General features: G+C 44.6%; 9 protein-coding genes across 11 annotated transcripts in view; 5 read left to right on the top strand and 4 right to left on the bottom strand.

Annotated features, from left to right (window-relative positions):
• The window catches only part of LOC117657073 (C-type lectin lectoxin-Phi1-like), an 8,223-nt gene extending 7,197 nt beyond the window's left edge, over positions 1–1,026 (top strand). The window contains exon 5 of the mRNA XM_060688709.2: positions 739–1,026. Coding sequence (XP_060544692.1) covers positions 739–809 — 71 coding nt within the window. The 3' untranslated portion in view covers positions 810–1,026. The remainder of the gene's footprint in view (positions 1–738) is intronic.
• Positions 1,027–4,645: 3,619 nt separating this feature from the next.
• LOC132711113 (C-type lectin mannose-binding isoform-like) lies at positions 4,646–10,870 on the bottom strand. The gene is made up of 6 exons (XM_087873548.1): positions 10,829–10,870; positions 10,293–10,366; positions 9,513–9,607; positions 8,822–8,962; positions 5,439–5,553; positions 4,646–4,864 (listed from the first exon to the last, which is right to left on the bottom strand). Exons 2-6 carry the CDS (start codon positions 10,348–10,350, stop codon positions 4,797–4,799), a joined length of 477 nt encoding a protein of 158 aa, XP_087729674.1. The 5' UTR covers positions 10,351–10,366; positions 10,829–10,870; the 3' UTR covers positions 4,646–4,796.
• A 5,186-nt stretch (positions 10,871–16,056) lies between these two features.
• On the bottom strand, positions 16,057–33,900 carry LOC132711110 (C-type lectin galactose-binding isoform-like). Its single transcript, XM_087873547.1, has 5 exons — positions 33,830–33,900; positions 33,050–33,144; positions 20,402–20,542; positions 17,930–18,044; positions 16,057–16,315 (listed from the first exon to the last, which is right to left on the bottom strand). Exons 1-5 carry the CDS (start codon positions 33,885–33,887, stop codon positions 16,248–16,250), a joined length of 477 nt encoding a protein of 158 aa, XP_087729673.1. The 5' UTR covers positions 33,888–33,900; the 3' UTR covers positions 16,057–16,247.
• Positions 33,901–37,021: 3,121 nt separating this feature from the next.
• LOC117672941 (C-type lectin mannose-binding isoform-like) lies at positions 37,022–41,884 on the bottom strand. The gene is made up of 6 exons (XM_034430031.3): positions 41,803–41,884; positions 41,071–41,144; positions 40,135–40,229; positions 39,066–39,206; positions 38,703–38,817; positions 37,022–37,253 (listed from the first exon to the last, which is right to left on the bottom strand). The coding sequence occupies exons 2-6, from the start codon at positions 41,126–41,128 to the stop codon at positions 37,186–37,188; spliced, it is 477 nt and encodes a 158-aa protein (XP_034285922.2). The 5' UTR covers positions 41,129–41,144; positions 41,803–41,884; the 3' UTR covers positions 37,022–37,185.
• On the top strand, positions 40,666–59,583 carry LOC117659113 (C-type lectin mannose-binding isoform-like). Of its 2 annotated transcripts, none has more exons than XM_087873544.1 (6): positions 40,666–40,679; positions 53,478–53,546; positions 53,662–53,753; positions 55,195–55,335; positions 56,215–56,329; positions 59,340–59,583. In XM_087873544.1, the coding sequence occupies exons 2-6, from the start codon at positions 53,489–53,491 to the stop codon at positions 59,399–59,401; spliced, it is 468 nt and encodes a 155-aa protein (XP_087729670.1). In that variant the 5' UTR covers positions 40,666–40,679; positions 53,478–53,488; the 3' UTR covers positions 59,402–59,583. The 2 variants fall into 2 exon arrangements, with proteins under 2 accessions (XP_087729670.1, XP_087729669.1); XM_087873543.1 differs by lacking the exon at positions 40,666–40,679 and adding an exon at positions 43,735–43,790.
• On the bottom strand, positions 46,226–47,161 carry LOC132711443 (olfactory receptor 5V1-like). The gene has a single exon (XM_060690352.2). It carries the CDS (start codon positions 47,159–47,161, stop codon positions 46,226–46,228), a length of 936 nt encoding a protein of 311 aa, XP_060546335.2.
• A 9,863-nt stretch (positions 59,584–69,446) lies between the features above and the next one.
• Positions 69,447–83,349, top strand: LOC117659015 (C-type lectin mannose-binding isoform-like). Its single transcript, XM_060690360.2, has 8 exons — positions 69,447–69,529; positions 70,042–70,182; positions 71,630–71,741; positions 77,851–77,932; positions 78,396–78,469; positions 79,155–79,249; positions 79,800–79,940; positions 83,221–83,349. The coding sequence occupies exons 2-8, from the start codon at positions 70,042–70,044 to the stop codon at positions 83,347–83,349; spliced, it is 774 nt and encodes a 257-aa protein (XP_060546343.2). The 5' UTR covers positions 69,447–69,529.
• A 6,202-nt stretch (positions 83,350–89,551) lies between these two features.
• Positions 89,552–94,521, top strand: LOC117672942 (C-type lectin lectoxin-Thr1-like). Of its 2 annotated transcripts, XM_087873545.1 has the most exons (6): positions 89,552–89,779; positions 90,212–90,285; positions 91,300–91,394; positions 92,258–92,398; positions 93,513–93,627; positions 94,263–94,521. In XM_087873545.1, exons 2-6 carry the CDS (start codon positions 90,228–90,230, stop codon positions 94,328–94,330), a joined length of 477 nt encoding a protein of 158 aa, XP_087729671.1. In that variant the 5' UTR covers positions 89,552–89,779; positions 90,212–90,227; the 3' UTR covers positions 94,331–94,521. The 2 variants fall into 2 exon arrangements, with proteins under 2 accessions (XP_087729671.1, XP_087729672.1); XM_087873546.1 differs by lacking the exon at positions 89,552–89,779 and having other exon boundaries at positions 90,168–90,285.
• A 5,966-nt stretch (positions 94,522–100,487) lies between these two features.
• Positions 100,488–104,049, top strand: LOC132711442 (C-type lectin lectoxin-Thr1-like). Its single transcript, XM_087873490.1, has 4 exons — positions 100,488–100,545; positions 101,739–101,830; positions 102,860–102,994; positions 103,966–104,049. Exons 1-4 carry the CDS (start codon positions 100,488–100,490, stop codon positions 104,047–104,049), a joined length of 369 nt encoding a protein of 122 aa, XP_087729616.1.
• The last annotated feature ends 6,201 nt before the right edge of the window (positions 104,050–110,250 follow it).

Here is a 110,250-nt window from a genome sequence, read left to right as displayed (position 1 = left end):
GTCCATCCCCCCTTGAATTCTGTTGAGTCTTATCTATGCCAATTTAGCTTTGACTATTGGTTAGAACATAGAACGATAGTGTTGGAAGGGACCAATTTCTAATCCAACCCCCTGTTTGAACAGGAGACTCTATAGCATTGGAGACAAATGGTTGTCCAATCTCTTTTTGAAAGCCTCCAGTGATGGAGCACCCACGACTCCTGAAGGCAAACTATTCCATTGGTTGATTGCTTTCGCCATTAGGATATTTCTCCTTAGTTCTAGGCTGCTTCTCTCTTTGGTTCGTTTCCATCCATTGTTTCTTGTTTGCCTTTAGGTGCTTTTGAGAATAGGTTGACCCCCCTCGTCTTGATAGGAGCCCCTCAAATATTGGAAGACTGCTATCACGTCACCCCTGGTCCTTCTTTTCATTGAAGTAGACCTACCCAATTCCTGCAACTGTTCTTCATATGATCTTCGGCCCCTTAATCCTCTTTGTTGCTCTGCTCTGCATTCTTTCCAGAGTCTCAACATCTTTTTATATTGGGGTGACCAGAACTGGATGCAAGACTCATGACTAGATTTTTGTATATAGGTGGTGATAATAAACTCTTCTGTGCTTCAAACCCAATGAATCTTCCTGAATATTTGCACCTGACACTCCCCTTGGGAGAGCACATGGGCTAGGCAGTTGTTCTTGGAAAGTGATGCAAGTAGCCCAGTCTAACGGTGATAACCTCCCATGTTCCTTTCTTTCAGAGCACTTGAAATGGGTTGATATAGACTGTAATAAGAAACTTCCTTTTCTCTGCAAATGGAGACCCGCTTAAGCCAAGTCTGCAGATGGAGTTAGAGGGGCTCCCCACTGATTGGAAAGCTGAGCTGAGATCTTGCAGTTCCATCTTCTTCATGTGCAAAACCTCTTTTCCACAAAGACCATCTGAACATCAAGCAGTTGGTTCCTCTCTGTCCTCTAGACTTGCTTCTCTTCCCCTCTTTCTGAAGAACTTGCCCCCCCCACCTTGATAATAAAGTCTATTGCTCTGCCCTTGTCTTGAGTTTGGCTTTTCTCTCCCAGGGGGTCCAGGGCCCCTCCCTGAATGAGTCTCAGAGGGAAGAGGGTGTTGTCTCTGCAGATGAGTTTCTGGTCACAAAACACACAATGCAACCTTATCAGCTCCTTTCTCTCCCACCTTTTCTCTCAGAGGGAAATGTGAGATTAATGAGAGGAGAAATAGGGATTTGTGGAAATAATGTCCCCCTGGAGAGAAAAGGATCCACGCAGGGTGGGTAGCTGGAGAATCCCTGAACCAAACCAGACCAAAAACATGAACCAGCAAAAACTGAAGGAAAGAAAGAATGCATTCAGGATGCCCGTATTCTGGTTCATTGGCGCCTCCTGTAGGGTCTGGGGAGCCAGAAGTCATGTCTCTCCCAGGGTGTTTCAGCTGCAGAGCAAGGACGCTACTTTCCTGAAAAGGTTCCCTCTTCCCATTGGGGACAGGTCAGCTCCAAGGGCTCTTAGATCAGAGGTCAAACTCCAAAGGAAATCCACAACTGGCTCCCTCTGACTGATGAAGCTGCTTGGATGAACAGCAAAATGTCTCAAACTAGCAACCAAAAATTAGTCCAGTTGCAATGACTCAACTTTCAAGCAAGGAAGCCTCTCATTTTTTGTGGAAATCTGAAGCTGGGCTCTGGGAAGAACCTCAGCCATTGTCTGCATTCCCACTTCTTGTTCATTTTGCTTTTGAGTGAAGCTTCTTCTTCTTTTTTTTTAATGTGGTGGAAACACTGTCAGTTTCCTTATTTTATTGCTCAGGTTTATTTCTGATTTTGAGACTCAGAAGCCTGCAGGCAACCTATTTGCTGTGCAAATAAAGATAAAGATCAAGGACAAATACAGGTGCAGTTTATATACACAAAACTCAGCATCTCCAGTCAGGTGAAAGTAAACAGATCCACTCCATAAATAGACTTAAGCAGATATTTTATTGCTGGGCACCTGTATTACAAGAATTTCACCAGACTGTTTGCATTCCCTCGGGAAAAGGTAAATATAGAGCTTAGGGTTTGCCCTGAAATGTTATCTCCCCTGAATTGAATGGTTTCCCTTCCCTTCAGCCGGTGGTCCCATCACCTCTGCCTGGGCTTCGATCTAGGATCAAGATGAAAAGCCACCAGGATTTCCCCACAAGGAGCAACATTATGACCTAGCAGAAATTAATATGCAAAGAAGGAAAAGTCTTATCACACCCCTCCATTGTGGTGCAGTCCACTCACGTAAAAATCCATTCAAGAAATCTGCTTGGTCAGAAAGCCAAACAGCCATTACCAATAAAGGAGGATATTTGTAGCTCAGGGTTGAAATGTGGGCTCCTCGGTGCTCTGTGCATTTGCTGGTTTTCTTGTGGATGCTTTCTTTGCTTTTTCTTCCAGTCATCCACCTAGGTAATTTACATTTGGTGCAGGTGTAATTTGGTTCCTCTGTGGGCACGAATGCTTGCATGGCCCATTGTTTGCAAATCACTGTGGTGCTCGTGTGTTTTTCCACAACTATGTCATCCCTCATGCAATTGGAAGCAGGATGCTCCGTCCCATATTTGGGTAGACCAGGTTGCCCTGATAGACCGGGCTCACCGGAAAAGACACGTAATCTCCCCCCTGGTGTAGCTGACAAAGCGAGGAGAGCTCGTGGCTTAGAGGTTAATACATCTACCTAATACATAAGTAGCCCAGGTTCGAATCCCAGAAGGGCACGGCTAGCTGACGAGAGCTAAATAGCTTGAAATAGATCTATACTAGTCTCCCTTTCTTTCTTTGTTGGTAAATATAAATTCTTCATGCAATCGCTCCCAGGAGTTCCAAGGCTCCCCCCATCCCGCTTTTCCTGTTTCCCTTTTTAAAAACAATCCTTCCAAGGCGGTAATCTTTGGCTCCCTTCATTCTTTTAAAAATTAAAAAAATATTTTAAAAAAACTCAATCTGCAAAAAAGAGGATTTGCAGTCCTATGTTTGGAGTTAATGTAGAAAGGACTGAGAAAAAAAGGAAGTCCGGGCTTCCCTCTTTTTTCTTTGCTAGAATTCGAGAAATGATTTGAGATACCAAAAGGGGAAAAGTAGCCACCAAGCCCCCTCTCTCCACAAAGTCTTTTTTGCCTGCCATTTGGGCTGATGACCACTGAGTATCCCAAGCAGAGATCAGAAAAAAGAGCACAGAATGGAGCAGAAAAATATATATATATATATTTTCCTTTCTTCTGTTTCACCTTTTTTGGTGAGGGTGAGGAGGGGAAGTAGAGCCTCCTCCTCCTCCTCCTCCTCCTCCTCCTCCTCCTCCTCCTCCTCCTCCTCCCCTCTCCAAATCCCACTCCCTTCTAACCCTGATGGTGTTACCTAATTGAGTCATGATTTGGTTTTGTCTCTTAATCGGGGCAACTGAATGGAGCTCAGTGTTTACTGTCCAAATGCCCTTCCTGTCACCAATTCAGAATTCACAGCTGATATTTACTCATTGTGCCCAGAGAGAGAAATATCTGTCGCTACCTAGGATTGAACTCACAGCCTCCTGATTGTGAGGTGAGAGCTCCACCTCTAGGTCACTGCACCATTCTAGTTGGGTCATGAAATGTCTGCAAGAAAAGAACAAAGCTCAGAGAGCACCAAGGGCCCTGCAGTCCTCCTCCTCCCCTCTGCAAACTCCCCCCTGCAAACTCCCCTTCCTTCTAGCACCGATGATGTTTCCTAGTTGGGTCATATCTACAAGAAAACAACCTAGCTGAGAGAGCGAAGGCCCCCAATGCCTTCAAAGGCCAGGTGAAAAGAATCCCTCAGAAGTGGGGCTCTTCTCCCCAGATATGGAAGCAACACAGGCTGCCGGCAGAGGGAGAGCTGGGGGGGTTCCCACTAAGACCTTGGACTGCCAGAGAGGGCGCTGTGGGCTAGAGGCATCACAGGCTCTTTGACGCCATCCAGAGGGGGTTCAGATCTTTGCAACCCTGACAGAGTAGTCCAGCACAGCCCAGGCCTTCAGGGACCCACTCCACCATCCCACCCCTATGCCTTTCCCAGAAGAGTGGGGGTCACGTGCCAGTCACCTTTGGGGGCAGTAAAATGGTGCTGAAGCCCAACAGATTCTCAACCCTCCAATGAAAATGAGGTGGACGTGCAAGAAAGCATCAAAGCATCAATGGATGGTCCTTCTTAAGAGATATTGAGAATCTCTACGGACTTTTAGCCATACAATTTGGGATAAACGCCCTTTGAATGGGGTGGGAGTAGGAATGGATTTCCAGAGGAAAAATTGCAGACCACAAGAACCACTCAGGTGACCCTGAGGACACAGAGAAACCTCCAAGGACCCTCTAAACGGATGCAAATGACCAGCTGTCTGCAAAGACGAGAAATCCTTTCCTTCCCCACCATCCAGTCAGAGCTGAAGAAGCTTCTTGGATGAGAAGTGAAACCTCTTCAAAAGAAAAAACCAGAAAGCCCAGCTGCCTCCTGAAAAAGCACCTTTGGGACAATCCTGACCTGGAAGACGGAGAATCTCTACGGACTTTTAAAAGATAAAGCCGAGCCTCGCCCTGAAGGAGATTCAGAGGTCTTAAAGCTTTGGACCTCAATCGTCTCCAAAATAAACAAGGCCAGTCATGCTAAAGCAGAGTTTATTTGACTTTCTGCCCCATCAAGAGGAGCAAAGCCAGATCAAAGCTACAGAAAGCATCCACGAAGTGAAGGGGTGCGGAGCTTCGTTGCTTCTCCAGACTTCACCAGGGGCTTCGCTCACTCGGGAGCAAGAAAAGGAGAGATTTGCACTACAATCTGCACTGGCAGAGGAAAGGATGAACGGACTCACAAGGTACATCATTCCATTTGAGAAATCCTGGACGGCAAAACAGAAAGTTTCATTTTCAGTTTGGACCAGCCTTCCAATTGGTTTGCCCTGCACACCCAACTGATCCTCACAACGGCAAGTGAGTTGGGAGTGAACTCTTACGCTTTGTTTCCCAGTTTTTAAGGCAAAGAGGATTGGCCCCTGGGCTATCCAGGGGTTTCTTTTAGCAAGGGTCTTTTGGAGAGTCTTCTTCAAAAGGAAGAAGAAAGTTCTTCGTTGAGAAGACGACTTCCTGCCCAGGAGAAGAGGAAGGCAAGATGGAGTGAAGGTTCCTGTCTGTTACAATAATGACCTTCAAGAAGTAGGTTAAGGTGGAGATGCTTGGTTTAACTATGGCGCTGTAATAATTAAGTTTGGGTTTTTGAAGAAGTGGTGAATTCCATGTTTGTTTATTGCATGGCCGTTTTGTTTGGCTTTAGAGAGGGTCAGGCTGTGAGAGCTTAGAATCTAAGAGGTCAACAAAGGTCATCACTGGCCAGCTGGTGGGTGTCCCAAGATGGATGAAATAAGTCCTGATTGTTGAAAGTGCCTCTTCACTACCCTCCCCTTCACCTTGGCTTACCTGTCTTGGCCAAGAGCTCAACACAGTACTCTTTGTTATGTTCGTTGTTGGGCTCTCCTGAATTCCAGGAGAAGTAGTTAGTGCTGGATCTGTCTGACCACTCCCAGACGCGTTTCTGGAATGACAGGGAAACCATGTTAGCCAAGGGAGAAGGGGGATCTCTCTCTACATGGCCCAGGAGATGACAAATTGGAAAGGGGCAAATCTCTCTCTCTGTGTGTCTCTCTCTCTCTGTGTCTCTCTCTTTCTCTCTGCATGTGTCTCTCTCTCCTCAGTTGATCTGGAACAGCTAACCAGGGTTAAAATTGGTGAATGTTTTTTTTTAAAATATTTTTTACTGGTTTTTCTCTTTACATTCCATATGTGCTTAATGTTTTATAGGTATGTTCTGAAACATGTCCGCTAAATGTTGGAAATGCAATCAGATACTGGGCTCTTATTGTCATATGTGGTGGACATGTCCCATGGGAAAAAAATCTGGATGAAAATACATACATGGTTAGAAAAAAGGATAAAGCAACAAATAGCCTTGGTAGTACAGGGGTTTAAGGCACCCTGTTATTAAGCTGGTTATTAAGACCAGCTGCCTGCAATTTCTGCTGGTTCGAATCTCTCCAAGGCTCAAGGTTGACTCAGCCTTCCATCCTTTCTAAGGTAGGTGAAATGAGGACCCAGATTGTGGGGGCAATAAGGTGACTTTGTATAAATATACAAAAAGGATGACGGCTATTGCTGAGCACATTGTAAGCCGCCCTGAGTCTTCGGAGAAGGGCGGCATATAAATCAAATTAAAAAAAATAAATAGATCCGTGACAGTGAACCTATGGCACGCGTGAGCCCTCTTTGTGGGCAGGCAAGCCATCACCAGGGGCTCTTCTGGTTTCCAGCACACGCATGGACACCGACCAGCCGGTCTTCATGAATGCTGGAGTGCCGGAAACCTAAAGACCAGGTGGCCAGCACATGCATGCACACCGTCTACCTGGTCTTTGGGTTTCCGGCACATTCCATGTTTTGCACTTGGTCCTGAAAAGGTACCCTCACTGATAGAGACTTAAAGCCAGAAATATTTCTGTTAGGTATAATACTTGAAACTTATAATAAAGGGAATACATATCTAATACTACATGTGCTGAGAGCATTGAGAATTGTAATTGCACGATTGTAATTGTGATGAAAATATAATCCGAAAAATATTAGATTGTGCAGAGATGGATAGATTGACATTAAAAATAAAAGACAAGGAAGAAACAGAATATTTTACAACTTGGGACTCATCGTATCAGTGGTTAGATAAAAGAGGTAGAAATTAGAAGATAAAAGATAATTGTTATGTTAAAAAATGATGAAAGACTATTATTATATAAAAGCAAGCATTATTATTATTTCTATTATTATGATTATTATTACTATTATTACTAGCACAATTATTATTTTGTAAAAGTAAATGGACTGAGACAATACACTGTTGACTAAGCACTTGTGTATATTAGAGGAAAAAATGTATTTAAAAAATGTTTTATAGGTGGCACTTACCACCAGCAAGACCAGCAAAAATATTTAAAAATATGTCCACCAAATATTGGAAATGTAATAAGAAACCAGGCACATACTATTACCTGTGGTGGACATGTCCAAAAGCAAAAAGGTTTTGGCCAAAAATGCATATGTGGTTAGAAAAAATGTTAAGACGGCATATAGATTTTAAGCTAGAAGTATGTTTGTTAGGCATAATATCGGAAAAATAGGATAAAGGGAATGTATATTTCATATTACATGTTTTTTTTATAAACACTTTATTAAACTTTTATTACATTAAAACCATAAGAAATTATTTCACTCAACAACAGCTAATTGTGGTGTTTTTCTTTTGACAATAATTCGTGCATTATTTACAAAAATTAAATTGTGCGTATTTACATTCTTATTTTATCTATTACTTGTACTTAATAACTATCTATCTTCAATCTATCTCCCTTCTATCCAGTTATACCACTGTTCCCACACATTATAAAATATTGATGTCTCTTTATCTTTTAAACTCAGCATTAATTTGTCCATTTCTGCACAGTTCATGACCTTTTGTATGACCAGTTTCTCTGCGGGCGTCCATGGCTGTTTCCAACATTGAGCCTAGGCAATCCTGGCAGCCGTTAATATGTCTAGTACTCGATATTTTGTGCCCTTCACACACATATATATATATTTTGAAGATCCCCAATAGGAAGAGTTCCAGTTCTAAGCCTAATTGTTCATTAGTAATTTCCTGTAGCCAATCTTAAATAAAATGTAAATTTTAGTAATATTTTTTTTTTGTCTGGTCCTAATAAAATTTTATCTAGTTGTTGTGGTTTAAGATATATTCCATAATCTTTTATATCTTGTTTATATCGGTTTTGTAACTGGAGATAAGCCCACCAGTCAACTCGTAGCCCTTGTTCTTGGAGGTCCTGTAATGTTTTAAACTTTCCATGGTTATCTAATAGGTCTTTATATTTTTAACAGCATGTTTTAACAGCAGCAAGAATTGTATTTGCCCAACATTGGAAAGGCGAGGAAACACCTACGGAAGAAGGTAGAATTTAAAAAATATTGGACTGTGCAGAAATGGACAGATGAACACTGAAGTGTTACCCAGAACATATGTGAGTGTCTGGATAGGTGGCAATCAGGAGATCCAGAGAAAAGATACCCCAGAAGAAAACTACCTGGAGGTGTCCAGACAGTCGACACTGATTGATCTCAGGAAGATCAAGAGGGTCAAAGTCAATGAGTCCTTGGGTGGGAGACCGAAGGGGAGACTGAAAAGCACCCTGGGAATTTGTGGGGGGGGAGCCTACTTCTGTGTTATTGCCATAAATTGACATTTCTATTCTTAAAGTCACCAGGAACTGATCTCGGTTCCAGGAAAACTTCCAGCATTTTTCCGGAATTGACAATGCAACAGAGCCCAAGACGGAAGCCTGCCGGTAACAGACACGAGCCATTTCTGCATAAAATAAAAAAGGGGGTAAAGAAAGAACAGCCCTCCCAGGCCCAGGCCCTGCAGTCCCCAAGTCCCTGGCCCATCAGAGTTTCAACAAGGATCAGAGGCTCTAATCAGGTTCAATGCTCTAAAGAGAAGAAGGCAGACTGAAGGAGGCTCTGAGTGCATGAGAACATCCTAATCCCGAGGTGAATTTGGGATAAAATCCCTCCCTTTGGGACTTTAAAGGCAGCAGTCAGTTCTTCAACTGGGCAGGAAGGGTTGGTGAGGGGGCGGGAGAAACAAGCAAGAGTTTTTACTAGACAGATCCTTACCTCCCATTGGAGATCCTTCAAAAAGCCCCTTAGGAACAATAACAAATGAATTGAAACAACATTCCCAATGGAAAGGGACCTACTTTCTGTGGGTCATTCAGTCCAATCCAGACATTTCCATCACTTTTCATATAGTCAGAGATGTACTCGGCCAAGTCAGCTGCCTCTTCCTTGCTATGGATGGAGGCGAGGTGGCAACCTGGCTTGAATTTCCTGCACAACATCTGGGAGAGAGCGACAACAGGAGAAGTCATTTGTTCAGCAGAGAAGAACCATTTGTGTATATGTGTGTGTGTCCATTTGAGAAAAGAGCATTGCCACCAGATGGTTCTAGCCACCCTCTTCACTCTGTTGAGCACCATGGATGTCTTTGCTAGTGTGTGCAGCTCTTGAATAGTTCCTTGCTTAAATTCATGATTCATTTCTTTATAATCTGTGATCGCCATCACTTAAGAGGCAAGGAGATCTGAAGATGCCATCCATGTTGCCAATGAAACATCAGGAGATCTGTTGTCTACAAGGTGGTCACGCAACCTTGAAGCTCAACACTGCTCAACAGGTATGAGTCACGAAAGCCTAAACCAGTGTACAGTCCATAGAATATCTGCATCCCAGACAATCCTAAAATCATGACCTTTGCTATCTGTTCATGCACCCAGCTTCATGGCCCTCCACTTCACCCCAGCCAGAGTGGACTTGGGGACGATGCAAGGCTCCCCCTAGGCCTCTCCTCTTCCTGGGCTAAGGGATTCACAGACACACAACACTTCTAACCTCTGCGTCATTCCAGGTCTTGAGCTGATCATTGACCTTGTAGCAAAACCCATTCACGGGCAGCCAATCATTGGGACAACAACAGCCTTTCACTCCTATGTGGGAAGAAAGAAAGCCCAATGAGAAGATGGCCAGGAGAAAAGGAGGAGGAGACAGCTGGGTCTGCAGAACATTCTTGACCTGTTGGGTTGCAAACATCTTTGATGGCAATAAATTGAAACTGAAAACTTCAAATAGAACAGCTGTATTTGCAGAATGTTCAACAACTGGGTAGGCTTAGCCTTGGTTTAGTTCCTTGAAGCTTCATGTCTTGTGTGAATCTGTCCCCTTTCATTGATTTATCATTCAGTGAACTCTGCTAAGTCAGAGAATGGATTCTTTCAAGAACCAGGTTGTTGAGTGGGACAAAGTATAGGGATTCCGTGGGTCAGTTCTGGAGGATCTGCGGTTGCCTCTTGGATGACCCATAACTACTCAGGGGGATTCAGGGGTGATTATTTGTAGGCTGCCCCCTGCAAGGAGTGGGAGGACTCAATGTTTCATGATAAAAGCATGGATCTTTTGCTAAGCTTTCAACTATGGTATTAATTTTGCTTTGTATCCTTGCAACCAGCCCTGAATCTTGGAGCAGAGAGATAGGGTGAGATCTAAATTGCCCAAAAAGCCAAACAGAAATAAAAGCAATTTTGGGGCGCAGATTCTAGGGGGTCAAATCAGGAGGAGGTTGAGAGGCAAGAGCTTTGGTCTCTCTGGACACCAGAGACCCCACCAGAGACTCACCACTTAGGGAAAGGGCCACGACCAGCAAGCTGAGGCTCACAAAGATGAATTGCCCCATGGTCCTCCTTCCTTCGCTGCAGAGAAGAACAAAGAGGGAAGAAGTGAGGGGGGGGAGGACTAAGGCACATGGTAAGACCCCATCAGGAAGGGGGACCCAACATCCAACCCAGGATGAAGCTGGGAGTCCCATAGTTTGTCTCAGAATTTTGCTCTAGCTCAACTGGGACCCATTTCCCCTTCCTTGGTCATGCAACAGCCTTGACAGTGGATCACAGTGGATTCTGCAATGGCATACAATGGTCAGGGGCCTCTCTTAGAAAGGGTCTCCTATAAGTCTGTCTTTCTCTCCCACAGAGATCCCCAATAGATCTGTTCCTCCCTGCCTGAGGGACCCTCCAGCAGATCCCTTCCTGGAACCTGGGCATTGCCTGCAGCAACTTTAAAGAGGTCCCTTCAGATGGAGAGAGACTCCCAGGAGTGATCTGATGCAAGGACCTCACCTGCCATGTTCCCCCAGGTGGGAAAGCAGCACTCACCTGTCAACTCTGGGTCTTTGTCTGGGGTGTTGAAGCCCAACTAAACACCCCGAGGTGGAGATTGAAGCAGGATGATGTGGCTCTGCGCAGAAGGAGGACATGGGGAGGTTCCCTTCAGCCAGGTCTTTTATATCCCCAAACCGCAAAACTCACCAACCTGAACATCAGGGTGTCATGTGTGGCCCCCTTTCCCCATTACCGGCTTAAACCCCCCAGCAGTTAGAAACACAGACAGAGACACGTGTACATAGGTTGCTCCGAAGCTTTCATAACGTAGCTGTCATTTCAGCCGGTTGGCATGTCCTACATGCTTTGTTTAGTAATATTTGAGCAATATTTGTGAGCCTGTGGTTTTGCTCCCACCCGCGTTCATTGTGCCTAGAGCACAGTGGGAGTTACACAAAGCAAGCCATGCCTCTGGCCTCGTGTTTTCATGAGGCTACTCCTCTGCTTAGCCCAACTATCTCACCCAGGCATTCCCATGCAAAGCTATTTAATTCATGTGTTTAGCAAAGCTGATTAATGCTTTTGGTTGCAGGCTTAGTTTTCCCTGATCACATTTGGCTCCTTGGATAGCAAGTCTCCTGCCGAAGCGAGTGGAGGAATTTATAGGCAAAGGCAACACAAGGCAAGGGGGTAAATTTCTTTTTTTGGGGGGGGGGTTGGTGAAGGGAGAGAGAAAGTCTTGTGTTTCAGAAGGGAGTTTTGGTCTAAAAACCAGGAAGTAGCTTATTTGCAGAAAATATCTATCAACAGGCCAAAGACACAAAACGTGACTCCCTGGAGTTGAATTAGATTCTATTTATTTAAAACATTTATGTAGCTGCCCATCTTATATTGAACTCCAGGCAGGGCCGTCTTAACACCATTATGGGCCCCAGGCAAAGCAGTGTACGACAACTACTCACAGGAATAAAAATGTAAATGGTCGATAAAATTAAACATATATTTTATTGGCACTTCCAACAAAATCGGCATTGAAACACTAAAAACATGCTGTGCAGCAACAACTGATCAACATGATCAACATCTGAACAATGCACGAGGCTTGAAAAACACAATAGTACTCAGTAAGCCACGCAGTTGCTGCATTTATATGATACAAGGTGCACTGAAGGGTTAACCTACGCAGATGAGCTTGTGGGGCCCATCAGGCGTTAAGGCAGCCCTGACTCCAGGTGGCTCCCAATCAACAATTAAACAACACCAATAACAAAGAACAGGGGCTCCGTGTCCAAGCAGGTGAAATCCAGGTGAAGCCCCATCCCTGCTCCTTCCAACCGTTATACAGATCAATACTTACAAACAAACAAATGAACAGAACAAAAACTCATTCATGGCTTCATATTGTCAGGATAACAAAAACACCTCTTGTGTTTGCATGGAGTCTATCACAGCCTTGGAAGGACAGAGGAATTCATCCCCTTTACTTTTCAGCTAAGAGAAAGAAATGGCTCATGTGGAATGCAGGAGAAAACGGGATATTCTATTACTTATAAGGGCTGAACATTTTATACAGGTTTTCTTTATAAGAAGCCACCAGTGTAATTTTGATATTCCCCCCCCACAGATTTTGCCAATTGTCCAAATTGATACTGTACCCAAAACATCTACTCCAAGTTATCATCATCTCCTTAACTTGTTCTTCGAGCATATCTTGTTCTAATAAATAGTGATTTTTTTAATGGCCTTTCCCTCTGTGCTTAGTAAAATTTTATCCAGTTCTGATGGTTGTAATTTAATATCCCGCTCTTTTTTATCCTTCATGAATTTGGATTGTATTTGTAGGTATATCCACCATTCTCATTCAATTCCTTCTTCCTTTAATTTATTCCTTGATTTTAATCCCCCTTTCACATTTAGTAATTCTTTATATGTAATAGCCCCTCCCGTTTTGAGAAGATTAGGATGTGTGAGCATTTCTACTGTCAATATCCAGTTGGGGATGTCTATATAATTACTTCTTTTGGTCTTGATCCAAATATTTAAAAGTGCCCTCCTAATATAATGCCTTTGGAAGTACTGGTGGACCTTATACTTCCCTTCCCAGATGATAGCGTGGCACCCAGGGATGGGTTCTAAAATTTTTTACTACCAGTTCTGTGGGCTTGGCTTATTTTGTGGGCGTGGCTGGGGGGGGGTAATGTGACTGGGTGGGCGTGGCCAACTCTTTTTTTTTTTTTTACTTTTACTTTTAAAAGCATTTTTTCTACAACCTTAAGAGGTTGCAGAAAACAATGCTTTTAGAAGCTTCTGACAATCAGGCAAATCTGTTGGGATCACCAGAAGCTTTTAAAGGGATTTTTTTCCTACAACCCATCCTTTTTGGGGGGGGGGATTTTTGCAAAGAAAAGGAACGCAGATAAGGCAGGTTTAAAGACCCCTCCGCTGCAAAGCCAGGGGCATCCCCTGGAAGTCCCAGTCATCGGAGATCCTGGGGCCCCCACCCCAAACAAGCCAATCCACAGGCTCGGATTCCCACCTACCCCCCTCTCCCCGTGAGCCACACAAAACACGCGTGGAGCATCGGAATCCCCAACTCGCGCCTGGTTTTGCAAAAGCCTAGTTGGATGCTTATCCTACGGTTGGGTAGATAATATATAGAAAACTATGTTCTGTAACTTTAACTGCTACAAAGATGACTAATTGGCTGGGCTAAGCAGACATAAAAGAAGGCAGGAAGTCCATTCACTTCTGCTCCTGCTATTAGAAGGCTGAACTGCTGAAAGGAACTGTGTCTGTGTTACTGAAGAGAACTGGTTGCGTTAAAGTTGTTACTTTAACCCAACCATTACAGTCGGTTGCAGGCTTAATGGATATAATTAATCAATATGGACAAGTATCTGGATTCAAAATAAATGCAGGGAAAACGAAGATAATAACTAAAAATATGACTATGAATCAAAAAGAAGAATTAGAAAAATTAACAGGATTTGAAATTGTAAAAAAAGTTAAGTATTTAGGGGTCTATATTATGACATCAAATGCGAAATTATTTAAGCATAATTATGATCCGTTGTGGCAAAAAATACAGAGAGAGATGGAAAACTGGAAAAAATTACAATTATCCTTGTTAGGAAGGATAGCAGCAGTAAAAATGAATGTTTTGCCTAAGTTTTTATTTCTTTTTCAAATGATACCTATACTAAAAAAAGATGAGAATTTGAAGATATGGCAGAAGGGTATTAATAATTTTGTCTGGGCAGAGAAGAGACTGAGAATAAAACAAAAAATAATGCAGGATATACGTGAAAGAGGAGGTCTCAAAATGCCTAATTTAAGATTATATTATGAGGCAGCTGTTCTATCAGCAATGAGTGATTGGATGAATTTAACAGAAGAAAGAATATTGAATATTGAGGGATATGATTTGGTTTACGGGTGGCATGCTTACTTATTATATGATAAGAAAGTGGACAAGACTTTTAAAAGCCATATATTAAGGAATGCTCTATTGTGTGTCTGGGAAAAGTATAAATATAAACTAAATGAGAAGTTACCATTGTGGGCAATACTCAGACACGCGATAGAGAATATAAGTGTAGAGCAAAGGCAGGATGTGATTACATATAAAGAGCTTCTTAACAAGGAAAGAAGTATACTACAATTAAAATCTTTGAATCAACTAAGAGAAGAAAGGACAATTCGAACATGGTTTCAATATGTACAGTTGCAAGCTAGATGAGAAGATCAGAAAATTGGTTTTTTGCAAAATGAGGAGAATTTGGTAAAACAGATTAGAAATCAAAGTCAAATGCATATAAAAAGGTTGTATAATGCATTGGTAGAAATAGATTCAGAAACGGAATTAGTTAAGGACTGTATGATAAAGTGGGCACAAAATATTGAAGAACCAATAATGATGGAAACGTGGGAAAAAATATGGGTTAGAAATGTGAAGTTTACGCAAGCCCAAAACTTAAGAGAGAATTTTTATAAAATGTTTTATAGATGGCATCTAGATCCTAAAAAGCTAGCTTGTATGTATCCAAATGTGCAACCTAAGTGTTGGGGATGTGAATGTGATGACGCCACGTATTATCATATATGGTGGACATGTAAAAAAATTAAGGCATTTTGGATAAAAATATGGTGGATTATTCAAAATATTTTCAAAAAGAAGATAAAATTTACTCACAGTTCTTTTTGTTAGGTATAATTACAGATTGTACTGTTATAGAGACTAAATTGATTTTAAATTTAATAACTGCAGCTAGACTTTTGGTGGTGCAATATTAGAAGAAGGAAGATTTGCCTACTATTGAAGAATGGACATTAAAAGTAGCGAATCTGGCAGAAATGGTGAAGATTTCAGCATATTTGAAAGATTACTCATATATCGGAATGGAGAAGATGGATTGATTATATTCAAAACAAATATCGGACTAAAAAGTATCAAATAGCTTATGAATGAATAGAAAAATTAAAAGTATTTATATTTAGTTAAGTAAAAGGGGAGTTAAAGTGTGAAGGGGGGGATAGGAATCCTTAGTTTATTAGTTTAGTTTAGCATATGATTGTTAATTGTTATACTCTGTATTTTGTTCTGGGAACAAAATGTTCGGGGGGGGAGGTAAGGAAGGGAGGGATGGGGAAATACTTGTAAAAAAAAATTCTTTTTTTTTCTTTTTGTAAAACTCTTTAATAAAAAAAAAATCCCCATTCCCTCCCCACTCCTGGGGGAAGGATATTGCAAAATCTCCATCCCCACCCCATTCTGGGGCCAGCCAGAGGTGGTATTTGCCAGTTCTCTGAACTATTCAATATTTCCGCTACCGGTTCTCCAGAACCTGTCAGAACCTGCTGGATCTCACCCCTGGTTTGCCCTCTTTTCACCTGAGAAGTGGCCTCCCACACAGAGATTCTTTGGTGTCATCCAGAACAAGTTCAGATCTTGCCAGTCTTGAACAACTAGCCTAGCATCAACCTAGACCCCTAGAAACCCCACCCCACCCCAGCCTTTCTAGCAGGCAGCTGCATTTGTGCCCAGCGTAGGGCCTGCAATCAGCTTTGGAAAATCACAGGAAAGTGGGGCTGAAGCCCAGCAGATTCTCAACCCTCTAACTCAAACGAAGTGGATGTGCAAGGGAGCACTGTAGAATCAATGGATGGTCCTTCTGATGAGACACCCCACCCAACCACCCCTTGAGGCCCAGCCCTTCCATGCAGAAGAGTCTGCAGCTTTAACCCCCAACAGTCTCCTGGCTCTGCAGAATAAAGGAGGCCAGTCATGCTAGAGAGAATTTATTTGACCTTCTGGCCTATGAGAACAAGCGAAGTCAGATCCAAGCTACAGAAAGCATCCATGAAGCGAAGGGGTGCAGAGCGGAGATTTCAGTGGGCAGGGGGGGCTTCCTTGCTTCTCCAGACTTCACCAGGTGCTTCACTCCCTCTGGAGCAACCGAAGGAACCATTTCCGCTAGTATTTGCATTGGCAGAGAAAAGGACGCAGAACTGTGCAGCCCTGGTCGTTCCACTGGAGATACCCTAGGTAACAAATGAGAAAGTTTCCCTGTGAGCTTATCAAGGGGATTGTCCTTCATTGGCAGGATGATGTGAGGCTGCCACAGGTGGAGACCCTCACCTGCTAAAGCAGACCTGGAATTCAGTGTGTTGTGGTAACCCAGATAACTTACTTAGACTTCAAGTTTCGTTTGTTCATTTAGTCAGAGATTTTTAGGCTGTTCTTTTGATTGGTTTTTAATTGGACGGGCCATGTCCCAATATTTCTCTTCTATATACTCTATGAGTGGCTAAGAGTCCTCTGACCGTGGTGAGGCAGACTTTTTATATATAGTGATATATATATATCAACCAGTGGTGTTGTAAGGCCTACCAGAATTCTTCCCTCTTTGCAGTTGACAGTTAGTAATAGAGAGAGCTGGGCCTTTAACACGCAATCAGGCTGCAACTGGGATAATGCAGCAGGAGAAAAACCGGCTGCCCTCCAATCAGGACACAGAGTTGCAGGCTAACCAGCATACGTCAACAGCAGCGAACAGAGAAAAGCGACAACTCCGACCTCGCAGCATACTCACAGCTTCTAAACTGAAAGTAGGGGCCTGATGATGACAAGTTAGAGAGCTTGTCGTAACGTTGCCAAAAAAAAAAAAAAAAACTTTTAAAGTGTTGGTTAGGATTTTGGCCAAGGTTTTAAAAGACCTTACAAAGTGTTTTGTTAGGATTTTAGAGGATTTTGAGCTGGGATTTTAGCCAGGATTTTAAGATTTTAAGCATTTTAACTAACAGACTTTTAATGACGCGGGAAAACACCTGAGATTTTAACTATTTATATCTATCTATCTATCTATCTATCTATATCTATCTATCTATCTATCTATCTATCTATCTATCTATCTATCTATCTATCTATCATCTATCTATCTATAAATACTGGTGGGGAGGTGGGGAGTGCTGGCTTTGTTGTTGTAAGCGGGTTGTAAGCCAGCAGTCCACACCTCCCCACCAGTATTTATAGAGAGACGGCATCTCCGATCACACTTTGCTCGCACAGACACAAAGCCGAAGACACCAGCCTGAAGATGACGAGTGGGACCTCATCGAAACGTCGCCAAGATACTCTCAATCTTACATGGGAAAAAACCCGAATATGCCAAAACTCTAATTATTTATCCACCCTTCTGCATCTTCGGATAGCAAACCAGCCTCCCTCTGCCAGGTAACCAGGCGCCTCCTAAGTAAGCAAGAACTGGGGGAGCCCTTGCCAAGTCACTATGAGGAATGTTCTTGGCATCTTTGATAAAGTCACTTGACCTCCCTTGTTGTTGGACTGGCTGGGTAGAATCTTGAAAGGCCTGGTGTTCCCCCAAGATTGGGTGATTCCAAATCAGAAATCTGACTCTGCTGCTAGGTTTTGGTTGATTTTAATGTTCATCCTGCTAGTATAATTTTAATGTGACTGTTATGCTGCTTGACATTTGTTAGGGTGTTGGTTATAAGGTGGGTGGCTACAGAACTGTTTTAGACAAACAAACAAACAATGGCCATCAGTTGCCAAGGAGTAAAGTGTTCCAAGATGGACCCCGTGGGTCCTCATTGTTGGAATTGCATCTCAACCATCTCACCACCATCTTGGCTTACCTGTAAAGTCCACAATCTCAACGCAAAACTCTTTGTTCTGGAAGTGATCGGGCTGATTTGTCTTCCATGGTAGGTAGTCGGTTCTAGATCTGTCTGTCCACTCCCAGACGTAGTTCTAAGTTGAGAAAGAAGCCATGTTGGACAATTGAGGAAGGGGCTCTTCAGGGCCCAGGTCAGAGAGGAAAGTTTTCAGGTTTTAAGGATCAGACCAAACAGAACATCTGTCTCTCTCCATCTCTCCCTCCATCTCAGTTGATCTGGAACAGCTAAACTGAGTTAAACCTGGTGAATGTTTGGACGGGGCGATCAGGAGATGCAGGGGGAAAAACTCCCCAGAAGAAAACTATCTGGAGGTGTCCAGGAAGTCACCAGCTCAGCTTGAGAGCCATCGTACCTCATGCTCAACATGATGGCAACCCTGCAAGATATTGATTGATCTCAGAACAATAAACAGGGTCAAGATCAATGAGTCCCTGGGTGGGAGACCGTCAGCAAAACCCCAGGACTATCCGAGACACTAAGAAACTGAAAGGGAAGGGAAGGGAAGGGAGGTGACAGCCTGGCTTGAATTTCCTGCAGTACTTCTGAGAGAGAGCAACCACAAGGAAAGGCATTGTTTCAGCAGGGCAGAAACACGTGTGTTTGTGTGTTTGTGCTGTACGAGTGAAAAAAGAGCAGGGACTAGATTGCATGGTCCTGCCCACGATCTGCTGGGGTCTGCAGCTCTTGATCAGTTCTTGACTTAAATTCACATTTCAGCAGCTACAACCTGACATCCCCATCGCTTCAGAGTCTGAATGGTCTGGAGATGCGACCACAGCTGAATGGACCTCACCCTTCAATCAATCAGAATAGAGATGGAAGGGACCTTTGAGGGCTTCTAGGCCAACCCACTGCTCAGGCAGAAGGTTCTAGATCACCCCGGACAAATGGCTGTCCGGTCTCTTCTTAAAAATCTCCAGGGTTGGAGCATCCTTCTTCTCCTTCCTTCTTCTCCTGCCTTCAGGTGCTTTGGAGAATAGGTTGATCCCCTTGTCTCTGTGGCAGTCCCTCAAATACCGGAATACTGCTATCATGTTCCTCTTAGTCCTTTTTTTCTCTAGACTAGCCATACTCTCCCTCCCTCCTTCCCTCTCTCTCTCTCTCTCTCTCTCTCTCTCTCTCACACACACACACACAGACACCTTGGCTAAGAAGAGCTTAGCTTAGAACAGCTGGTGAAACTGAACATTTGGATAGGTGACAATCATGAGATCCAGGAAAAGAAGACCCCAGAAGAAAACCACCTTTAGATGTCCATGGAGTCACCAACTCAGCTTCAGAGCCACTGTGCCTGATGCCCAGCCTGGTGGCAGCCCTGGACAATACTGATCAGAGAGATAAATGGGATCAGAACCCATGAATTCTGGGGTGGGAGAGCATCAGCAGAATCCCAGGACTATCGGATATGCTTGGAAGCTGAAAAACATCCTGGGAATTTGGGCGGAGAGGAGGACCTACTTCCGTGTGATTGCCAGTAAATAGTCCTTGTATTAGAGAAAGTCACTGGGAAATGAGATGACTTCCAAGGAAGTTTTCCTTTCTTTAACACGGTCAGTATAAGAGCCATGGTGGCGCAGAGGTTAGAATACAGAATTTGCAGGCTAATTCTGCTCCCTGCCAGCAGTTCAATCCTGTCCGGCTCAAGGTTGACTCAGCTTTCCGTCCTCCTGAGATTGGTAAAAGGAGGACTCAGTTGGTTGGGGGCAATGTGTTGACTCCATAAACCCCTTAGAGAGGGCTGCAAAATCTCTATGGGGCAATATAGAAATCTAAATGCTCATGTTAGGATCAAGCATTTTTCAGGCATTGAAAACACAATATATCTCCCTCTCTCCCTCCCTCCCTCCCCCCTCCTACTTCTGTATTGTTGCCAGAAAATGACATTTCTACTCAGGAACTTACCAGGAACTAATTTCAGGGAAAGTTCTCTACTTGTATGTGATTATGCATTTTTCAGGAATTGAAAATGCAACAGAGCACACGATGAAAGACTGTCAGTAACAGAAACGAGCAAAACCTACATCAAATCAAAAGGGGGGAGGGAAGAACAGCCCCCCCAGGCCAGACCCTGCAGTCCCTGAGTTAATGGCTCACCAGAGTTTCAGGAAGGTTTCGAAGCCACCCAATGGGCCGAAAAGAAGAAGTCGGACTGAAGGAGGAGCTGAGTGTGGGAAGGCCGTGATCCTGGGATGGGGGTCAGAGCAGGATCGGCCCTTTGGGGCTTTAGAGACAGCGGCCAGTTCTTTAAGTGGGCAGGAAAGGTTGGTGAGAGGAAGGAGAGACAGCATTGGGCTAAATAACATTTTTCACAGGTTTTGTCCAAGGCAAGAGTTTTTATCAGAGAGATCCCTACCCCCCATTGGATGATCCTTCCAAAAGCCCCTTGGAAATGGTAAATATGGATCTTATTATCAGCAGAAAGGGACCTACTTTCCATGGATCATACAATCCAATCCAGACACGGTCTTTCTTTGTGAGATAGTCAGTGATGTAATCGCCCAAGTCAGCTCCTTGATCCATGCTGTGGATGGAGGCGAGGTGGCAGCCTGGCTTCTGTTTCCTGCAGAACGTCTGGGAGAAGAACAGAAAGAGAAAGCCCATATTTTGCACAGATACTTGCATTTCAGGCTATCCTAAAATCATGATATTTACTGATTTTTCATACACCCATCCAGATCTCCCTTGGCTTTGCCTGAACTAGGAAATTCACAAGTACACAAACACTTCTAACCTCTGCATCCTTCCAATTCTTTCGTTCCTCGAAGACCTTGTAGCAAAACCCATTCATGGGGAGCCAATCACGAGGACAACAACAGTCTTCGGCTCCTGTGTGGGAAGAGAGGAAGCCAAATGAGAAGATGGCCAAGAGAAAAGGAAGAGGAGGAGGAGGAGGAGGAGGAGACAGCTGGATCTGCAGAGGAAGACAAATGAGAAGATGGCCAAGAGAAAAGGAGGAGGAGGAGGAGGAGGAGGAGGAGGAGGAGGAGGAGGAGGAGGAGGAGGAGGAGGAGGAGGTGGAGACAGCTGGGTCTGCAATGGAAGCCAAATGAGAAGATGGTCAGGAGAAAAGGAGGAGGAGGAGGAGGAGAGGAGGAGGAGGAGGAGACAGCTGGGTCTGCAGAAGAGGCTTTGTCTGCTGAAGTAACAAACATCTTTGATGACAATAAATTGAAAATGATTTGGATTACAGACACAGCAGCTGCATTTGCAGAATGTCCAAACCTTGATTACAATTAGCCGTGATTAATTTCTTTGAAGCTTCAGGTCTTGTGTGAACGTCTCCACTTCTATTGGCCTATCATCCACTGAACTGTGCTACGAAGCCAGTAAATGGACTCCTTCAAGAACCAGGCTGTTGACTGAGGCAAAGTATAGGGCCCGCGTGGGTCAGTCCTGGAGGCTCCGCAGTGGCCTCTTGGATGACCCATAACTGCTCGTGGGGCTTATGATTATTTGTGGGGCAGCCCCCTGCGGGGAATGGGAGGCACTCAACGTTGAATGATAAATGCATGAATGTTTTGCCAAGTTTTCAACCAGTGGAACCGCTTGTCACCAGAGGCTGTGACTGCTTCAACGCTGGAGGTTTTAAGAAGGGATTGGACAGTCATTATCTGAAATGATAGAAGTTCTCCTGCTTGAGAAGGGGGCTGGACTGAAAGGCCTCCAACCCACCCCACCCCCACCCTGCCCTATCTCACCTTGTGAACCTCCCTGAGCCGGTCGGACTTAGCAACAATTATCCTTAATTTGGTTGTAATCCATCCAGACCGCTGCAATGTGCTTTCTGTGGGGCTGCCCTTGAAAGCCTCCTGAGATGGGAATTCCTGCAGAAGGCAGCAGCCAGGCGGGTCCAAAGCAGGGGGATCAGGTGGTTCTGTCCTAAAGGGTCTCCACTGGACCCCTGGATGCCCCAAAAGTGCTGAACTATAACAGGATGACAGCTGAGTGTATTGGGGTCTGTCCCCCTGCCGCCCCCTGCCCAGGAGAGGCCCTTCTGAAGATGCCCTTGCTAGAGGCTCAGCTCTTAGCTCCCTGGGAATGGCTCCAAGGCCTTCCGTGCGTCCCTCGGAGAGCAATGGTGGGGTAGAGAGCGGCACTCTACTGTTAATTTTTTTAAACATTTTACTGATTTATGTAATAAATTTATACTATTGAACTGACTTCTTCATGAGAAAAGGACACGTCTTTCATTAAACCTTTAACTATTCATTAGGTTCCCAAGTCTGAATTTCGATTGTGTTCGTTTCCCTCATTTTCTATTAGTCTGTCGAGATTCTCAGCCATGGTTGTCCCAAAGGGGCTTTTTCAGGAGGCAACTGGACTTTCTTGGTTTTTTCTTCTGGGGAAAAAAAGCACCTTTGGGACCACCATGACTGGGATGACTGAGAATCTCTGCAGAATTTTGGCTGTATAATTTGGGACGGAGAACCTTTGAATGGTGTGGGAGTAGGAACGGATTTCCAGAGGAAAAATGGAAGGCTACAGGAACCATTAGCACTACTCAGCTGAGGACACAGAGAAACCTCCAAGTGCTTCAAGGACCCTCTAAAAGGATGCAAATGACCAGCTGTCTGCAAGGAATATCAATTCATTTTCTAGGATGGCAAAAGTCCCGAGTCTTGGAGCAGAGAGAGAAGGTGGGGTCTAAATTGCACAGAAAGCCAAAGAGGGATAAAAGCAACTTCAGGGAGAGGAAGGATGCTGGGAGGCTCGAATCAGGAAGGGGTTCAGAGGCAAGAGAATTGGCCTCTCCGGACACGAGAGACCCTGTTCAAACTCACCATGTATGGAGAAGGCCACGACCAGCAAGCCGAGGGTCACAAAGATGAATCGCCCCATGGTCTCCCTTCCTTCCCTGCAGAGAGGATCGGGGAGGAAAGGAGAGTGAGATGGGTGGGAAGTCCAGCCTGTGACCAAGCTGGGGGGTCCCACACTTTGTACTCTTTCACTGGACCCCGTTTCTCCCTCCTTGGTCATCCAGCAGCCGTGGTGGGTCACAGTGGATCCTGCATTGCCTGGAAAGGATCTCCCTTGCATCTCTTTCTCTTCCCCAGGGGCCCCTTGCTCCCTGCCTCCTGCAGACCCCCTGCTGCAACCTGGACGTTGCCAGTAGCCCCCTTCAAGAGGTCCCTTCAGATGGAGAGAGAGATCTGCTGCAGGGGCCTCACCTGTCAGGTCTCCACAGGTGGGAGAGCCACAACTCACCTGTCCCTTTGCTTCCTTGGGTAGCAAGTCTGCTCAGTGGCAACTCCAGGCTTCCTTCCAGCAACAGGAATCGAGGCATTTATATACAAGATAAGACATGGGGTTGGTCTTTTTAGGGGGGGGGGGTCAAAGGGGAAGGGAAATGTCTTTGCTTCAGAAGGGACTTTTTTCCCCAGGATGTAGCTTGTTTGCACTAAAGATTTAGCAAAGATAAAAAGACAAAAATTGACTTCCTGGCAATGAATTGGACTTAGAGATTTATTTATTTTATGTAAAACTTTTATATAGCTGCCCACATCACGTTGAATTCTCAGTCAAAAGTTAAGCAACACCAAACATACATCCTTTAACACCACAAACCTTAACAACCGGGCACTAAAGTGAAATTCCTCATGCAGCCCCTTCTTCAATCTGCTCGCCCGCCCTATCCTAGCCCATCACTTGGGGAAGAAGACAGGTTTAAGAGCTTCTCTTATGGTTAGGAGGGCAGAGGCCTGCAGGACCCCAAGGGGAAGGTTCTTCCAAAAAAAATAAGGATGGCGCTCGCTGATCTTTGGCCCAAGGCAGCCACATATCTGCCATGTGCTTTTCTTGAACCCGTGGCCTGAATGACCAACCCCAGGTACTTGAAGGGGGTTACCTCTATTTTGCAGCCATTTAGATACCATGAATAAAGTTTTGGCCTTTGTTTTCTCGTAATTTATGCCCAGTTTTTTGTAATTACAGGACCATCTGCATAGAGCAGGAGGGAGATGCTTCGGTCACCTATTTTGGGTGGGTGTGATGTGGTTTCTTTAGCCATTTTACCATCTTGTTTATAGAGAAGTTGAAAAGCAAGGGGGCCAAATGCACCCCTGTTTAAACCCCTTTTGAGTTTTGACTGACTTCGAGAGGGACCCTTGCATATCACACCTCACCTTGAGGGATGTTTTAGTATGTAGGGCACGTAATAGATGAAGAAGCCTGTGGTCGATTGAGGCAGCTTCCAGCTTCTCCCATAGCTTAGTCCAGTGGTGGGATTCAAAACTTTTTACTACCGGTTCTGTGGGCATGTCTTGGTGGGCGTGTCTTGGTGGGCGTGACAGGGGAAGGTTACTGCAAAATCCCCATTTCCTCCCGATCAGCTGGGACTCGGGAGGCACAGAATAGATGGGGGCGGAGCCAGTCAGAGGTGGCATTTATCTGTTCTCCGAACTACTCAAATTTTCTGCTACCAGTTCTCCAGAACTGGTCAGAACCTGCTGAAACCCACCTCTGGCTTAGTCCTGGTAACCCTATCAAAGGCTGCCTTGAGATCTATAAAACCGGCGTATAATGATACAGGTCTATTTGATACGTATTTTTCAACCAGACGATGAAGAACTAAGCACTGATCTGTGGTGCCTCTCCTCTCCCCTCCCTGAACTCAGCTTGCTCTTCAGCGATCAAGTTCTCCAGATCCAGCCAGTCCTTTAATTTATCTTGGAGGTGTTTGGTGTAGAGTTTGCTGATTATATTTAGCTATTTACAGCTATTTATTTAGCTATTTACAGACCTATTGGTCTGTAATTGGCAGAATCATCTCTCTTTCCCTTTTTAAAAATTGGGACAACAATTGCCAAGACCCAACCTTTTGGGACATAGCTGGTGGAGTCGATATAAGTGAATAGCCCCGCCAAAGCTGGTATCCACCACTCCAAATTGTTCTTCAATAATTCAGCAGAAATGAAGTCAGCTCCTGGGTCCTTCCAGTCCTGAGTTGGCCAATGAGGGATTTGATTTCGGACTCTGAAACTGGGGGCCATTCAGGTAAATCCTGCATTGTATACCTTACTAGCAGTTGCTAGGTCCTTCAGCCTAACTGTCACAACGTTACTAGTTTTATAGATGTGGCCACCATAAGTTCCTCTTTTCCCACGGTCTTAGCCCACCACATGCATTCCAGTGAAGTAGCTGGCCGGCTTGCAAAGACACAATTTCCACATACTCAGGGGCACAAGCTCATCACTGGTTTTCTTGTACAGTTTAATCCATGCTGATCTGTGTGCTGGGTCTGCGACCTCCCCAGATCCTCACAAATGTTTACCTCTAGATTATAATACATGATGCAATACGAAGTGTAAAGAATGCATCCTTTATTATTCTTTTAAGCGCCATATGCAGGTGTATTCATATGACAGCTCAGGTTCCCTGAGTATCCATATCTGAAGGAACTGGGTAGGAGGAGCATCCATAGCAAAGCGGAAAGGTACAGACCCCATTTTATAAGCTTCCCACAATGATCATGATCTGATCCATCCATTTGGGTTTTACCCCTGGTGATTCTGTGGCCCAGAGCATCTTCTGCTCTTGCACTGCTTCTTCTCCTTCTTCCTTCACAGAGCTCTGTGCTCTGGCCCTCCAGAGCTCCGTGGCAGAGGGTTGCAGGAAGTCCTGCAACCAAAAATTGAGCTTGGGAGCCCGTTTTCGCTGGCAGAGCGCTCAGCCCCCTACAGGTGCCCCCAACATGATTGACATTGAGCTGGCCATGCCTACCCTGGCCACGCCCCTCCAGTTCCCGTATAGTATCCCCCTTGTTAACTCTCAAGACTTTCTTCCACTATGTATTCAAAATGGACTCCGATTAATATACATATGTGTGTGTGTGTGTGTGTGTGTACATAAATATGTTTGTGCATGTATGTGTAGGGTTATATCCCATCCCATCCCATCCCATTTCATCTCATCTTTGCTTTCTCCAGTAAATTCTACCACATGACATGACCAAAATAAGTGAGTTGCAGCTGCACTACCTCAAACGTCGGTTCCAGAGAAGGCGGACTGAAGTCCACCAGTCCCATCAGTCTGGTGAGCTGCACTGCCAGTCCAGAGACAGGGCCAGGATGGGGTCCTCCACCATTGTTCTGTAGGGGCAGGAGAGTTGTCTCCATTTTGTCTCTAAAGCACTCAGATGTCAGCCCCATCAGCCATAGGGAGAGCTGCTCCAGGGGCACTCAAAGGACATCTATTCAGCCCCATGGTTTAGAGCCTGGGGGCTGGCGAGCCCACTGTTTTAGGACCAATGTACTAGCAATTTTTTTGTGAAACAGGGCAATGGGTGCATTCACTCCCTGTGTTCATTTTGCATACATTAACTTTGCTTTTATGTCTTTATCGCTTAGATTGTGGTGCAAACTGTGTGAGTTTCCTTCCGTTGTTCAATTTATTGCTAATTCTGAGAATCAGAAGTTTACTGATACAAATTTGTTTGCAAATAAAGATGAAATAAAGATAAATGGCCAGCAATGGCAGTATAAATTCAGAACATTCCCTTGGATAAAGAAGTGAAATAAGGAAGGAGGAAGGAGCAGAAGGCCACAAGGGCTTCCCCACAAGGAGCAAAGTTTGCCCCGATGGACTTTTTTCCAAGCCATGGTGACCTTCAGTCCTGAAAGAGATTGATATGCAAACTGAAAAAAAAAAATTATTACAGACTTCCAGTAAGCTTAAAACACAATTAATAAGTAAACTATCTACAATAGTTAACACTGTATGAAAGGAATACAATACAACCATTAATACTACAGTGTTAATGCCATAGAGTGTTAATACCACTTTATAATATCTTGGAAAGGCCATACTTAGAATCTTGTATCCAGTTTTGGTCACCACAGTGTAAAAAAGATGCTGAGACTCTAGAAAGAGTGCAGAGAAGAGCAACAAAGAGGATTAGGGGACTGGAGGCTAAAACATATGAAGAACGGTTGCAGAAACTGGGTAGGTCTAGTTGAATGAAAAGAAGGACTAGGGGAGACATGATAGCAGCCTTCCAATATCTCAGGGGCTGCCACAAAGAAGAGGGAGGTTAACTTATTTTCCAAAGCACCAGAAGGCAAGACAAGAAACAATGGGTGGAAACTGATCAAGGTGAGAAGCAACCTGGAATTGAGGAGAAACGTCCTAGGGCTGCTTGCCTACAGAGGTTGTGGGTGCTCATCACTGGAGGTTTTTAAACAGAGACTGGATGATCATTTGACTAAAATGGTGTAGGGACTACTGCTTGAGCAGGGGGTTGAACTAGAAGATCTCTGAGATCCCTTCCTGCTCTATTCTGGTTGATTAATTGACATATCAGTTAAACATCATAAACGTCAAAGAGTTTCAGTCTTTACTTATTGATTAGGGCAAAGGATTTCAAACATTTTCAAATAGTTTAATTTTTATAGCTTAACAAACTCCCACTCTTGTGTTTTGCTTGCAGCAGCTTAGCTGGGTTCCTCCAATATGCTACCCCAGCTTAAGGAATACAGCTGGAAGGGACCTTGGAGGTCTTTAGACCAACCCCCTCCTCAAGCAGGAGACCCTATAAAATTTGAGACCAGTGGCTTTCCAGTCTCTTCTTAAAGACCTCCAGTGAGGAAGCACCCACAACCTCTGAGGGCGAGCTGTTCCAGGGGCTAGTTGTTCTCACTGTTAAGAAGTTTCTCCTGAATTCCAGGTTGCTTTTGAAAAGAGATTGATGCTCTTAGCTAAAGGGTGGGAGGGCTCCCCCCGCCACCATCTGCTAAATTAATGACTGAGTTTTGTAGAAATCTTGAACCACAAACCAGCCAACTGTGTTTTTAAGCAGAAGTTGCTTTGGCTGAGCATGTCCTATTTCTCAGCTTGGGTATGCTACAGCCCTTTGGTCCAGTGGGATCTCTCAGGCAGATCTCGAGAGTCTTTGCCTTCATTCATGAGATCCTGATCAGTCACATGTATGGATAGGTCCATTGGGATCAACTTGGATGTGATGTGTTGATGAGATGAAAGGAGAATAGCATTTGTAAGACAGCCTGTTTCACCACTGCCATTCAGGGGGACATTGGACTGGATCCCCTGATCCCTCACTCTGGATCACGGGCTCATAGCATTATGGTGGGGCTTAGATGGTCCACCCCCTATAGGGTGTAGGAAAATCAGTTCCACCACCTCTGAAGCCTCATCTGGGAAACCTCCAAGATGGAGAACCCACCATCTTCTACTGTTAGACAGATCTTACCCCCAGGGAGAGTTTTCTTCTATTTCAATTAAATTTAAGTAGCTGAATTCCTGATTTCTGGATTTAGTTGCCAGAAGACAATGTTTGCTAGGACAACCTCCCTCAACTGGCCATCTTGGGGTGAATAGAGACAACCGAGATGCCATTTCTTCAGGATTCTGAGGCTTCTAACAAGGACCCCCAAAATTCCCAGAGCAGCAACTTAGTTGGTGGTTGGCAAGCTCAGCATTAACAATTGATCAAGAGAGCCCCACAAAGGATTGATACTCTGTGCCACAAGCCAAAAATTCCCTTCTTCCCCTTGGAAGGAAAACAAGGAGGAAGAAGAGGAGAAGGAACAAGGAAGTGAGTCCTTCTGTCAATAGGCCATGATGGCTCCCTCTTTCACTATGATATATCATGGAGGGGGGGAATTTATGACAGACTCATCTGACACTAAGCAGCAACCAAGTGAAATCTGGGGCCTCAAAGCACTGATGGCCAATCTATGGAGATTCTCAGTCATCCAGGTCATGGTTGTCCCAAAGGTGCTTTTTTCAAGAGCTGAAGAAGCTTCTTGGATGAGAAGAGAAACGTCTTCAAAGAAAAACCAGAAAGTCCAGTTGCCTCTTGAAAAAGACACCTTTGGGACACTGGTGCCCAGGCAGTCGGAGTGAGTGCAGGGATTGGAAGGTGGTACCAGAACTTAACGCTGGAGCCCCACTATTTCAGATTTGGCCTTCACCCCATGTCTCCCATCTCACCTCCCCCTAGACCAGTCACCCCCATGATGTTTCTGCCTGCCCTTTCTCTCCCCACAACACCCAACGGAGTCATTGCGACAGCTTCTGGCCAGATCACTCCCTGCTGTGTCGGTATTACTCTGGTATTGTCTCCCGTATCACAATAAGTCTTCAGGGATATTTCCCTCCAAGTCTGCAGTGCAATGAAATGCCTTGCTAAATTTCCCAAAATATGACATGTGTTTTCTCGATTTCTCTTCTCACAGGTGAACTTTGAGTTTACAAGGAAACTCCATAATCAAACATTTCTTTGACCTCTGTTTCAATTCCTTTGCTTGCCTAATTTTGCTTTATTGCCAATTTGGAATAATTACTTTCTCTTTGGGTCTCCAAATTTCATCATTTGCAACTTGTGTTTTTTTTCACTTTTCTTGCTGCGTCTTCCTGCACCCATGTTGCAGCTACAAATATCATGCAAAACATTATAGGAAATGTAATCATTTCTTTTCTGTCTGGGTTGACGTGCAGCCCCCTAAGCCACTCCAATGCTAATCCATTTCCTGAACATGCATGAACAATGATAATTGTCAATTTTTTTGGTGGTTTGGAATGAGATCCCAAGTAACATGAAATAATGGCCTTGCTCAATCTCGATGCAATCATCATCTATGTGATCATCAGAAAGCAAGTGATCAAAGAATAAAAGACATTGATGACACGTGAGACTTGAAAAATAGAAAACATGGATTCTAAATAACATTCCACAAATAACAAATTTATGGGTTTGTATCTAGCTATAGCTACTGGAAACAAAATCATAATTTAGCAGAAATAATTTTTAATCCCAACAATGCAAGGATAAGGCACTCTCTCTGTGGTGTCATCTACATTGCAATTCTGTACTTTAGGATTTGTTGGGTGTGTGGCATAAACAATTTGATAGATTATATTGGTGAAGATCTCAGTTGTTGATAGACCTAAGTTTGATTTAAAAAAAAAAAAAGAACAGTTACAAGAGTTCCCTGCTGAGAGTCAGGACAGTCCCAGCTCTGGCACATTTCTGCCAAGGTACCACAATTGCAACCACAGCATGCTCACACCTTTCTTGCAAGGTGATCTAACTGAGGGGCCTCTTTGCAAGCCAATACACTGGTTCCCACACCCATCATCCAGGGATGTCCTTAGTACATGGTACAAAAAAAAAGAAAAAAGAAAAAAAAAAGATAGCAGCCACGATGCCCCAATCAAAGCTCCATTCAATGTTTGCATGCAAAAAAAGATGGACCAAAAGCTCAGGTTCTCTGCTTGCCCTCCTGTGGCCAAGCCGAATTTGACAAGCAATCAGAATCTTGTTGCCGGGCAAAAAATAAATAAAAAATAAATTGAAAGATAAACGGCAAGCATCGAGGCCGTTTAATTGCACAAAAAACCCAGCTGCTTCTCTTGTCTTCCATCTTGGATTAAAAATTAAATAAGAAGAATTAATTAAGAAGGTTGTCAGGGAATTACGCAGCAACTGTGCAAATGAAATCAGAAACATTGACATGAACTTGTGGTTTTATACAAATAAATATATTTTACATCTCTGTTTACAGCACTGCTACATCATGAGGTAAATCCTCAGGTAAATCAGAGAACAGCATTCGGAGCAAACATACAAGAAAAAAGGCGGGAAAACAAGGAAACTCCCCCTTTACACCCATCAGCCAATCACAATACAGATTGCTTCACGCGGGAGCCCACTCTCTCCAGTCAATCAACTTCAACTGTGTGTTCTGGCCCATCGTTCAATTTATTCTTCCCACTATTAAATTAAATATCTTAACAAATGTGCAGAAAGCCACAAGGGCTTCCCCCAGAGTTTACCCAGGGATGATGGCAGGTGGGCTTTCTTCTGCACAATTTCCAGACAGAAATTGATAGGCAAACAAAGAAAAACTTTCATTGCACATCTCCACTAAGGTGCAGCTCAAACACAACAGAAAAACCAACAGTAATTGAAACCACCTGAAAGCAATGCAACCATTGCAGGCCATGAGATATTTACTGTGCCTGTATAGGCATGTAATGTAGACATGATCAACACCAAATAGTTTCGGTTTTTACATGTTGATTAGGGCAATGAAAACTTTGGAGTAGATTAATTGAAGGGTTTAATAAACCCCCATTCTCGTGTTTTGGTTAAAAGGGTTTTGCTGGGTTTCCACAATATGCTAGGACCACAAACCAGGTTAAGAAAAAGGAATTGCTGCTCTTAAGAAAAGGGTGGAGGGTTTGTTCACACAATCTGCTAAATTGACAGCTGGGTTTTGAAGAAATGCTGAACCACAAATAGACCAACTCTGTTTTTATGTAGTCTTGTCTGCAATTTCCCCTGCTTATTCCAAAGGCTTTTTTTTCATAATTCCCCTTTCTTTTGGAATGGAGTAAACCCCCTTTCTGAATTTGTTCAGCTGCAGCAATCTGAAATCCCACCCCCCATCCTGGCTAGTTTTGGGTGACACACTAAGCCACAGAATAACTAACCAAGCAGTGTGAGTTATGTTAAAAATAAATATTCCTTAGAGCTGATCAAGAATCTATTTTGAATAGAATAGCATAGAATAGCATGGCATGGCATGGCATGGCATGGCATGGCATGGCAGAGAAGAGAAGAGAAGAGAAGAGAAGAGAAGAGAAGAGAAGGGAAGGGAAGGGAAGGGAAGGGAAGGGAAGGGAAGGGAAAGGAAGGGAAGGGAAGGGAAGGGAAGGGAAGGGAAGAATAACTTTATTGTCACTTTGAATGTATACTAATCGGCATACATTAAAATGAAATTTCATTATATAGGGCTCTCAAAGGATCACCACCTCCAATATACACTACATGAACATAACAAAATAAATAAATAAATAAATACAAAATTATTTATATACCCACATATATTATATAACACAGAGAAACAACACAGTCCAGTTCAGATGTATAAATGCACATGGCGAGAGAAACAAATCTTGCAAGTTTACCAGATGGATGGCCGAGGGAACAAAGCTGTTGCAGAATCTGATAGTCCTGCTAGAAATACTTGGAAACTTCCTCCCAGAGGGGAGCAACAGAATTTTGCTTATTTGAGGTTTTGGTGTTGTGAAAGGCTTGGTATTTCTCAAGGTACTTCTCAAAATCTTCATGGAAACAATTTGTTTGTCAGGTTTCTGATTGATGCCCTAATTAAATCACGAGCCTCAAGCTTCAAAAGAAATCCAAGTTCAAGTGAAGCCAACTCTGACCCCATGTAATTTACGTTCTGGCTTGGAACCTCCCCCCAAAGCGTGTCATCAATCACATTCTCCAAAGAAGCAAATTTGTGGGTTGTAGAGATCACTCCCCTCTGGCCTCTGTGGGTAACTGCGGAGATGGCCATGACAGAGATATGGCTGGAATGTGCTTTTGTTTTGACTGACGTACTGCCTCGCTGCAGCTGAAGTTCACTTTCCCATCCCCACTGCCTATGGCAACTCGAGAGCAGACCCTGGATGCTTTGTGAGTTGACACTGAATCTGCCATGCTATGGATGGAGATGAGGTGGCAGCTTGGCTTGAATTTCCTGCAGAACATCTGGGAGAGAGCGACAACAGGAAAAAAATCATTTGTTCAGCAGAGAAGAAACATTTGTGTGTATGTGTGTGTGACCATTTGAGAAAACAGCAAGGATCTGATGCCACCAGATGGTTCTAGCCGCCCTCTTCACCCTGTTGAACAACACGGATGTCTTTACTAGTGTGTGCAGCTCTTGAATAGTTCCCTGCTTAAATTCATGATTCATTTCTTTATAATCTGTGATCGCCATCACTTAAGAGGCAAGGAGATCTGAAGATGCCATCCATGTTGCCAATGAAACATCAGGAGATCTGTTGTCTACAAGGTGGTCACGCAACCTTGAAGCTCAACACTGCTCAACAGGTATGGGTCACGAAAGCCTAAACCAGTGTACAGTCCATAGAATATCTGCATCCCAGACAATCCTAAAATCATGACCTTTGCTATCTGTTCATGCACCCAGCTTCATGGCCCTCCACTTCACCCCAGCCAGAGTGGATTTGGGGACGATGCAAGGCTCCCCCTAGGCCTCTCCTCTTCCTGGGCTAAGGGATTCACAGACACACAACACTTCTAACCTCTGCGTCATTCCAGGTCTTGAGCTGATCATTGACCTTGTAGCAAAACCCATTCACGGGCAGCCAATCATTGGGACAACAACAGCCTTTCACTCCTATGTGGGAAGAAAGAAAGCCCAATGAGAAGATGGCCAGGAGAAAAGGAGGAGGAGACAGCTGGGTCTGCAGAACATTCTTGACCTGTTGGGTTGCAAACATCTTTGATGGCAATAAATTGAAACTGAAAACTTCAAATAGAACAGCTGTATTTGCAGAATGTTCAACAACTGGGTAGGCTTAGCCTTGGATTAGTTCCTTGAAGCTTCATGTCTTGTGTGAATCTGTCCCCTTTCATTGATTTTTCATTCAGTGAACTCTGCTAAGTCAGAGAATGGATTCTTTCAAGAACCAGGTTGTTGAGTGGGACAAAGTATAGGGATTCCGTGGGTCAGTTCTGGAGGATCTGCGGTTGCCTCTTGGATGACCCATAACTACTCAGGGGGATTCAGGGGTGATTATTTGTGGGCTTCCCCCTACAAGGAGTGGGAGGACTCAATGTTTCATGATAAAAGCATGGATCTTTTGCTAAGCTTTCAACTATGGTATTAATTTTGCTTTGTATCCTTGCAATCAGCCCTGAATCTTGGAGCAGAGAGATAGGGTGAGATCTAAATTGTACAATAAGCCAAACAGAAATAAAAGCAATTTTGGGGCGCAGATTCTAGGGGGTCAAATCAGGAGGAGGTTGAGAGGCAAGCAGTTTGATCTCTCTGGACACCAGAGACCCCACCAGAGACTCACCACTTAGGGAAAGGGCCACGACCAGCAAGCTGAGGCTCACAAAGATGAATTGCCCCATGGTCTTCCTTCCTTCGCTGCAGAGAAGAACAAAGAGGGAAGAAGTGAGGGGGGGACTCCCCCAGGTGGGAGAACAGCACTCACCTGTCCCTAGGATGTCTCAGTCAACTCTGGGTCCTCATAAAACAACCCAAGACGTACATCTATTAAAACAGTAAACAGTAAACTCCTGGCATGGAAGTGAAGCTTCTGCATGCAGTCCCCTCCTGAACAGATTTAGAATAGAATTCTCTGAAGGAATTCCACAAATCCTAGAGGAGTTACCGTATTGCAACTTTGCGTGCTCATAGATGCCCAGTTGGGAGATTTGCAGCAAGAACAGGATCAGTTGTGCAAGCCCAGTCCTGGATCGCAAGGCTTGCTCTCTTCACACCTACTACAACTGATCTGGGGACGGAGAGCTGATGCAACTGGAGCAGCTGCTGAGGAAAGGCAAAGAGGAAGGGATTTAGTGCTTGCTTTATCTGTGGCAAGACGGGGCATATCATTCGAGTTTGCTCAGCTAGGTGCCCAGGGAAGGAGAGCGGGATGACCAGCAGGGCATAAAAGGAGCATCAGCCCACTTACTATTCACAGGTTCAGGGAAACGACAGTGGGGCCTTTCTCAAGTGCTCAAATGGGGAGGGGAGTATTCAGCTTATAAAGAGCTTATGAAGTTCATATGGGTCAGGGTACGCTCTTAATGGCTTCTGACCGGTTGGGACAGAAGGGACAGGTTCTGATCTGCACAGACCACAATTACGAGGACCTCAAAACAAGGTCACAATAAGGGATCATTACCCACCATCTCTAAGATCAGATTTGATGGACCGATTACAGATGGCTCACATATTGACCAAGCTGGATCTCAGGAATGCTTATGACCTCATTAGAGTGAAAGAAAGACATGAGTAATTTGACAGCTTTTGATATCAGGAATGGTGAGTTTGAAGATGCAATTATTCTTTTTGGATTGGCTAGTTGTAAATGTACAGCACTATTTTTCAGATTTATGAATTAATTTTTTCAGATACAATTGCCAAATTTCTGGTGATTTATCTAGATGACATCTTGATTTACTCTGAGGATGCAGAGGCTCAGGTCCAGCAGGAGGTGTTGCAAAGACTATGGAAGAAAAAAATGTTTGCCAAGCTGGAGAAGTTTGACTTCGACACCTTTGACAATTGGACCACTTGGGCTGCAGGATTTCAACTGATAGTCTCCAGATGGATTCTACCAAGGTATGACCCACACCCCTTGTTATAATACAAGAGATTTTCAGAGTTTCCCGGGCTTTGCTAATTTTTACAGGAAGTTCACTCCTAACTTTTCACTCAAGGTTAAGCCTCTCACTCAATTGTTGAAAAAGAAAACAAAGTTTGACTGGATGAAGAAGGAGCAATCTGCATTTGAAAAGGTACAACAGGTCTTTGCCACTCAGCCATTTCTCTGCCACCCAGATTCATCAAAGCGATTTATCATCCAGACTAGCAAGTCAGACATTGTATTAGGAGTGGTTTTAAAATGGGGCAGCATAGAAAAGTTCAGGACCCCCTGCCTTAAGGGATGGGGTGCAGAGCAGAGAGTTTTGGCAGAGCTTCATTGCTTCTCCAGACTCACCAGGCGCTTTGCTCACCGCAGAGCAGGGAAAGGAGCCATTTGCACTAGAATTTGCACTGGCAGAGGAAAGGATGCAAGGACTCGCAGGGCATATCGTTCCAGTTCTTGTAACCTGGATAGCAAAAGAAAAAGGTTTGCAGTGACTCCCTCAGAGTCCCAGAAGAATATTTCAGTGGCTCCTCCCTCATCTGCAGGGGGACAGGAAGATACCACAGGTGGAGAACTTCATGTGCGAACGTGGGCTTTGGATTTGGCAGGTTGCTGTAACCAAGATAACTTACCTAGCCAACAAACCAGGATACGGCAACCAGGCTTTGGCTGTCAAGTTCTGCTCAGCCACAAGAGGGCAGCAAAGAGCTTGAGTTTTTGGTCCATCTCTTTGGCAGGTGAAAAGCGGGTGGAGCTTTCCCTGACATGACTGTTACATTGCCCCTCCCCCCTTTTTGTACCCTGTGCTGAGGGCTTCCCTGGATAACGGGTGTGGGAACTGGCTTTCAAAGAGGCCCCTCAAGTAGACATCGTGCTCATCGTAGAAGAGCACGGGCATGCTGTGGTTGCAGCTGTGATACCCTGGGCAATTTGTATCATTGTTGGCTGGGACTGTCCTGACTCTCAGCAGGGAACTCTGCTTGTAGCATGGATGCAAGTGAGGCTGGTAGCCTCACCTGCACCGTCTCTCCTTGGCCAAAAGCTTTCATAATATAACTGTCATTTCAGCCAGTTGATACGTTCTACATGCTTAATTTAGTAATATTTTAGCAATATTTGCAAGGCTGTGGTTTGACTTTTTCCTGCCCACCTTTTCTCAATTCAACTGGTGACCTTCATTGTGTCATTTAGGATTGTTCAATGTTGGGTTGAGGTTCATCTGGAATCAACGGAAATCCCATCACTGGGATGGGGAAATGGCTGCTGAATTAGGAATGGACACTTCGATGACCATCTCAGAATTTACCCATGTAATAAGATCATGATCTTTTGGGATCAGGGACAATTAGAGAGAAGCCAAGTGTTGAGTCATGTGATCCTCACATGTTGAACCTCTCAAATCTGACTCCAGTGGGTGGGCATAGAGGGTCATCTTTGGCTCCAGAGTGGACAGTGCTACCAGGAAGCCCCCTTGGCCAGAAGAAAAAAGTGAGAGTTTCATGTGGAAAAAAAAACTTTCTTTGACTTCTTAGAGAGGCCAAAATATTTCCATTTTTCATATGGAGTCAGAAGGCTCAGAAACTACATGCTATCAATCAATCAATCAATCTGATTAATTTCCAGGGAAATTAATTTTGAATTAATAAATTAATTCAATGGAGAACGTCAACCCACCTTCCCATCTAAATCAGCTTTAGGGGGATAGATAATGGTGCTGAGGCTCGTCAGATTCTCAACCTTCCAATTAAAATGAGGCAGACATGCAAGAAAGCATCAAAGCCTCGATGGATGGTCTTTCTGAAAAAAATACCCTCTGCCCCACTTTAATGCCAAGCCTTGCCATGAAAAAGTCTTGAGTTGTCAGGAATGCAAAATAATTGAGGTCAGTCACATAAAGACAGAATTTATTTGACCAGAAAGAGCAAAATCAGATCCGAGCTACAGAAATCAAGCAAAGGGGTGGAGAAGAGAGATTTTGGCAGGGCTTCGTTGCTTTTCCAGGCTTCACCGGGTGTTTCCCTCACCCTGGAGCAGGGAAAGGGCAACTGGCACTAGTATTTGCACTCGCAGATGAAAGCACGCAAGACATCACAAGGATGATCGTTCCAATACTTGAAACCTGGGCAGAAAAAGAGAAAGTAGTGAGTAGTGACTCCCTCAGAGTCCCTGAAGAGTATTTCAGTGGCTCCTCCCTCATTTGCCCGGGGGGGGGGGGCATGAAGATAGCAGAGGTGGAGAACTTCATGTGCTGAGATGGACTTACCTAGCCATCAAGTCAGGCCAAGTCAACCAGAATTTTCTGACAAGCTCTGCTCCACTACAAGAGGGCATCAAAGAGCTTTTCTGACCCATCTCTTTGGCATGTAAAAACTAGGTGGAGTATTGATTTCACAGTTAAGGCTGCTACTTTGCCTTTTTCTTTTCTTTTCTTTTTTTGCAAAATCCAAAGGGCACCCCTGGATGATGGATATGGACAGCAGTATATTGGTTTGCAAAGATGTCCCTCAATTAGACATCATAGCTTGCCCAGAAGAGCAATAGCACTTAAGACTTAAATACTGCTTCATAATGCTTCGCAGCCCCCTCTAAGTGGTTTACAGAGTCAGCATGTTGCCCCCAACATGTTGTTGGGCCCTCATTTTATCGACCTCAGAAGGATGGAAGGCTGGGTCAGTCTTGAACTGGTCAGAATTGAATTGCTGGCAGTGAGTAGTGAGTTAGCCTGCAATACTGCACTCTAACCACTGTGCCATCGTGACTCCTGAGCATGAGCGTGCTGTGGTTGCACTTCTAGCATGCTGGCTGAAATGTGCCAAAGCTGGCTGGGACTGTCCTGACCCTTCAGGATAGGAGTCTTCTTGTAGCATGGATGCAACAGAGGCTGGTAGCCTCACCTGCACCTTCTCTACTTCACTGGAAAGCACAGGAGGAAAGAGTTATTCAAATGTTTCTGTGGAATGTAAGACCAATAGAGATTTAGCTAGCTGAACAACCACAGGACTTGCTCAAAAAATGTCCCGATATATGGAGGGTGATGTTCCCTTGAATGAAATGGATCTAGCCTTGTTGGGCCTCCTGTTCTCCACCCCTAACCTGGACTTCACTCTTCAACTATTCAACTGAGCACATTTAGATGGATAACCACTGTGATTGGTCTACTCATCTGTCAAACCACTCCTCCTCCTCCTCCCCAACCTGGTCCCCCCCCCTTCAGGAGAGCAGCTGATGGTGATGTTTGGGGGAGAGCAAAGAAAACCAGTGCATTAATTGTTCTCTTCTCTAAACGCTCTAAGTGAGTAGGTTAAGATGAAGATGGCTGGTTTAATGATGGTGCTGTAATAATTAAGTTTGGGTTTTTGAAGAAATGGTGAGTTCCATTTTTGTTTATCCCATGGGCGTTTTGTATTCCCTTGGCTGTATGGAGGGTCAGGCTGTGAGAGTTTAGAATCTAAGGAGATCAACCAAGGTCATCCATTGGCCACTGGTGGGGGTTCCAACTTGGATGAAATAAGTCCTCATTGTTGAAAGTGCATCTTGAACACCTCCCCCATCCCCCACCTTGGCTTACCTGTCTTGGCTATGAGCTCAACGCAATACTCATTCTTCTGCTGGTTGTTGGGCTCTCCTTCACCCCAAGCTAGGTAGTTGGTGGAGGATCTGTCTGTCCACACCCAGACACCTTTCTGTAACGAAAGGGAAGCCACGTTAACATAGGAAGAGGCTCTGGCTATAGAGGGCCCTGGCCAGAGAGAGAAAAGATGGCAGGTTTCAAGGGACAGGTCATATAGAACCCCCCTCCCTCTCTTTCTCCATCTAGCTAATCGATCTTAGTTGATCTGGAACAACTAAGCAGGGTTAAACTTGGCGAATGCCTCTCCTACTTCAGCTGGACAATTGCTACGCAATTCCTTGACAAATACAAAGGATCTACCTTCTGGGCATCATTCAGCCCAATCCAGACACTGTCCTTCTTTGTGAGATAGTCAGAGACATACTCAGCCAAGTCAGCTGACTCTGCCATGTTGTGGATGGAGGCGAGGTGGCAGCCTGGCTTTAATTTCCTGCAGAACATCTGGGAAGAGCAACAACAGAGAAAGGCACTTATTCAGCAGAGAAGGAACGTAACAGAATAACAGAGTTGGAAGGGACCTTGGAGGTCTTCTAGTCCAACCCCCTGCTCAGAGCAGGAGACCATTCCGGACAAATGTCCAATCTTTTCTTCAAATTCTCCACCCACAACTTCTGGAGGCAAGGAGTTCCACTGATTCATTGTTCTCATTTTCAGGAAATTTCTGCTTAGTTCTAAGTTTCTTCTCTCCGTGCTTAGTTTCCACCCATTGCTTCTTTCCTGCCTTCTGGTGCTTTGGAGAATAGCTTGACTGCCCACCTCCCCCTCTTCTATGTGGCAGCCCCTCAAATATTGGAACACTACTTATTCTTTTCATTAAACTAGACCTACCCAATTCCTGCAATTGTTCTTTATATGCTTTAGCTGCCAGTCCCCTAATCATCTTTGTTGCTCTTTTCTGTAGTCTTTCCAGAGTCGTGTGTGTGTGTGTGTGTGTGTGTGTGTTTGAGCAGGCATCTGATTGCATCATCCTAGCCACCCTCTTCAGTCCGTTGACCATCAAGGATGTTTTTCCTGATACGTTGTTTAAAATCTGAGATCCTCATCAGAATAAAGGAGGTCTGAAGATACCAGTCAGAGTTACCAGTGAGACATCAGGAAATCGTTTGTCTGCAAGACAGTCACTCAACCCTGAAGTTCGACATTGTCCAACAGATACTGGTCATGAAAGCCTAAACCAGTATATCATCCATAGAATACTTGCATTTCATATTATTCTAAAATCATGACCTTTGTTACCTTTTCATGCACCTATCCTAGCGGCCTTCCACTTGTGCCCAGCCAGAGTGTGTACTTGGGAGCTATGCAAGGTTCTGGCCAGGCTTTTCCCATGCCTGGGTGAGGAAATTCACAGACACACAACATTTCTAACCTCTGCGTCATTCCAGGTCTTGAGTTGATCGTTGAGCTTGTAGCAAAACCCATTCATGGGCAGCCAATTATCGGGACAGCAACAGCCTTTCACTCCTTTGGGGGAAGAGAGAAAGTCCAATGAGAAGATGGCCAGGAGAAAAGGAGAAGGTAGAGGAGACAGCTGGGTCTGCAGAACATTCTTGACCTGTTGAGTTGTAAACATCTTTGATGACAATAAACAGAAACTGATTTGGGTTACAGACGCAGTGGCTGCATTTGCAAATTTCCAAACTTGGTTGTTGATGATCAGTGGCTAAGTCATATCTGACTCTTCACAACCTGATGGACAATAGCATCTCATCCCTCCCATCATCCATTACCCGAGACTCCTGTTCATTGCATTGATGGCATTATCTAACCATCTCCTCCTCTGTTGTCCCCTTCTCTTTTTGCTTTCCAGCTTTCCCAGCATCAGGGTCTTTTCCAAATAGCCCTCGCTTCTCATTTGATGGCCAAAGTATTTGAGCTTCAGCTTCAGTATCTGTCCTTTCAAAGAAATTTAGGGTTAGTTTAGGTTAATTTTCTTCAAACTGAAAGTCTTGTGTGAATCTTTCTGCTTTGGTTGGTGTATCATTCAGTGAATTGTGTAAATGTGCTAAGCCTGAAATTGGATTCCTTCAAGAACCAGGCTGTTGACTGGGGCAAAATATGGGAATCACGTGGTTCCGTTCTGGAGGACCTGTAACTGCTCAAGAGGTTTCAGGAGAGATCATTGATGGGACCACTCCAATGCAAGGAGTGGGAAGCACTAAACTTGTAACGATAAATGCATGTATATTTTGCCAAGCTTTTCACTGTTAATTGTGTTCATGATTGTGAATTTTAATTGTACTAAAAGGATTCAAATGCAAGAACTTTAGCCTCTACGAACATGAGAGACCTTGCTTGGACTCACCACTCAGAGAGATGGCCACAATCAGCAAACCGAAACTCACAAAGGAAATTTGCCCCATGGTTTTCCTCCCTTTCCTGCAGAGAGAAAAAATAGCAATAGCACTTAGCCTTATATACCGCTTCACAGTGTTTTATAGCACTCTCTAAGCAGTTTTATGGAGTCAGCATATTGCCCCAAAACAAACTGGCTCCTCATTTTACCAACCTTGGAAGGATGGAAGGCTGAGTCAACCTTGAGCTGGTGAGATTCAATCTGCCAAATTGCTGTCAATCAGCAGTCAGCAGAAGTATCCTGCACTACTGCACTCTCACCATTGCGAAGGAGGGGGAGCTAAGCTCCTTAAAAAGCTCACTCAGGAAGGGAGACCATCCAACCCAGGATCAAGCTGAGAGTTCAACAGTTTGTCTACAGTTTTGCACTAGCCCAGCTGGACCCCCTTTCTCTCACCGTGGTCATGAAACACCCTTGGTGGGTCACACTGGATTCTGCATTGCTATGTAATCAGCAGGAAGCTCCCTTAGAAAGACTCTTCTGTGGGTCTCTCTCTCTCTCTCTCCCAAAGATCACCCAATTGATCCCTTGCTCCCTGTCTGAGGGACCATCCCACAGAGCCCCTTCTGGAATCTGCAGCAACTTTAAAGAGGTCCCTTCAGATGGAGAGAGACTCCCAGGAGTGATCTGATGCAAGGACCTCACCTGCCATGTTCCCCCAGGTGGGAAAGCAGCACTCACTTGTCAACTCTGGGTCTTTGTCTGAGGTGTTGAAGCCCAACTAAACAACCCGAGGTGGAGATTGAAGCAGGATGATCTTGCTCTGCGCAGAAGGAGGACATGGGGAGGTTCCCTTCAGCCAGGTCTTTTATATCCCCAAACCGCAAAACCCACCAACGTGAACATCAGGGTGTCATGTGTGGCCCCCTTTCCCCATTACTGGCTTAAACCCCCACAGCAGTTAGAAACACACACAGAGACACGTGTACATAGGTTGCTCCGAAGCTTTCATAACGTAGCTGTCATTTCAGCCGGTTGGCATGTCCTACATGCTTTGTTTAGTAATATTTGAGCAATATTTGTGAGTCTGTGGTTTTGCTCCCACCCGCGTTCATTGTGCCTAGAGCACAGTGGGAGTTACACAAAGCAAGCCATGCCTCTGGCCTCGTGTTTTCATGAGGCTACTCCTCTGCTTAGCCCAACTATCTCACCCAGGCATTCCCATGCAAAGCTATTTAATTCATGTGTTTAGCAAAGCTGATTAAGGAGGAGGAGGAGAGGACAGCAGGGTTTACTTGCTGCTTTGCAAACATTGGTGATGATAATAAATTGTAACTGACTTGGGTTCTCTCTAACTGTCCCTGTTCCCAAACTGCACAGTGGCCAGTTATCTCTGTTTCAATTCTTTCGCCTGCCTAATTTTGCTTTACTGGCATCCTTGCAATAATTACTTTCCCTTTTGAACTCCAAATTTTATCATTTACAGCTTCTGGCTTTTCCACTTGTCTTTTTCCTCTTATGCTGCATCTTCCTGCAGCCAGATTGCATCTACACGTTTCATGCAGAATAGCAAATGCAATCATTTCTTTTGAGTCTGCTGAGCTGCTTCATCACTAATTCATTTCCTGAACGTGCTTGAACGTTGACAATTGCCAACGTTTTTGTGGTTTGGATGAGATCCACACTTGCTTAATATCTGCCCCATTGCTTGTCAGGAACACCTTGTTTGTCCATTCTGACCCTAATCTTTTATCTTCCCCAGACACCTCTTGAATCTACATAAATGTTTCCTGGTTTTATCCCAATGCAAGGCTCCCAAATTTGCTCCTGCTATTGCAACTGGAGGCTGAAGGCTGCCAGCTTTGCAAAATCTGCCTTGCAAAAAGGGGCAGAATTGAGCCCCTTTTTTATACCACCCCCCCCCCCATGGCTTTGTTGCCTGTATTGTAAAAGACACACAATCCCCAAGCTCTATCCTGGGAGGCAGGAGGGATTCAGCTAGCTTTTAAAGAGAACCTTTGGAAATTGGCATACCTGGATTCCTTGCAGGTCATAAGATGCAAAAATGCACTGTAACTTCAAGCAGCATCAGAATATCCTTTGCACAGGTCATTAAATAACAGAAGAACAGAGTTGGGACCTTAGAGGTCTTCTAGTCCAATCCCTTGCTCAAGCAGGAGACCCTATAATATTGCAGTCAAATGGCTGTCCAGTCTCTTCTTAAAAACCTCCAGTGTTGGAGCACCCACCCACAGCTTCTGGAGGCAAGTTCAGAGGTGGGTTTCAGCAGGTTCTAACCAGTTCTGGAGAACTGGTACCGGAAATTTTGAGTAGTTCGGAGAACCGGTAGTAAAAATTCTGACTGGCCCCGCCCCCATCTATTCTCTGCCTCCCGAGTCCCAGCTGATTGGGAGGAAACGGGGATTTTGCAGTAACCTTCCCCTGCCACGCCCACCAAGCCATGCCCACCAAGCTATGCCACGCCCACCAAGCCACGCCCACAGAACCGGTAGTAAAATAATTTGAAACCCCCCATTGGGCAAGTTGTTCCACGGGTTAATTGTTGTCACTCTCAGGATATTTCTCTTTAGTTCTAGGTTGGAGCTCTCCTAGATTAGTTCAATCCATTGCTTCTTGGCTGAGTTGAGACAGTTCAACAGACCTTGTGTGTCATAAGATGGAAAAATCCACCATAACCCTCAAGCAGCACCAGGATATTCTATGCACAGGTCAGCAATTAACTTGCCTTTGAAACTGCACATTGCTGAGTTGAGGAAACAGCCCTTCCTTTTGGTTGCAAACAAGGGTGGCTTGGACCCTGTTGGGCTAGGACCCCCCTACTCAGGGCTACCAGGAAGTTCTAACAAAATGAAAGATGACTACCTCCACCTCAAAGTGCTTCTGTACCAGGATATGAAAACTGAAACTTTGCTTAAATATAATGCTATTTGGCATCAGGATGTGCCTGATGTTTGGCCCCTGAGTGGGGAGGGGGGGGAGATCAATAGACTTAGAAGTCTTTGAGAAAAGGGGAGGCTATGCCCAAAGGGCAGCACTGTTATGCACTGTTCTGGAGTCTGTGAAGGAATAAACAAATGTTGAAAGACTGTGACTTGTGCCTTCAGCTCCCGCACCCTATGAGGGACTCTACCCCCTTACGGAGCAAGTTTCTACTGGAAGGGGGGAGCCCAAGAAGGTCCTTGTTTATACTCCTTGTTTATGCTGACTTGGATGCTGATGGTAGTGTCCACAGGTCATAAAAGGGCCATGGTTCCCCACCCTTGTGCCATAGAGGGGGGCTATATGGATTTTTTTTTAATAACTTTATTGTCATTGTACGTGTATACACAGTATACCCATACAACGAAATTCACTTAACACCCAAAGACCAGATCCAACAATGGTTGGACATAACAATCCCCAAACACACTCCCATCCTCCACAATTCCCCACCCCTAAACCACCCAAACATCCACACAACAGACCAAGTAATGCTGTCCGACAGCTCACTGATGGTGGCCCTTTAGTTCATGGTTGAGTGCAATTATAGCTCTGGGATAAAAACTATTCAGAAGAAGTGTGGTCCAAGTTTTAATTGTCCTGTATCTTCTGCCAGAAGGCAGCAATCCAAAAAGATTGTAAGCAGGATGGGAAGAGTCTAGGAGAATGTTATGCAACTTCCTCAAACAGCGAGATGTGAAGATGTCATCCAGGGCTGGTAGCTGGAGTCCGATGATATTCTGGGCAGTTTTAATGGTTCTCTGTAGAGCTTTTTTGTCCGCTACAGAGCTGCTCCCGTACCATGCAAGAATGCCGTATGTCAGGACACTCTCAATGGTGCTGCGATAGTAGGACAGAAGTAGATGCTGAGATAGATTTCTCTTCCTGAGCATTCTCAGGAAGTACAGCCTCTTCTGTGCCTTCTTCACAAGCATGTTGGCATTCATAGTCCATGAGAGGTCCTTCGAGGTATAAATGCCCAGAAGTTTAAAACTATCCACCCTCTCCATCTCCTCACCATTTATGTACAATGGTAGATGTACATCTCTCTTCCTCCTGAGCTCAATTATAAGTTCTTTAGTTTTTGTGGTGTTAAGTGTGAGGTTATTTTCATTACACCACAATGTCAGCCCTTGTACTTCCTTCCTGGAAGCAGACTCATTGTTCTTATTAATGAGCCCCACCACTGTTGTGTCATGCACAAATTTAATAATTGTGTTGGTGTTATACAATGGGGTGCAGGCATGTGTGTACAAGGAATAAAGGAAAAAGCTTAGCACACAACCCTGGGGTGGGCTCCTGTGCTTAGTATCAGAGTAGAGGAATGCTGAGATCCCATCCTTACTGACTGTGGCCTACCTGTCAGAAAATCCCTTATCCACAAACAAATCCTCTGATTTATACCCTAATTGGACATTTTAAAAAACAACCTGTTGGGTAAAATGGTGTTAAAGGCAGAGCTATAATCCACAAATAACAGCCTTGCATATGCCCCCTGTAGTTCCAAGTGATTCAATGTAGTATGGACAACAAGAGACATAGCATCGTCAGTTGATCTATTACCCCTATATGCAAATTGGTATGGGTCCAAAGTAGATGGGAGACTAGCCTTAATATAGTTCAACACCAGCCTCTCAAAACATTTCATGACAACAGATGTTAAAGCTACTGGTCTATAATCATTAAGGGATACCACTACTGTCTGCTTAGGGACTGGCACTATAATAGATGTCTTCAGGCAGGTAGGGATAGAGCACTGCTACAGAATAAGAAATAATACAGAATAAGAAAGAAAAAGGAAATCAAAAGTGTTTTTTTTAAAAAAAAAAATGTACATAAAGGTACTGATTTCAGAATAGTTTGGGGTACAAGTAAATCTGCCATTCATTCATTCATTCATTCAGTTTGTTTGTTAACCATCTCACCAACACAGGAACTTATTTTATACAATATAATAGTGAATTCAAAAGGAAGAGTCAAGAGAAAATGCAAACTATTTTGGATGAGATAAAACAGAAAAGAAGACAAAGTAAAGAAATGTCCAGAGAAGAGAAGCATTTCATATCTGCATAGCAGAATATTCCAACAGCAAAGGGTAATTTTTTTCCCATGGGCTCTTCCCAGACAGCACAAGAAATGTTTATTGTCAATAAATGAATGAAAACTATGCTATTCTCCAGCAGCTGAGAAGCTTCCTCAGGGCCCCCTTCACCTCCTTGTTGCGGAGGCTGTAGATCAAGGGGTTCAGCATAGGGGTGACAATGCAAAACATGGTGGAGATCAAAGTGTCCACCTCTAGAGAGTAGCCAGCACTGGGCTGGTTGTAGTTCACAAAAGCGTTTCCAACAAAGAGTGTTACTACAGCAAGGTGTGAAGCGCAGGTGGAGAAGGCTTTGCGCCTGCCGATCTTGGAGCGGATCTGCAGAATGGAGGACAAAATGTAGAAATAGGACAGGATGATGAGCAGAAGAGGGACAAGTCCCACCAAGGTGCCAGTGATGTGAGTGACCAACTCATTGACGGAAGTATCACTGCAGGCAATTTTCAGTAATGGGGGACCATCACAAAAGATGTGAGGAATCTGGTAATTTCCACAAAATTCCAACCTGGAAGCCAGAGCAATGTAGATAGCTGAGTCCAGGAAGCCCCAGAGCCAAATGGCCACAGACAGCTGGACGCACAACTTGCCCCTCATCAGGTGAGCATAGTGCAAAGGTTGGCAGATGGCAGCATAGCGGTCATAGGCCATGACGGCCAGCAGTGCTGGCTCACATCCTGCAAAGCCAATCAGGAAGAAGGCTTGTGCCAGGCACTGGTTGTGGGAGATAGTGTGATGTTGGCATAGGAGGTTCACCAGGATCTTTGGTACCACCACAGAAGAAAGGCAGATGTCCAGGCAGGAGAGCTGGCTGAGGAAGAAGTACATGGGGGTGTGAAGACGGGAATCCAGGAGAACCAGAATTATGATCATGAAGTTGCCCATCAGTGTGGCGAAATAGGCAGCCAGGAACACCAAGAAAAGGTGAACCTGGTGGCTCAAAAGGCTGGAGAAGCCAAGGAGGATGAATTCTATCCCTTCAGTTTTGTTCTGTGAATCCATGAGGAAGAAAAGGGGACAGCTGGGAAGAGAGAGGAACACACGGAAGAAGCACAATGAGAAAGTGATTAGTTGAGCTTTCAATCTATGCAGAATGAAATTTGAGGAATCTCTTATACCTGAAGATAACCTATATTAAGGGTCAAATATATACAGGTGGATATTTTAGGTCCTTCCTTCCTTCCTTCCTTCCTTCCTTCCTTCCTTCCTTCCTTCCTTCCTTCCTTCCTTCCTTCCTTCCTTCCTTCCTTCCTTCCTTCCTTGCCTCCCTGCCCTTTCCTTCCCTCTTGATTCTTGGGTTTTTTTTTTGTCATGCTGAGAAACTCCAAGGAAGATACCTTCCAAGCTTCGTATCAGAACCATTTTGCATAGCCAACATACTTTCCAACTCTATTATTCTGTTATTTTGAATTAGAATTAGCACCAGGGTGATGTCAAGGAAACAGTCAGTTCACTAAAGAAAGAAGACGGCAAGGAAGTGACAGGCAGCAGAGACAAAGCAGAGCTGCTCAACTCATTCTTTGCATCAGTCTTCACCCAAAAAGAAACTGTAACCCATAACTGTAAAATACAGACTAGAAATAATTTTTTTAAAAAGCAAGAAAATGGTAAGAGAACACCTGTTAGATCTTGATGAGTATAAATCACTAGGACCTGACGGATTATATCCCAGAGTTCTGAAGTAGCTGGCGGATGTTAAGTCAGAACCTTTGTATCATATATTAAAAAATCCTGGAGCACTGGGAACTACCAGAGAATTAGAAAAGAGCTGATAAGGTTCCCATCTTCAAAAAATTGGGGGGGGGGGGACAGATCCAGGAAACTACAGACAAATCAGCCTAACATTAATACCTGGGAAGATACTGGGAAAAATAATCAAAAAACAGATCTGTAAACATCTAGAAACAAATGAAGTTATAACTAGTAGTCAGTGTGGGTTTGTTAAAAACAGATCATGCCAAACCAATCTTATTTCATTCTTGTACAGAGTGATAAATTAGTAGACCAAGAAAATGCTGTGGACATAGTATATTTAGACTTCAGCAAGGCATTTGACAAAGTAGACCACAACCTACTTCTTGGTAAACTAGAAAAATATGGGATAGACAGCATCACCACCAGATGTATCTTTAAACTAGCTGACAAACCATACTCAGTGAGTCAACCTTAATGATACTATATCTACATGGAAGGAAGGAAGCAGTGGGGTAGCACAAGGTTCCATCTTAGGCCAAGTACTCTTCATTATCTTAATAAATGACTTAGATGAGGGAATAAAAGGGGAACTCATCAAGTTTGCAGATGACACTAAGTCATCAACACTCCCAGAAGACAAGCTAAAGTTCTTCATAGACTTGAATGATGAGCTCTATCCAACAACATGAAATTTAATGTGGAGAAAAGCAAGGATTTACACCTAGGCAGGAAAAACCAAAGGTAAAAGTACAGATTAGGCGAAACCTGGCTCAAGAATAGTAACTGTGAGAGGGACCTCGGAATCCTCATGGATGATCAATTAAACATGAGACAGCCGTGTGCGGCAGCAGACAAAAATGGAAACACAATCCTTGATTGTATAAACAATCATAAAATCAAAATCCCATGAAGTATTAGTACCACTTTATAAAGCCTTAGTAAGACGACACCTGGAATATTGCATCCAGTTTTGGTCACATTACAAAAAAGATATTGAAACTTTGAAAAAAAAAGTGCAAAGAAGAGCCACTAAGACGATTAAAAGCCTGGAGAGAAAAACATATGAAGAATGGTTGCAAGAGTTGGGCATGGCCAGTCTAGAAAAAAGAAGGACTAGGGGGGGGACATGATAGCAGTATTCCAGTATTTGAGGGGCTGCCACAAAGAAGGGGTGGGGGTCAACCTATTTTCCAAAGCACCAGAAGGCAAGACGAGAAACCATGGCTGGAAACTCATCAAGGAGAGAAGCAACCTGGAATTAAGGAGAAACCTCCTAACAGTGAGGACAATTAACCAGTGGAACAGAAGTTGTGGATGCTCCAACCCTGGAGATTTTTAAGAAGAGACTGGACAGCCATTTGTCTGGGATGGTCTAGAGTCTCCTGCTTGAGCAGGGGGTTGGTCTAGAATACCTCAAAGGTCCCTTCCAGCTCTATTCTGATTGACTGACGGCCCATTTGGCTGTAGTCACATTTTCTCCATTTCAGGGTTCCTTCTCCCTCCTAATCTCAGTAAATTCTTTAAATTCTCTCAATAAATGTGAGGCTCAGCCCAGCCAAAATTGTGCCCTTGGATATGTTGTAATCTCCATGGGAGATGAATGCTTGTCTTACTCTCAGCTTCAACACAGAAGAAGGCTACCCTTTCTTGCTCTTCAAAGTCCTAAAAGTCTTGGTAGGACACTACCTCTGTTCCCTTCCAAGTTGAAATTGAGGATGCTGGATGGACCACAAAGCGACTCACCTGTGCTGGTTGACCTACCCTCAGAAGACCTCAGCTGTGGCAGAAGAAGAGTCATCTTCTCCCCAGTTCTCCCACAATTGGCTTTGGACACAAAGAGATGAGAGGTGGCTCAGCCAAAACTCTGTCCACAGAGCAGGAAGGGAGATTTTTAAAAGCTCAGTCTCACAACAGAAGCAACACTCCTGGTTCCTGCATTGTCTGTGACAGGTGGTAACTCATGGGGGGAAATGTGCCTTGGTGTGCAGGCCTTGAGCATATTCCTGCAGGGAGTAGAGCTGAGAGGAGACTCAGCCATGACCCTCTAGGGGGAAACTCACAGCTGGGGCTTGTTAGCTGGCACAGGGTTCATTAAGTTGTATCAGGGCTGGGGGAGACAGTGGAAGAAAGAGAGCAAAACGTTCTACCTTGAAATGCAGCTAGTCAGGAAGAGAAATCAGAATTCAGCTCTCACTGTAGTTTGTAGCTGGTGTTCCAGAAATGAATCCATTTTATCCATTACATAAAATGTAATGTTTAAATCCTCCCTCCCTCCCTCCACAACAAAACCAGCAAGGGCCATTGTCTTCTTGCTAAGGCTCAAAGTTCAGTGCCTGAATGTATAATGTATAATTTTGATTAGTGTTATATATTATATTAACCAAGCAGCATAAAAGACAACACCTGACTCCATAAAAAAAAAAAAGAAGGAAACCAGAGAAAGATGTTGGTGCACGTGAAATCCTCACAACTTTCACCTGGTCAGGGAGACGAGCATAACCCTCCATTCTTGGAGCCAAAGATGATCCCCTATGAGATTCAACATAGGAGGACAACATGATCCAACTCGGTGCTTCTCTCTTGTCTCTGTTCCCAAAACACAACGACCTGTTTTACATGGGTAACTTCTGAGGTGGTCATCCAAGAGTCCACTGTTAGTTATCCCAGAATCCCAGTGGCCATTTCCCCCATCCCACTGATGGGTTTATCATCAACTCCCAGGAAAACCTCAACCCTGAATGGAACGATGAATTTCGCTTAACTACGACTTCTGTCCTTTCAAGTCTTGCTGGGATGTCTCATTGTGCTGCTCCTGAGAGCAGTAGGGTGTTCCTGGGAAGGATGAGCAAAGGATGCTGGGAGTGTATGTATCCCACCTACCCAACTAACTTGTTTTGGGGACAGGAAAGTGGTGCTGAGATCCAGCAGATTCCCAACACTCCAATTGAAGGGAAATGAACATGCAAGAAAGCATCGTAGCATCAATAGACGTTCTTGAGCTTCAAACCTCAACAATTTTCTGGCTTTGCACAATAAACATGCTGGGCAGATTTTATTTGAGCTTCTGGCCCATCAGAAGGAGCAAAATCCAGGCTACAGAAAGCATCCATTAAACCAGGGGTCTCCAACCTTGGCAACTTTAAGATGTGTAGACTTCAACTCCCAAGTCCACAAGTCATAAAATTGCCAGGGTTGGAGACCCCTGCATTAAAGAAAGGGGCATAGAGCAGAGATTACAGAAGGGAAGGGCTTGGTTGCTTCTCCAGGCTTCATCAGGTGCTTTTCTCACTCCGGAGCAGAAGAAATTTGCACTAGAACCTGCACTGGTGGATTTATGTTGGGGGGGGGAGGGCAGAGGGAGAGAGAATTTGCTTTGCTTCAGGATTTCTGGTCCTGCTTAACAATCTGGAAGAAACTTGTTTGCATCACTAGATTTGGAACACAATGAAGGCACACAACTTGACTCCTGGGGGTTAATCAGATTGACTGATTGATAACAGTGTTCCCTAATCTTTCAAGGTTGGTGGACCAGAGAGGATGGTGATGGCTGCAGGGGTGGGGAGAGAGGGTGTGGTTTCATGCACACACACCACTTTTCGAAATGCAGCTTTGCATGCCCGCACTTGCACACTCACCTACCACTTCTGTGGCTGGCTCTGAATACGTGGCGGCCCCACACCGGGCTGTGGACCGAGAGTTGGGGACCCCTGTCTGGAGTCTGTTTGGCACCACTGTCCACCCTGAAGCCAAGGATGACCCTTAAGTGCTGGTACCACCTTCCGGTCCCCACACTCACCCCCACTGCCTGTCATCAGAGCTCGGAGACCCCAGATTTCACCTCTTTCTGCTGAATGCCAAGTGATTCTTCAATAAACTCCCTCACCTATGAGAGGGGAGAGAGCCATCATGGCCTATTGACAGAAGGACTCGCTTCCTTCTTCCTTCTCCTCTTCTTCTTCCTTGTTTTCCTTCCAAGGGGAAGAAGGCAACTTTTGGCTTGTGGCACAGAGTGTCTATCCTTTGTGGTGCTCTCTCGATCGATTGTTAACCTGCCAAAGACCAGCAAAACTGCTGCTCTGGGAGTTTTGGGGATCCCTGTTAAGAGCCCTGAGATCCTGCAGACATGGCACCTGGGTTGTCTCTCTTCAAGGAATTTATTTGGGCACCAGCAAACATTGTCCCATGGCAACTAAATTGAATTGAAATATGAGAAAAAAATCTCCCAGGAGGTAAGATCCGCTTAACAGTAGAAGACTCACCCTCTGAAGGTGGTGGGTTCTCCATCTTGCAGGTTGGCCAGAGGAGGCTCCAGAGATGGTGGAACTGATTTTCCTACATCTTGCAGAGGATGGAGCAGGTGAGTCCCACCAACTACATAAGGTGATCACCCTGTGATCCTGTGATCCAGGGTGAAGGTTCAAGGGCAGCCCGCCCAAAGTCCCTCAGAAGGGAAGTGGTACAACATGCTGGGTTACAATGGCTCCTCTCCCTTCATCTCTTCAACATTTCATCACCAAGTTGATCCCAGTGGAGAGGTCCATGCAGGGGACAGAGCAGCATCTGGCTGAGAGATCGCACTGGGCCAAAGACTCAAAGGTCACAGCATATTTGGCCAAGAGAGAAATAGGACATGGTCACCCAAGCAAGAAACACCTTCTACTTTCGAAGCAGTTCATCCTTGACAGGAAGTGAATGTGCTCCCTCAGAACTTTACAAGAAAGTTTGAAATGGGCCACAACCCGTTCAGAACCAGGCCAGGAAAGCAGCAGATGAGCGAGCATGCACACAAAGCTACATTTATGAGCATGATGTGCATGTGAAATCATCCCCTCTTCCCTCACCTCTGCAGCCACTGCCACCTCCTCTAGTCCACCAAGCGAGAAAGCCCGGGGAACACTGTTATCAATCAATCAATCAATCTGATTAACATCCAGGAGTAAATGTTCTGTGCCCTTATCATGTCCCAAATTTAGTGTGCAAACAAGCTTCTTCCAGATTGTTAATCAGGAGCAGAAATCCTGAAGCAAAGCAAATTCTCTCTCCTTCTGCGCTCCCCCCCACCCCCGCAACAGAAATCCACCCCCTTCCTTGTCTATAAATGCCTCCATTCTCTTTGCTGGAGGGAAGCCTGGAGTTGCCACTGAGCAGACTTGCTACCTGTGGAGGCAAAGAGACAAGTGAGTACGGCTCTCCCACCTGTGAACACCTGACAGGTGAGGCCCCTGCACCAGTTCGCTCTGCGTCTCTTTCTCCATCTGAAGGGACCTCTTGCAGGGGGCTGCACCTAATGATCAGGTTCCAGCAGGGGATCTGCAGGAGTCAGGGAGCAAGGGGTATCTGGGGGGATCTCTGGGGAAGAGAAAGAGATGGACGGGAGAGACTTTCCAGGGGAGGCCCCTTCTGCCCTTTATGGAGCAATGCAGGATCCACTGTGACCCACCAAGGCTGCTGGATGACCAAGGAGGGAGAAATTATGTCCAGCTGGGCAAGTGAAAAAGTGGAAACCAAAGTTTGGGGTTCCCAGCTTGGTCACAGGTTGGATGTTGGATCGCCCTTCCTGAAGAGTCCCTCCCAAGGTCCTTGCTCCCCCTTCTTCTACTCTACTCATTGCTCTTCTCTGCAGGAGAGAAGACCATGGGGCAATTCCTCTTTGTGACCCTGGGCTTGCTGGTCGTGGCCTTCTCCCTAACTGGTGAGTTCCAACGGGGTCTCTCCTGTCTAGAGACAGCTCTTGCATCCTCCTCCACCCCCACCACTTCCTGCTCTCCTGGCCATCTTCTCATTGGGCTTCCTCTCTTCCCACACAGGAGCCCAAAAATCCTGTCTCGAAGGATGGTACTCAAGAAATCAGCGTTGCAACAAGCTCTTCGAGGAACAAAAGAACTGGAATGATGCCAAGGTTAGAAGTGCTTGTAGGCCTGTGAATCTCCTAGCCCAGGCAGAGGAGAAGACTAGGCAGAGCCTTGAACAGCCCACAAGTCCCTCTGACTGGGCTGAAGTGCAGGGCCACTAGGCTGTGTGCATGAAAAGGTAGCAAGGACCATTATCTTAGGACAGTCTGAAATACAAGTATTCTCTGATGATATACTGGTCTGGGCTTTCATGGCCGGCATCTGTTGGGCAGTGCTGAGCCTGAAGGTTGAGTGACCATAATCTAGACAACAGATTTCCTGATGTTTCATTGGCAACTCTGGTGGCATCTTCAAACCTCCTTGCCTCTGAAGTGATGGGAATCCGAGAGTTGACCTCCTGAGTCTAGATCAGGAATTTATTTATTTATTTATTTATTTATTTATTTATTTATTTATTTATTTATTTATTTATTTATTTATTTATTTATTTATTTATTTATTTTATTTGTCAAACTTGTATAAGATAACAGATATAAATATAAACATGATTATGAATACAGAAAATTGATACGAATAAATGGGGACAGTAGGACACTGACAGTGAGCGCTCAATTGCTCAAGAGCTGCAGAATCTACCAAAAGTACACATATAGACTGGGTGAAACCAGGTTTAATAGCAGGAACTGTAAGAGGGATCTCAGAGCCTTAGTGACAGCCAATTAAGTATGAGCCAGCCGTGTGCAGCGGCAGCTAAAAAAGCCAATGCAATCCTAAATTGCATTAACAGAGGGATTCAATCAAGATCAAGGGAGGTACTAATAAATACCTCTATAAAGCTAGCACTCTATAAAGTCCTAATAAGACCACACCTAGAGTACTGCATCCAGTTTTGGTATAAAAAAAGATGTGGAGGCTCTAGAAAGAGTGCAGAGAAGAGCAACCAGGATGATGAGGGGACTGGAGGCTCAAACATACGATGAACAGTTGCAGGAACTGGGCCTGGCTGGTCTAGAGAAGAGAAGGACTAGGTGAGACATGATAGCAATCTTCCAATATTTGAGGGGCTGCCAGAGAGAGGAGGGGGTCAAGCTGTTTTCCAAAGCACCTGAAGGCCAGACAAGGAATAATGGGTGGAAACTGATCCAGGAGAGATTCAACCTGGAAATAAGGAGAAATTTCCTGACAGTGAGAACAATCAACCCATAGAACAGAAGTTCCCTTTGGAAGTTGTGAGAGCTTCATCACTGGAGGCTTTCAAGAAGAGACTGGATTGCCATCTGTCTGAAATGATGTATGGTCTCCTGCATTGGTGGGGGGGTTGGACTAGATGACCTACAGGGTCCCTTCCAACTCTGTTATTCCATTAAGAGCATCTGAGGGGAGTCAACACAGTCAAGACATGGAATCAGATTCCCTGGCTCTTTTCTCGCTTTCACAAACTAACACCCGCAAGCACATTTGCCTTTCTCCCTTGTCGCTTTATCTCAGGCATTCTGCCAGAAACAAAACTCAGGCTGCCACCTCGCCTCCATACAAAGCACAACACAGAGAGATGACATGGCCGATTATGTCGCAGGGAATCTCAAAAGTAGTCAAAGTGTCTGGATTGGACTGCATGATCCCAGTAAAGTAGGTCTCTTTCTGTTGCTAATGTTCACAAATCCATATTTACCATTTATTTGAGGCTTTTAGAAGGATCGTCCAATGGGAGGTCGGGATCTCTCTGATAAAAACTCTCACCTTGGACAAAACCTCTGAAAAATGTTATTTACTCCAATGCTGTCTGTCATTTCTCCCACCGACCATTCAGGCCCACTTGGAGAACTGACTGGTATGTTTAAAGCCAAAATGGGCCCAATTCTCTTCTGACCCTCCCCCCCCCATCTCAGGATCCAGGCCATCTCACACACTCAGCTCCTCCTTCAGTCTGCCTTCCTCTTTATGGCCCATTGAATGGCCTCTGAAGCTTCTTCAAACTCTGGTGGGTCATTAATTTGGGGACTGCGAGTCCCAAACCTGGGAGGATTGTTCTTTCTTCCCCTTCATTTATTTTGTGCAGAAATTGCTCATTTCTCTTACCAACAGAACATCTTGTGCTCTGTTGCATTTTCAGTTCGTGAAAGTTGCTTGATCGTAGAGAAAAGAGGACATTTCCTTGGAATTGAGCTCAGTTCCTGGTGACTTTGTGAATACAAGTGTTTTTTTTTTCTTTTCTTTCTTTCTTTCTTTCTTTCTTTTTTGTGGCAACAACATAGTTGTCAGGGCAAGAAATCAGGAACCAAGGTTGCTCAAATGAGTACAAGTTTAATCCATGCTAGCCCTCTACAAGAATCTGAACAGTCACCATGTGTAACTCTCCTTAGCTGCTCCAGATCAACCGAGATTGAGGGGAGGGAGGGAGGGAGAGAGAGAGACTCTTAAAACCTGACAACTTTCCTTTCTGATCTGGACCCTGAAGAGCTGGAGCCTCTTCCGCAGTTGGCTAACATGGCTTCCCTGTCATTACAGAAAAGTGAATGGGAGTGGATAAACAAATCCAGATTCTACTACCTAGCCTGGGCCGATGATAAACCCGAACCCTCGAAGAACAACAAATTCTGTGCTAAGCTCGAGAAAGAAACAAGTAAGCCAAGGTGTTGGGGAAGCAACTGTGGTGCAATTCCAGCAAGGATGAGGATCTTGGAGCCCTGGCAACTGGTGGCCTTACCTCAGCGGTGAAATGCTACCAGTTAGGGCCGGTTCGCCCGAACTGGTAGTAATTGCTACCGTTCGCCCGAACCGGTAGTAAAAAAAAATGCTTTAAAAAGTTTTTTTTAAAAAAAGTTCCAAAGATCAGCTGGGCGACAATCAGCTGTGTGACAATTGGCAGAGGGCAATATCGGAACTTATTTTATTTTATTTTTTAGCATTTTTTTAACTATCAATCAGCTGTGAGAAAATCAGCTGTGCCAAGGTCTGTGAGGTTCCTGCTTGTTGCAGGGGCCATTTTGTGTGAAGTCCTGCTGCTTTTACATTATGTGTGAGTCAGTTGTGCAGCCACATCCACCTGGTCACATGACCACCAAACCACACCCACCCAGTCACATGATCACCAAGCCACGCCCACAGGTCCAGTAGGGAAAATTTTTGAATTTCACCATTGCCTTACCTTATTTATTTATTTAAAACACTTACATAGCAAACCCTACTTTATAACCTACTCCCAACAAAAGTGGGAGTGGTTATACCAAAAAAATGGTACAGAAACTGTAGTATAAATCAAACAAAAACAAAGACCTGGCACCGAATCAGATTTCTGATTTGAAATCAGCCAATATTCTCCCAGCCTTTTGTGGGAAAAGCTACACCCTCCAAGGCTAAAAGGGTGGGGCTTGGTTGAACTTCAGAGGGAAGAGTTCTCCATGGGGCAGGGGGGGTTGCTGAAAGGAAGGCTCACTTCCTAGCTCCCATAAGGTGGTAATGCTGAAAAGAAGGCACTAGGAGAACACCCAATTTACCTGGGTAGGATGGGTAGATTCGCTTAGGGAGAGGGGGCCCCCAGATAATCAGCGCAAGGCTTTAAGGCTAAGGACCAGCACTTTGAATTGCGTTCGGAAAGAAATGTGAAGCCATTGCAGCTTTCCCAACAGAGATCTTAGGGAGGCAAACCTAGAAGCCACCATTGCCGTACACACAGCTTTATCCTGGTCCAGAGAATGTTTCCAGGTGGACCTCAAGGGCAGCCCCATCTATAGCACATTGCGGCAACCAAGGCACAAGTTACTGTGAGCAAGGCCTCAAGTGAGCAATTAGTTCATTAAATGAATTTGTTAAAAGGATCCCCTAGCTGTAGCTGACCCCTTACTCCTCAAGCAGGAGCCATGACCCCCAAATCATGCACTAGCTCATTGTGTCACCTGCACAATGTCAAAGATGAAGTATCAACCAGTTCTGGGGGGGTGGAGGCAGAAATCCAGTGCCACTTTGTCTTTGTAGGGTTGAGTTGAAGCTGGTTCCTCCCCATCCAGACCCTTATATCCTCCATACGCTCAGCCAGCACCTCCATTGCATCACCTGTCTGGCTAGGGGTGAAGATATATAATTGGGTATTGCCAGCATAGTGGTGATACCAAACCACAAACCTACAAATGGCCTCTCCTAGTCGTTTCATGTAGATGTTGGAGGAGTGGTGAAAGGCTCAAACCCAACTCCCACCCCACACTACACCTCACCTCTCCTACCTAACTGTCTGGAACCAGCCATGAGGTAGGAGGTAACCCATCCACAATCCCTGAAGCAGGTCCAGAGTGGTAGCATGGACAACAGTTATGCAAGTTAAGAAAAGAGGAAATGCCCCTCTCACAAAGGCAGTGCCACCAACTCTCACAAAAAGACATTAATCACCTCTTGCACCCAACCACATGGCACCTCCCAGGAGGCCTTAAACCAAGAGGGACAAGAGTCCCTCACGGAGGTTGCCGAGCTCACAGACACAAGGATCCTGCCCACTTCTTGAAACACAAGTGGTCTGAACTCCACCAGGTAGCAAGGCTCAAACAGGTCTCCCTCACCTCCAAAGGGCCTGCCAGCCAGAGTTCAACTCCAAGGCAAGGCAAGTGATTTTATCTCACGGAGGTCAAGAACGTTCCTCATAGTGACTTTGAAAGGGCTGCCCAGTTCCTGCTCACCTGAAGATGCAGAAGGTTGGGTAAATCATTAGTGTTGCTGCTCTTGTCATCCCAACATAGAACCACATATGGGCTCTTACATGCGTCTGTCCGGCCTCACTCTTTGCCTTCCTCCAGTTCTGCTCCATCCGACTCTTATGTCGCTTCATCCCTCTGAGCTGCTTGGTGAACATGGTTTATCCCTTGGCTCAGTGAGCTGTCACAGTCCACATTCTGTACAGTCAAGGGAACACAAAACGTTATTTATGGGACAAATAATTAAAAATGGAAGCCATCATTCCTTCATGAATTGCAGGTGTTTATGAAAATAATTACAGGACCAGCAGCTCATCATAAAACAAACAAGCTCCATCTTAACCTGCTTCTGAAAGGCTGTCACTCTCACAGGAGACCCCGGTTTATGTTCTTTCCTGCTTAAATATCCATCAATCTTCTTCCCCAGAGTTCCCCAATCTTTCTGGCTCTGTGGACCAGCAAGTGGGGGGAAGGGAGGGGAGGGTTCTGTGCTGGTTCCATGCTGGCAAATGGAGTGTGTGCAGACATGTTCGACCTCATGCAAGTGTGGATGTGTGCCTGTGCTTGTCTCCCACTTCCACTGCCCGGTTCTGAATCTCTCTTCGCCCACTAGTGGGCCAGTGCCCTGGTATTGGGGACCCCTGCCTACGCCATCATACTCAGACAAATCTCGGCCACTAAAAGACTAGAGAAGAGAAAAGTTGACAGATGCCCCACACACTTCAAAACCAAATACAAGAACAGCCTAAAAACCCCAGACAAAATTAACTTGGTGGTTAGCTACGTTATCTGGGTTGCCACAACATGCTGAGCCCTAAGACAGGTGAGGTTCTCCACCTGTGGTGTCCTCATGATCTCCTAAGAATGAGGGAGAAGCCATCAAAATGATCTTTTGGGACTATGAAGGAGTCACTTCAAAGGGGGAATCAAATCTTTCTTTTTCCTGCCCAGAATATTTCCAATGGAGTGATTCGAACTGCGAGGAGCTGCATCCATTTCTCTGCCAATGCTGATAGCTCCTTTTCCTGCTCCACAGTGATGAAGCCTGGAGAAACAAGGAAGCCCCCCTGACTGCCAAAATCTCCCCAATGCACCCCTTCGCTTCATGGATGTTTTATGTAGCTTCGATCTGACTTTGCTCCTCCTCAGGGGCCAGGAGGTCCAATAAATTCTCGTCTTGATTGACAACCTGGAAGAGGCTTCTTTGGATCACTAGATTTGGAACACAATAAGGGCACAGAATTTGACTCCTGGATGGTTAATCACATTGACAGACGGATGGATGGATGGATGGATGGATGATTGATAACATACATTCTGATATTTTTACTCCATATAATATAATATTTTGGCATCTCTAAGAAGCCAGAGAAAGATTTGGCTAGTCGTGAAATTCTCACTGTTTCTCCTGCCCAGAGCGACTGCCTGGCACCCCCATCCAATCTGAAGCCAAGGATGACCCTCTATGCATAGGTTCAAGATATGAGGATCACCTAACCCAACACATTGCTTCTCTCTAACTGTCCCTGTTCCCAAAATACAGAAATCTTTTTTCGATGGGTAAATTCTGAGATGGTCGTTGAAGATTCCACTTCTAATCATCCTGGAATTTACCAGCTATTACACTGGATTTTCACTAACTACCAGGTGAACTTCCACCCTAAATGACACAATCAAGGTTACCCACTAAATTTCTCTTGACTCTGACTTCTCCCCTGCCAGGTTCTGCTATTCTGACTCCTTTGGGGATGGGGGTGGGGTTTCCTGCAAACAATGAACAAAGGAGGCTGGGGAGCATTCATTCCCAGGGTCACCCAAGATCATCCCAGGTGCCCAGCTAAATAATCAGAAGCATTTGTTGGGTACCAGCAAAAGAAGATGCAAAAGGAAGAGGAACACACTGTAGTGACAACAGCTAGGCAAGGATCTACACCTTTGGGAGAAGGCAATGAGAAACATCGCTGGTATTTGATCAAGGAAACCTCATGTATGGTCAATGCAATATGTCTCTTGTGGTAGTAGATGACGTGATCCTCAGATGAGATGGTACTGAATAAGCAAATGAGGAGGAGGTGAAGATCTTTGGAGTAGGAACGGTGTTTATTATATGGATGGAATAGACACTGAGTTGGTTGAACATCACTGGGGAGACATCATATAAACATTTAAACAAGAAAAACGCCTGCCACAGGACCCCCACAGCTGTGGTCAGTCAACTGTTGGCAAGATAAGCTGCGTAACTGCCTTCACACAACATAGAAACCTAGTCTAGGATGGGTGGATCATTTGAATCTGGTATGTGGTGGGGAGCCAGCCTTTTCCTAAGGCATCCAAGTATGGTGGGAAACAGGTCATCCTCCCCAGCATAAGAGGCTTTGTATAGTGTGAGATGTGTTGGGTTAATTCAGCTTCAGCTATCTCGGGTAATATGCAACTAGATTTACTGTCTGTGTCAGGGAATGTAGATTTAATAGCTGTAAGCTGATGGAAGGTTGTAAGCGGAGGTAACTGAAAGCTGATGCAATGGGAATGAGTCAGCAACTGGAATCGCCGGATTAAGACTCTGATGGGGTCCACACAACACTGTTACCGTTTTAAGAGGTGTTTATATATAGGTGACCATTAGAGGATGTATCTCTCTCTTGTTGTGTATCTCATTGTTCTCCTTGTGTCTGTAGCTGTATGATAAGGTATCTACCACGTATATGTATGTATATAGTTCGTTGTTAATTATCTAAAGGCTCTGTGTGCTGTGTGCTGTGTTTTGCTCCTGGGCTTATCTCATAATACTAGTTACCCTGCAAAACTGACAGTCTGGCTACAGGAGCTGGGACCTATTAAAGTTCCACCCAGCTATTGTTTCTTGACCCATTTCCTTCCTTTCACCTAACCCATACCATCTCTAAAGAACTGAGAATGACATGTGGAGCTGAATAGATCCTTGTTGTTGTTTACCTACAGACAGAATCTTGCCAGATTAAAGCAATTATTTTTATAATCATATATATATATATACTCTGTGAGCTGCTAGGGTGGGACCAACTTGCTTTTCATGCCCACCAGACATTCCAAGCCCTGCTTTCTCTTTGCCATCTAGGAAAGAGTCCCTCCCTCCTGTGACTTCAGACTACATTCCTCCACAACCCACCACACAAGATCTCCACTCTTCTTCCACCTTTCTTCTTTTGCTGATTTGATTTGTGTCTCCATCACATCATCTCCAGCAAGGTTAAAACAATCTAAGTGGCAGCTGTAGCCACTCATCCACAGAATCACTTCTTTGAGTAACATTTCAAACACTTACCTTGTTAAGTTCTGAGGAAGCACATTCACTTCCTCTGAAGGAGGAGCTGCTTTGAAAGGCAATGGGTATTTCTTGCTTGGGTGTCTCAATTGTGAACATTGACTCTTTCGCCCAGTGGAATCTCTCAGCCAGATGCTACTCTGCCCCATGTATGGATCTCTCCATTGGGATCAATTTGGTTATGAAATGGTGAAGAGATTATGGGAGAGGAGCAACTATAACCCAGCACGTTATAGCACTTCCCTTCAGAGGGACTTTGGGCTGGCTGCCCTTGATCCCACACCCTGGATCACAGGATCACAGGGTGATCACCTTATGCAGTCCATTCTCTGCAGAATGCAGATCAGTTCTGCCATCTCTGAAGCCTCTTTTGGGAAGCCTCCAAGATGGAGAACCCATCACCTTCAGTGGAAAGTCTTCTACTACTATTGGACAGAACTTACCCCCAGGGAAAGTTTTCTCATGTTTCAATTAAATTTAAGTAGCTGTATCCATGATTTCTGGACTTAGTTGCCAGAGGACCATGTTTGCTAAAACCGCTCTCCTAATGTGGCTATCATGGGCCTCAAATAAACTCCACAGAGTGGGCAGAGACAACCAAGGTGCCATGTCTACAGGATCTTGGGGATCTTAACACGCATCCACAAAACTCAGTTGCCACTGAGCAGACCTGCTACCCAAGGAGGCAAAAGGATAGATGAGTGTGGCTTTCCCACCTGTGGGCACCTGACAGGTGAGGCCCCTGCACCAGTTCGCTCTGCGTCTCTTTCTCCATCTGAAGGGACCTCTTGCAGGGGGCTGCACCTGATGATCAGGTTCCAGCAGGGGATCTGCAGGAGTCAGGGAGCAAGGGTTCTCTGGGGGGATCTCTGGGGAAGAGAAAGAGATGGACGGGAGAGACTTTCCAGGGGAGGACCCTTCTGCCCTTTACGGAGCAATGCAGGATCCACTGTGACCCACCAAGGCTGCTGGGTGACCAAGGAGGGAGAAATTATGTCCAGCTGGGCAAGTGAAAAAGTGGAAACCAAAGTTTGGGGTTCCCAGCTTGGTCACAGGTTGGATGTTGGATCGCCCTTCCTGAAGAGTCCCTCCCAAGGTCCTTGCTCCCCCTTCTTCTACTCTACTCATTGCTCTTCTCTGCAGGAGAGAAGACCATGGGGCAATTCCTCTTTGTGACCCTGGGCTTGCTGGTCGTGGCCTTCTCCCTAACTGGTGAGTTCCAACTGGGACTCTCCTGTCTAGAGAGAGCTCTTGCCTCTGACCCCCTTCCTGATGAGACCTCCCCCACTCTCCTCCCTGAAATTGCTCTCATTCCTGTTTAGCTTATTATGGAATTTAGGTCTAATCTTATTTCTCTGTTACAAGACCCAGGGCTGTTTATAACAAATAGGTCTCTTTCTGTTGTTAATGTTCACAAATCCATATTTATCACTTCTATGGAGCTTCTTGAAGGATCATCCAATGGGGGGATTGGGATCTCTCTGATAAAAACGCTCACCTTGGACAAAACCTCTGAAAAATGTTATTTACTCCTATGCTGTCTTGTCATTTCTCCCACCAGGCCCATTTCTCCCATTCAGGCCCACTTGGAGAACTGACTGGTGTCAGCACATCAAGCTGCATTTATTCTAGTGCTGACATAAGAAGGAGAAGCGGAGGCATCTGGAAAGGGACGTTTGACTTTTCACCTACTTATTTTCCCTGGAGATAATATCCCCTAGGAGATGGGATGGGAGGGGGGAAATTCCTTTGAGCTGGAGCAGTAGATTAGGGGTAGAGTGACTTGGAAGATGGCCAATGAATGCAGAGGAGTGGGGAAAGGAAAGGGAGTGTTTGGGGTCAGGAAGTCAGTGTTGGCTACGATGGAGTCGGAGTTAGAATGTCGTGCTTAATAAATGGGAGGTTTTCATCAAAGACTTTGTTTGAAATGCAATTTATTTGAGACGACCTTGAAACCTGACAACTGGTATGTTTAAAGCCACAATGAGCCCAATTCTCCTCTGACCCCCCCCCCTGATCTTAGAATCAAGGCCATCTCACATACTGACCTCCTCCTTCAGTCTGCCTTCCTCTTTATGGCCCATTGAATGGCCTCTAAAGCTTCTTCAAACTCCAGTGGGTCATTAATTTGGGGACTACAAGTCCCAAACCTGGGAGGATTGTTCTTTCTTCCCCTTCATTTATTTTGCGCAGAAATTACTCATTTCTCTTACCAACAGAACATCTTGTGCTCTGTTACATTTTCAATTCATGAAAGACACTTGATTGTAAAGGGAAAAAAATGTTTCCCTGGAATTGAGCTCAGTTCCCGGTGACTTTGTGAATACAAGTGTAGTGTTTTGGTTTGGTTTGGGTTTTTTTGTGGCAACAACATAGTTATCAGGACATGAAATCAGGAACCAAGGTTGCTCAAATGGGTACAAATTTAATCCATGCTAGCCCTCCACAAGAATCTGAACAGTCACCATGTGTAACTCTCCTCAGCTGCTCCAGATCAACCGAGATTGAGGGAGCAGTTGGAGAGAGAGTGAGAGACCCTTAAAACCTGAAAACTTTCCTTTCTTCTTTTTTTTTAAAAAAAGATTTTATTGATTTTCTATTCTTTACATTTTCTTAGTGCTTAATAAACATCGTGTTGTCTGGATTTGTATAATTACTTAACAGTAAAGATTACATTCTTAATCTCCACTTCTTTTTTCAAACCACTGACAAAATAAAGTCCATGTTTCATAATATTCTGTGTCTTCTTTCTGTTTAATCTTCAGCTAAAGTCTCTCCATTTCTGCACAATCTAGTATCTTCCTAATTATCTTTTCGTCTCGCGATGTTTCTTCATTTTTCCAACATTGTGCAAATATAATCCTCGCTGCTGGTAATACATGCAATATGAAATCTATGCTTTGTTTATCAAGTTTTTCTGATATTATACCTAACAAAAACAGTTCAGGTTCAAAATTGACATGTTTTTCTATCATCTTTTCTAACCACTTATCTATTTTTGCCCAAATTTTTCCTTTCTGATCTGGACCCAGAAGAGCCAGAGCTCCTTCCTCAATGGGCTAACGTGGCTCCCCTGTCATTACAGAAAGACCAATGGGAGTGGACAGACAGATCCAGAACCAACTACGTAGCCTGGGCGGTTGAGGAGCCCAATAATTCAGAGGACAAGTTGTGCGTTCGGCTGAAGAAAAGTTCAAGTAAGCCCAGAAGTTGTGGGAAGCAGCTGGGGTGCAATTGCAGCAACTGACAACTGCTCTTATTTATTTATTTATTTATTTATTTATTTATTTATTTATTTATTTATTTATTTATTTATTTATTTATTTATTTATTTATTTAAACAGCTGTACAGGTAGTTCTTGACTTACAACAAAGTTACAACATCACTGAAAAAAGTGACTTCTGACCATTTTTCACACTTATGACCTTTGCCGCATCCCCAGGGTCACATGATCAAAATTGAGACGCTTGGCAACTGACTCATATTTGTGACGGTTTCAGTGTCTCCAGGGTCCTGTGATCCCCTTTTGTGGCTGTCTGACAAACAACTGGGGAAGCCAGATTCACTTAACAACCATATTATTAACTGCAGTGATTTACTTAATAACTGCGGAAGAATGCTCCTAAAATGGAGCATAATTCACTTAACGAGTGTTTCACTTAGTAGCAAAAATATTGGCCTCAATTTTGGTTGTAAGTCGAGGGCTACCTGTATAGCCTCTCCCCCCCCCCATCTTATAACCTACTCCCAATCGAAAGTTAAAATAGAAACTGTAGTAACAATATAAATCTAACACAACAAAAACCTGGCACCCAATCAGATTTCTGATTTGAAATCAGCCAATATTCTCCCAGCCTTTGGGGGAGGGAGCTACACCCTCCAAGCCTAAAAGGGTGGGGCTTGGTTGAACTTCAGAGGGGAAGGGGCTCCACGGGGGGAGTCCCAAGGTAATCAGCGCAAGGCTTTAAGGCTAAGGACCAGCACTTTGAATTGTGCTCAGAAAAAAATGTGAAGCCATTGCAGCTTTCCCAACAGAGATCTTACGTGGGCAAACCTAGAGGCCCCTGTTGCTTACACGCTGCTTCATGTCCAGTGGACATTTCCGGGTGGGCCTCAAGGGCAGCCCCACCTAGAGCACATGGCAGTAGTCCAAATAGGCGGTGACCAAGGCATGAGTTACTCTGAGCAAGGCCTCAAGGGAGCAATTAGTGCATTACATGATTTGGTAAAAAGGATCTCCTAGCCATAGCTGACTGCTTCTACGGTTGGACAGATCCTATCCCCAGGGAGATTTTTCTCATATTTCAATTAAATTTAAGTAGCTGTATCCATGATTTCTGGACTTAGTTGCCAGAGGACTATGTTTGCTAAGACAATTCTCCTAATGTGGCCATCCTGGGCCTCTACCCATGGAGTGGGTAGAGAGAACCCAGGTGCCATGTCTGCAGGATCTCAGGGCTCTTAACAGGGATCCCCAAAACTCCCAGAGCAGCAGTTTTGCTGGTCTTTGGCAGGTTAACAATCGATCGAGAGAGCACCACAAAGGATAGACACTCTGTGCCGCAAGCCAAAAGTTGCCTTCTTCCCCTTGGAAGGAAAACAAGGAAGAAGAAGAGGAGAAGGAAGAAGGAAGCGAGTCCTTCTGTCAATAGGCCATGATGGCTCTCTCCCCTCTCATAGGTGAGGGAGTTTATTGAAGAATCACTTGGCATTCAGCAGAAAGAGGTGAAATCTGGGGCCTCCGAGCTCTGATGACCAGGCAGTGGGGGTGAGTGTGGGGACCGGAAGGTGGTACCAGCACTTAAGGGTCATCCTTGGCTTCAGAGTGGACAGTGGTGCCAAACAGACTCCATATAGGGGTCCCCAACTCTCGGTCCACAGCCCGGTGTGGGGCCACCATGCATTCGGAGCCAGCCACAGAAGTGGTAGGTGAGTGTGCAAGTGCGGGCGTGCAAAGCTGCATTTCAGAAAGTGGTGTGTGTGCATGAAACCACACCCTCTCTCCCCACCCCTGCAGCCATCACCATCCTCTCTGGTCCACCAACCTCGAAAGATTAGGGAACACGGTTATCAATCAGTCAATCTGATTAACCCCCAGGAGTCAAGTTGTGTGCCTTCATTGTGTTCCAAATCTAGTGATGCAAACAAGCTTCTTCCAGATTGTTAAGCAGGACCAGAAATCCTGAAGCAAAGCAAATTCTCTCTCCCTCTGCCCTCCCCCCCGCCAACAGATATTCACCCCCATCCTTCCCTATAAATGCCTCCATTCCCTTTGCTGGAGGGAAGCCTGGAGTTGCCACTGAGCAGAATTGCTACCTAAGGAGAGGAAGGGACAGGTGAGTGTGGCCAGGTGAGGCCCCAGCATGAGAATGCTTTGTGTCTCTTTCTCATGGGAACACTTGCAGGGGGCTGCACCCGATGTCCATGTTCCAGCAGGGGATCTGCAGGAGTCAGGGAGCAAGGGATCTATACGGAGATCTCTGGGGAAGAGAAAGAGATGGACGGGAGAGACTTTCCAGGGGAGGACCCTTCTGCCCTTTACGGAGCAATGCAGGATCCACTGTGACCCACCAAGGCTGCTGGATGACCAAGGAGGGAGAAATTATGTCCAGCTGGGCAAGTGAAAAAGTGGAAACCAAAGTGTGGGGTTCCCAGCTTGGTCACAGGTTGGATGTTGGATCGCCCTTCCTGAAGAGTCCCTCCCAAGGTCCTTGCTCCCCCTTCTTCTACTCTACTTGTTGCTCTTCTCTGCAGGAGAGAAGACCATGGGGCAATTCCTCTTTGTGACCCTGGGCTTGCTGGTCGTGGCCTTCTCCCTAACTGGTGAGTTCCAACGGGGTCTCTCATTTCTGGAGAGGCCAATTCTCTTGCCTCTGACCTCCTTCCTGATTCGACCCTCCCCAAATCCCCTCCCTGAAGTTGCTTTCATTCCCATTTGGCTTATTACAGAATTTAGATCTCACTGTCAGCACATCAAGATGCATTTATCCTAGTGCTGACATGAGAAGGAGAACGCAAGTGTCTGCAACGGGACGGTTGCCTTTCACCTACTTATTTTAGCTGGAGATAACGTCCCCTAGGAGATGGATGGGAGGGGGGGGAATTCTTTGAATTGGAGCAGTAGATTAGGGGTGAATGATTGGGAAGATGGCCAATGAATGCAGAGGAGTGGGGGAAGGAAGAGGAGGGATTTTGGGGCAGCACCTCAGTGCTGGCTGCATGGAGTCAGTGTAAAAGTTGCCGTGCTAAATAAAATGGAAGTCTGTTTCAAAAAGGACTTTGTTTGAGACGCAATTTATTTGAAGACGGCCTGAAAACCTGATACTCACCTTATTTCTCTGCTACAGGACCCAGGACTGTTTGCAACAGGGCAAAAACAAAGCAAAATTAATGCAATCAAAATTCATACTCTTAAACTTGTTTAATAGTTAAAGGGTTTAATGAAAAATAGGTCCTCTTATCATTCACAAGTCATTTCAATAATGAGATGGGCGGCATACACATATATTAAATAAATCAATTAAAAAATTAAAGTAGAATAGTGGTTTACAGAGTCAGCCTCTTGACCTCCCCCCCCCTCCTCCCCAACAATCTGGGGGTCCTCATTTTACTGACCTCGGAAGGATGGAAGGCTGTGTCAACCTTGAGCCTGGTGAGATTCGAACTGCCAAAGTGCAAGTAGTTGATAGTCAGCAGAAGTAGCCTGCAGGACTGCACTCTGACCACCGCCCCACCATGGCCATTCCCCTGCATTTATCATTAGGAGAAGAGCGCCCCCTACCTCTTCCTAGGGATTTTTCTCCATGGGACCCCACACCAGACCTTGGACCCTTTCCTGTGGATCTAAGAACTGAGCCTCTGGCATAGGGCAACTTCAGACGGGCCTTTCCCCCGTGGGACTGTGGCAGAGGGACAGTCCCACAAGTAGTCAGCTATTCGGCTATTTGGGGGCATCCAGGAGGCCAGTGGGGATCCTTCTGGAAAGATCCTGGTGATCTCCCTTCTTTGCACTAGTCGATTACTCGGCTGATGCCTTCTGCAGCAGTTGCAATTTCAGGAGACCGTCAAAGGTAGCTACACATCAACCATGTTTCAGTAGTCTAGCTAGGTTGTAGCCAAAGTGGGGATAATTGTTGCTGAGTCTGACTGGCTGATGAAGCTTCACAGCCAACACCAGCGATCCAAGTGGGCAAAGGCAAAACCGGCTTAACCTGGTTCTTGAAGGAATCCATTTTCTGGCTCTTGATGGTTCCCTGAATGACAAACCAACCCAAAAGGACAGATTAACAGGAGCCGTGTATTTTCAGGGAAATTAACCAAGACTAAACCAGATTCAGCTGCTGTGTTTGTAACCCAAGCCAGTTTCAATTCATTGCCATCAATGTGACTGCATGACTGTAACTTTGTTGCTTGTATCCTTGCAATTTATATTAATATTGATGGTTTCCTAGTATGATTTGATTCCTTATTGTACCGTATGAGTCACTGGTTGTTGTGCCTTGTGATTCTTGACGAGTGTATCTTGTCTTTTTATGTGTACTGAGAGCATATGCACCAAAGACAAATTCCTTGTGTGTCCAATCACACTTGGCCGATAAAGAATTCTACTCTACTCTACTCTATTCTATTCTATCAGAGATGTTTGCAATGCAGGACTGTAAGCATGTTGTTCTGCAGAACCTGCTGTCTCCTCATCCTCATCCTCTCTTGGCCATCTTCTCATTGGGCTTCCTCTCTTCCCACACAGGAGCCAAACGTTGCCCCAGTAGTTGGCTTGGCAAGAAGGGGTTTTGCTACAAGGTCTTTGATGAACAAAGGAGCTGGAGCGATGCTGAGGTTAGAAGTGCTTGTGTGCCTGTGAACATCCTAATTCAGGCAGAGGAGAAGCCTAGAGATAGCCATGCACAGCCCCTCAGACTCTGTGCATGGAAAGGTAGCAAGGACAGTTATCTTAGGACAGTCTGAAACACAAGTATTCTCTGGACGATATGCTGGTCTGGCCTTTCATGGCCAGCATCTGTTGGGCAGTGCTGAGCCTCAGGGCTGAGTGACCATAATCCAGACAACAGATTTCCTGATGTTTCCCTGGCAACCCTGGTGGCATCTTCAGACCTCCTTGCCTCTGAAGTGATGGGATCAGAGAGTTTATCTCCTGAATCTAGAAATGTTCAAGAGCTACAGAATCTAGCAGGGGCATCTGAAGGGAGTCAACACAATCAAGACAGTGTCTAGGACCATGCAATCAGATTCCCTGGCTCTTCTCTCACTTTCACAAACTAACACACACACACACACACATTTGCTTGTGTCCTTAACAAGTGCCTTTCTCCCTTGTGGCTCCCTCCCAGATGTTCTGCAGGAAATACAAACCAGGCTGCCACCTTGCTTCCATCCATAGTGGTGAATTATCGCATGACTTGGCCGAGTACGTCTCCGACTACATCAAAATTGCTAAATCTGCCTGGATTGGACTGAGTGATCCAGAGCAAGTAGGTCTCTTTCTGTTGCTAATGTTCACAAATCCATATTTACCACTTCTATGGGGCTTCCTGAAGGATCGTCCAATGGGAGGTCGGGATCTCTCTGATAAAAACTCTCACCTTGGACAAAACCTCTGAAAAATGTTATTGACTCCAATAAATAACATTCCTCCCACCAACCATTCAGGCCCACTTGGAGAACTGACTGGTATGTTTAAAGCCACAATGGGCCCAATTCTACTCTGACCCCCCCCCCCCCATCTCAGGATCCAGGCCATCTCACACACTCAGCTCCTCCTTCCGTCTGCCTTCCTCTTTATGGCCCATTGAATGGCCTCTAAAGCTTCTTCAAACTCAGGTGGGTCATTAATTTGGGGACTGCGAGTCCCAACCTGGGAGGATTGTTCTTTCTTCCCCTTCATTTATTTTGCGCAGAAATTGCTCATTTCTCTTACCAACAGAACATCTTGTGCTCTGTTGCATTTTCAGTTCGTGAAAGACGCTTGATCGTAGAGAAAGAATAGAATAGAATTTTTTATTGGCCAAATGTGATTGGACACACAAGGAATTTGTCTTGCGACGTTTCCCTGGAATTGAGCTCAGTTCCCGGTGACTTTGTGAATACAAGTGTTTTTCTGTGGCAACAACACAGTTGACAGGACATGAAATAAGGAATGAGGACAACTTATTTTCCAACACTCCGGAAGGCAGGACAAGAAACAATGAACGGAAACTCATCAAGGAGAGAAGCAACCTAGAATTAAGGAGAAACTTCCTAACAGTGAGGACAATTAACCAGTGAAACAGTTTCCCTCCAGAAGTTGTGGGGGCTTCAACACTTGAGATTTTTAAGGAGAGATTAGACAGCCATTTGTCTGAAATAGGATAGGGTTTCCTGCTTGAGCAGGGGATTGGACTAAAAGGTCCCTTTCCTGCTCTATTCTGATTGATTGATTGATTGATTGATTGATTGATTGATTGATATGCTTGACCCCTCCCTTGGGCAGGCTGGTCATCTCCTACAACAGTTTAGGTTTCACTCACTCACTCACACACACACACACACAACACACAAATTTCCAAGTTTCACATACAGGCCTGGAATTTTGCTGATGGTCTCCTATCCAAGGACTCATTGAATTTGACCCTGTTTACCTTTCTGAGGTCAATCGGTATCTTCCAGAGCTGCCACCGCATTGAGCATGAGACAAGAGGGCTCTCAAGCTGTATGATGACTTCACAAAGACCTCCAGGTTGTTTCTTCCTCGGGATCTCCTGATTGTCCCTCATCCAAGTATTCACCAAGTTTAACTCTGCTGAGCTGTTTCAGATGAACCGAGATTGAGGGGAGGGAGGGAGAGACCCTTAAAACCTGACAACTTTCCTTTCTGATCTGGACCCAGAAGAGCCAGAGCGCCTTCCTCAGTTGGCTAACGTGGCTCCCCTGTCATTACAGAAAGACCAATGGGAGTGGACAGACAGATCCAGAACCAACTACGTAGCCTGGGCGGTTGAGGAGCCCAATAATTCAGAGGACAAGTTGTGCGTTCAGCTGAAGAAAAGTTCAAGTAAGCCCAGAAGTTGCGGGAAGCAGCTGGGGTGCAATTGCAGCAACTGACAACTGCTTTTATTTATTTATTTATTTATTTATTTATTTATTTATTTATTTATTTATTTATTTATTTATTTATTTATTTATTTATTTATTTATTTATTTATTTATTTATACAGCTGTACAGGTAGTTCTTGACTTACAACAAAGTTACAACATCACTGAAAAAAGTGACTTCTGACCATTTTTCACACTTACGACCTTTGCCGCATCCCCAGGGTCACATGATCAAAATTGAGACGCTTGGCAACTGACTCATATTTGTGACGGTTTCAGTGTCTCCAGGGTCCTGTGATCCCCTTTTGCGGCTGTCTGACAAACAACTGGAGAAGCCAGATTCACTTAACAACCATATTATTAACTTAATAACTGCAGTGATTTACTTAATTACTTAATTACTTAATTATTAACTTAATAACTGCAGTGATTTACTTAATTAACTTAATTACTGTGGAAGAATGCTTGTAAAATGGAGCATAATTCACTTAACAAGTGTTTCACTTAGTAACAAAAATATTGGCCTCAATTTTGGTTGTAAGTTGAGGGCTACCTGTATAGCCTCTCCCCCCCCCCATCTTATAACCTACTCCCAATCGAAAGTTAAAATAGAAACTGTAGTAACAATATAAATCTAACACAACAAAAACCTGGCACCCAATCAGATTTCTGATTTGAAATCAGGCAATATTCTCCCAGCCTTCGGGGGGGGGGGGGGAGCTACACCCTCCAAGGCTAGAAGGGTGGGGCTTGGTTGAACTTCAGAGGGGAAGGGGCTCCACAGGGGGAGTCCCAAGGTAATCAGCGCAAGGCTTTAAGGCTAAGGACCAGCACTTTGAATTGTGCTCAGAAAAAAATGTGAAGCCACTGCAGCTTTCCCAACAGAGATCTTACGTGGGCAAACCTAGAGGCCCCTGTTGCTTACACGCTGCTTCATGTCCAGTGGACATTTCCGGGTGGGCCTCAAGGGCAGCCCCACCTAGAGCACATGGCAGTAGTCCAAATAGGCGGTGACCAAGGCATGAGTTACTCTGAGCAAGGCCTCAAGGGAGCAATTAGTGCATTACATGATTTAGTAAAAAGGATCTCCTAGCAGTAGCTGACCCCTTATTCCTCTTTCCTGCTTAAATATGCATCAATCTTCTACCCCAAAGTTCCCCAATCTTTCTGGCTCTGTGGACCAGCAAGGGGGGGAAGGGAGGTTCCGTGAGAGTGGCTGGCAAATGGAGTGCGTGTAGACATGTTCAACCGCTGCTTGTGCAAGTGTGGATGTGTGCCTGTGCTTGTCTCCCACTTCCACTGCCCAGTTCTGAATCTCTCTTCGCCCACTAGTGGGCCAGTGCCCTGGTGTTGGGGACCCCTGTCTATCCCATCATAGTCAGACAAATCTCAGCCACTAAAAGACTAGGGAAGAGAAAAGTTGACAGATGCCTCCTACACTTCAAAACCAAATACAAGAACAACCTAAAAACCCCAGACAAAATTAACTCGGTGGTTAGCTACGTTATCTGGGTTGCCACAACATGCTGAGCCCTAAGACAGGTGAGGTTCTCCACCTGTGGTGTCCTCATGATCTCCTAAGAATGAGGGAGAAGCCATCAAAATGATCTTTTGGGACTATGAAGGAGTCACTTCAAAGGGGGAATCAAATCTTTCTTTTTCCTGCCCAGAATATTTCCAATGGAAAACTTCGGACTGCGAGAAGTTGAAGCCATTTCTCTGCCAATGCTGATAGCTCCTTTTCCTGCTCCACAGTGATGAAACCTGGAGAAACAAGGAAGCCCCCCTGCCTGCCAAAATCTCTCCAATGCACCCCTTCGCTTCATGGAATGGTTTGCTTTATGTAGCTTGGATCTGATTTTGCTCCTCCTGATGGACCAGAAGATCAAATAAACTCTGTCTAGCAAGACTGGCCTTTTTTATTCTGCAGAGCCAGGAGACTGTGGTGGTCTGAAGCTCAAGACCCCACAATCTTCTGCCTGGCAAGGCTTGGCCTTAATGGGGAGGGGTGCTTCTTCAGAAGGACCATCCATGATGCTACTTTGCTCTCTTGGAAGTCCATCTCGTTTTAATTGGAGGGTTGGGAACCCACTTTCCTGCCCTTATAATGTTTTACATTGATTATCCATTGTGATTTCCTTGGTCAAATACAGAGGAGGCTTAGCACCAGTGGTGGGATTCTACCAGTTCGGACCGGTTCAGAAGAACCGGTAGCTCCAACTATCAGCTGGGAGAGAACCGGTTCACCAATATGATCAGATGGGCCCACCCGCGCTATTTTCCTACCTTTATCTTCTCAGCTGATTTGCAGGGAAAACAGAGCAGATTGCTGTGTTTCTCATCTGAAGAAACATGGAAGTGAAGATTTCTTCAAACTGTGCACGCATGCAAAGCACGCGTCAGGCACACATGTGCGCAAAGCATGCATGCGTGCACAAAGCACGCGATCACCGAACCGGTTGTTAAATCAGGATCTCACCACATAGCTATGAATTCTTGCTTCCCTGTTGTCACTAAAGTTATCATCTCCCTCCAGCATCTTCTTCTATCACTGCTGCCCCAAAAGGGCACCTGGTTTGTTTAGCTTGTACAGTATAGATGGCTTCACTCCCACCATCCTTAGCTCATGTGTCCCATGAACACCAGCACCACAATAAGGACTTGGAAGTGGGGAAGCAGCCCAAGTGCTCCAATTGTCAAAGGTGTCGAAGTCAAACTTCTCCAGCTTGGCAAACATTTTTTTCTTCCATAGTCTTTGCAACACCTCCTGCTGGACCTGAGCCTCTGCATCCTCAGAGTAAATCAAGATGTCATCTAGATAAATCGCCAGAAATTTGGCAATTGTATCTGAAAAAATTAATTCATAAATCTGAAAAATAGTGCTGTACATTTACAATTAGCCAATCCAAAAAGAATAATTGCATCTTCAAACTCACCATTCCTGATATCAAAAGCTGTCAAATACTCATGTCTTTCTTTGACTCTAATGCGGTCATAAGCGTTCCTGAGATCCAGCTTGGTCAATATGTGAGCCATCTGTAATCGGTCCATCAAATCTGATCTTAGAGACGGTGGGTAATGATCCCTTATTGTGACCTTGTTTTGAGGTCCTCGTAATTGTGGACTGTGCAGATCAGAACCTGTCCCTTCTGTCCCAACCGGTCAGAAGCCATTAAGAGCGTACCCTGACCCATATGAACTTCATAAGCTCTTTATAAGCTGAATACTCCCCTCCCCATTTGAGCACTTGAGAAAGGCCCCACTGTCGTTTCCCTGAACCTGTGAATAGTAAGTGGGCTGATGCTCCTTTTATGCCCTGCTGGTCATCCCGCTCTCCTTCCCTGGGCACCTGGCTGAGCAAACTCGAATGATATGCCCCGGCTTGCCACAGATAAAGCAAAGCACTAAATCCCTTCCTCTTTGCCTTTCCTCAGCAGCTGCTCCAGTTGCATCAGCTCTCCGTCCCCAGATCAGTTGTAGTAGGTGTGAAGAGAGCAAGCCTTGCGATCCAGGACTGGGCTTGCACAACTGATCCTGTTCTTGCTGCAAATCTCCCAACTGGGCATCTATGAGCACGCAAAGTTGCAATACGGTAACTCCTCTAGGATTTGTGAAATTCCTTCAAAGAATTCTATTCTAAATCTGTTCAGGAGGGGACTGCATGCAGAAGCTTCACTTCCATGCCAGGTGTTTACTGTTTACTGTTTTAATAGATGTACGTCTTGGGTTGTTTTATAATGTTGGTTTAAACACAGAATAGACTAGAATAACAGAGTTGGAATGGACCTTGTGAGTCAAGTAATCCAACCCACCCACCCACCCACCCAAGCAGGAGACCCTCCTCCATTTCTGACAGGTGGCAGCCCAGTCTCTTCTCGAAGGCTTCCAGGGATGAAACTCCCACAACTTCTGAAGACAACTTCTATTCCATGGGTTGATTGTTCTCACTCTCAGAAAATTTATCCTTATTTCTAGGTTGAAATATTATTTGGGAGACCCCCAAAGTTCAATATCCTATGGGCAGCTATATAAATGTTTTAACTAAATGAATAAATAAACAGAATCTGATTCACCTCCAAGGAGTTGTGTGTCTTTGGCCTGTTGATGTGCCAAAGAAGTTACTTCCTGTTTTTTAAACCAAAACGACTTTCTGAAATAAACGAATTTCTCTTTCCCTTCACCCACCCCCAACAGAAATCCCCCCTCTTATAAGTAGTAGAATATCCCGTTTTCTCCTGAATTCCACATGAGCCATTTCTTTCTCTTAGCTGAAAAGTAAAGGGGATGAATTCCTCTGTCCTTCCAAGGCTGTGATAGACTCCATGCAAACACAAGAGGTGTTTTTGTTATCCTGACAATATGAAGCCATGAGTGAGTTTTTGTTCTGTTCATTTGTTTGTTTGTAAGTATTGATCTGTATAAAGGTTGGAAGGAGCAGGGATGGGGCTTCACCTGGATTTCACCTGCTTGGACACGGAGCCCCTGTTCTTTGTTATTGGTGTTGCTTAATTGTTGATTGGGAGCCACCTGGAGTCAGGGCTGCCTTAACGCCTGATGGGCCCCACCAGCTCATCTGCGTAGGTTAACCCTTCAGTGCACCTTGTATCATATAAATACAGCAACTGTGTGGCTTACTGAGTACTATTGTGTTTTTCAAGCCTCGTGTATTGTTCAGATGTTGATCATGTTGATTAGTTGTTGCTGCAGAGTATGTTTTTAGTGTTTCAATGCCGATTTTGTTGGAAGTGCCAATAAAATAAATATATGTGTAATTTTATCGACCAATTTTATTCCAGTGAGTAGTTGTCATACACTGCTTTGCCCGGGGCCCATAATGGTGTTAAGACAGCCCTGCCTGGAGTTCAAAATTTAATTTAATTTAATTTAATTTAATTTAATTTAATTTAATTTAATTTAATTTAATTTAATAATTTAATTTAATTTAATTTAATTTAATTTAATTTAATTTAATTTAATTTAATTTAATTTAATTTAATTTAATTTAATTTAATTTAATTTAATTTAATTTAATTTAATTTAATTTAATTTAATTTAATTTAATTTAATTTAATTTAATTTAATTTAATTTAATTTATATTCCGCCCCTCTCCGGAGACTCAGGGCGGCTCACAATACATTTTTTAAAAAACCATTCCAGAGAGCTGGGGCAGCCGCAGAGAAGGCCCTCCCATGTGGGCCCGCCAGCCGGCATTGTTTAGCTGACGGGACCTGGAGAAGACCAACTCTCTGGGATCTTACCAGTCGCTGGGAGCTATGCGGTAGAAGGCGGTCTCAAAGATAACCTGGCCCTGAGCCATGTAGGGCAGCTACATAAATGTTTGAAATGAATAGAATCTAATTCAACTCCATGGAGTCACGTTTTGTGTCTTTGGCCTGTTGATAGATATTTTCTGCAAATAAGCTACTTCCTGGTTTTTAGACCAAAACTCCCTTCTGAAACACAAGACTTTCTCTCTCCCTTCACCAACCCCCCCCCCCAAAAAAGAAATTTACCCCCTTGCCTTGTGTTGCCTTTGCCTATAAATTCCTCCATTCGCTTCGGCAGGAGACTTGCTATCCAAGGAGCCAAATGTGATCAGGGAAAACTAAGCCTGCAACCAAAAGCATTAATCAGCTTTGCTAAACACATGAATTAAATAGCTTTGCATGGGAATGCCTGGGTGAGATAGTTGGGCTAAGCAGAGGAGAAGCCTCATGAAAACACGAGGCCAGAGGCATGGCTTGCTTTGTGTAACTCCCACTGTGCTCTAGGCACAATGCATGCAGGACGGAGCAAAACCACAGGCTCACAAATATTGCTCAAATATTACTAAACAAAGCATGTAGGACATGCCAACCGGCTGAAATGACAGCTACGTTATGAAAGCTTCGGAGCAACCTATGTACACGTGTCTCTGTCTGTGTTTCTAACTGCTGGGGGGTTTAAGCCGGTAATGGGGAAAGGGGGCCACACATGACACCCTGATGTTCAGGTTGGTGAGTTTTGCGGTTTGGGGATATAAAAGACCTGGCTGAAGGGAACCTCCCCATGTCCTCCTTCTGCGCAGAGCCACATCATCCTGCTTCAATCTCCACCTCGGGGTGTTTAGTTGGGCTTCAACACCTCAGACAAAGACCCAGAGTTGACAGGTGAGTGCTGCTTTCCCATCTGGGGGAACATGGCAGGTGAGGTCCTTGCATCAGATCACTCCTGGGAGTCTCTCTCCATCTGAAGGGACCTCTTTAAAGTTGCTGCAGGCAATGCCCAGGTTCCAGGAAGGGATCTGCTGGAGGGTCCCTCAGGCAGGGAGGAACAGATCTATTGGGGATCTCTGTGGGAGAGAAAGACAGACTTTTAGGAGACCCTTTCTAAGAGAGGCCCCTGACCATTGTATGCCATTGCAAAATCCACTGTGATCCACTGTCAAGGCTGTTGCATGACCAAGGAAGGGGAAATGGGTCCCAGTTGAGCTAGAGCAAAATTCTGAGACAAACTATGGGACTCCCAGCTTCATCCTGGGTTGGATGTTGGGTCCCCCTTCCTGATGGGGTCTTACCATGTGCCTTAGTCCTCCCCCCCCCTCACTTCTTCCCTCTTTGTTCTTCTCTGCAGCGAAGGAAGGAGGACCATGGGGCAATTCATCTTTGTGAGCCTCAGCTTGCTGGTCGTGGCCCTTTCCCTAAGCGGTGAGTCTCTGGTGGGGTCTCTGGTGTCCAGAGAGATCAAAGCTCTTGCCTCTCAACCTCCTCCTGATTTGACCCCCTAGAATCTGCGCCCCAAAATTGCTTTTATTTCTGTTTGGCTTATTGTGCAATTTAGATCTCACCCTATCTCTCTGCTCCAAGATTCAGGGCTGGTTGCAAGGATACAAAGCAAAATTAATACCATAGTTGAAAGCTTAGCAAAAGATCCATGCTTTTATCATGAAACATTGAGTCCTCCCACTCCTTGCAGGGGGCAGCCTACAAATAATCACCCCTGAATCCCCCTGAGTAGTTATGGGTCATCCAAGAGGCAACCGCAGATCCTCCAGAACTGACCCACGGAATCCCTATACTTTGTCCCACTCAACAACCTGGTTCTTGAAAGAATCCATTCTCTGACTTAGCAGAGTTCACTGAATGATAAATCAATGAAAGGGGACAGATTCACACAAGACATGAAGCTTCAAGGAACTAAACCAAGGCTAAGCCTACCCAGTTGTTGAACATTCTGCAAATACAGCTGTTCTATTTGAAATTTTCAGTTTCAATTTATTGCCATCAAAGATGTTTGCAACCCAACAGGTCAAGAATGTTCTGCAGACCCAGCTGTCTCCTCCTCCTTTTCTCCTGGCCATCTTCTCATTGGGCTTTCTCTCTTCCCACATAGGAGTGAAAGGCTGTTGCTGTCCCAATGATTGGCTGCCCATGAATGGGTTTTGCTACAAGGTCAATGATCAGCTCAAGACCTGGAATGACGCAGAGGTTAGAAGTGTTGTGTGTCTGTGAATCCCTTAGCCCAGGAAGAGGAGAGGCCTAGGGGGAGCCTTGCATCGTCCCCAAGTCCACTCTGGCTGGGGTGAAGTGGAGGGCCATGAAGCTGGGTGCATGAACAGATAGCAAAGGTCATGATTTTAGGATTGTCTGGGATGCAGATATTCTATGGACTATACACTGGTTTAGGCTTTCGTGACCCATACCCATTGAGCAGTGTTGAGCTTCAAGGTTGCGTGACCACCTTGTAGACAACAGATCTCCTGATGTTTCATTGGCAAGTTGGATGGCATCTTCAGATCTCCTTGCCTCTTAAGTGATGGCGATCACAGATTATAAAGAAATGAATCATGAATTTAAGCAAGGAACTATTCAAGAGCTGCACACACTAGCCAAGACATCCGTGGTGCTCAACAGAGTGAAGAGGGTGGCTAGAACCATCCGGTGGCAATGCTCTTTTCTCAAATGGACACACACACATACACACAAATGGTTCTTCTCTGCTGAACAAATGACTTCTCCTGTTGTCGTTCTCTCCCAGATGTTGTGCAGGAAATTCAACCCAGGTTGCCACCTTGCCTCCATCCATAGCAAGGAAGAGGCAGCTGACTTGGCCGAGTACATCTCTGACTATATGAAAAGTAATGGAAATGTCTGGATTGGACTGAATGACCCACAGAAAGTAGGTCCCTTTCCATTGGGAATATTATTTCAATTCATTTGTTATTGTTCCTAAGGGACTTTTTGAAGGATCTCCAATGGGAGGTAAGGATCTGTCTGGTAAAAACTCTTGCCTGTTTCTCCCGCCCCCTCACCAACCCTTCCTGCCCAGCTGAAGAACTGACTGCTGCCTTTAAAGTCCCAAAGGGAGGGATTTTATCCCAAATTCACCTCGGGATTAGGATGTTCTCACGCACTCAGAGCCTCCTTCAGTCTGCCTTCCTCTCTTTAGAGCATTGAATGGCCTCTGATCCTTGTTGAAACTCTGATGGGCCAGGGACTTGGGGACTGCAGGGCCTGGGCCTGGGAGGGCTGTTCTTTCTTTACCCCCTTTTTTATTTTATGCAGAAATGGCTCGTGTCTGTTACCGGCAGGCTTCCGTCTTGGGCTCTGTTGCATTGTCAATTCCGGAAAAATGCTGGAAGTTTTCCTGGAACCGAGATCAGTTCCTGGTGACTTTAAGAATAGAAATGTCAATTTATGGCAATAACACAGAAGTAGACTCCCCCCACCACAAATTCCCAGGGTGCTTTTCAGTCTCCCCTATAGCTCCAGGGTTCTCTTGGTGGTCTCCCACCCAAGGACTCATTGACTTTGACCCTCTTGATCTTCCTGAGATCAATCAGTGTCGACTGTCTGGACACCTCCAGGTAGTTTTCTTCTGGGGTATCTTTTCTCTGGATCTCCTGATTGCCACCTATCCAGACACTCACATATGTTCTGTATAACACTTCAGTGTTCATCTGTCCATTTCTGCACAGTCCAATATTTTTTCAATTCTACCTTCTTCTGTAGGTGTTTCCTCGCCTTTCCAATGTTGGGCAAATACAATTCTTGCTGCTGTTAAAACATGCTGTTAAAAATATAAAGACCTATTAGATAACCATGGAAAGTTAAAAACATTACAGAACCGCCAAGGACAAGGGCTACGAGTTGACTGGTGGCTTTATCTCCAGTTACAAAACCGATATAAACAAGATATAAAAGATTATGGAATATATCTTAAACCACAACAACTAGACAAAATTTTATTAGGACCAGACAAAAAAAAAATTACTAACATTTACATTTTATTTAAGATTGGCTACAGGAAATTACTAATGAACAATTAGACTTAGAACTGAAACTCTTCCTATTGGGGATCTTCAAAATATATATATATATATGTGAAGGGCACAAAATATCTAGTACTAGACATATTAACGGCTGCCAGGATTGCCTAGGCTCAATGTTGGAAACAGCCATGGACGCCCGCAGAGAAACTGGTCATACAAAAGGTCATGAACTGTGCAGAAATGGACAAATTAATGCTGAGTTTAAAAGATAAAGAGGCATCGATATTTTATAATGTGTGGGAACAGTGGTATAACTGGATAGAACGGAGATAGATTGAAGATAGATAGTTATTAAGTACAAGTAATAGATAAAATAAGAATGTAAATACACACAATTTAATTTTTGTAAATAATGCATGAATTATTGTCAAAAGAAAAACACCACAGTTAGCTGTTGTTGAGTGAAATAATTTCTTATGGTTTTAATGTAATAAAAGTTTAATAAAGTGTTTATAAAAAAACATGTAATATGAAATATACATTCCCTTTATCCTATTTTTCCGATATTATGCCTAACAAACATACTTCTAGCTTAAAATCTATATGCCGTTTTAACATTTTTTCTAACCACATATGCATTTTTGGCCAAAACCTTTTTGCTTTTGGACATGTCCACCACAGGTAATAGTATGTGCCTGGTTTCTTATTACATTTCCAATATTTGGTGGACATATTTTTAAATATTTTTGCTGGTCTTGCTGGTGGTAAGTGCCACCTATAAAACATTTTTTAAATACATTTTTTCCTCTAATATACACAAGTGCTTAGTCAACAGTGTATTGTCTCAGTCCATTTACTTTTACAAAATAATAATTGTGCTAGTAATAATAGTAATAATAATCATAATAATAGAAATAATAATAATGCTTGCTTTTATATAATAATAGTCTTTCATCATTTTTTAACATAACAATAATCTTTTATCTTCTAATTTCTACTTCTTATATCTAACCACTGATACAATGAGTCCCAAGTTGTAAAATATTCTGTTTCTTCCTTGTCTTTTATTTTTAATGTCAATCTATCCATCTCTGCACAATCTAATATTTTTCGGATTATATTTTCATCACAATTACAATTGTGCAATTACAATTCTCAATGCTCTCAGCACATGTAGTATTAGATATGTATTCCCTTTATTATAAGTTTCAAGTATTATACCTAACAGAAATATTTCTGGCTTTAAGTCTCTATCAGTGAGGGTACCTTTTCAGGACCAAGTGCAAAACATGGAATGTGCCGGAAACCCAAAGACCAGGTAGACGGTGTGCATGCGTGTGCTGGCCACCTGGTCTTTAGGTTTCCGGCACTCCAGCATTCATGAAGACCGGCTGGTCGGTGTCCATGCGTGTGCTGGAAACCAGAAGAGCCCCTGGTGATGGCTTGCCTGCCCACAAAGAGGGCTCACGCGTGCCATAGGTTCACTGTCACGGATCTATTTTTTTTTTTTAATTTGATTTATATGCCGCCCTTCTCTGGAGACTCAGGGCGGCTTACAATGTGCTCAGCAATAGCCTTCATACTTTTGTATATTTATACAAAGTCAGCTTATTGCCCCCACAATCTGGGTCCTCATTTCACCTACCTTAGAAAGGATGGAAGGCTGAGTCAACCTTGAGCCTTGGAGAGATTCGAACCCTGCAGTAATTGCAGGCAGCTGGTCTTAATAACCAGCTTAATAACAGGGTGCCTTAAACCCCTGTACTACCAAGGCTATTTGTTGCTTTATCCTTTTTTCTAACCATGTATGTATTTTCATCCAGATTTTTTTCCCATGGGACATGTCCACCATATATGACAATAAGAGCCCAGTATCTGATTGCATTTCCAACATTTAGTGGACATGTTTCAGAACATACCTATAAAACATTAAGCACATATGGAATGTAAAGAGAAAAACCAGTAAAAAATATTTTTAAAAAAAACATTCACCAATTTTAACCCTGGTTAGCTGTTCCAGATCAACTGAGGAGAGAGAGACACATGCAGAGAGAAAGAGAGAGAGAGACACAGAGAGAGACACACAGAGAGAGAGAGATTTGCCCCTTTCCAATTTGTCATCTCCTGGGCCATGTAGAGAGAGATCCCCCTTCTCCCTTGGCTAACATGGTTTCCCTGTCATTCCAGAAACGCGTCTGGGAGTGGACAGACAGATCCAGCACTAACTACTTCTCCTGGAATTCAGGAGAGCCCAACAACGAACATAACAAAGAGTACTGTGTTGAGCTCTTGGCCAAGACAGGTAAGCCAAGGTGAAGGGGAGGGTAGTGAAGATGCACTTTCAACAATTAGGACTTATTTCATCCATCTTGGAACACCCACCAGCTGGCCAGTGATGACCTTTGTTGACCTCCTTAGATTCTAAGCTCTCACAGCCTAACCCTCTCTAAAGCCAAACAAAACGGCCATGCAATAAACAAACATGGAATTCGCCACTTCTTCAAAAACCCAAACTTAATTATTACAGCCCCATCATTAAACCAAGCATCTCCACCTTAACCTACTTCTGGAAGGTCATTATTGTAACAGACAGGAACCTTCACTCCATCTTGCCTTCCTCTTCTCCTGGGCAGGAAGTCTTCTTCTCAACGAAGAACTTTCTTCTTCCTTTTGAAGAAGACTCTCCAAAAGACCCTTGCTAAAAGAAACCCCTGGATAGCCCAGGGGCCAATCCTCTTTGCCTTAAAAACTGGGGAACAAAGCGTAAGAGTTCACTCCCAACTCACTTGCCATAGTGAGGATCAGTTGGGTGTGCAGGGCAAACAAATTGGAAGGCTGGTCCAAACTGAACATGAAACTTTCTGTTTTGCCGTCCAGGATTTCTCAAATGGAATGATGTACCTTGTGAGTCCGTTCATCCTTTCCTCTGCCAGTGCAGATTGTAGTGCAAATCTCTCCTTTTCTTGCTCCCGAGTGAGCGAAGCCCCTGGTGAAGTCTGGAGAAGCAACGAAGCTCCGCACCCCTTCACTTCATGGATGCTTTCTGTAGCTTTGATCTGGCCTTGCTCCTCTTGATGGGGCAGAAAGTCAAATAAATCCTGCTTTAGCACGACTGGCCTTGTTTATTTTGGAGACGATTGAGGTCCAAAGCTTTAAGACCTCTGAATCTCCTTCAGGGCGAGGCTCGGCTTTATCTTTTAAAAGGCCGTAGAGATTCTCCGTCTTCCAGGTCAGGATTGTCCCAAAGGTGCTTTTTCAGGAGGCAGCTGGGCTTTCTGGTTTTTTCTTTTGAAGAGGTTTCACTTCTCATCCAAGAAGCTTCTTCAGCTCTGACTGGATGGTGGGGAAGGAAAGGATTTCTCGTCTTTGCAGACAGCTGGTCATTTGCATCCGTTTAGAGGGTCCTTGGAGGTTTACCTGTGTCCTCAGGGTCACCTGAGTGGTTCTTGTGGTCTGCAATTTTTCCTCTGGAAATCCATTCCTACTCCCACCCCATTCAAAGGGCGTTTATCCCAAATTGTATGGCTAAAAGTCCGTAGAGATTCTCAATATCTCTTAAGAAGGACCATCCATTGATGCTTTGATGCTTTCTTGCACGTCCACCTCATTTTTCATTGAAGGGTTGAGAATCTGTTGGGCTTCAGCACCATTTTACTGCCCCCAAAGGTGACTGGCACGGGATCCCCACTCTTCTGGGAAAGGCATAGGGGTGGGATGGTGGAGTGGGTCCCTGAAGGCCTGGGCTGTGCTGGACTACTCTGTCAGGGTTGCAAAGATCTGAACCCCCTCTGGATGGCGTCAAAGAGCCTGTGATGCCTCTAGCCCACAGCGCCCTCTCTGGCAGTCCAAGGTCTTAGTGGGAACCCCCCCAGCTCTCCCTCTGCCGGCAGCCTGTGTTGCTTCCATATCTGGGGAGAAGAGCCCCACTTCTGAGGGATTCTTTTCACCTGGCCTTTGAAGGCATTGGGGGCCTTCGCTCTCTCAGCTAGGTTGTTTTCTTGTAGATATGACCCAACTAGGAAACATCGTCGGTGCTAGAAGGAAGGGGAGTTTGCAGGGGGGAGTTTGCAGAGGGGAGGAGGAGGACTGCAGGGCCCTTGGTGCTCTCTGAGCTTTGTTCTTTTCTTGCAGACATTTCATGACCCAACTAGAATGGTGCAGTGACCTAGAGGTGGAGCTCTCACCTCACAATCAGGAGGCTGTGAGTTCAATCCTAGGTAGCGACAGATATTTCTCTCTCTGGGCACAATGAGTAAATATCAGCTGTGAATTCTGAATTGGTGACAGGAAGGGCATTTGGACAGTAAACACTGAGCTCCATTCAGTTGCCCCGATTAAGAGACAAAACCAAATCATGACTCAATTAGGTAACACCATCAGGGTTAGAAGGGAGTGGGATTTGGAGAGGGGAGGGGGAGGAGGAGGAGGAGGAGGAGGAGGAGGAGGAGGCTCTACTTCCCCTCCTCACCCTCACCAAAAAAGGTGAAACAGAAGAAAGGAAAAATGTATAGATATTTTTCTGCTCCATTCTGTGCTCTTTTTTCTGATCTCTGCTTGGGATACTCAGTGGTCATCAGCCCAAATGGCAGGCAAAAAAGACTTTGTGGAGAGAGGGGGCTTGGTGGCTACTTTTCCCCTTTTGGTATCTCAAATCATTTTTCAAATTCTAGCAAAGAAAAAAGAGGGAAGCCCGGACTTCCTTTTTTTCTCAGTCCTTTCTACATTAACTCCAAACGTAGGACTGCAAATCCTCTTTTTTGCAGATTGAGTTTTTTTTTTTAATATTTTTTTAATTTTTAAAAGAATGAAGGGAACCAAAGATTACCGCCTTGGAAGGATTGTTTTTAAAAAGGGAAACAGGAAAAGCGGGAGCGGGGGAGCCTTGGAACTCCTGGGAGCGATTGCATGAAGAATTTATATTTACCAACAAAGAAAGAAAGGGAGACTAGTATAGATCTATTTCAAGCTATTTAGCTCTCGTCAGCTAGCCGTGCCCTTCTGGGATTCGAACCTGGGCTACTTATGTATTAGGTAGATGTATTAACCTCTAAGCCACGAGCTCTCCTCGCTTTGTCAGCTACACCAGGGGGGAGATTACGTGTCTTTTCCGGTGAGCCCGGTCTATCAGGGCAACCTGGTCTACCCAAATATGGGACGGAGCATCCTGCTTCCAATTGCATGAGGGATGACATAGTTGTGGAAAAACACATGAGCACCATAGTGATTTGCAAACAATGGGCCATGCAAGCATTCGTGCCCACAGAGGAACCAAATTACACCTGCACCAAATGTAAATTACCTAGGTGGATGACTGGAAGAAAAAGCAAAGAAAGCATCCACAAGAAAACCAGCAAATGCACAGAGCACCGAGGAGCCCACATTTCAACCCTGAGCTACAAATATCCTCCTTTATTGGTAATGGCTGTTTGGCTTTCTGACCAAGCAGATTTTTTGAATGGATTTTTACGTGAGTGGACTGCACCTCAATGGAGGGGTGTGATAAGACTTTTCCTTCTTTACATATTAATTTCTGCTAGGTCATAATGTTGCTCCTTGTGGGGAAATCCTGGTGGCTTTCTGGTCCTTCCTTATTTTTCATCTTGATCCTAGATCGAAGCCCAGGCAGAGGTGATGGGACCACTGGCTGAAGGGAAGGGGGCCTCTCCAGTGGGGGCAGAAAACCATTCAATTCAGGGGAGATAACATTTCAGGGCAAACCCAAAACTCTATATTTACCTTTTCCCGAGGGAATGCAAACAGTCTGGTGAAATTCTTGTAATACAGGTGCCCAGCAATAAAATATCTGCTTAAGTCTATTTATGGAGTGGATCTGTTTACTTTCACCTGACTGGAGATGCTGAGTTTTGTGTATATAAACTGCACCTGTATTTGTCCTTGATCTTTATCTTTATTTGCACAGCAAATATGTTGCCTGCAGGCTTCTGAGTCTCAAAATCAGAAATAAACCTGAGCAATAAAATAAGGAAACTGACAGTGTTTCCACCACATTAAAAAAAAAGAAGAAGAAGCTTCACTCAAAAGCAAAATGAACAAGAAGTGGGAATGCAGACAATGGCTGAGGTTCTTCCCAGAGCCCAGCTTCAGATTTCCACAAAAAATGAGAGGCTTCCTTGCTTGAAAGTTGAGTCATTGCAACTGCACTAATTTTTGGTTGCTAGTTTGAGACATTTTGCTGTTCATCCAAGCAGCTTCATCAGTCAGAGGGAGCCAGTTGTGGATTTCCTTTGTAATTTGACCTCTGATCTAAGAGCCCTTGGAGTTGACCTGTCCCTAGTGGGACCTTTTCAGGAAAGTAGCATCCTTACTTTGCAGCTCAAACACGCTGGGAGAGACACGACCTCTGGCTCCCCAGACCCTACAGGAGGTGCCAATGAACCAATGACACAAAGACTCTAAAGAGATTACAAACTTAACTCTGCCTTCCAGCTCAGCTACAGGTGAGGTGGGGGCATGCTGCAGCTCTGCTCATCTAAGCATTGCCACCTGATGGGAAGGGCAGGAAGCTGCCTCCCTACTCTAGAACAATCTTCTTGCTGAGCTACAACGGACTCGACTCTTTCATGAAGGCAGTTAAGACCAGGGTCTTCCCTCAAGCATTTGGGTCTCTGCTTGGGGGATTCTGGGAGTTGAAGGCCACACTTCTTAAAGTGACTTGTCTTGAAAAACACTGTATTAATCTATTCTTTTTCAATTGCAGGTTTGGCACATCTGGATTACTTTTTAAGATGAAATACAATTGATGTTTTGGGTTGTATGTTTATTTTTGTTGCCACTCAGAGTCCCCTTGGTTGAACTGGGTGGCCATGGAAATATCAATGTCTGAAAGAAAATCAGGCATTCACAAACCTCTCCAGCTTTGAAATGGCAGAAAGAAGCAGTTAGACTAGGTTGCCTCTGCGACAAATGGTGAGACGAGGAAGTACCATTTTGTGAGACTCTAGAAATGTCTAACTTTTGCCTCTTAAGGTTCTCCAATAAGTACTTTAAATCAGCCACACCAAAAATTATCCTTCAATAGGAGCATTATTCCCAGGATCTGTATGGATATCTCCCTTCCCTTCCCTTTTTTCCCTTCCCTTTTTTGCTTTTCCTTCCCTTCCTGTCTCCCCACCCCTCCCTTCCCTTCCCCTCCCCTCCCCTTCTTTCCTGGAATTACAGGTGCAAACTTCAACCCCACTAAGAAATGATGGCTTTTCATACTGACCAGATGAAGGATAGAGACCAGCACAAAATTCATTTTTAGACATATTTTTGGGTTTGCCAGAGCTCCACCTGGATCATGTCCCATCATTGTGGTAGGTGTGGTAGGTGTGAAGGGTGAAAGTCTCGTGATCTAGTACTGGGCTTGCACAATTGAACCTGTTCCTGCTGCAAATCTCCCATCTATGAGCATGCTATGTTGGAATACTGTAACTCCTCTAGGATTTGTGGAATTCCTGGCCTCACCAGCTCACTCAGAATGTGAGTGTGCAATCTTTGCCTGAACTGGTCAATGAAGGCTGAGTCAATCCAATCAAGATCTGCTGCCAATCATTTAAAATCAGCTAGGTAGAGCCTTACTCTTCTGTTGGCCTTGCTTAAGCTGCCAAATCTTGTAACTGCTGTCATTGCTTGGATTGGGTCTCTGAAAATCGCTTGGAATCTCCCCTTGAAGTTCTGATAATTATCCATGACTTGGTCATTGCCCTCTTTGATTGATCGTGGCCACTTGGCCACAAATTCCTTTAACAAACTTGACATAAAAGATATCCTTGTGGGGGTGTGTAGAAAATTCTGCAGCTAAAAACCAAAGAGTTTGACCGCAGATTCTTCCTCCCTCGAATGGACTCTCAGCTGGAGCATCTCCACTTCCACTCCAGCTGGTGATTCTACCATAATTAAGATTATTTAAAGAAACACAATTGTTCAGAGCTCTGATAAAAATCTTGGTGCAGTTTCACCACACAGTGAAAGAACTTTGAAGCATTTGCATTTTGGTGTTCAAAAATGAAAATGAAGATTTTTAAATCTAGAGCAGATTGTGCATATGAGAGAGAGAGAGAGAAAGAAAGAAGAGAGAGCGAGAGAAGAAGAGGAGAGAGGAAGAGAAACACCATTTCAGACAGGTGGCTGTCCAGTGGTGAAGCACCCACAACTTCTGAAGGAAAGCCATGCCACTGATTAATTCTTCTAACTGTCAGGAAATTCTCCTTAGTTCCAGGTTGCTTCTCTCCTCAATTAGTTTCCATCCGTTGCTTCTTGTCCTGCCTTCAGGGGCTTGACTCCCCCTTCTTTGGGGCAGCCCCTGAGATATTGGAACACTGTGATCATGTCTCCCCTGGTCCTTCTTTTTCTAGACTGGCCATGTCCAGCTCTTGCAACCGTTCTTCATATTTTGTCTCCCTGCCCTTAATCATCCTAATTGCCCCCTGCAAAGCTATTTTATACAAATTAAATAGCTTTGCATGGGAATGCATGGGTGAGATAGTTGGGCTAACTGCTTCTAACTGCTGTGGGGGTTTAAGCCAGTAACGGGAAAGGAAGGTAACACATGACACTCCAATGTTCTCATTTGTGGGTTTTGTGGTTTGGGGATATAAAAGACCTGGCTGAGGGGAACCTCCCCATGTCCTCCTTCTGCACAGAGCCACATCATCCTGCTTCAATCTCCACCTCGGGGTGTTTAGTTGGGCTTCAACACCCCAGACAAGGACCCAGAGTTAGACTGAAGCATCCTAAGGGACAGGTGAGTGCTGCTCTCCCACCTGGGGAGACATGGCAGGTGAGGTCCTTGCATCAGATCACTCCTGGGAGTCTCTCTCCATCTGAAGGGACCTCTTTAAAGTTGCTGCAGGTTCCAGAAGGGGCTCTGTGGGATGGTCCCTCAGGCAGGGAGCAAGGGATCAACTGGGTGATCTCTGGGAGAGAGAGAGAGAGAGACCCACAGAAGAGTCTTTCTAAGGGAGCCTCCTGCTGATTACATAGCAATGCAGAATCCAGTGTGACCCACCAAGGGTGTTTCATGACCATGGTGAGAGAAACAGCTGGTCACATGCAAAAATGTGAGACCAATTCTGGGACTTTCAGCTTGGTCCCAGTTTGATGTTGGGTCCTCCTTCCTGAGGGGGACTTTGCGTGAGCCTAGCTCCCCCTCCCCCACTTCTTCCCCTCTCTGCAGGAAAGGAAGGAAGACGATGGGGCGAATCATCTTTCTGAGCTTCAGCTTGCTGGTCGTGGCCTTCTTCCTAAGTGGTGAGTTTGAGAAGGGTCTCTCGTATCTGGAGAGGTCGGGTCTCTTGCCTCTGGACCCCTTTATGGTTCGATCCCCAAGAATCCTCTCTCTGAAGTTGCTTTTTATTTCTGTTTTGCTTATTGTGCTGGCTCCTACTTAAGTGATTATCCACTAGGAGTCCAAGAGCTTCTTGCTACTACTACTCTGGAGCCTGACACCACCTATTCTATACCTGTGCATTTGGTTTTTTCTCTCCTAAATGTAGAAATGTACTTTTCTCACCACTGAATTTCATTTTGTTAGATGAGGCCCAATGTTCAAATCTGATGAGCTTCTTCCGTATCTTGAAGTGTTCTTGAAGTGAAGATTCTCAGTCATCCAGGTCATGGTTGTCCCAAAGATGCTTTTTTCAGGAGGCAACTGGACTTTCTTGTTTTTTCTTTAAAGATGTTTCACTTCTCATCCAAGAAGCGTCTTCAGCTCTGACTGACTCATCCTTCCCTTCCCCACCATCCAGTCACAGCTGAAGACGCTTCTTGGATGAGAAGTGAAACATCTTTAAAGAAAAAACAAGAAAGTCCAGTTGCCTCCTGAAAAAGCACCTTTGGGTGCTCTGTATCTTGAGCCTATATCTTCTGGAGTGTTGGCTATTCTACCCAGCTTGGTGTCATCTGCAAATTTGATGAGCTTCCTTCTATCCCCTAGTCTAAATCGTTTATGAATGATAAACCATCCAACCCATAAACCATCATTTATGAATGGTAAGCTGAATGATAAACCATCCAAAATGGATAGGTCAACACAAGGCATGCAGCTTCAAAGAATTTAACCAAGGTTCACCCTAAGAAAAGCTTTGGACAATCTACAAATGCAGCTCCTGTATCTAACCCAAATCAGTTTTGGTTTATTGTCATCGAAGATGTATGCAACTTAGCAGGTTAAGAATGTTCTACAGACCCAGAGGTCTCCTCCTCTTCCTCCTCCTCCTTTTCTCCTGGCCATCTTCTGATTGGACTTCCTCTCTTCCCACACAGGTGCCAAAGGGTGCTGTTGTCCCCATGATTGGCTTTCCAGGAATGGGTTTTGCTACAAGATCCACGATCAACTGAAGACCTGGAAGGATGCAGAGGTTAGAAGTGCTGTGTGACCATGAATATTCTAGTCCAAGTGGAGAAGACGAGGCAGAGCCTTGTGAAGCACCCAAGTATCCTCTGGCTGGGTTGAAGACCCATCAAGGGAGATCTGGATGGGCGCATGAAGAGTTGCCTTGTGGCGAGATGGGCAGCAAACAAATGTAATAAATAAATAAAATGAAAAGGTAGCAAAGATCATAAGTTTGAAATAAACCAAAATGCAAGTATCATATGGACTAAATTCATATTCAAATTCAGAAAAGAGCTGGAAGGGACCTTGTAGGTCTTCTAGTCCAACCCCCTGCTCAAACAGGAGACCCTCTACCATTCCAGACAAATGGCTGCCCAGTCTCTTCTTAAAAACCTCCAGTGATGGAGCACCCACAACTTCTGGAGGCAAGCAGTTCCACTGGTTAATTGTTCTCACTTTGTACTGTATAGGCTTTCATGGCCAATATCTGTTGGGTAGGGTTGAGCTTCAAGGTTGAGTGACTATCTTGTAGATGTCAGATTTTCTGATCTTACACTGGCAACTCTGGCTGTCATCTTCAGGCATCTTAAGACCATCTTGCCTTTGAGTTTAACTGATGGACCAAAGTCAGGAACTCAAGTTCTCTGCTCTCCTCTTGTGGCTAAGCAGAACTTGACAGAGAAGGTCTGGTTGCCATGTCCTGATTTGGTTAGTTATCCAGGTTACAACCTGCAGACTCCAGCAAGGACATCTATGGGATTCAACAAAGATGGTAGCCAGGACCATATAATCAGATCACTCCTGTTTCCTCCCATGCACAAACACGAACACACAAATGTGTTCCTTCTCTGCTGAATAAGTGCCTTTCTCTGTTGTTGCTCTTCCCAGATGTTCTGCAGGAAACACAAGCCAGGCTGCCACCTCGCCTCCATCCACAATATGGCAGAGTCAGCTGACTTGGCCGAGTACATCTCTGACTATCTCACAAAGAAGGGGAATGTCTGGATTGGATTAAACGATGCACAGAAGGTGGGTCCTTTCTATCGTTCATATTTATCAATCCCTTTTACAGAGCTTTTTTTTTTTTTTTTTTAAATTTGATTTATATGCCGCCTTTCTCCGGAGACTCAGGGCGGCTTACAATGCGTTAAGCAATAGCCTTCATACTTTTGTATATTTATACAAAGTCAGCTTATTGCCCCCACAAACTGGGTCCTGGATCCTTTTTGAAGGATCCTCCCATAGATCTGAACTAGACTGTGTTGTTTCTCCTTGTCATATAATATATGTGGGTACGTGCATAATTTTGTATTTATTTATTCATTTTGTCATGATTATGTAGTGTATATTGGAGGTGGAGTCCCTTTGAGAGCTGTATGTAATGAAATTTCATTTTAGTGTATGCTGATTAGTGTACATTCAAAGTAACAATAAAGTTAGTCTAAGTCTCTAAGAAGGTCGGGATCTCTCTGCCAAAATACCTCGCCTTGGACAAAACCTCTGGAAAATGTTACTTACTCCAGTCCTGTCTCTCCTTCCCCTCACTAACCTTTCCTGCCCAGTTGAAGAACTGACAGCTGTCTTTAACAGTTCCCGCTCTGACCCCCATCTCAGCATCCAGGCCTTCTCTCACACTCAGCTCCCCCTTCAGTCTGCCTTCCTCTTGAGGGCCCATTGACTGGCCTCTGAAGCTTCTTGGATCTCTGGTGAGCCATTAACATGGTGGGGTTCATTCCTTCCCCCTTGATCTATATCTCCGGAGTTTTGCTGGTGGTCTCCCACACAAGGACTCTTTGATTTTGAGCCTAATTATCTTTCTGATATCAACCCGTATCGGCCAGGGCTGTCACCAAGTTGGGCATGAGGCAATGAGGCTCTCAAGCTAAACTGGTGACTTCATGGACACCTAAAGATAATTTACTTCTGAGTCATTTTTTTCCTCCGGATCTTCTGATCCTCACCTATACGAGCATTCACCAAGTTTAACTCTGCTTCATTGTTCCAGATCAACTACAATTGTCTGGATAGATGAGAAAGAGAGAGAGGGAGGGAGATCTGTTTTTTATTACCCACTTGAAACTCTCCACCCATGGTCCCTGCAGAACCAGAGCACCTTCCTTAGTTGGCTTCTCTGCCCTTACAGAAACGTGTCTGGGAATGGACAGACAGAACCTGCATTGACTACTTATCCTGGAAACCAGGAGAGCCAAACAACGAATTGGAAAAAGAGTTCTGCGTTGAGCTCAGGGCCGACTTCGGTAAGCCAAGGTGATGGGGAGGAAGGGGAAGATGTCCTCCTCAACAATGAGGACCTATTGATGCATCTTGGAACATTCACCGGTTGGCAACTGATGACCTTTGACGAACAAAAATCAAGGCCATTTATTGATCCCTTGGATTCTAAGTTCTCACAGGCCAACCCAAACACAACACAGTCCAGTACGGCCAAGTGAACACAGAATTCCCATGGGACACTTCTTCTGTGCAAGCTACGATGTCTAACGGAAGGGCCTCTTTGCAAGCCAATATACTGGTACCCATCCAGGGGTGTCCTTAGCACATGGTTAAAAAAAGGTCACCATAGGGGCCATGACAGTGAAATCAAAGCCCCACCCCCACCCCCAATTTTCAGCTCTTTGGTCGAAAGAGATGGACCAAAAACTCAAGGTCGCTGCTCTCCTCTTGTAGCTAAGCAGAATCTGACAGGCAAGGTCTGGTTGCCATGTCCTGACTTGGCTAGGTTAGTTATCTAGGTTACAACCTGCTGAACCCCAAGTCTGTTTTAGCAGAAGAGGTTCTCCACCTGGGGTATCCTCGTGTCCTGCCAATGAGGGAGAAGCCAGTGAAATGAGTCACTTCGAAAGAGGGATCAAACTTTCTCTTTTGCCCCCAGATCATAAGCAGTGGAACGATGTAGACTGTGCATCCTTGCGTGCTTTTATCTGCCAGTGCAAATACTAGTGCAAGCAGCTCCTTTGCCTGCTCCAGAGTGAGTGAAGCACTTGCTGAAGCCTGGAGAATCAAGGAAGCCCCCCTGCATGCCAAAATCTCTGCTCTGCTGCACCCCTTCGCTTCATGAATGCTTTTTGTAACTTGCATCTGACTTTGCTCATTCTGGTGGGCCAGAAGATCCAATAAATTCTGTCTTGGTATGACCGGCCTCCTTTATTTTTGAGCCCCAGGAGATGGTTGAGGTCTAAAGTGCAAGACCCCAGAATGCAAGCCTTGGCATTAAAGTGGGGGAGGGTGTCTCTTAAGAAGGACCATCCATTGATGCTACGATGCTTTCTTCTTCTATGTAGGTCAGCCTCTTTTCTCAAGCATCTTCCATAAGGAAAATTGGGGGACAATAATAATATTTTCTGCTCCCCTGTCCAATGCCCACACATCTGCCTAGGGCAGATCAGGAAATGTCTCCCAAACACACACACACCCCGAAATGACAGGCCCCTGCATATCAAAAGGAAGCCACCCCTTATGATGACACAAATTGACCCAAAGTATGGCTGCTACGATCATTAGAAACCATTATTACTGTGTGGAGACTGAGAGCCTTTGGTCCTCCACAAAGTGGGAGGACTGTTGAATGGTAAAATCCCCTGGGACATCTACCACCACCACCACCACCTCAAGCCAGGTCGCACATCAACCACAACCTCAAAATAAGATAGAAATAAACAATTAAACTTTTTCCGCCTGCATAGATATAGTACTTGGGCTGCAGTTGATTAAACGTGTCTCTGCAGGAAATGGAATCCTCTCAAAATAAGGGAAATCTTTTATTGCCATAGTGCTCCCTGATGCTTGAACCCTCATAAATTTTCACACCAAGAAGAGATTTGCACATCTAAGATCAATGCACACCACAGGACAAAAAAAACATAGAATATAGAATAATAGAATAATAGAGGTCTCCCCTGCTCAATAGAATTGAATAGAAATAGAATTCTTTATTGGCCAAGTGTGATTGGACACACAAGGAATTTGTCTTTGGTGCATACGCTCTCAGTGTACATAAAAGAAAAATAAAATATATTCATCAAGAATCATAAGATACAACACTTAGTGATAGTCATAGGTTACTAATAAGCAAGCAAATCATACTAGGAAACAAATAAAAACAATATAAATCGTAAATATCCAATCAACATGGTTATAGTCATAAGTGGGAGGAGATAGATAGTAGTAAGGGTGAGAAGAATAATAGTAATACAGTCTTAGTGAATAGTTTGACATTGTTGAGGGAGTTAAGTTGTTTAGCAGAGTGATGATGTTCGGGAAAAAACTGTCCTTGTGTCTAGTTGTTCTGGTGTGCAGGGCTCTATAGCGTCGTTTTGAGGGTAGGAGTTGAAACAGTTTATGTTTCAATTTATACATAAATTTATGAAATTTATGAAATTTATGAAGCATGAATAAATTTATGTTTCAATTTCAAAAACAGGAGACCTTATATCATTTGAGACAAATGGTTGACCAGCCTCTCTTGAAAAGCCTCCAGTGATGGAGCCCCCACAGCTTCTGGAGCCAACCTGTTCCATTGGTTGATTGCTCTCACTGTGCCCCACACTCTCGGCTCATATTGAAGTGATTGCCCACTAGGATTCCAAGATCCCTCTCACAATTACTGGCATTTAAGCCAAATTTCACCCAGTCTATAGTTGGTTTTTCTTTCTCGTCTTCTACATTTGGCATTCTGACCTTGTAATGTTGTAATTGCTGGACTGTCAAAATTATACTGTCAAAATAAATCTTACCACCAGTTTAAGCCGGGGTCGTGGGCTTATTCATCTGACAGTGGAATGGACAAGGAATTTACTTCCAACAGAGCTATAATGAATGACAAAGGTATGATAGAATTCAGTCTAAATCTTAGTTTCTCTAATGCCCCGATTTTAACTTTTAACTTTTTGCATACACTCCCAGCATCCTTTGCTCATCCTTTCCAGGACCCCCACGGCTTGGGAGGTGCACTCTGAGTAAAAGCACTCTGACTAAAAGTTCGCTCAGACTTTTATCTGAAACGTTTCTTGGTTAATTACAACATATCAATCTTCGTTATTTCTTTCACAAGGTTGGTGTCACACTTGATGGATTATGTTTTTCACTTTTGGCACAAGATTACATGTGTCGTTGTACAAGTTTACTCATAACAAAATATTCCTAACTGTATCTCATGTCGGAAGTTTCTTGCTCTGCACCTGGGGCTCATTTGTCAGTTTCGCAAAGAAGCCGGCAAAGAAAAGGGAAGCTTACACAATAATTTAAACAGTTCTTGCTTTTGGTGGCGTGTTTCTACATGTTTTGATTATTTCCTGGCTGACTCAGTGTAGAGGATATTTTTAGTCTTTTCCTTTCTCCTTTTTTTTTTTTTGTTAGCCAAGAGGAAAACCACAAAACCGCAAACCAGCAGGGGGCGCCCTCCCTGAACTGTCCCTGACCTGCTTTTTCTGGGATTCCTAGAGGGCACTTTGCTGTGGCTTCCCCAGGATTTAAAGGGGACTTTCCCTATTTCATTATTTCATGTTCCTCATTGTTTTATATTCTTAAGCAATCAAGCTGTCAATGCCAGCATGCTCTCCGTTCAATTTGGAACAAGCCACTTTTTTTCCCCAACAGAAACTGGCAGTGATTTTTAGATAATTCATTTTATTGTTTTAAAATGCTTTAAGTATTTTGATTGTTATAGACATGTAGGAAGTTAGCACCCACCCTCTCCTAGAAGAATGAAATATTTTAGGAACTATTTAAAAAGGCAGAATATATTTCCCTGGATGAGAAATGGAGAAACATGTTTTAAAGACAAAGCAGCTTCCTGCCTCCCCCCACCTTTCTCAATGGACCAGCATCTGCAACACAGTAGGACCAGTGGTGGGTTGCTCCCGGTTCGCACCGGTTCACAAGAACCGGTAGTAAAAATTTGCAGTAATTTGGAGAACCGGTAATAACATTGGCTGGCCACGCCCCCGAACCGGTCCCCAGCCTGGTCGCTGCTCGCTTACCCCGCCCACTTCATCAGTACAACCTCTTTGGCCGAAAAAAATGCTTTTAAAAGTAAAAAAAAAAGTCTCTGATGATCATGCGGCTCAGCTGAGATCATCAGAGGCTTTTAAAAGCATTTTTTTACAATCTCTTCAGCCGAAGAGGTTGTAGGGGGAAAAATGCCTTTCAAAGCCTCTGGTGATCCCAGCTGAGTTGTCTGATCGTCAGAGGCTTCTAAAAGCATTTTTTTCTGCAACCTCTTAATGACTTTTTATGTCATTGTTGTTTTTGTGTCAATTTTTAAATTTTCTTTGTTGACCTCCCCTCCTTAATCTTCTCTCTCCCTCCCTCCCCCCCCCCCCATATATATATATACATACAGCCTCATGGAACCTACAAGCAAATACAAAGCTTTTCTCCTGTAAGTGCTGCTAATCAAGGTATTTTGACTGTGCAGGCAACACGTCATGGCTTGTAAAACGTTTGATAACCACATTTTCATTGCCCCAGAAGCAAAATACCCTCTATCAAAAAGCAAACACTATAACCAGTTTGTGTTTATGCAGTTTTATTGTTCCTGTGTAAGGTGTATTTTGGCTGACGATGTCATTGCTTTCCTACTGTTGATTTTTACTTGTTAATTGTGTTGGAACTGTGGAGGATTGTGATAAAAGTTTTCTTTGTTTGCCTATCAATTTCTGCCAGGACTGACCTTGTCTTCTCCTTTGGTGAAGGTCCACATAGCATCTGTGGGTTGGAACAAACTTCTCCACTTCTGGAGAAGCCCTGGTGATCAGGCCTGGACACAGCCTGAAATGGCATTGGTCAAATTTGGAGAGTTTGGGATGGGAGGTGCTACAACTATTTTCCACCTCCAGGACTTTTCAGTGGCTTCTAATACATTCAACTATAGCATCCTTCTGGGCCAACTTCTGGAGTTGGGAGTGGGAGACAACCATGGAGAGAGAGAATTTTGCACACATTTGTCTGGTGCACCAATTGCTCCCCTTCCTGGACCGGGAGGCTCTGCTCATGGTCACTCAGGTCTTGGTCACCTCCTGTTTGGATGACTGCAGTGTGCTATCCATCAGGCTGCCCTTGAAGACTATCCAGAAGGTACAACTGGTCCAGAATGCAGCAATGCACAAAATGATAGTTTCTCCTAGATTGGGCCATGCAACCCCATGGTGGCATGAGTTGCTCTGCCTCCTAGTTTCCTTTCAGGTGCAACTCAAGGTGCTGGTTGTTACCTTTAAAGCCTTCTATGGCACTGAGCAAGGTTATCTAGATTAACAGATTAATAGAGTTGGAAGGTGCCTTGGAGGTCATCTAGTCCAACCCCCCACCCAAGCAGGAGACCCTACACCATTTCTGACAGAGGGCCGTCCAGTCTCTTCTTGAAAGCCTCCAGGGATGAAGCTCCCACAACTTCAAAAGGCAACTTCTGTTCCGTGGGTTGATTGCTCTCATTGTCAGAAAATTCCTCCTTATTTCCAGGTTGAATCTCTCCTTGGTCAGTTTCCATCCATTATCCCTTGTCTGGGCTTCAGGTGCCTTGGAAAACAGCTTGACCCCCTCCTCTCTCTGGCAGCCCTTCAAATATTGGAAGACTGCTCTCCTGTATCCCCTGGCCCTTCTCTTCACTAGCCTAGCCAGGCCCAGTTCCTGCAACTGTTCTTCATGTGTTTTAGCCTCCAGTCCCCTCATCATCCTGGTTGCTCTCCTTTGCACTTTTTCTAGAGTCTCAATATCTTTTTTATAGGTGTGGTCTTATTAGGGCTTTATAGAGTGGTATTAGTACCTCCCTTGATCTTGATTGTATCCCTCTGTTAATGCACTTTAGGATTGCATTGGCTTTTTTGGCTTCCACCACACACTGCTGGCTCATATTTAGCTGGTTGTCCACTAAGACTTCAAAATCCCTCTCAGTCACTGCTATTAAACCTGGTTTCACCCAGTCTATATGTGTGGCTGTTGGTTTTTCTTACCTAAGTGTAGGACTTTACTTTTCTCTCCACTGAATTTCATTTTGTTAGATAGGTCCCAGTGTTCAAGTTTATGTTGATCTCTTCCTATAGACCTCAACCCATCCTATCAGTTAGGAGGGCAAATTCCTAGTCCCTTCCCTTAAACATTACATATTATGGGCTCTAGAAAGTCTGGCTTTTTGCTGGCAGCCCCTGTCCTGTGGAAGTTCCTTTCCCCTTGGATTTCGGCAGGCCTCTGCTCCCCTGGCCCTCCAAAAATCAGGTAAGATTTTCCCACAAGCGCCAGGACAGGATGAGGCCTGAACGAGGGACAGCATGCAGAAGGAAGCTTCAGGTTGGTGCCAGGTTTTTGCTCCTAATAGATACCTGTCTGTTACATTGCTGTATTATTGATGTTGGTTTAATTATTGATTGGTAGACACCCAGAGGAAAGTACAAGATGAGCAGCTATGTAAATGTTTTAAATAAATACATAAAATACATCTGATTAAACCCCCAGGGATACGACTTATGTGTGCTTAGCCTGTTGCTGAAAGTTGTTGCAAGAAAGCTACATCCTGGTTGTTAGGCAAAAATTTCCACACACACCCAAAGAAATCCATCCTCCTGCCTTTCCTTGCCTATAAATGCCGCCCTTCCCTTTGCTGGAGGGAAGCCTGGAGTTGCCACTGAGCAGACTTGCTACCTGTGGAGGCAAAGGGACAGGTGAGTGCGGCTCTCCCACCTGTGGACACCTGACAGGTGAGGCCCCTGCAGGAGATGGCTCCTGCCTGTCTCTCTCTCTCCCTCTCCATCTGAAGGGACCTCTTGCAGGGGGCTGCAGGTGATGTCCAGGTTGCAACTGGGGGTCTGCAGGAGGGTCCCTCAGGCAGGGAGGAAGGGCTCTATTGGGGATATAGAAAGAGGGAACCTTTCTAAGGGAAGCCCCCTCCCCATTACACAGTAACACAGGTTCCACTGTGACCCACCAAGGATGTTGCATGGCCAAGGGATCTAGTTGGGCGAGTCCAAAACTGCCAAAGAAACTGGGGGGGGGAGCTTGGTCCCAGGTTGGATGTGAGGTGGCCCTTCCTGAGGGCCTCCCCACCCATCTCATCCTCTCTTCCCCTTCTCCCCTCTTTGCTTCTCTCTGCAGGGAAGGAAGGAAGACCATGGGGCGATTCTCCTTTCTGAGCTTCGGCTTGCTGGTTGTGGCCCTCTCTCTAAGTGGTGAGTTCAAGCAGAGTCTCTCCTGTTTGGAAAGACTCTTGCATATGAATCCCTTCCTGATTTCATCCCCCAACATCCTCTCACTGAAGTTGCCTTTATTCTTTTATTATTGTGCAATTTAGACCGCACTGTATCTCTCTGCTCCAAAACTCAGAACTGTTTGCAACAATGGAAAAAATAAAGCAAAATTAATACAATTGAAATACAGAATAAATTAAAAGTTAAACCCTTGCAAAGGATACATCCATTTATCATTAAAAATACAGGGCCCTCTCCACGTTTACCCTGGGGATCAGGCTCTATGGCAGCCACATAGAAGTTGGCCTTCCCTTCTCTCACGGACTAAGAGCTGAGCATCCAGAGGGGCACCTGAAGAGAGGCGTCTGCTGGGCGGTGGGGAGCAGGGGGAGGAGTCCCACAAATAATCAGCTGTTAAGCCATTTGGGGTTCGGCAGTTTTGGGGCATCCAGGAGTAGAGTGGAGATCCCTCTGGACAGGCCCATACTTTGCATTGCTTGATAGCTTGGCTGATGCCTTCTGCAGCAGTTGCAATTTCAGGAGACTTTTAAGGTGGCCCCACATCAACCAGGTTGCAGTAGTCTAGATAGGTTGGAGCTAAAGCGGGGTAATTGTTGCTCGGTCTGACTGGCTAAGGAAGGTTCAGAGTTGGCACCAGAGTTCCAAGTGTGCAAACAGGCTTAATCTGTTTTTTTTTTCTGGCTTGGCATGCTTAAATAAATGATAGAGCAACCAAAGTGACAAATTAACACAAAACATGCAAAAGGAGCCTGGTGGCACAGTGGTTAGAGAGCAGTACTGCAGGCTAATTCTGCCCTCTGCCAGCAGTTCGATTATCACCGGCTCAAGGTTGACTCAGCCTTCCGTCCTTCTGAGGTCAGTAAAATGAGGAACCAGATTGTTGAGGGCAAGAGGCTGACTATGTAAATCACTTAGAGAGGGATGTAAAACACTATGAAGTGGTACATAAAGCTAAATGGTGTTGCTAATTTCCAGGAAATTAACCAAAGCTAACCCAAAAATGCAGGCTCTGTGCTCAGAACCCAAGTCAATTTCAATTTACAGTCATCCAAAAAGTTTGTAATTCAGCAGGTTAAGCATTCTCTGCAGACCGAGCTGTCTCCTCCTCCTTCTGCTGGCCATCTTCTCATTGGGGTTCCTCTCTTCCCACACAGGAGCCAGAGGCTGTTGTCCCCACGAATGGTTCTCCAGGAGTAGCTTTTGCTACAAGGTCTTCGATGAAGCAAAGACCTGGGAAGAGGCAGAGGTTCGAAGCGCTGGTTGTGTGTCTGTGAATCTCCTAGCCCAGGAGGAGGAGAAGTCTAGGCAGAGCCTAAATTTAAATCCAGGCAGTTCTCTGGTTGGGCTGAAGTGGAGAGCCACTAGGCTGAGTGCATGAATAGGTAGTGAAGCTCATGATTTTTAGGATAGTCTGGAATGCAAATATTCTGCGGACTATGTAAGCTTTCATGGGCAGTATCTGTTGGTTGGTCATTGTGGAGCTTCAAGGTTGAGTGACCATCTTCTAGACCACAGATTTCCTGATCTCTCACTGGCATCTACAGACCAGCTTGCCTGTAAAATGATGGGGGGAGGGGAAGTGCAACCAAGATGATTAAAGGCCTGGAGACTAAAACATTTGAAGAACCATTGCAGGATTTGGGTTTGGCCAGTCTAGAGAAAAGAAGGACTAGGGGAGACATGATAGCAGTCTTCCAATATATGAGGGGCTGCCAGAAAGAAGAGGGGGTCAATTTATTTGCCAAAGCACCAGAAGGCAAGACAAGAAACAATGGATGGAACTAATCAAGGAGAGAAGCAACTGGGAATTAAGGAGAAACTTCCTTACAGTGAGGACAATTAACCAGTGGAACAGCTGGCCATCGGAAGTTTTGGGTGCTTCATCACTGGAGGTTTTTAAGAAGAGACTGGACTGTCACTTGTCTGAAATGGTAGAGGGTCTCCTGCTTGAGCAGGGGGCTGGACTAGAAGACCTCCAAGGTCCCCTCCAGCTCTATTTTGATTGATTGATTGATTGATTGATTGATTGATTGATTGATTGATTGAGTTTAACTCATGAGTTGAAGTTAGCAACTGTTGGGGAACTGCAGACTCCAGCAAGGTCATTTGTGATGTTCAACAAAGTCAAGACGGTGGGGAAAGAATCTTTCTCCATGGGGAAAGATTTCCTTTTTTCCCCTCACCTGCACAAGAAAAAAACCCAACACACGTAAACACAAACACGTCTTTCTTTCCTGCTGACCAAGTGCCCTTCTCTGTTGTGGCTCTCTTGCAGAAGTACTGCAGGCAGTACAATCACGGCTGCCACCTGGCCTCCCTCGACAGCAAGGAAGAGTTAGAGGACATGGCTGTGCACATCTCCCAGAAATTCAAGGTCAACATCTGGATTGGATTGAGTCGTCCATCGCATGTAGGTCCTTTTCCATTGCTCAAGTCCTTCCGGGAATCCTCGTTCAAACTCGGGTGGGCCGTTCATTTAGGGACTGCAGAGCCCGGCCTGAGAGGATTGTCCTTCTTCTTCTTTTATTTTGTGTAGATATTGTTCATGTTGATTACCGGCACCATTTCACCTTCGGCTCTGTTGCGTTTTCAGTACTTGAAAAATGCTTCTCGTATAGAGGTAGTCCTCAATTTATGGCCATACCTGAGCCCAAAATTTATGTTGAGACCTTTGTTAAGTGTGTTTTGCCCCATTTTATGACCTTTCTTCCCACAGTTGTTAAGTGAATCATTGGAGTTGGGTTTTTTTTTTAAGTTTTTTATTAATAATACAAAATTAAAAAAACATTGGCCATAGATATGACATCACTGGTTCCAAACATCTTCCGTCACTTTAGAGTAATATTAGTACTCCTATAAACATACAGTTCTTAAGCTTTGTTCACTCTTTAAACATAATATGATATGATATTAATACTTTTTCCCTTATTTCTGTATATTTATCTATAATAACACCTATATTTTTGTTCTAACACTATACAGTGGTTCATTGGAGTTGTTCAATTAGTAAAATGGTTGTTAAGTGAATCCGTCTTCCCGCCTGACTTTGCTTTCAGAAGGTGGCAAAACCGGATCACATGACCCGGATCACATGACCCCAGGACACGGCGACCGTCATAAATTCCAAAAGTGTTGGGATTTTTGATCACGTGACCATGGGGAGGCTGCAACCATTGTAGGTGTGAAAAATGGCCCTAAGTCACTTTTTCCAGTGCTGTTCTAACTTTGAACGGTCACTAAATGAAGTGTTGTAAGTCGAGGACTAACTGTACAAAGAAAGGAAGTTTCCCTGGAATTGAGCTCAGCTCCTGGTGATTTTATGAATACAAAGGTTATTTTCTGCTTAAAAACCCAAAGCTGCCCCTCCCTCCCCATCTCCAGGATCTCCCATCTCAGTTTCCAAGAGTGATCCAGAGCCCTGGAATTTTGCTGGTGGACTCTGATCCAAGGGCTCATAAATTTTGACTCTGCTGATCTTTTTGAGATCCATCAGTGTCTTCCAGGCTGCCTCAATGTTGGCCATCAGGCGAAATGGCTCCCAGGCTGAGCCGGTGATTTCACAAACAGTTCCAGATAGTTTTCTCTAGATCTCCTGATCATCACTAATAACACTTAACAAGAGCATTGAGACTTATATACCCACTTTATGTTTATTCAAGAGCGTAGAACAGGGGTGAAATCTAAAATTTGTTACTACCGGTTCTGTGGGTGAGCTTGGTTGGGGGCGTGGGGTGTAATGTGACTGGGTGTGCATGGCCAACTGTTTTTTTTTTTTTTTACTTTTAAAAGCATTTTTTCTACAACCTTAAGAGGTTGAGAAAAAAATGCTTTTAGAAGCCTCTGACGATCAGGCAACTCAACTGGGATCTCCAGAGGCTTTTAAAGGCATTTTTTTCCTGCTTTTAAAAGCAGAAAAAAGCTTTTAGAAGCTTCTGACGATCCCAGCTGAGCCGCACGATCATCAGAGGCTTTTTTTTTTTACTTCTAAAAGCATTTTTTCGGCTGAACAGATTGTAGAAAAAAATGCTTTTAAAAGTAAAAAAAACAGCCTCTGATGATCGCGCGGCTCAGCTGGGCATGGGGAGGGGCAGGCATTTTTGTTACCGGTTCTCCGAATCACTCGCTGCCATCGCTACCGGATCGGGCGATACGGTCCGAACCGGGAGCATTTCACTCCTGGCATAGAAACAGCACTTGTGGTATCTACAATTTGAGGCAGAGAGATTGGTAATATTTATAGGAAAGGCAGTCCTTTATAGCAATAACAATAGCACTTAGACATATATCTCTGCATAATGTTTTACAGCCCTCTCTAAGCAGTTTATAGAGTCAGCCTCTTGCCCCCAACAGTCATTTTACCAACCTTGGAAGGATGGAAGGTTGAGTCAACCTTGACCTGATCAGGAACAAACTCCTGGCAGTCGGCAGAGTCAGCCTGCAATGCTACATTCTAACCACTGTGACACCACTTTTCTAAGAATTTATCCACTTATCCAAGAATTTATGAAGTTTAATCCTATTTAACTGTTCTAGATCAACTGAAAACAACTACAGATGGAGAAAAGGAAACTTAATTATCTCTTTGCTCTGAGCTTTGAAACCTGCCAACTTTTCTCTATCTGCCCCTGGGCTCTGCCAAGCCAGAGCCCCCTCCTCAATTAGCTAATGTGGCTTCCCTATCATTACAGAAAGAAGACTGGAAGTGGAGTGATGGCTCCAAACTCAGCTACACACCCTGGAAATCAGGAAAATCCAACAACAAGCAGACGAATGAGAACTGCGTTGAGCTCTGGGCTGAGTCAGGTAAGCCAAGGTGGGGGGAAGGGGAGAGTTAAGGATGCACTTCCAACAATGAGGACCATTTCATGCATCTTGGAAAGCTCATTGCTTGGCAACTGGTGGCCTTTGGCAAACAAAAATGAAAGCCATCATTCCTTCAAAAGCTCAACATTTATGTACCAATGATTATAGGACCATCATCTTACAATGAGATAAATAAACAAGCTATATCTTAATCTGGGATGGGATGGGATGGGATGGGATGGGATGGGATGGGATGGGATGGAGTGGGGTGGGGTAGGGTAGGGTAGGGTAGGGTAGAGTAGAGTAGAGTAGAGTAGAGTAGAGTAGAGTAGAGTAGAGTAGAGTAGAATACAGCAATCGCAATAGCAATAGCACTTAAGACTTATATACTGCTTCACAGGGCTTTACACCCCTCTCTAAGCGGTTTTACAGAGTCAGCCTCTTGCCTCCAACAATCTGGGTCCTCATTTTACCCACTTCGGAAGGATGGAAGGCTGAGTCAACCCTGAGCCTGGTGAGGTTTGAACTGCTAAATTTCAGGCAGCCAGCAGTCAACAGAAGTAGCCTACAGTCTTGCCCTCTAACCACTGCACCACCATGGCTCATATAGGAAGGGAAGGGAAGGGAAGGGAAGGGAAGGGAAGGGAAGGGAAGGGAAGGGAAGGGAAGAGAAGAGAAGAGAAGAGAAGAGAAGAGAAGAGAAGAGAAGAGAAGAGAAGAGAAGAGAAGAGAAGAGAAGAGAAGAGAAGAGAAGAGAAGAGAAGAGAAAACAGAACAGAACAGAAGGCAGCATGCTGTGGCTATTCTCACATAAGGGCAACAATGGCTATTTATGAAATGGTACATTTTGGCCAGCATATCACAAGAGCAACCACAGCATGCCGATGGCTCTTCTGTGCAAGCTACGATGTCTAATTGAGGGCCGCTTTGCAAGCCAAGTATACTGGTTCTCACACCCATCATCCAGGGACGCCCTTAGCACATGGGGTGGGAAGGGCCCTTATAACACTCATGACTGTGAAATCAATGCTGCACCCAGTTTTGACCTGCAAAAGAGATCGACCAAAATCTCAGGTCCTTTGCTGCCCTCTTGCGGCTGAGCAGAGCTTGACAGGCAAAATCTGGTTGCCGTATCCTGATTTCTTGGCTAAGTAAGTTATCTTGCTTATAGCAACCTGCTGAACCCAAAGCCCACATTCGCACATGAAGTTCTCCACCTGTGGTATCCACCTGTCCCCCTGCAAAGGAGGGAGAAGCCACTGAAAAGCTCTTCTGGGACTCTCAGGGAGTCACTGCAAAAGAGTAACCAAACTTTATCTTTTGCTGTCCAGGTTACAAGAACTGGAACAATGAGAACTGTGCATCCTTGCGTCCGTTCTTCTGCCAGTGCTTAATCTAGTGCACATTTCTCCTGCTCCAGAGGGAGTGAAGCACCTGGTGAAGTCTGGAGAAGCAAGGAAGCACCCCTGCCTATCAAAACTTCTGCTCTGCACCCCTTCGCTTCATGGATGCTTTCTGTAGCTTGGATCTGACTTCGTTTGTTCTCATAGGCCAGAAGGTCAAATAAATTCTCTCTAGCATGACTGGCCTCCTTTATTTTGCAGAGCCAGGAGACTGTTGAAATCCAAAGCTCAAGATCCCCAAATCTTCTGCATGACAAGACTTGGCATTCAAGGGGGAGGGGGGAGGATATCATTTAAGAAGAACCATCTTCTGATGCAATGATGCTTTCTTGCATGTCCGTCTCATTTTAATTGGAAGGCTGGGAATCTGCTTGGCCTCAGCACTATTTTTCTGCCCCCAAAGTTGATTTGTTTGCAATTCCCACTCTGTATGGAGAATCCTGCTACAAAGGGCATGGGAATGGGGTGGTAGAGTGGATCCCTGAAGGTTGTGTCTTCACTAGCTGCTCTGTCAGGGCTGCAAAGATCAGAACATCCACTGGATGGCAACAAATAGCCCATGATGCTCTAGCCCTCAGATCCCTCTAGTAGTCCAAGGCCTTAGTGGGAACCCACTCGGCTCTCCCTCTACCTATGTTGCTTCCACATTTGGGGAGAAGAGAGCCCACTGCTGAGGGATTCTTTCCACCTAACAGAATAACAAAATAACAGAGTTGGAAGGGACCTGGGAGGTCTTCTAGTCCAACCCCCTTCTCAGGCAGGAGATCCTAGGCCATTTCAGACAAATGATTGTCCAATCTCTTGTAAAAAACCTCCCGTGATGGAGCACCCACAACTTCTGGTGGCAAGCTGTTCCACTGATTAATCATTCTCACTGTTAGGAAGTTTCTCCTTAGTTCCAGGTTGCTTCTCTCCTTGATGAGTTTCCATCTGTTGCTTCTCGTCCTACCTTCAGATGCTTTGGAGAAGAGGTTGATCCCCTTTTCTTTGGGGCAGCCCCTTAGATATTGGAAGGCTACTTTCATGTTCCCCCTAGTCCTTCTTTTCATTAAACTAGACATGCCCAATTCATCTGGCTTTTGCGTGCTTGTTTTGCTGTCGAATAAACTCTCCCTCAGGTGTTGTGTGCTCATTTATCCAGTTGCGGAATGGAACGGAATTTTGTTCTAACAATTGGCAACCACAAAGGGACCCTGAGGTTAACCTGACTGATGGATCTAGCCTGGGTTTCTTCACCCGAGCCAGCATTGGGCCATTTGTCTGGAGGGTCTGGAATCTGCCCACCTCAGTACAGGTAGTAAAGAGACTCCTGGATTTGGACAAAACAACTTCCTGAACTGACAAATGCTTTAAACTCTGAAAAATCTGCCTGCCTCTCTTCCTCTGTTTCCTTCTCTCTTTTTCTTCCCTAAGAAATAAGAAATCAACAAGGAGAGTTCTGGTTTTCAGGGGGTTGGGTGGGAGTGGGCTTTATCCAGATATGTCTGTACATGCATGTGGGTTTTGTCTTTCTGTCTTTCTGAACACACACTGTTCTCGTGTGTGTGTGTTTCTTTCTTCCAGCTCTACAGGGTACAAGAAAAGAAGTAACTTTTTTAAAAAAAAAAATATTAGAATTTGGGAACCCCTAAATCTTAGACACAGCTAAAAAAATTTGTGACAACACTAAGCTAATATGAATAGACAATAGATCTTATTTTTTTTGTTGTTATACATTTTTTATTTTATTTTTATACATACATCAACATCAATATGTGAACAGTGTGGCATCTGGGTATCCTTCATTGTGATACAAATAACAACACTTTCATCAATAGTATTTGTTACATTGGTTAAGTTCATATACTCCTGATATTAATATTAATATTTGTATTAAGATATAATTTTTCATTATTTAATTATTCAATATTTCAATATACCATTCTAATGCCAATTACAATATTATTTAAGCTTACATATTAGTACCATCTTTCCAATCTAGTCTTTCCATTTATTTTTTTCATTTATTCTATCTAGTCGGGCCTTCTTTACTAATCCTAATATAATACACATATTGTGTTATAATATAATCCATCCTAACATCACCCACCATATTATTTAAACATACATATTAAATTCATCTTTCAACCTCTAATCTTCAGATGGCTTGCTTTCAGATGTTATGGGTGGTCCATCATTGGAGGTTTTTAAGAACATACTGGACATCCATTTGTCTGAAATGGTGTAGGGTAGGGGTGTCAAATTTGTGATGACACATCATCATGTGACGTATCACAATTTTGACATATCTGTCAAAATGCACTTGACATATCTGGCCCACAGGAGGGAGGGAGGGAGGGAGGAGGGATTTAAATATCTTGCATTATATAAAATGCCCTTGGATTCATTTCTAGAACACCAGCTACAAACTACAATGAGAACTGAATTCTGATTTCTCTTCCTGACTAGCTACGTTTCAAGGTAGAACGAAGCTAGTCAGTTTTGCTCTCTTCCTTCCGCTGCGTCCCCCAGCCCTGGTACAACTAAATGAACCCTGTGCCAGCTAACAAGCCCCAGATGTGAGTTTTGCCCCAGAGGGTCCCTTCTCCCTGTCCTTCTAACTAACCAAGGTACATTTTCCCCCATGGGTACCACCTCTCACGGATAATGCACAAACTATGAGGATTGCTTCTGTTGTGAGAATGAGCCTCTAGACATCTCCCTTCTTGCTGCACGGACAGACATTCGGATGAGGCACCCCAGTCTCATTGCACCTAAACCTGTCTTGAGAGAACTTTAGGACAGCATGATTCTCCTTCGACCACAGCTGGTCTTCAACAGGTGAGATAAGCAGACAAGGTGAGACAGTTTGTGGTCTTCAAAGATCTTCCTAATCATTGTGGGGAGGCATTGGCAGGGAGGGATCCGTTCTTGGGAGGGCAAGTGAAGTGGTGAGGAGCCAAGAATTCCCAGATATCTGAGTCCACCTGGCAATCTCCACTTAGGGGGGTCTCAGACATGTCAAAGACCTACTTCTCCCTAAGGGAGCCACAGGTTGAGCCACCAACAATCCAGCTTTTTTTATCCTTCCTGGAGCTTGGATTGGAAACAGCTTTGACCAAAGTGTCCTTTCAGAAGTCTCAAAGGTGCTTTTTCAAAAGTTCAACTGGACTGCTTTTTTCCTTGAGGAACTCAATCTGCCCTTTAAGGGTTGCTGTTTGTTTTCTTTTTAATTTATGTATTATATTCATTTTATTTTTTAATTTTTGTTGCCTGAGGGACCTGTGTTTATCCCAAGCATGTTTAAACTCGGTTATTTAGAATTGATCCACCGCCTCTGGTGGAAGTTGGTTCCAAGCTTCTGCTACTCTTTCTATGAAGTCCAACTTTCAAGCATGACTTTCGAACTTCCCTCCTGTCCGTTTGAGGTGATGCCCTTTGTGTCCTTCGTTTCTGCTTAGTATTGAAAATACTGCATTCT

Source organism: Pantherophis guttatus, chromosome 7 (assembly GCF_059756535.1).
Source record: "Pantherophis guttatus breed Tessera chromosome 7, ASM5975653v1, whole genome shotgun sequence".
NCBI lineage: Eukaryota > Metazoa > Chordata > Lepidosauria > Squamata > Colubridae > Pantherophis > Pantherophis guttatus.
The sequence above is the reverse complement of the archived record's forward strand: the minus strand, read 5'-3'. Positions and strand labels throughout refer to the sequence as shown.

Coding starts and splice junctions, on each gene's coding strand:
- LOC132711113 (XM_087873548.1), bottom strand. CDS start 10,350: ATGGGGCAATTCATCTTTGTGAGCCTCAGCTTGCTGGTCGTGGCCCTT. Junction 9,608..10,292: donor CGTGGCCCTTTCCCTAAGTG/GTGAGTCTCTGG, acceptor CTTCCCACATAG/GAGTGAAAGGCTGTTGTTGT. Junction 8,963..9,512: donor AGACCTGGAATGACGCAGAG/GTTAGAAGTGTT, acceptor GCTCTCTCCCAG/ATGTTGTGCAGGAAATTCAA.
- LOC132711110 (XM_087873547.1), bottom strand. CDS start 33,887: ATGGGGCAATTCATCTTTGTGAGCCTCAGCTTGCTGGTCGTGGCCCTT. Junction 33,145..33,829: donor CGTGGCCCTTTCCCTAAGTG/GTGAGTCTCTGG, acceptor CTTCCCACATAG/GAGTGAAAGGCTGTTGTTGT. Junction 18,045..20,401: donor GATTGTATGATCCATGGAAA/GTAGGTCCCTTT, acceptor TTCTCAACTTAG/AACTACGTCTGGGAGTGGAC.
- LOC117672941 (XM_034430031.3), bottom strand. CDS start 41,128: ATGGGGCAAATTTCCTTTGTGAGTTTCGGTTTGCTGATTGTGGCCATC. Junction 39,207..40,134: donor AGACCTGGAATGACGCAGAG/GTTAGAAATGTT, acceptor TGCTCTTCCCAG/ATGTTCTGCAGGAAATTAAA. Junction 37,254..38,702: donor TGAGCTCATAGCCAAGACAG/GTAAGCCAAGGT, acceptor TTTTCTGCCCAG/GTTTCAAGTATTGGAACGAT.
- LOC117659113 (XM_087873543.1), top strand. CDS start 43,739: ATGGAAAAATCCACCATAACCCTCAAGCAGCACCAGGATATTCTATGC. Junction 53,754..55,194: donor AGAACTGGAATGATGCCAAG/GTTAGAAGTGCT, acceptor GCTTTATCTCAG/GCATTCTGCCAGAAACAAAA. Junction 55,336..56,214: donor GACTGCATGATCCCAGTAAA/GTAGGTCTCTTT, acceptor CTGTCATTACAG/AAAAGTGAATGGGAGTGGAT.
- LOC132711443 (XM_060690352.2), bottom strand. CDS start 47,161: ATGGATTCACAGAACAAAACTGAAGGGATAGAATTCATCCTCCTTGGC.
- LOC117659015 (XM_060690360.2), top strand. CDS start 70,042: ATGTTCTGCAGGAAATACAAACCAGGCTGCCACCTTGCTTCCATCCAT. Junction 71,742..77,850: donor TCAGCTGAAGAAAAGTTCAA/GTAAGCCCAGAA, acceptor CCTTCTGCGCAG/AGCCACATCATCCTGCTTCA. Junction 79,250..79,799: donor AGACCTGGAATGACGCAGAG/GTTAGAAGTGTT, acceptor GTTCTCTCCCAG/ATGTTGTGCAGGAAATTCAA.
- LOC117672942 (XM_087873545.1), top strand. CDS start 90,228: ATGGGGCGAATCATCTTTCTGAGCTTCAGCTTGCTGGTCGTGGCCTTC. Junction 91,395..92,257: donor AGACCTGGAAGGATGCAGAG/GTTAGAAGTGCT, acceptor TGCTCTTCCCAG/ATGTTCTGCAGGAAACACAA. Junction 92,399..93,512: donor GATTAAACGATGCACAGAAG/GTGGGTCCTTTC, acceptor CTGCCCTTACAG/AAACGTGTCTGGGAATGGAC.
- LOC132711442 (XM_087873490.1), top strand. CDS start 100,488: ATGGGGCGATTCTCCTTTCTGAGCTTCGGCTTGCTGGTTGTGGCCCTC. Junction 101,831..102,859: donor AGACCTGGGAAGAGGCAGAG/GTTCGAAGCGCT, acceptor GCTCTCTTGCAG/AAGTACTGCAGGCAGTACAA. Junction 102,995..103,965: donor GATTGAGTCGTCCATCGCAT/GTAGGTCCTTTT, acceptor CCCCATCTCCAG/GATCTCCCATCTCAGTTTCC.